Source organism: Lithobates pipiens, unplaced genomic scaffold (genome assembly GCF_037356315.1).
Source record: "Lithobates pipiens isolate NorthernLeopardFrog02 unplaced genomic scaffold, aLitPip1_a1.2 Scaffold_28, whole genome shotgun sequence".
NCBI lineage: Eukaryota > Metazoa > Chordata > Amphibia > Anura > Ranidae > Lithobates > Lithobates pipiens.
The window spans coordinates 159045731-159189909 of NW_027507789.1; the positions used below are offsets into that span (position 1 = coordinate 159045731).

At 43.6% G+C, this 144179-nt stretch overlaps 1 protein-coding gene across 1 annotated transcript; it reads left to right on the forward strand.

Annotated features, from left to right (window-relative positions):
• Positions 1 to 3336: 3336 nt before the first annotated feature.
• LOC143935717 (potassium channel subfamily K member 9-like) lies at positions 3337 to 80083 on the forward strand. Its single transcript, XM_077459795.1, has 3 exons — positions 3337 to 3659; positions 10073 to 10484; positions 77869 to 80083. The coding sequence occupies exons 2-3, from the start codon at positions 10154 to 10156 to the stop codon at positions 78783 to 78785; spliced, it is 1248 nt and encodes a 415-aa protein (XP_077315921.1). The 5' UTR covers positions 3337 to 3659; positions 10073 to 10153; the 3' UTR covers positions 78786 to 80083.
• Positions 80084 to 144179: the final 64096 nt, after the last annotated feature.

A 144179-nucleotide genomic window follows, 5' to 3' on the forward strand; every position in this document is an offset into this window, starting at 1 on the left:
GCTTCTGTTGGTTAGCCCCAATAGACCCGCCTGGTCTGGGGTAGGAATCCGTCTGTTCCCGAGTCTCGGAACCGGCTGGTCCGAGGCGCAGTAACTGAGGGAGGATTTAAGGCGTCCGGGTGTGCTCTCAGCTTGGAGGGGCACCACAGCTCGTGAAAGTGACCAGGGGAGGACTCGTCGGAGGAGGGCCAACAAGCTGGCATCCTGAGAAGTGCCTGGTTACTGCTTTTTGCAGTACTCTCAAGGAGACAGAGAAAGTTCCAGGTACTGAGGAAAAAGGTTCCTGTTCACTTTCATTTACAACTTGTTCAAGGTCAGAGATTTTACAAGTTCTGAATCAAAGTGCTGACTGCCATAATCTCTGGCTAGAGCTTTGTTCAGTCTTGAAGCGCCCAGCTGCGAGTGGCTACTCTCTGGGTGATACTAGAGACTTTGTTATGTCTGCAGTTCAAGGTGCCTGAGTTCTTCACCCATGCCCTCTGTTCCCATATGAGACTGTGTTGTTGGATGTTACCCCTGCAAAATAAAACCTTCCAAAAGGACTTTATTGGTGTCAGTGTCCAAAGTTGATGGGTATCAACCCTGGGGACCCCTAGATGTGGAACAACAAGCCAAGCCGAGGTAACCGGTAAGCCCAAAATGTTAAGGCCGCCCTGCAAAGGGTTATGGCCACTACACGCGGGGGCTCACAGTCCGGGATTTACAGTTACCTCGCAGGGCCTTGGAACAGAGGGTGAAGAATGTTTTTTTTGTGAACTGCTCCATAAAGATCAGCGCCATTTTGGACAGACTTTCACTGAGATGCGTAAGCATGGGAGGAGCCTGTACCGAAAGCCTGCGAAATTACACAGGAGCCAGCGCCCAGTGGGAGGAGTCTAGGCTGATCTTTTCCCTGCATAAGGTACTGCATGAGAGTGTGTTGCGGAAGGAAGAAGCAAGTTTGTTTTCTCAGAGTCTGGAGAAACGTTTGAAAATGCACCGATCTTCGCACGCGCAGCCAGCACCTGGACCCAGGATGCCTACAGTGAGGGGTCCTGTGAACGTGCAGACGCCTGGTACAGTAATTACAGATTCGGGCATTCGGTTGCTGCTGCAGGGGCGGTTTGTCCTGTGCAATATCGGGGAAGTTGAGGCCCTCGGGATGTTGTGTATGAAGTGTGATCCTCCTGTGGAGGAGGAGGACGAGGACACCGCTAGTAAAAGAGCTAGCAGAAGATAGAGGAGGAGTCCGGCGAGAAGACCCCCCAAGATGGAAGAAGACCCCCGGAGCTGTGCAATAAATTATTTTAAACCCTTGTGTGGTGTTTTTTTTTTAAAAAAATTTCACCAGGTGAATGGGTAGGGGTACATTGTACCCCATACTCATTCACATAGGGTGGGGGGCTGGTATCTGGGGGCCCCCTTATTAAAGGGGGCTCCCGGATTCCGATAAACCCACCTGCCCGCAGCCCCCGACAACCAACGGCCAGGTTTGTCGGGAAGACACCCTTGTCCTCATCAACGTGGGGACAAGGTGCTTTGCGGTGGGGCCCCCCCTTCCCCAAAGCACCCCCCATGTTGAGGGTACGTGACCTTATGCGGCTCGGGGGGGGGGGGGCGCTCGCTCGTCCCCACCCCCTTTCCTGACTGGCCGGGCTGCGTGCTCGGATAAGGGTCGGATATGGACTTTGGGGGGGACCCCCATGCCGTTTTTTTGGGAATTGGGCTTCCCCTTTAAGTCCATACCAGGTGACGGGGCCAGCGAAGTGTAAATCTCTCTCTCTATCAACATTGACTTCCTTCGCTAGTCCCGGTTATCTGGAGCCGCGTTCAAAATGAATGGACTTTCCTCTGTGTGCCGGAAAGTCCGTTCATTTCAAAAGTACGGCGGAGTAGTGCATACAGTCAGATTGTCTGCCGGACAATTTTTGAGTCGAAACTACTTTCTACGTCCACCGGACTTTAGGGGAAAAAAAGTCCACCGGAGCCCACTTCACGGGCGGATTGTCCGGCGGACTGGGTGATACTAGAGACTTTGTTATGTCTGCAGTTCAAGGTGCCTGAGTTCTTCACCCTTGCCCTCTGTTCCCATATGAGATCGTGTTGTTGGATATTACCCCTGCAAAATAAAACCTTCCAAAAGGACTTTATTGGTGTCAGTGTCCAAAGTTGTTGGGCATCAACCCTGGGGACCCCTAGACGTGGAAGAACAAGCCAGGCGGAGGTAACCGGTAAGCCCAAAAAGTTAAGGCCACCCTGCAAAGGGTTATGGCCGCTACACATGTCTTTATGGACCTTGCTTTGTGTACATGTTGGAACAGGAAGGGGCCATCCCCAAATTGTTCCCACAAAGTTGGGAGCATGAAATTGTCCAAAATGTCTTGGTATGCTGACGCCTTCAGAGTTCCCTTCACTGGAACTAAGGGGCCAAGCCCGACCCCTGAAAAACAACCCCACACCCTAATCCCCCCTCCACCAAATGATTTGGACCAGTGCAGAAAGCAAGGTCCATAAAAACATGGATGAGCGAGTTTGGGGTGGAGGAACTTGACTGGCCTGCACAGAGTCCTGACCTCAACCCGACAGAACACCCTTGGGATGAATTCGAGTGGAGACTGTCAGCCAGGCCTCCTCTCCAACATCAGGGCCTGACCTCACAAATGCGCTTCTGGAAGAATGGTCAAACATTCCCATAGACACACTCCTAAACCTTGTGGACAGCCTTCCCAGAAGAGTTGAAGCTGTTATAGCTACAAAGGGTGGGCCAACTCAGTATTGAACCCTACGGGCTTAGACTGGGATGCCATCAATGTTCATATGCGTGTAAAGGCAGGTGTCCCAATACTTTTGGTGATATAGTGTAGCTGTCTATGTCTGTAGGAGGATGGACCCAGCACCAGGAGTTCTTGGGGCACCAAAATCCTGTAGATTGTGTACAGTGTGCCCGTGTGGATGAGCCCTTGACTACCGTCCAACATTCTGGCTGAAGTGAAAATGGCGCACGCCCCGCAGCCACCCCATGTCAGGCATTTAGAACACTGTGACCTCACGTCATTGGGTGGGGTTGGTTCCAAGAACCCTGAAGAGACTGCCAGGTCCTGGTGACATCAGCAGACATGATGGCGGCGTGCCACCCACCATTCACCGAGCGATTACAGCACGAGGACGCTGTGTTTTTTAATTTTATTAGCATTTATTTTAGCATATCACAGATAAAAATATACAAAAAATTTATTATGTGAAGTTTCTCTTTAAAAGTAGTAAGTTGACAGATTATATGACATAAGAATACAATGACGTCAGCTGTGATCACAGAGGAGACCGGTGACCTTCCCACTCCGATCCAGCACGGCGGCGCCGCTGATCGCCACATCTAGGTTGCTAAGTGGGAGTAAAATCTCTCATTCCTCTGTCTACGTTGCTATGGCACATCTCCAAGGCGATGCTGCCCCCCCAGGCAAGGGTTAAAGAGCCGCGCCTGCGCATTCCGTCCGCTACTGCTGAGACAGCAGCCTGTCGCGCGCCAGTTCAAAAGGCACCGGGGAGTGATGTAGAGAGGACCACCGACCTAGAGCATGGCGACCTACCGCTCCTCATCACCCGGGCACGGGACTGAGGGGGATGGAGGACACCGGGGGACGGGCACGGATCACACAGGCCTCCCACCGCACTTCTACAGGGTAAGCCGAGCATTCATCACTCCCCCTTCTCATAGACTTCATCACTCCTCTCATCATAGTATATACAGATAGACTTCACACCCTTCCCATAGACTTCACACCCTTCCCATAGACTTCACACCCTTCCCATAGATTTCACACCCTTCCCATAGATTTCATCACTCCTCTCATCATAGTATATACAGATAGACTTCACACCCTTCCCATAGACTTCACACCCTTCCCATAGACTTCACACCCTTCCCATAGACTTCACACCCTTCCCATAGATTTCATCACTCCTCTCATCATAGTATACACAGATAGGCTTCACACCCTTCACATAGACTTCACATCCTTCCCATAGACTTCACACCCGTCCCATAGACTTCATCACTCCTCTCATCATAGTGTATACAGATAGACTTCACACCCTTCCCATAGACTTCATCACACCCCTCATCATAGTATACACAGATAGACTTCACACCCTTCACATAGACTTCATAACACCCCTCATCATAGTATACACAGATAGACTTCACACCCTGCCCATAGACTTCACACCCTTCCCATAGACTTCATCACTCCCCTCATCATAGTATACACAGATAGACTTCACACCCTTCCCATAGACTTCACACCCTTCCCATAGACTTCACACCCTTCCCATAGACTTCACATCCTTCCCATAGACTTCACACCCTTCACATAGACTTCATCACACCCCTCATCATAGTATACACAGATAGACCTCACACCCTTTCCATAGACTTCACATCCTTCCCATAGACTTCACACCCTTCCCATAGACTTCACACCTTTCACATAGACTTCATCACACCCCTCATCATAGTATACACAGATAGACCTCACACCCTTTCCATAGACTTCACACCCTACCCATAGACTTCACATCCTTCCCATAGACTTCACACCCTTCCCATAGACTTCATCACTCCCCTCATCATAGTATACACAGTTAGACTTCACACCCTTCCCACAGACTTCACACCCTTCCCATAGACTTCACACCCTTCCCATAGACTTCACATTCTTCCCATAGACTTCACACCCTTCATCATAGTATACACAGATAGACCTCACACCCTTCCCATAGACTTCACACCCTTTCCCATAGACTTCATCACACCCCTCATCATAGTATATACAGATAGACGTCACACCCTTTCCCATAGACTTCACACCCTTCACATAGACGTTATCACTCCTCTCATCATAGTATACACAGATAGACTTCACACCCTGCCCATAGACTTCACATCCTTCCCATAGACTGCACACCCTTCCCAAAGACTTTATCACACCCCTTATCATAGTATACACAGATAGACTTCACACCCTTCCCATAGACTTCATACCCCTCATCATAGTATACACAGATAGACTTTACACCCTGCCCATAGACTTCACATCCTTCCCATAGACTTCACACCCTTCACATAGACTTCATTACCCCCCTCATCATAGTATACACAGATAGACCTCACGCCCTTTCCATAGACTTCACACCCTGCCCATAGACTTCACACCCTTCCCATAGACTTCATCACTCCCCTCTTCATAGTATACACAGATAGACCTCACACCCTTCCCATAGACTTCACACCCTTCCCATATACTTCATCACACCCCTCATCATAGTATACACAGATATACCTCACACCCTTCCCATAGACTTCACACCCTTCCCATAGACTTCATCACTCTTCTCATCATAGTACAGACAGATAGAATTCATATCCTTCCCATAGACATAATCACTCCCCTCATCATAGTATATACAGATAGACTTCACACCCTTCCCATAGACATCATCACTCCCCTCATCATAGTACACAAATACTTCACACCCTTCCCATAGACTTCACACCCTTCCCATAGACTTTATCACTCCCCTCATCATAGTATACACAGATAGACCTCACACCCTTACCATAGACTTCACACCCTTCACCTAGACTTCATAACACCCCTCATCATAGTATACACAGATAGACTTCACATGCTTCCCATAGACTTCACACCCTTCCCATAGACTTCACACCCTTCCCATAGACTTCAAATCATTCCCATATACTTCATCACTCCCCTCGTCATAGTACACACAGATAGAATTCATATCCTTCCCATAGACTTCATCACTCCCCTCATCATAGTACACACAGATAGACTTCACACCCTTCCCATAGACTTCAAATCATTCCCATAGACTTCATCACTCCCCTCATCATAGTACACACAGATAGAATTCACACCCTTCCCATAGACTTCATCACTCCCCTCATCATAGTATACACAGATAGACCTCAAATCCTTCCCATAGACTTCATCACACCTCTCATAATAGTATACACAGATAGACTTCACATCCTTCCCATAGACTTCATAACTCTTCTCATCATAGTATACACAGATAGACTTCACACCCTTCCCATAGACCTCACAGCCTTCCCATAGACTTCATCACTCCCCTCATCATAGTACAGACAGATAGAATTCATATCCTTCCCATAGACTTCATCACTCCCCTCATCATAGTATATACAGATAGACTTCACACCCCATTTCCCATAGGCATCATCACACATCCTTCCTATAGACACCCTTCCCATAGACCTCACACATCCTTCCCATAGACTTCATCACTCCCCTCATCATAGTACAGCCAGATTTATAGCGATTCTTCCCATAGACTTCATCACACCCTTCCCATAGACTTCATCACACCCTTCCCATAGACCTCGCACATCCTTCCCACAGACTTCACACGTCCTTCCCACAGACTTCATCCTTTGTTCTGCAAGGTCCCAGGGATCATCAAGAGCAGCCTTTCTCATCCACGGTTCCTTGGATTCCCAAGAATCCCCCAGAGTAGCTTTTCCGGGAACCCTTGAATTCTTATGCTTTCTCCAGAGCAGCCTTTCAAGGAAACAGTGGATTCCTAGGGATCCTCCAGAGCAGCCTTTCAAGGAAACAGTGGATTCCTAGGGATCCTCCAGAGCAGCCTTTCCAACATTCCATGGATTCCAAGGGTTTCTCCAGAGCAGCCTTTCCTTATCCAGGGTTCCTTCAGAGGTCTCTAGGGGTTTCTTGAACAATGAACAATTTTTGCTTCTTGGCTAAGTAGCTACTAACCACTAAAAGCAGTTATGTGTAAGGGGTGGATTATTCCGAGTGACCACAAGAGTCCGGCACTTTCTGCTCACTGACCATCACGCTCCTCTATTGTGAGCTGCAGATTGTAATTATTAGCAAGGATTCCTCTGTGTTGAAAAGGTTGAGAAAGGCTGGTCTATCATTTCAGTATATTTTCAGTATGTTTTTGAGTTGTATAGCACTTCTGATTTAATGGCCAAATATTATAGCCAAAACCTTTTTTTACAGTTTTGCATAGAGTAGGGAAGAATTCAAACCCCTACAAAGTTTATACTGCTCTCTCCAACGAGAGATTCGTTCTTTTTTGTCACTAGGACAGGAAGTAAAGGGAATTCCAAACTTTTTAAGTTGTCACTAGAACAAAAGGATGTCTTTTAGAAGACATCAGTTCAGGTGACAACTCTAACATCTCCTACTTTGTAGAGCTTTCCTCTCACTTCCTGTTATGTGTTGAGGACAGGAAGTGAAGGGAAATCTCCTTTGGCCCTACTTCTCCTATGGATCACAGGAGTGCACTTAGTTCTGTAGTCCTGTGACCTGTTTTTAGCCGACAGCTGGCTAAGGTCCACTGTCGGCTGATGTCACGGAGCTGGTTCAGGCTCTCAAAAGATCCCAACCATATGGTCAGGATCCACCCAAAAGCCTGAACCGGCACCTGGCTTGGCCTCTCAATGGGCTGATGAGAGACTGAGCCAGCCGCTCCCACCCCCCTCCACAGCCCAGTGCTCCAGTGAGCGCAGGAGGGGCAGAGCAGAGAGCCGGAGACTGGCAGTCATGGCTCTCTGCTCACTGAAGACGGAGAACGGAGCGACCAGTGGTCTTTGATCATTCAGTTTTCAGCCTTAGTATCGGCAGGGGACAGATGCATCTCAGACCGATGCTGCATCCACCTTGGTGAGTATAATTTTATTTATTTTTTTATTATTTTTTTTTCTTAACACGATACTTATCTCTTAAAGCAGAGTTCCAGTCTGAAAAAAAAAATTAAAATACTGTAACTACTGTCCTTTAATATAAGGACACCTGCCTGTCCAGGGATCCCGCGATGTCGGCACCACGAACCAATTCGTCCCTCGGCTTCGGGTGCAGATGCTGGCATTGTAAGTAAGGGAAGCTGGCAATGAAGCCTTCAAGCTTCACAGTTGGTCTCCTATTGTCCGAGTCGCGCTTTGCTTTCTAAATGTTCCTGTCTTCTGGGACTTGTGCATGTCCCAGAAGGAGGCGGGGGGGAGAAGGGGCTGGAAATGTCATAGTTCGCCATTCTTACCTGGAAATGGGCACCTGTCAAAACCAGGTACTCGCTGCCCCTTCCCAAAAAAATGCCAAATGTGGCAGTGGAGGGGGGAAGGGTGCGAATAAACGGCGCTTCCCCTTTTGGGTGGCGCTCTGCTTTTAACAGGACAAACATATACTTTATCTAAAACTCTAAAAAGTTTTGGTTATACGTACACTTTTAAGTCTCAACCAAAAGTGATATACAGTATAATGTATAAGTGGCGCAAAGAAGGTGGATGCCAATATTCTAAACGCTAGGAAGGTTTGGGGGTGTCTGCCTACATTTGCCTGCAGGGTGGATTTGATTTAAATCATCATTTTTAAATTCCCTGCCGGGAGCTCCGTGTCCGTGATCGCGAGGATACCCGCAATCATCTCACTGTGAGGAAGAATGGGGAGATGCTAATGTAAACAAGCATCTCCCCATTCTGCCTATTGACACTGACAATGATCACAGCTCCCTGTAATTGTGAGCGGTGATCAGTGACGGGTCACACACAGTCACTCCCCCCCACAGTTAGAATCACTCCCCTAGGACACACTTAACCCCTACAGCGCCACCTAGTGGTTAACCCCTTCACCGCCAGTGACATTTTTACAGTAATCAATGTAATTTTTTGGCATTGATCACTGTATTAATGCCAATGGTCCCAAATATGTGTCAAAATTGTCCGATGTGTCCGCCATAATGTCGCAGTCACGATAAAAATTGCTGATCACCGCCAATACTAGTAAAAAAAAAAATTTATCAATAAAAATGCCATAAAACTATCCCCTATTTTGTAGACGCTATAACTTTTACGCAAAGCAATCAATAAACGCTTATTGCGTTATTATTTAACCCCTTTCCTGCCAGTGACTTTTATACAGTAATCAGTGCATATTTAAAGCACTTATCGCTCTACAAATGTGAATGGTCCCAAAAATGTGTCAAGTATCCGATCTGAATGTCGCGTGCTAAATGCGAATGCTAAAAATCGCAGATCACCACCATTACTAGTAAAAAAAACAAAAAACAGAAATAATAAAAATGGCATAAATCTTTCCCACAGTTTGTAGACGCTATAACTTTTGCGCAAACCAATCAATATACGCTTTATTGCAAAAAATTTTTTTACCAAAAATATTTAGAAGAATACGTATCGGTCTAATCTGGGGAATTTTTTTTTTTTATATATTAATTGGGGATATTTATTACAGCAAAAAGTAAAAAATAATGCGTTTTTTTTCAAAAGTGTCGCTATTTTTTTTTGTTTATTGCGCAAAAAATAAAAACCGCAGAGGTGATCAAATACCACCAAAAGAAAGCTCTATTTGTGGGGGGAAAAAAAATGTCTGTTTTGTTTGGGAGCCACGTCGCACGACTGCACGATTGTCGGTTAAAACGACGCAGTGTCGAATCGCAAAAAGTGCTTTGGTCAGGACGGGGGTAAATCCTTCCGGGGCTGAAGTGGTTAAATGGGCTAATTTATCTTATATGTGAGCAGTGTTCACATAAAAGGGCTGCAGTCTGCTTATTTGCGGGACTACAGATATATACAGAATGCAATATATATATATATATATATAATCTCATATATATAATATATCATATATCAATTTTTACTTTTTTCATTATATATATATATAATATCATTTTTTATTTTTTCATTTTATATATATATATATATATATATATATATATATATATATATATATATATATTTATGAAAAAAATTTAAATTAAAAAATTATATATAAAATATATAATTTTTTTTATTTTAATTTTTTTTCATTATATATATATATATATATCTCTATCTATCTATCAATCATTTATTTTTTATTTTTTATTTTTGCATGTCTAACTTGTCACAACTTCTTTCACGCCTTGTGACATATTGAAACAAGCAAGTCACATGTGTAGTTGTGTTTGATATCCCGACGCTCTTCCTCAGTGTGATACTTACACAGCTCACAGTCACTCTATTATATTTCAGGTTCCACCAATGGCTTGGGGATTTGTCTGGTGCCAGCAACTGTCGTAGAATTTGAACGTTTGCAGGTCAGCCTGTAAATGAATGTCCAGTTTGATGTTTAAGTCGGGATTATCAGTCTTCCTGCACAAAATGAAGAAGCAGAATATACGGACTCTCTCTCTGATTCTATGCATGTTCTCCTATCTGTTGGTGGGAGCTGCCGTCTTTGATGCCCTTGAATCAGAGTCTGAAACCTCTAGAAAACGGATCCTGGAGGAGAAAAGAACTGACCTGAAAAAAAAATATGATTTTTCCGACGAGGACTATCGAGAGATTGAGCGCGTAGTTCTGCAGTCCGAGCCTCACCGTGCAGGCAAGCAGTGGAAATTCGCTGGCTCCTTTTATTTTGCTATTACAGTAATCACTACCATAGGTAAGAGTTTGCCTCCTTTATTCAATCCCATTCATTCCAGAGCACAACCTATATTCTTCTTCTTCATGTAGCAGATTGTAATACATGTTGCATTATTTCCTGAAAAGAAACATTTTACTTTTCATACTGATTGCATGCTGTTCAGCCTTTGAAAGCTTTTACCTTTATATAAAAAATAAAAAAAATCTAAGCCTTAACCACTTGCTTACTGGGCACTTAAACCCCCCTCCTATCCAGACCAATTTTCAGCTTTCAGAGCTGTCGCACTTTGAATGACATTTGCGCGGTCAAACAACACTAGCCAAATAAAAATTTTAATATTTTTTTCCCCCAAATAGAGCTTTCTTTTGGTTGTATTTGATCACTTGTGCGATTTTTTTTTTTTTTTATTTATTTATTTATTTTTTGTTAAAAAAATGTAAAAAGACCAAATAAAAAAAAAAAAAAAATGTATTTTGTTATAAAATGCTAAAATGGGTAATTTTTGTCCATCATTGATGTACGCTGATGAGGCCGCAGTGCTGGGCACTGATGGGTGGCAGTGATGGGCACTGTTCGGTTACACTGATAGGCAGCACTTCTAGGTGGCACTGATTGGCACCACTGGTGGATTGATAGGCGACACTTGTGGGCATTGATAGGTGGCACTTGTGGGCACTTTCAGATGGCATATATGAGGCATAATTGCCTCTTCCGTTTCGGGACCGATGTCCCTTTAAGATGAGCCGGTGATCTGCTTTTTTTTCCCCCCTCCTCTGCTGTCAGGAGGAGAGTGAGGAGAAAAAAAAATCGATCACCGAGCTTTTGTTTTGATCATGTGATCAGCTGTCATTGGCTTACAGCTGATCACATGGTAAGGGGCCGGGAGCGGCCCCTTACTTGGATCGGTGATCACCCGAGTCTCAGTGACTCTGTGATCATGGCGTGCGCAGGGAGCGTGCACAGAGGAGGCCGTCATATGACGACCTCCCGTGAATTCATATCCGTGCTGTGGTTGTCATTTGGCCATAATGCGGATGTCAAATGTTTAAAGAGGTGTTGACTTTTTTAATATTAGAACACTTACCCGTCCAGGGAGCCCACGATGTCGGAACCCCAGCTGATTTTCAGATCGGCTGTCCGGTGCTGCTGTCGCCTTTGCCAGTAAGGGAACCCTTCCGAGGTGCCGTCCCTGGAAGCGGGGAAGGGGTAACTGTCAAAAACAGGTGTAGGTATATAGTGTATGACACCGTGAATTCCTACACTAAACAAGTGATTAACCACTTGCTTACTGGGCACTTAAACCTCCCTCCTGCCCAGACCAATTTTCAGCTTTCAGTGCTGATGCATTTTGAATGACAATTGTCATACAACACTGTACCCAAATTACATTTTTATCATTATTTTCCCACAAATAGAGCTTTCTTTTGGTGGTATTAAATCACAGCTGGGAGTTTAATTTTTTTCTAAACAAACAGAAAAAGATGGAAAATTTTGAAAAAAAATAAAAATCATGTTTAATAGTTTGTTATAAAATTTTGCAAACAGGTCATTTTTCTCCTTCATTGATATGCACTGATGAGGCGGCACTGATGGGCACTGATAGGCTGCACTGATGGGCCCAGATGGGTGGCACGGGAGGACGTCAATAGACATACTCCTGGCAAAGCAGGTCCATGCTGTAGCCGTCATTCGGCTATAGCGTGGATCTGAAGTAGTTAAATAATAATTGGTGATAGTAATTACTTTTATTAAGTAATTAATTTTATTCCTAACATTCAAGGTTGCTGCTTTCAAAGTGCATGTGCCTTTAAAAATGTGAACAGGATAAGACATCACCAAATCATTAAAAATCTCATATCAAATATAAAATATCAATATATAAAGTCCATAAATTCCAGTGAACAAATTAATAAATATATAAAGTTCATGTGAATCCAATGAGGTTTTTCCACTGCGACTTCAACTTAATCGGATGTGCAGTATAAAGTGCCAAGACAAACATCGGTGCAAAATTTGTGCTCCCCTATGTGTGCCCTCTCATTCAGAGATCCTGGACTCCCAGAACAGAAGTTGGATGCGCTTTGAGAGGGTGGCTGGGCTTAGTAGTCCCATTGGCTGTGTCACTGCAGCTTGCGTTGTCCTCACTGAGCCATCAGAAATCCCGGAATCCCATTAAGTGTGCAAACGTTATGAGGACCACTGGGCTCTATGGTCCCACAGCCTGTAACTCCAACTACAAAAGATGTTGTCCTCAACGAACCTCCAGGGATGGGTGCAAATGGCAAAAGAAGCTATATAGCATAATTCTGTATATTTATTGTATAAAATCCCAAATTCCAGGTCACTCATATTAAAAACAATGTAATAAACACAAACTGGAAGTAGCCGGCTGGAAATTATGTCACCGCCTATGGTCACCTGACCGGTTTCGTCCTGGACACGGGTTGTTTTCAAAGGTACCCATCTCTCTCTCCCCCCTGAAAGGTGCCAAATGTGGCACCAGAGGGAACTCTTCTTTAAGTTGTTGTCATTGCTCTACACAGTTAAAATAGTTTGTCTTTGTTTTGTTTTTTTGTTTTTTGCTTTTTATTAGTTGTTCAAAAAATAGTCTATAAAAGAGGAACTTCAAATGTTACTAAACCCACAACAGTAAAATCAGTCTGTATATGCAGTAAAGCATGCTTGTTATGCTCACTGTGGCATCTAAAGGGGTTAACCCTCTGCATTTGTAAAAAGTCTGTTTTAACCTGTCTTCTCTGATTCTCCCCTTCACCAACTTTCCCCAATCCATCTCCTAATAGAACAGAGCCTTGGGGCAAGCACATGCTCAGTTTGGTGTGTATTGCCAGAGAGTTTTTTTTTCCTTGGGAGGGTGCATGTGATCAGCACAGGGCCAATCGGCACTGTCCAGGTGGGGTCAGGGGTCCTGCAGCCTCATAGGATAATTATGGGAGAATGAAGACTCCTCCTACAAGCTTTAAAGGAGAAGTCAAGCCTGAGCTCGTTTGGCTGGGCTTCTCCTATGGATCACAGAAGTGCCTTCCTGTGACTTATTTTCAGCAGACTGTGGGCTGAAGTCTGCTCTCTGACATCACAGAAATCGAGGCACCTCGTCATCACGACAATGGGAGTCTGGATCCGCCAGGTGCCTGGACTGATACCCGTCTCAGCCTCTCATCGAGCCACTAAGAGGCTGAGATGGCCAGTCCCGCCCCTCCACAGCTCAGCGCTCCAGTGAGCGCGCGCGCGCGCGCGTGTGTGTGTGTGTGTGGGTCGGCGTAAGAGCGGAGAGCTATGACTGACAGTCTGCAGCTCTCTGCTCGGGGGGCTGGAAGAACCAAGCCATCAGCAATATTCGATCGCTTGGTTCTCAGTGTAGAGGCGCTAGGGGACAGATGTATCATCAGACCGATATTACATCCACCTAGATAAGTAGGAAACTGAAAAAAAAACAAAAAACCTTTACTTCTTTTTTAACCAGACACTGATAGTAGTCACTGCTGATGAGAAAAGGTATTTTGCGGTTTATATTTACTAAAACTATTGCATGTTCTGTGTACTGTGGGAGACCAGATATAGTGAATGCAGGCTCCTGGGTTTAGTAACACTTTCAGTCCACTTTATTGTTGCTCTGCCGCCCTGCATCGGTGCTGCGATTATTGATAGGCCAGCACATGTGCAGATGCGCCGAGGGCTTTGCCTGGCCTTTGGGATGTGGCAGAATCCTGTACTGCATCTGTACACATGCTATGCACATGCTAAGAGAGAGAGGTTGTAAAGGTCTCTGCGGGGTCCCAAAGCCAGGCAGAGACCTTCAACACATCTGCCATTCTTGCCCAGGTGAGAATGGTGCCAGTACAGACCTGCAGCACCAAGAAATAGGAAAGCAATGAAAAAAAAAAAATTCAGTTGTGGTAGAGCGAGGGGGCTGGAGCCAGGGACATTCGCATTGTTTTTTAGGGTGAAGATTCACTTTAAGGTGGTACTAAATGCTAGGCAAATTAAGCTTAATGCATTCTCTGGATTAAAGTGATTGTTTTTTTGTTTTTTTAAAAAACATCCTTTACAAACATGTCTATACTTACCTACTTTGTGCAAGGAAAATGCACAGAGCGGCCCTAAACTTCCTCTTGCCGGGTCCCCCGCCAACGCTGTTGACTCCTCCTCCTTGTTCAGTGCCCCCATGGGAAGCCGCTTCCCATGGGGGCACTTGTGCGTGCTCACCCCTGATCCCTGCTGCTGCTCCCCTCGCTTCCTTGTCACTGCCTTTGATTGACAGCACTGGGAGCCAATGGCTCCTGGTGCCTCAACAAAGTCAGCAAGACCTGGAAGTGAGGAGAGAGAAGAGATGCAGACATGCACATTTTTTACCTTAATGCAAGGAATGCACTAAGGTAAAAAATGTTTAGGCTTTAGAACCACTTTTAAAGTGGTTGTAAACCCTTACAGACCACTTTTACCTACAAAGTAGGCCTAGATTAAGGCTTACCTGTAGGTGCAAGAAATATCTCCTAAATGGTTTTAATTTTTTCTCCTACACGGTTTAGGAGATATTTGCAAAAGAAAGGCACCACTGTCTACGGCGTGCAGGAGTACTGAGCATGCCGCTGCTAACGGCGATTATGCCGCTAGTCGCGGCTCCGGTGCTGTGACTAGCCGGAAGCCGCGATACCTGGAAGTCACTCTGGGATAGATGGCGGTGGCAGAGGAGCACAACGAGGGTCACTTTGGGAGCTTCCATCTCAGGTAAGTTATTCATAATGCTATGCATACTAGCTCATTATGCCTTTGCCTTCCAGAGTCTGTTTTTTTTTTTTTTTATTCGTTTGGCTTTACTTTCTCTCTAAAGTGATACTAAAGGTAATTAATTATTATAATTTTTTTTAAATAATAAACATGCAATACTTACCTGCTCCGTGGCGTCTTCTCAGGTCCCCTGCCAGCACCTCCCCCCGCTGAGTGCCTCCATAGCACTTTTGCAAGCTCGCTCCTGAGCCCCACTCTAGACAGATTGGGGACTGGCCTCACTTCCGCTCCTTGCTGTGATTGACAGCAGTGAGAGCCAATGGCTCCCGCTGCTATTTCTGAGCCAGCGAGAAGGGAAAGAGTCAGGAGAGCAGCTGCTCTTGTGTACATTGCTGGAACAAGCTCAGGCAAGTATTGGGAGGGGGGGGGTTAACTGCACACTGAAGGTTTTTTACCTTCATGCAGAGAATGCAGTAAGGGAAAAACCTTCAGCCTGTAGAACCGCTTTAAGGTAAAAAAACTCCAAATGACCTTTTAATGCCCCCCCTTCCTCAAACACTTACCTTTAGTATCATGGGACCACCACTGGGTCCTCCACAATTTACACGCTTCCCTACCATAGGGTGTCTCATGTTCTAATGGAAAAAAATAAACCTGTAAAATGTTTGCAGACTTTGCTTATGCCCCGAGTCTGAGTGATGTAAAATATATATGTGCTAAATTTCAAGAAAATTGGATAATATTTAGAGGTTGCACACTTTGATCGGTTTTGTAAAAGTAGGCAAAAGAGTTTTCAATGTTAATTACTTTTATTGGGCAAACTAGAAATCACAAACTTAACATACTATTAAAACTATACACTAAGATTAATAGGTAATATGAAAGGCAAAACATGTGTAATATTAATCAACTTTGAACGATGCAATCCCTTGTATTCTGTCACGTCGTGGATCCCAAACTATTCAAAGAACGTCTTTGTTTCATTAGAAATGGCTCAGGTCTTTTCCTTAAAAAAACAAACATGTTTTTACCCTCTAATCGTTTCACTTCCTTTTTCTTTGCAGGTTTGGGTTCTAAATTTTTAGTCATATTTTCCTTAACAGCCAGAGTAATACGTTTGTTCAAAAAAGCCAATCCTACGTTTGTTTCCTGACAAATACCAAAAGTGTCTCTTAGCAATTGGGAGAGCACATTTTTTGACGTCTGCATCTGGGTAAGTGCCCAAAAGCTGTAGCATATCCAAGTCATTCTTTGGAGCTCATCGACTTTCAATTGCCTCATGCCAAAAGCGAACATATATGAGGCTGACAACTTGTGCAACCCGTTTCATTTCTTCCAATTGTCGTTGGAGAATATTCAACTGTTTAGTGAAGAGGACAATTTTAAGTGCATATATTGCCTTTGCCCTCCACCTTGCTTGATGCAGTGCCCCTGGGATCCTGGAACTGAAGTTGTTTTTAGACCAACCGCCTAGGGACAGGAGTGAGAGTTGTAAGAACTTTGTAGTCTTCTCTTGGATGACTTCCGTCTTTTAGGACATTTTGGATGTAGTTAACCATTTTCACTCGTTGTTCTTCTAGAAAACTTCGAAGGGGACTTTCTTCATCCAGCATTGCTGTATATGACTTCTTATCAAGTGAAGCCCACAGGCTTTGCTTTGATAAAAGTGATCAATGTGTGCAACCCCTAAATATTATCCAATCTTCTTTGGCATATATACCTTTTACATCACCGACACTCGGGGTGTAAGCAAAGTCATATGAAAATCGCATCTTTGGAAAAATTAAAACCCCTACTACACCGCTTCTGGTTTATAGAGGAGGCTGCTGAGGGCAATTGAGCAATAGGCTCCTGCTGCCATCAGTAAAATTGCTAGGTGTAGGGAGCAGGGGGGTGGCTAAGGAGATGCTTGCAATCAGGCAGGGAAGGCCAGCGTCTTGAGGGACTGTCCAATGGAGAAGAATAGCGATAATTATAAAGAAAAAGAATTTTATTCCAATGTAGGTGTGGACGTCTTTTTATTTTATTTTTTATTTTTTAAGGTTTATTACAACTGTAACAAAGGTGTCTGGGCTACTTACAGTAACCTTCAGAATTCCAATTCCAATATGCTGTAGGTATGAACAGACCTTTTCTCAGCCTGCACCTTCACTAGCCAGCATCATCCAACTCATCAGACCCTGGCAGCCTGAGCGGGGACCCCTAAGCATTTATCATGGGTCACTTTGGAACTCCAGTTCATAGTTTTCTCATGCAAGTTATGCTGTTGCACTTTACAAACTGATTTTACAATTTCCTCTATGGCTTGTGATTGCACACAGTAATGAATTGAGCAATTTCAGGTACTCTTGAGATGCATTGACTCACATTTGAAATGGTTTAGCTTGCTCGGAGAGATGCTTTACCCACTTAAGCCCCGGACCATTTGGCTGCCCAGACCAGAGCACTTTTTGTGATTCGGCACTGCGTCGCTTTAACTGACAATTGCTCAGACGTGCGATGTGGCTCCCAAACAAAATTGATGTCCTTTTTTTTCCCACAAATAGAGATTTCTTTTAGTTGTATTTGATCACCTCTCCGTTTTTTTTATTTTTTGAGCTATAAACAAAAAAATAGCGACAATTTAAAAAAAAACACATTATTTTTAACTTTTTGCTATAATAAATATCCTCCAAAAATACATAAAAAAACATGTTTTTTCTCAGTTTAGGCTGATACGCATTCTACATATTTTTAGTAAAAAAAAAAAAAAAAATTGCAATAAGTGTTTATTGATTGGTTTGCGCAAAAGTTATAGCGTCTACAAAAAAAGGGATTTATGGCATTTTTTTTATTATTATTTTTTTTTTTACTAGTAATGGCGGTGATCAGTGATTTTTAGCAGGACTGCGACATTGCGGCAGACAAATTGGACACTTTTTGGGACCATTGACATTTATACAGCGATCAGTGCTATAAATAGCCACTGATTACTGTATAAATGTCACTAGCAGGAAAGGGGTTAAATGTGTGTCCTAGGGAGTGTTCCTAACTGTGGGGGGATGCGACTGCCTGGAGGAGGAGACCGTTTGCTGTTCATAATCAGTATGAACAGCAGATCTGTCTCCTCTCTCCTGACAGAACGGAGATCTGTCTGTTTACATTGACAGATCTCCGTTCTGTCTCTCTTAAGAGTGATCGCGGGTGCCTGATGGACATTGTGGCCACTGAGCACATGCATTGGCTCCATCATCGTGCTGCGAGCACGCATGCGCCCCCCAGTGTTCTTAAAGGGGCTGACGTACAGCTATGCAGATTCATCCAGCGGAGCCAACCTGCCGCAGTATAACTGCAGCGGCTGGTCCTTCATTGGTTAAACACACTGCTCCATTACTTCTGCCTTACTTCCTGGTCAGACTTTAGGTCATGACACAGGAAACAGTTGAACTCATTAGAACACACCCTGCGTCATCTACCTTCAGCTGGTCAACTCCTTCCTGTGTCATGACCTAATGTCTGTCCAGGAAGTAAAGCAGAGTCAAACAATTGCCCATGTACATGAGCCCTATAGGTTTACCATGATATGTTTGGCTTGAAGGCCAAATGCATTACCACATTTTGTAATGAATGAATGCTAAAGCAGTTTGATTCATGTGAAGAAAGTGTTAACCCCTTAGAAAATAAAGATCTATTACCCACTTTGTTTTAATGATGGCCATGTAAGCTTGGAAGGGTGGGGGCTGAGACTACTACTAATGACCATCAGTTGGGCCATGTAGGGGGACATAGACATGGAGTCCTGTGGGCCCAAGAGAGGAAGAAGGGATGCAACCTGACCCCACTGTTTTATTTTGTTAGAATGGTCAAGAACCAATAGAAAGTCCAAGAAGGCTGACAGGATCACCAGGTATTTACAGGTAGTCCCCAACTTTTAAAATGTCAGGTCAGTGACATCATGCTCCCCATCTCACCCATGCAAAGCATTTTCTGAATGGTGCATGTGCGGAGCGACTAACCTCCTGTAGTCACACTGCAGCAGGGCAGTCACGGGACCCTGGAACTAGTGGAGATCACTGGCATAGCAGTGATTTCCAGCTTCCAGTGGCTAGCTGTGGTACATAAATAGTTACATGGGTGCAAGCGAAACCGTTGTAACTATTTAAAAATTGCCATACCTAGAATTCTTCTTTTAGCCCTTGTTCACATTGAATGTGGCTTTGAAATTGTGCGAAGTCATCTGAAATTGCACAATTTCAATGCCGCATGTCAGTGCTAATTGGAAGACATCTGTGCGGCTTCATGTACAGATGTCTATCCAAGTTGCACCTGAAATCACCAAAAGTAGTGCATGAACTAATTTTTCAAATCGATGTGGAATCGGAGTCGGCGTTGCATGGATTTGAACATTGCCATTGCCCACAGTAGGGTGCGCCTTGTCATAGGATTTGACCTGTCAAATCCCAGGACAAGTCTCTCTGGTTTGAATTGGGGCTAAAGGTCAACCTCTATATCAAAGCAACTAATTTGTGACGTCAGAAGTAGGGTTGTCCCGATACCGATACTAGTATCAGTATCGATACTGAGCATTTGCCCAAGTACTTGTACTTGAGCAAATGCCCCGATGCTTGATCCGATACTTGGGCAGTCAGGGATGATCGGTGCTGCGGTCGGGGAGTTACAAGCACCTATCCCCCTGTATAGATTTCAATATAGCAGCTGATAGCCACTTCTCCTCTTTTCCCTTTTCTTTTCTCTTTCTTGAAATCTATACAGGGGATGCTTGTAACTCCCCCACCCCCACCGCCGCACCGATCATCCCACCTTTCCATGTTTCCTGCTCCAGTGCCACGCTCCTTTCCCTTCTTCTTGCTCCGTTCCCTTCTCCGTGCTCCGTTCCCTTCTCCGTGCTCCGTTCCCTTCTCCTTGCTCCCGTCCCCCCTCCGTGGTCCTCTGCCCCCTTTGTCCTGGATCTTTCAAGATGGAGAGCGGAATAAGGGGTTGGTAAATCTGTCATTTACTGGCTCCTTCCTTTTCTGAATGTGTTTACTGTGCTTCAGTTTATGAATGGAGAGGAGCCTCTGTCTCTTGTCCATTCATCTCCAGTGCAGCTGAGGCTGCAGAGAAAGGAGAGATGTCAGGAGTCTGTTTAGACCAGGATATCTCACCAAAGCTCCCCAACATGGCTGCTAAAGGAAAAAACAATTGTAATAAATATTTAAAAGGTTAAATGTAAAAAATAAATAAATAAATAAATAAATAAATAAAAAACACTGACACCTCCCCCACAAAAGAGAGCATTGTAAAAAAAAATAAAAAATTGTAAAAAAGAATTAAAATAATTAACTGTAAAAAATAAAATTGGGAAAAAAAAAGATAAAAAAAAACTAAAAGCTACTGACACAGTCCAGGCATCATCAGCAGTGCTGCATATTAGTGCAAATGTCACTTGAGATTTTAAAAAAAAGTATCGGTATCTTGAAAAAAAGTATCAGTACTTGTACTTGGTCTTAAAAAATGGTATCAGGACAACCCTAGTCAGAAGCACCTAAATGCATTGACTCGCCTTTAGCCCCATACACACTATCAGATTTTCTGCTGATTTATGTCTTCAGATTTACCATAACCATGTAGTAGAAGGGACTGCCTGATTGCATACACATTGAAACTCCTAAGGTTTGACCTCATATTATATGGTTTTGTTAATCTCATAACAATTTTCCCATGACTAATTTACACCCTTAAATAATTTGTATACATATTTATTATTTACTAAGGACATTTAAGCTTTTTTATTTGGTACATTGCTCTGTTTTTCTTATAGGCTCTTATAAGTTCTATACTAAAATGTTCATTATTTTTAATAGCGTACTTGTATTTGACAATTGGACTATTAAATACATGACAGTGTCTGAAATTGATGATGTGTCATCTGCAAGCTAAAAGCTTTCATTTTTGTTAGGCGAGCCCCCCAGACTGCATGCAATCTCTATTCTAGAGCTGACCTAGTAGTCCTATGATTGGAAACCACTAGGGATGCACCGATATATCGCTGGCCAAAAATAGGCTTAACTGTTTTTCCGGTAGGAAAAAAGGTGCAGATAATGGCCACTGAAAATGCACACGATTTTCATAGGTTATGTGACTCACAAACCGTATCAAAAATGCAACATGGGTTTGTTTTTGTTGCGTTTTCTATACATTTCAATAGGGAGGTGCGTTACACAGCAATGGAAATGCAATGGACCAGTGTGAAGACATACATAGAATTTAAAGGGATGCATTTTTTTCTTAGCTTTTTTTGTGTGTTTCTTTTTTTTTTTTAATGCAAAAGCGCTTCAAGAACAATTAATTGATTTTGCATGGGGCATTGTGATTGGGAATGTTAATTTACAAGTTGTGGGCAGGAGGGCTATAGGTGTTCTTTCACTAAGACTACTGAATTTAGTGAAGTTGAGATACTTCATGTTAAAGTAATCATTTTTATATTATTATAAAAGCTAAATAATCATGGATGCACTAAAATAGGGATTGTATTCTATAATTCAGCAGTTGAAAGCTGACCATGCACCATACAATCTGATTGTACAATCTCCTTTAGCTCTTCAATCAACTATGTAGTGGAAGGGCCGGCCTATTGCAGACATTCACTGTAGTATCCTGAGCTACATACAGTCAGTGCCGGTTTGTTCTTGGTGCTGCTCAAGCAATTTTTTTTTCCCAATAAATACAATGTTCCCTGATCAAGATCATGATGTCATTTGCTGCTCCTCTCTATCACATTTAGGCCCCTTTCACACTGGTACGACATGATAGTTGTATGGCTGTGGATCCGACTTTGCCCTGCGACTTGAAGTCCAACATGACTTCAATGAACAAGGATCCGACTTTGAACCCTGACAATACCAGGCACGGTCTGGTATGAATCTTTAGGGGGAACTCCACGCCAAATAAAAAAAAAAACGGCATGGGTTCCCCCTCAAAGGAGAACCCCTACCCCGAAAAAACTGCGTGCCCCCCCAAAACCATACCAGACCCTTATTGAAGCACATAGCCCGGCAGGTCAGGAAAGGGGGTGGGGGCGAGCGAGCACCCCCCTCCCCCGAACCGTACCAGGCGGCATGCCCTCAAAATGGGGGGGGGGGGTGCTTTGGGGCAAGGGGGCCCTGCCCTGCCCCCCACCCCAAAGCACCTTGTCCTCATGTTGATGAGGGCCTCTTTCCAACAACCCTGGCCATTGGTTGTCGGGGTCTGTGGGCAGGGAGCTTGTCGGAATCAGGAAGCCCCCTTTAACAAGGGGGTCCCCAGGTCCTGGCCCCCTACCCTATGTGAGTAAGTATCGGGTACATTGTACCCCTACCCATTCACCCAAAAATAAAGCACACTACACAGGTTTTTAAAGTAATTTATTAAGGCAGCTCCGGCGACTCTTCTGACTTTTTCTCTTCTCACTGGCTCCTGTCTCCTCTGCTGATGTCTTCTGTTCTTCTCCCCTCTCCGGTTCTTCTCGCATGATAAGGGCTGGGCCTCTGGTGGCCCTGCCCCATGCCAGTATAAGTAGTGGCACACCGCGCACCCAGCATTAAAGCGGGAGAGAGCGTTGAGTAAAAAACAGAATAAGAAGACCCGACAGAGGAAGAAGACAGCAGACAGAGAGGGAAGAACTGGAGAGGGCTAGAAGATATCAGCGGAGAGCAGAAAAAGCCCAAACAGGGGAGAAGAAATCAGAAGTGACGCCGGAAATGCCTTAATAAATTACTTTAAAAACCTGTGTACTGTTTTTTTTGGTGAATAGGCAGGGGTACAATGTACCATACTCATTTACATAGGGTGGGGTGGCGGGATCTAGGGGCCCCCTTGTTAAAGGGGGCTTCCAGATTCCAATAGGCTCCCCGCCTGCAGACCCCGACAAATAACAGCCGGGGTTGTCGGGAAGAGGCCCTTGTCCTCATCAACATGAGGACAAGGTGCTTTGGGGTGGGGGAGCAAGGCAGATCCCCATTCTGACAGGGATGTACACTGAAATCTTCTGTTTCTAGTAATCAGGAACAGCGATCTCTGTGTTCTTCCTGTTAGTCCATCCCCCACACAGTTAGAAAACATTAGCAGGGAACACCGTTGACCCTTTTATCGCCCCTGAAGTTAACCCCTTCCCTGCCAGTGTCATTAATACAGTGACAGTCCTTTTTTTGTAGCACTGATCACTGTATTGGTGTCACTGGTCCCCAAAAATTGTCACATAGGGTCAGATTTGTCCGCCACAATGTCACAGTCCCGCTAAAAACGAGCACTGATCCTTGGCATTGCCAGTAAAAACAAGAAAAAAAAATAAAAACCCTAAATTTATCCCATAGTTTTGTAGACGCTATAACTTTTGCGCAAACCAATCAATATTTGTTGGGATTTGTTTTACCAAAAATATGTATCAGAATACATATTGGCCTAAATTGATGAAGAAATTCGTTTTTTTTTTACATATTTTTTATTTATTTTTTGGGATATGTATTATAGCTGAAAGTAAAAAATAGTTTTTGTTTTTTTTTCCAAAATTGTCAGTCAGTTTTGTTTATAACACAAAAAGTAAAAAACACAGAGGTCATCAAATACCACCAAAAGAAAGCTCTTTTTGTGGGAAAAAAAGATCAATTTCATTTGGGTAAAAGGTTGCACGACCACGGAATTGTCAGTTAAAATAACGCAGTGCTGTATGTATCGCAAAAAATGGCCTGGTCATTAGGGGGTAAATCCTTCCAGGGCTGAAGTAGTTAAAGTGGTTGTAAACCCTTACAAACCACTTTGACCTACAGGTAAGCCTAGATTAAGGCTTACCTGGCGGTCCAAGAAATATCTCCTAAACCCACACGGTTTAGGAGATATTTACCCGAAGATAGCCACCGCTGTCTATGGCGCGTGATCTAACAACAGTTCGCGGGATCATGCCGACTTGCCGCAGTATATTGACAGCGGCTGGTCGGCAAGCGGTTAAATGTAACGACTTATTCTTGCTGGTAGTTAGAATCTTTAATATTTGCAAACAAAATTAAGATTTCCTGTTTAGAATAATAAGTTGTCAGGTTAGTAAAATAGCGATATCAGAACTGATTCAGTCATACAGTTTGTAGTGTACATCGATTTGCAAAACAATGGAATAAAGGAATATTCTTGAAGGTTCATCTCATGGTTAATGTGAAATGGTGCGAATGCATCAATGCGGTGCATGTTATATCAGTTTGCAGCGCTTGGATTCATTGAATGCGTTTACCAAATATTTAAATAATGCAGAATATACGGCCTCATGCTACATAACTAAGCTCCATTTCACGCGGAATAAACAAAAATTATTAAGGTATCTCAAATAGAAAACTATCTTTACATTTTTTTTTTTTCATTACCTATAAGGGAAAAAGCACCGCATACTAGCTCATTATGAAATACTTACCTTACAACGAGGCCCCGACATCTCGCCTGATACACGCCGAGGGAGCTGAGATGTTCCCTCGGCTTGTCTTCCGCATATCGCGGCTCCTGTGCTGTGAGTGGCCGGAGCAGGGATATTGTCTAAAAAATCCATTCAAATGAAAAATATCAGATTTAAATAAAATAAATCAAAATTGTTTTTGATTTAAAAAAAATAACTAAAAAATCTTTGATTTATATCCACCCTGGGGTGCACTTGGTCAGCAACAATGTTTAGGTAGGTGGTAAGGGTTGGTAAAATCCACATGAATCGCAGGAGTCAAGGTCTCCCAGCAGGCCACTGCCCAAATCATCTTCATGCCGCTGTCGAGCTTTATTTCTTTACCGCATCCTGGCGCCATCTCTTCCCCAGGCAACGTGCACCCGGCCATCCACATGATCTAAAATAAAATGTGATCCATCAGACCAGACCACCTTCTTCCATTGCTCCGTGGTTCGGGTCTGTGCTCACATACCCATTGTAGGTGCTTTTGGCTGTGGACATGGGCCAGAATGGCCACTCTGAACGGTCGGTGCCTGCTCTTCCCCATACAATAAAGGGAGATACCCTTTTTATTCTGCTTTCAATACATCAACTTCAGGGACAACATGTTTACTTGCTGCTTATATATCATACTGACATTTTAGATGGCATTTTAAAAAGATAATCATAAAGTTATGGCTAATCGGTGTACAGTATATAGTGCTGTGCAGTCCTGAAATCCTGCTCCCTTCATGCTACCCCCCCCCCCCCCCCCTCCAAATAATTAACCAAGATGTTGAGATAAGTGGAATATACTAGACAGACCAGCCGCTATACGATTTGATCGTGGTTCACAGAGCTGTCACCACAGCTACAGTACAGTATATGGTGACGGCATTGACAGATCCATTTATATACACCCTCAATGCTGCGGGAAATTAGGTTTGATGTATACTTGTCTAGCCATGACTTTGTGTAGCTATAGGAAAAATCTACCATAAAATATGGATGAAGGTTATCTTGTTATTTTGCAGTGATGAAAGTTACGTGACCATGGAAACAAACCATGTCTTTGTTATCCTATATCCTTCTGTTTCTCGGGCTCCCAGAACGCTAGCATTTAATGTGATCGCTCAAGATATGGAAATCCAAGATCCAGTACAAGGGTGCTTGTTAGTCGCCTTCCTCCCAATTAGTCTATCTGCCTGCAAAGAAGTGGCGTCACTGCCCAGCTTTAAATGGCAGCCTAGCCCTGCGCCAACGGTGATGGACAGTGTTACATTAGTATGGCCTTTAAAGGGGCAGTTTGTTGTTCACCCCTTATGTAATTGTAGGTACACTGTATCATCCTATGATTGACCTCTAGTTTATTTTATGCCTATAAGGAAAGTATATGCCTATATTTAACCCCTATGTTATAGCCGAACGTCAGCTACAGCGCGGCCCCTGTCTGCGCGCCCCCTGTGTCCTGCACCGGCAGTGAATTGTGATTGCTGTGTCCGTCGGCCAATAATGGCAGCTCTTTACCACGTGATCAGCTGTGTCCAATCACGGATGTAAACAGGATTTGCCAGTTATTGGCAATCCTCCCTTCATGCTGATGGGGCATGAGGAGAGCCGAAAAAAAGGGCAAATCCACACAGGGACATCTGCACTGACAATCGGGGCACTGATCTGTGACTGCTGCTCCTCTCTGCCAATCCCTTCACTGGCTTCCCCTACCCCACCGTGTAAAATTCAAAATGCTAACCATAAAATACAAGGTCATTCACAACATTGCCCCCATCTACATCACCAACCTCATCTGCAGATATCGCCCAAATAGTCCCCTCCGCTCCTCCCAGGACCTCCTGCTCTCTAGCTCCCTTGTTACCTCCTCTCATGCTCACCATCAGGACTTCTCCAGAGCCTCTCCCATCCTCCGGAACTCCCTGCCCCGCTATATCCAATCAGCCCCTACCCTGTGCACCTTTAGGAGTTCCCTGAAAACTCATTTATTCAGGGAAGCCTATCCCACACCCACCTAACTGTCCCCGAGCCACCCCCATCAAATCATTCTCTGCAGCTATTACCTTTTGTACCACCACCCCCTCCCTTTAGAATGTAAGCTCTATAAGCAGGGCCCTCCTGTACCTTATGTATTGAACTATACTGTAATTATGTTGTCCCCCCTATACATTGTAAAGCACTGCGTAAACTGTTGGTGCTATATAAATCGTGTATAATAATAATTATCCATATCCTTATTATCAGTGCAGCTCCAACAGTGCCCACCATTTCTGCCAATTGGTGCCCACCAGTTCAGTCTAGCCTCATCAGCGCACATCAGTGAAGGAGAAAAATTACTTATTTACAAAGTTTTATAACTAAAGACACTAACTTTATTTTTCATTTTTTTCTGTTTATTTATCAAAAGATAAAAAACCCAGTGGTGATTAAAGTGGTTGTAAACCCTTAGAGACCACTTTGACCTACATGTAAGCCTAGATTAAGGCTTACCTGTAGGTCCAAGAAATATCTCCTAAACCTACACGGTTTAGGAGATATTTGCAAATAGACAGGCACCGCTGTCTACGGCACATGTGCAGGCGCACTGAGCATGCCGCTGCTAACGGCGATATGCTGTTAGTGGTGGCTCCCGTGCACATGCACGGGAGTGATGTCATCGCAGCTCCGGCCAATCACAGCACCGGAGCCACAATACCCATAAAGAAGATGGACAGTGTGTTTGGTATAGTGCCCAAAATCATAGCCACTAGAAGCCAATCTACTGACAGACTAAAGATTTACTGCTGCTCAGGGCTCTGGGCTTTAGCAAAATGGCAACCTCCTGCAAGAAGAAACAGAAGTAATGCTAAAGGTAATTGGGAAATGTTTGTTCCGCAAGTTCCATCAAGTTGTTATGGTTAAAGTTCGGCTTTAAGGGATGGGAGGTTGAATTTAGAATAGGTGGTAATGGGATTTCTTATCCTACACAAAAAGCAAGGATGAGTCAAGGCAGGTAGATGATATGGCATGTGTCTGAACTTGTGGTCCATCCACGGGGGGACCAGTAGACCATAAGGAGGTTCATTTGGACCAATAGACCTGTTCCATTTGGACCAGTAGACCATAAGGAGATGGGGCCTGTTCCATTTGGACCAGTAGACCATAAGGAGATGGGGCCTGTTCCATTTGGACCAGTAGACCATAAGGAGATGGGGTCTGTTCCATTTGGACCAGTAGACCATAAGGAGATGGGGCCTGTTCCATGTGGACCAATAGACCATAGGGAGATGGGGCCTGTTCCATTTGGACCAGTAGACCATAAGGAGATGGGGCCTGTTCCATTTGGACCAGTAGATCATAAGGAGATGGGGCCTGTTCCTTTTGGACCAGTTGACCATAAGGAGATGGGGCCTGTTCCATTTGGACCAGTAGACCATAAGGAGATGAGGCCTGTTCCTTTTGGACCAGTAGACCATAAGGAGATGGGGCCTGTTCCATTTGGACCAGTAGATCATAAGGAGATGGGGCCTGTTCCTTTTGGACCAGTAGATCATAAGGAGATGGGGCCTGTTCCTTTTGGACCAGTAGACCATAAGGAGATGGGGCCTGTTCCATTTGGACCAGTAGACCATAAGGAGGTGGGGCCTGTTCCATTTGGACCAGTAGACCATAAGGAGGTGGGGCCTGTTCCATTTGGACCAGTAGACCATAAGGAGATGGGGCCTGTTCCATTTGGACCAGTAGACCATAAGGAGATGGGGCCTGTTCCATTTGGACCAGTAGACCATAAGGAGATGGGGCCTGTTCCATTTGGGCCAGTAAACCATAAGGAGATGGGGCCTGTTCCTTTTGGACCAGTAGATCATAAGGAGATGGGGCCTGTTCCTTTTGGACCAGTAGACCATAAGGAGATGGGGCCTGTTCCATTTGGACCAGTAGACCATAAGGAGATGGGTCCTGTTTCATTTGGACCAGTAGACCATAAGGAGATGGGTCCTGTTCCATTTGGACCAGTAGACCATAAGGAGATGGGGCCTGTTCCATTTGGACCAGTAGACCATAAGGAGATGGGGCCTGTTCCTTTTGGACCAGTAGACCATAAGGAGACGGGGCCTGTTCCATTTGGACCAGTAGACCATAAGGAGATGGGGCCTGTTCCATTTGGACCAGTAGACCATAAGGAGATGGGGCCTGTTCCTTTTGGACCAGTAGACCATAAGGAGATGGGGTCTGTTCCATTTGGACCAGTAGACCATAAGGAGATGGGGCCTGTTCCATGTGGACCAATAGACCATAGGGAGATGGGGCCTGTTCCATTTGGACCAGTAGACCATAAGGAGATGGGGCCTGTTCCATTTGGACCAGTAGATCATAAGGAGATGGGGCCTGTTCCTTTTGGACCAGTTGACCATAAGGAGATGGGGCCTGTTCCATTTGGACCAGTAGACCATAAGGAGATGAGGCCTGTTCCTTTTGGACCAGTAGACCATAAGGAGATGGGGCCTGTTCCATTTGGACCAGTAGATCATAAGGAGATGGGGCCTGTTCCTTTTGGACCAGTAGATCATAAGGAGATGGGGCCTGTTCCTTTTGGACCAGTAGACCATAAGGAGATGGGGCCTGTTCCATTTGGACCAGTAGACCATAAGGAGGTGGGGCCTGTTCCATTTGGACCAGTAGACCATAAGGAGGTGGGGCCTGTTCCATTTGGACCAGTAGACCATAAGGAGATGGGGCCTGTTCCATTTGGACCAGTAGACCATAAGGAGATGGGGCCTGTTCCATTTGGACCAGTAGACCATAAGGAGGTGGGGCCTGTTCCTTTTGGACCAGTAGACCATAAGGAGACGGGGCCTGTTCCATTTGGACCAGTAGACCATAAGGAGATGGGGCCTGTTCCATTTGGACCAGTAGACCATAAGGAGATGGGGCCTGTTCCTTTTGGACCAGTAGACCATAAGGAGACGGGGCCTGTTCCATTTGGACCAGTAGACCATAAGGAGATGGGGCCTGTTCCATTTGGACCTGCTGTTTAGTAGTTTGGCAATGAAACCAGGCTACCAGTCTTGTGAAGATGTGCATTTACTTTCTTTTTTTTTTTTTTTACCAAATACATAACTGCCTGAGTTGGTGTTTTATAATATCCGACCAGAATTCAGCATTACTAAATAGTATAAGTTCTGATTTATGCAGATCCTACTTCAACCTTCTTAAATCATCTGCCAGGCACACCAGTACACCTCATACGTCTTATAAAGTCTGTGTGTTTTCATTTTCATCTGTGATTATGACATCCCTCTTCCTTTCCAGAATCCACATTCCTAATATGGTTAACATCTTTATTGTAAGATTTTCTAATTTTGCTAAACAAATTTTTAGCTTTGCTCCCAAACCATCCTTTTATGGTCCCATCTGCTCAGTATGTGTTGTACGTGACATCAGAATGGCTTAGCAGGCCAGTCATACCCCATTTCTATTTATCTCTTGCTGCGTGTCAGAGGGTAGCGGCACAACTATTTTTGGACATAGGAAATGTGGAATAACAGAATTCATCGCTTTAGTTGTATGTGCACCCGGGCACTCATAAAGCTCTGGCTTTTTCCTTTTTTTTTTTTTTTTAAAGCTTATCGTAAAGTTTACCCTGCTAGGATAGCATAACAGATGCTATAACAGAGGCAAGGGGATCCACAAATGAGGAGGTTCTGTACAATACAGAAATTTAGAAATTTTACTTGCACTGCTGTATTAAAGCTGAACTCCGGATTAAAGTGGTTCCAAACCAAGTCGCAGCTCCATGTGTCTATGCAGACAGAGCCCCGACACAGCCTCGCCCCCCCCCCCCCCCCAATTGACCGACTTTTGATTGAGAGCTGCGGAAGCCAATGGCGCTGCTGCTGTGTCTCAGCCAATTAGGAGTGTCCTGAACGGCTTAGACATTCGTGGACATCGCTGCTTCCTAATGCGTAGGATGCATTAAGATAAAAAAAAACGTTTTGCCTTTACAACTCCTTTAACCACTTCAGCCCCGGAAGATTTAACCCCTTAATGACAGACCATTTTTGTGATACGTCACTGCGTCGCTTTAACTGACAATTGCACGGCCGTGCGACACTACCCAAACAAAAATGTACATCTTTTTTTTCCCCACAAATAGAGCTTTCTTTTGGTAGTATTTGATCACCTCTGCAGTTTTTATTTTTTGCACTATAAACAAAAACAGACTGACATTTAAAAAAATATATATAATTTTTTACTTTTTACTATAATAAATATATAAAAAAGAAAAAAAAATGTCTTCCTCAGGTTAGGCCAATATGTATTCTTCTACATAGGTTTGGTAAAAAAAAAATCGCAATATTGATTGGTTTGCGCAAAAGTTATAGCGTCTACAAAATAGGGGATATATTTATAGCATTATTATTATTATTTTTACTAGTAATGGCAGTGAGCAGCAATTTTTAGCGGGACTGTGACATTGCAGTGGACAGATTGGACACTTTTGACACTTTTTTGGGACCAGTGACATTTATACAGTGATCAGTGCTATAAATATGCACTGAATACTGTAGAAAATGTCACTGACAGGGAAGGGGTTAACACTATGGGGCGATCAAGGGGTTAAATGTGTTCCCTCATGAGTGTTTCTAACTGGGGAGGGGGGGGAGTGGACTGACTGGGAGTAGAGATGGATCGCAGTTCCTGATCACTAGGAACTGGCGATCACTCTGTACTTCTGTCTATTTACATTGACAGATCCCCATTCTGGCTCTATGTGGAGCGATTGCGGGTGGCCTGCGGACGTCACGGCCGCCGGCCACACGCATCGGCTCCCCCACTGTGCAGCTTGGCTGCTATAGCTGTTAAAGGGACCGACGTACAGCTACGGCGATTTGCGGGATCGAGCCGACCTGCCGCCATATAATGATAGGATAAAAAAACCTTGTGCCTTTACAAACACTTTAAGGTTTTTGATCTTAATGCATTTTATGCAATAAGGTGAACAACCTTCTGTGCTGCAGGATCCCCCCAGCCTTCCCCTTTTTTTTACCTAAACCCGATCCGATCCGACCCAGCAATGTGCATGAGAGCAGCGGCTTTCAGGGCTGTCCCTTCCTCATTGGGCAGAATGACAGCAGCGGGAGCCATTGGCTGTGCTGAGTGAGCAGAGGGGAAGGCGTGAGTCGACCACTCTGTGTCAATAGATGTAGACAGGGTGGCTAGGGAGCGAGCAAGCACCATAAGATCTGGTCAATGGTTGTGCACAGAGCAGGTAAGTATAACATGTTTGTTAGTTTAACCCAAAAAATAAATAAAAAAATAATTAAAGCTTTAAAGGGGTTGTAAATGCATTAAGGTGAAAAAACATCTGGCAATCACCGGCCCCCTAGCCCCCCGTTTCACTTACCTGAACCCCTTCATTCAGTCGGCAGGGACGCACTGACTCCTTCTCCATGGGCTCCCGGCTCTTGATTGGATAGCTTGATAGCAGCCCAGCCATTGGCTCCCGCTGCTGTCAATCAAATCCAGTGACGTGGGCGCCAGGGAGTAGGGCCAAGTCCGGCACTCTGTGTCTATAGATGCAAATGCTGGACTCAAGAGTGTGCCCGCAAGGTAACCCCCTCAGGGAAGCGCTTCTCCTGGGGGGTTGTCCGATGTGGGGATGAGCCCTGAGAGCTGCCAGGGGACCCCAGAAGATGAGTTTCGGGCCACTCTGTGCAAAACGAGCTGCACAGTGGAGGTAAGTATGACATGTTTGTTCTTTAAAAAAAAAAAAAAAATGACCCTTACAATCACTTTAAGTTATAAAGTGACCCTTGAAGCATGGACCAATAGAAGTATGTATGTGCCATACCTGTGGGATCCCCCAGAATCTGGAAATGACTGTAAGTAGGCACTGCTACAACAGTGATCGCCATTAGCTTTTGGGTCTATGCCACTTGCTTGGCACAGGTGCCTTTCAGGGAACACTTTGCATTATCTCAATGAATGCAAAGCATTCTCTGTTTGGAGGCGGTGGAGAGGCATGACTGTGGCTGCACAATCTCCACCTCCAATCAGAGGATACTTTGCATTGCTTGATAAATACAAAGTGTTCTATGAATGGTGCCTGTGCTAAGCTTGTGACCTCCTATGTTTTACTAAACAACTGGACAGCTGCTCGGCACAGAACCCACATGCTTACGGTGATCACTGTAGTAGCAGTGCCTACTACAGTGATTTCCAGCTTTCAGGGAGATCCCACAGGTATGGTACATACATACTATTTGTAAAAATTGGCTTACCTAAACTCCAGCTTTAAATGGTAAATCTTTCATTAGCTGTGTCCTATGGTAAGTCAGAGTTGAGGAAGAGCCTAGGGCAGCTATGGCGAACCTTGGCACCCCAGATGTTTTGGAACTACATTTCCCATCATGCTCAACCACACTGCAGAGTGCATGAGCATCATGGGAAATGTAGTTCCAAAACATCTGAGGTGCCAAGGTTCGCCATCACTGGCCTAGGGGTTCCTGTAAGCACTACTACTCTCATCTGAGGTCTGGCAGGGAGAAGGTACTTTTCTGTTATGTGGGAGTCCCTGCATAATAACGGGTGAAGTGATCCATGGCTGTGCAGAGACACCAGTGCCGGGCATCGCTGACCTGTGTAGAATGTTAGTTCACCATTTTTTTCTGAAAATGGGAATCTACACTTTAACTGCTTCCTGCCATCCGTATAGTGAAATGACAAGCTGGCGGGAGCACTCTCCTTCTGGAACATCCTCCCATTCTTAGCGTGCACGTGGCGATTGGTGGCGCGCAGTGTCCCTCTGATAAAGAGCATCACCATTCACGGTAAAGAGCCTATGGGGTAGTCTCTTTACCATGTGATCAGCTGTGTCCAATCACAGCTGACCACAATGTAAATAGGTTATTGGCATTCCTTTTCGCACGCTGAAAGCACGTGAGGAGAGGAGAGTCGGTAAGCTGCATTCCTCAGTGGGGACATCTATACTGACAATCAGGGCACTGATTATCAGTGCAGCTCCAACAATGATTCTATCAATCAGTGCCCATTAGTGCTACCTATCAGTGCCCATCAGTTCCAACCATCAGGGCTGGCTATTGGTGCCCATCAGTGCTGCATATTAGTGCCTCCTCATCAGTGCAGCCTGCCAGTGCCCGTCAGTGCCACCTCATCAGCGCACATCAGTGAAGGAGAAAAATTACTTATTTACAAAATTTTACAACAGAAACTAAGAAAACTTTTTTGTTTGCTTAGCAAAAGATATAAAAATACCACCAAAAAAGCTCTATCTGTCTAAAAAAAAAAAAAAGATAAATATTTGGATACAGTGCTGCATGACCGCGCAATTGTCATTCAAAGTGCGACAGCGGTGAAAGCTGAAAAGTGGCCTGGGCAAGAAGGGGGTAAAAGTGCCCTGTAGGCAAGTGGTTCCATTGGAGCCATGTATGGCCAGCTTTAGGTTGTCATGCTGACAGTAGGTCCTCCTGGCTAGGACACACATGGGGGCACACTCAGTATAGAGGGGAATTGCCTGTTTCCCTTGAAGTGTCTCGGAGATTGAAGTGAAATATTAGGATCTCAGGAGGATTCTGTACTGTAGAAGGTCCTGAAATGGTTAAAGCCTGTCTGCTTCTTCCGTTTGTCCTTCACCATAGTCTGATTTGCTCTTGATCCATAAAACGGTTGACTTTTAGCAAGTAAGATTGCGTCTGACAGCAGAGACTGAAAAATCGAACACGTCACTTAGTATGATGTTGGCTGATCTCAAGCATGACTATGATAAGATGACTGTATTAGAGAAGGTCCTTTGTCAGCAGCTGTGTTGGCCGCCTTTTGCTGAAATGGTGAGTCAGTTTGAATAATATCTCGTAGTTACATATGTATTTGATATCACTGTGACTATTACACACACAGATTTCACACAATGCTGCTGCATGTTTTTTTTTTTTTTTTTTTACTGTAGTTTAAAAAAATATAGAATTATAATATAATATAAAAATAAAATAATATTAAAATATTATATTATAATGAGTATTATAATGAGTATATAAAACGGTATGGGCTATATATATTCAAGGCAATTTGGCAGGATGAAGGGCTTATTCACAGGGGTGATCCTTGCTCTACAGTACAACAGATTGGCTGCTTGGGCTGTTAATTGGCTGCTTGTGCTGTTTCTCTCAGCTCTGTTGTACAGGGAGTACAAGAAGTTGATATCAAGCCAATCCCAGGTTCTTGGGGCTCGTTCTCACATGCAATAGCCTTTGCTGCCACTCTGAAAAGCGATCCACTGCGGGCATTTCATAAGCGGTGGGGAAGCGAAATGTCATCTCCAACGCGAAAATGCCAATGCACCATGTCCGGTGGTTACGGCTGAGCCGATAAACTTAAAGGGGTCGTGTTTGGTAGTGGTACTGCCTGGCTGATGCAACATGCGGGGATATTAATGAAAACACAGCTGTAGTCTATTAAAAATGTCTAAAGTTTTAGGGCTTATTCACATGGGGGTAAAGAGCCATAGAGCGTAAAATAAGAGAGTGTTTGTGCACTCTGGAGGCAAAGGTGTTGCATACAAATGACTTTATAACGCAATGCGGTGGCTGTAGGCCGGTAACTGCACAGCTAAGCATTTACATGTCTACATTCACCAGCCACTTTATTAGGTACATCTTGCTTGTACCTAGTTGGATCTCTACCCTTTTGTCTTCAGAACTGCCTTAATTCTTCATTCTTCCCCATTCTAATGCTCGGTTTGAACAGAAAGTCGTCTTCACCACGTCTAGATGTCTAAATGCATTGAGTTGCTGCTCTGTGATTGGCTTATTAGCAATTTGTGTTACCAAGCAATTGAACAGGTGTACCTAATAAGGTGGCAGTGAGTGTATAGGGATGTATGAACCACCCTGGATACAAACTGTCTGCGTTTCAGGGGAGCACATGAAAACTCTCAGCCCGTCATGGGCCCCGCACTGCAAGGATTAAATGCTTGTTAAAGGAGACATATAGCCAAAGCTATTTTGGCCATACTTTTATGGATCACAGGAGTGGAGTCCATTCTGCACTCCTAACGCACTAATCCCAACGCAGACGTTCCTGTTGAAACGGCTCTGCATTCTGCACTCCTGTGACCCATTTTTAGCCAACAGTGGCTGTCGGCTGATGTCACTCAGCCAGTCCAGGCTTCGGAAAGATCCAGACTTTACAGTCGGGATCAATCCAGATGCCTGGACCGGTGTCCTATCATATATGGTCCCCCATCGGATAGTGTCCGCTGTGTACTGCGCAGTACACAGCACACACAGATTCCAAAAATAGCTGAGCATGAACGGCGCCTGAGCCGTGAGTCCAGGTTCTAGCCCCACCATCCAAGTGGACACAGAGTAGGAATATAAAAGAGCCGAGCGCAGCGAGGCCGAGCCCAAAGCATGGCGAGCGAAGCCCCCCTGCGAGGGGCCTCTAATTTTCACAACCCTATGTCCGCTTGGATGGTGGGGCTAACACCTCCACTCACGGCGCAGGCGCCGTTCATCTTCGGAGATTTTCCGAAGCTTCTTCTGCGGACACTATATGATGGCAGGACACTATCTGCCAGAACACCAGCAACTGGCTCAGCCTCTCGGCATGCCACTGAGAGCCTAGGCCAGCCCCTTCCGCCCCCTGCACAGCCCAGCGCTACAGTGAGTGCTGGAGGGGCAGAGCAGAGAGTGGTGACTGACAGTCACCTCTATCTTCTCAGAGTGGAAAGAGGGAAAACAGAGCGGTGTTAGATCCTTCAGCTCTCGGAGTACAGCTGGCTGGGGACAGCTGCAGCCATCTAGGCGAGTGATTTTTTATTTTTTTTGCTATTCCCATACTTCTTTTAACTCCAGCACTCTCCTCTTCTCCCTAAAGCTCTAGAGCAGTGTTGTGAACCTTGGCACCCCAGACGTTTTGGAACTACATTTCCCATGATGCTCAGCTACACCACAGAGTGCCTGAGCATTATGGGAAATGTAGTTCCAAAATATCTGGAGTGCCAAGGTTCTCCATCACTGCTTTAGACTGTAGGCAGCCCCCTGGCATCATTGCATACAATGCAGGACTGTTCTCCATTGTATATGACAAGATAAACGTGCAACCACAGGCTGGAGCACCTTTGAGAGGAGGCTGCAGAGGACTGGTTGAACAGATGGAGGAAGCCTTTTGGAGCGAGGAATTAAACTGTTGGTGGTGTATCGCCTTGATCCATTCAGTTGTTTTGATGGTTAAAATGACCTAAAATTTACATGTGTATGACCATACTTAAAGTGTCACTAAACCCACATCATAAAAACTTTTAATAAATGGTGTATTGCATGCAGTTCATACTCACTCAGTCACTATGAAATTAATTTTCTGTATTCTGCAACAAACCTGGTTGATCCTGCTGTTCTCTAACTCCACCTTCTGTCCAAGTCCCCAATTCAGCTAGGGATTTTGCAGTTGTGGGTGGCAACTATGTACATGCTCAGTTTTCAGTGAGCATTTCCTCCCTATCACATCTGAGCAGCCCATGTGACTATAGATTCACACATGTGAGCGTATACACAGTGGTAAATGACAGCCCGCTCCTTTTCTCCTCCTCCATGCCAACTAACCAGCTTAACACAATGGGGGCGAGATATGACATGTAGATTAATGGAGGAATCACCTCCCTCTTATTCTAAGGCATGGGCTGGAGGGGTTTGATACAGCCTGTGACTGGCAGAAATCCGCCCACACCATGTTATTTCCAGAAAATAATAAAGATTTGATTTCAAATATATACAGTATGTTTACTCTGTATTACAAAGCCTTTTTTATTTTGAACATGTGACCAGCAGCAGAGGACTAGAAGCTCCTCCTGCTTATACGAGCCTACCAATCCATATACCTGTGCTAAAGGGTCTTTTTCAGCTTCTCAGGATACCCAAGTATCTGTCTTTTGCACGAGGAGCATACAGATCGGTGTCTCCATGTTCTTTTCATCCCTTCTGATAGGGACACATGTCAGTTTTGTCTCATTATTTACCTGGCTGGATTCCAGTAGTTCTGATTTTCTTGAGGCCCGAGGTTTCCTGGGAAGCGGTTGCCTACTAATCATGGTGGTGCTGGAGAGTGGGCCTTCTGTTCCCTTGGCCTATGCCTCCAGCAGAGTGAGATAGATATCGTGGATTATGATGTTGCCCATCACTGGAAATAACTTAAAGTGGAACTTTAGTTATAAAATCAAATCAAATCAAAGAAAATGAAGTCCCGCTAGATCACTTCAGGCTGGCCCCTTTTGCAGGTATAGCTATGTAATAGGGTCATTACTCTGCAGTATTACTTTCATGCCCTGTTTGTCTCTTCTCTGGACTGTGTATCAGCCTTAGGGCTTGCACTCTCAAACCTGCATGGCTAAGTAATCTTTCCTCAGTGTGGCTCCACCCTAGTCTAAACAGGAACTACTATTTAACACTGTGTTCTCCAAGCCTGCCTTGCTGAGCAATATTGTGTGTTTGGTTTCCTGTCTCCTGCTTGCTGTGTGCTCTACATCTGTCTCTGTTATTGATCTTGGATTGTTCTTTGACTATCCATGCCTGCTTGTTACCCTGACCTTTGGCGTGTTCTCTGTCTATCCTTGTCTGCTAGTTGCCCCCACCTTTGGCTTATCTCTTGACTTTCCCTTGTTGTCCTGGGCTGCTGTTTCCTCTCTGTCCTCTTGTAGCCTACCGAGAGCATGAGCTGGGAGACCCTGGGGGCCACGACCTGAAGCCAGTTGCAGCGCAGTCCATCCTCACCATTAGAGGCTCCGGTGAACACCTGCTGGCTCTTAGACTCCGCGCCCTGGGGAATCTATGCTCTAGCTCCCAGTGGGATCCGTGTTGGAGCTCCAGTGGTCCTGCCTTTCTGAACCTCCCAGAGTTCCATCTGCAGCAGTCAGTCATAGGGTCCACTACCTTAGCGCTCCTGACTCCAACGATCTGTCACCTGGACTGACCTGACAAATAGGGATGCACTGATCCTTTTTTTCTTTTTCTGCTCGCCGATGCCAATTACCGATACCTACCGCAACTGTTTTGTTTACACTTCAGCTTTCAGCAATGGTACAAAGCATTGAAAAATTATTTACAATTGAAATATATTTTAGTTTTTTTACATTTTGTGTAAAACATTTTGGTTTTTTTTCAATGTGAAACGTGTAAATATATGTTAACGGTGTAAAAATATTAACACATAAAACAAACAAAAAATATGTTTTTATTACTAATGGTTTATAAAATAATATTGAAGTGAACAAAAAATAAAAATAAAAAAATCAGCAGAGCAATAATAATTAAATGGAGAAGGAGAATAAGGAGTTAATTAAGGCTGATTAGAGTAAATTAGGGGTTTATAAGGGGGGTTAAAATAGAGAAACATTTATTAAATAACAAAAACATTCACAGGTTGCTGTAAACTGACTTCATCTGCAGATGGAAGTTTATCCCTTTGATCTGTAGAAACAGAAAGATACAAAAAGAAACAATGTTTATTTTTATCTTTCTGTTTAAACTGTGCAATGGTGTTTTTTTTTTTTTTAAACTCCAATGTTTACACTTCAGCTGTCAACAGGGGAAACCCACTGACAGCTGAACCAGTCATCGGTTGTTAAGGACGCAGCAGCCCCGCTCCTTAACGGGTTTCCAATCGTCTCGCACAGATATACTGCGGCAGAATGGCTCTCCTGGGCGAAATCCTATATATATATATAATCTCTATCTCTTTGCCCAGGAAAGCAACCAGAGGGCGCTCACACCCCCACTGCACAGCGGGGGACCCGATGCGCGGGGCCAGCGGGCACGATCGCTGCCGGCCACGCGCGATCGCGTACAGAAGAGCCAGCACGGGGATTGGTGTGTGTGTGTGTGTGTGTGTGTGTAAACACACAAATTCCTGTGCCGTCAGAGGAGAGAAGACAGATCGTGTGTTCCTACAAAGTAGGGACAGCGATCTGTCATCTCTCCTCGTTAGTCCCATCCCCACACTGTTAGAACACAGTGAGGAAAAACACAGTTAACCCCTTCCCTGCCAGTGACATTTATACAGTATTCAGTGCATATTTATAGCACTGATCGCTCTATAAATGTCAATGGGCCCAAAAATGTGTCAAAAGTCTCAGATTTGTCTGTCGCAATACTGCTAAAAAATCGCAGACCATTACTAGTAATTACTTGCTCAAACCAATCAATATACGCTTATTACGATTTTTGGGTGCCTATACTGTTTAAAATCCAGTATTACACTGTCTCCCCCTGCTCTGCACATGCTCAGTTGCTCTCTATTTTTAGCCCCCTGATGAATGTGTAGAGGCCGATCTGCTGACAGCTTTAAAGCAGAATTAAACCTTCCTATCCTTTACAGCAAGGAAGTTGCTTCTGTTTGATCTGCAACTGCCATGGTGTTCAGTTTTGACTAGGGATGGGCTCAGACTCAGAATCGTAATCCAAACCCACCTGAGCAATCCTGCCAGGAAGCCCTCACTGCATACCACCAATCATAGGCAGTGAAGCATTTCCCAGCTGCCTATGATTGGCGGTGTGCAGTGACGGCTTCCTGGCGGGATTGCTCAGGTGGGTTGGGACTACGATCCGAACACGCTTGAACCCATCCCTAATTATGACACCAGCCATATGATGGTTTGATAGTTTGGTTGAGGACACAGGCAAATGTGACAGTTAGCAATCCTGGCATTCCAGGGATGCGTCTGTTTTTTTGAAGCCGTTAAATGGATGATATTACTTCCACTATATGAATTACTGCTGTTCAGGGGCTCTGGGCTTCAACAAAATGACAAGAAGAAACAGGAGCAATGTTGGAGGCAATTAACAGCACACACTATGTTTGATAGCATAATTATTAATGTGGGATGTATGTTCCTTGCTAAAGATTTTTTTTTTTTTCTATCAAGTTGTTATGGGCAGAGTTGCACTTTAAGCTACAAAGGCAGTGGATAGAGGTGTTTACGTGCCGCAGTTGAATTGGGGAAAGTACCACAAGCGCCCTGCAACCGCATTCACTGCACTTGAGTGTCAGTGGAGCGATAACGGGGTTAAAACAGGCCGTGAAGAGCCATCACATCACCACCACACTGAGCTTTTAGAGGCGTGGTGGTTTCTACTTCAGTTTAAACCACAATATAGACAACAACATGTGAGAAGGAATGTCTCCAAAGTGAGGTACATCCTTTCTGAGATGTATGTCCCCACCGGAAGATTTCCATTCTATTCCTGGCCTGGTGAAAGCTCAAAATGTGGAATTTTTAGATTTTAATCTCCCCAGCAGGAGAGACAAGAATATAAACCTGATTGCGGTTTTAACCCTTTACCCCAGCATCCAAAACTAAAAAAAGGTTTTGCCCTTAGATACACTTAGAAAATATATTGGACAGTAAAATAGAAGCTTCTAATAATAGATCCTCCGAGACAGCTTCAGCATCTTTGTCTGCTACATTCATTACTAGAGCATAAAAAGTCTGGCTTCGAGAACTGGTAAATAGGATTCTGATGGTACTGTCAGAGAGAGGATTATGGGGTCTATTCTTGTCCTTTTTCTAGCAGCTAATGGTTTCACAGCTTCGCTTTAAAGTCTGAAATATGGAATTTCGAATACAGCCAGGAAGACCTTTTATATCTGAAGGCCTGGGATGGACAGATTGGCTCAAAATCCATTTTATATGTTCTTCCCTTTGAAAGTGAATTTCTGTTTAGAAATGATTTGGTATTTCGGGTTTTTAAAAACAGCACCATGATGCACGAGAGCATCTAGACCAGTGATTCTCAACTAGGGTTCCTCCAAAGGTTGCTAGAGGTTCCTTCAGCATTGGGCCATTTCTACCTCTCAGATAAGTTCCCACTGACTCCATTGATCTTTTTAGCTATCTGTAAGGAGGTAATTCTTCCCAATGACCACAAGCGTAAGGACCATTCTTACCATTGATCATCACACTAATGTATCATGAGTTGAAGATTTCTAATTTTTAGCAGGGGTTCCCAGAGACCGGAGAACTATTTCAAGGGTTCCTCTGTGTTGAAAAAGTCGAGAAAGGCAGATCTAGACCAATGATCTCTTAACTGCAGGCCTGGGGCTGGATGCGGCTTTGTTTGCCTTTAGCTGGCCCTTGGGGTACCATTCCTCTCCCTGATATAAGACACTATTCATCCAACTGACACCAACAATGGGGCACCATTTCTCCCACTGACATCAATATTAGGACCACTATTCCTCCCAATGATAACAATGATGGGGCACTATTCCTCCCTCTAATACCAAATATGATGATATTTATGCCCACTAATGCCAGGAAAATTTCCACTGCCGCTGGTCACAGTTCAGCCCCCCTAAAGCCTGAAGAGCAATAAACGTACCCTTTGTTTAGAAGGTTTGGAGACCCCATTAAATTGTATGCATCTCAGCCTAATTTATACCGATTTAGCGGTAACTGCAATATCGTTGTTGGCATGAGTGAAACAAAGGTAAAAAGGCACAGAGGTAGCCATTTAGTATATAAAATTAAGTGTTAATTACACAACGTTTAGGACGAACAAAAAGGTTCAAATGGAATATCACAAAAAACATGGTGCTCACTGGTGCTCAAGAAGAAGTACTCTTAGCCCTTAGCCACATTCTGCCAACCAAATCCGTTGGATTTTGTCCGACGGATTGTGTCCGAAGCTGTTGCATACACACGGTCGGAAAATCCGATCATTCAGAACGTGATGACGTTATTTCGTTACGACGGGACTACGTTCATGCTAGTAGCCAATAGCTTTGGTGTAGGAATTTGACCTGAGCATGCGTGGCACTTAGTCCGATCAAAATTCTCTACACATGATCGGAGTATGTCCGATCGGACCAGTTTGTCGGAAAATATTTCCAACATGTTGGAAAATTTGGTCCGACGGATATTCTGATGGAATCAGTCCGATGCATACCACACACAGTCGGATTATCCGACAACACGGTCCGATAGGACACATTCCGACGGATTCTCCAACCGTGTGTACAAGGGCTCATTGGTGTCCAAACATAATGCTCCATCTGGGGCAGCCCTTACCAGATTGGGAAATCATAACTGCAAAAACATACACAGGAGGGTGCAAACGCCTAGTGCATTACCACCATACAACTTTAATATTCACAAACAAAAGCAACAACAGGTGTATCATATGTAATCTGCAGCCATAAGTGATGTTATCTACGTAGCCATGTAACGCACGGTTATAAGACAAACACATTTTGGGAGACATGCTCGCTTCCTCGGACTAAGGGGGCTCTAGGAAGGGGGCATGTCCCCTGAAGCGCGCCAGCCTTCCAACCTTGCATGACATGGCTAGATGACATCGCTTACGGCTGGGGGTTTACATGTGATACCCCGGTTGTTGCTTTCGTTGGGGAGTATGCAATTGTCTTTTGGTATTTAATAAGGTTGACAGTCTTGAATAGAATAATGGATAGTATCTAAAACTACTTATGTAATTATTGGGGTGCCCATTCTAATGGTTGGTTGGGCTCACTGAGAGCGACAATTTAAGGATACAGGACAAGGTATCTAAAAGTTTTTTTTTTATGCTGATAAGGTATAGGTGGAATAGGGTTAAATAGGCATATTGACAGTGTTAAAGTTACAGGTTGGCCTGCTAGTAGTGCCACCATAAATGTAACCCTGTGCCGTAAAGGTTAAAGCAACCTACAACTCCAGAAGATATGTTCAAATCTTTGTATCTGTTGAGAGACAACCCCTGAAATTTGTGTGGGACCCTCAACAAGATCGTGTGAAGGCTCTAAGGGGTCAGATACCATCTTGTCCAGTTTGATAGCCATTTCTCGAACCATGAGAGAACAAGTGCACTTGTGTGGACTAGTGAGCATTTCATCCCATTGTTGGGTGGAGAAGAGTTCACCACAGGCCATTTCTGATCTTGGGCGATTTCTCTGGAAGGTGAAGGTGGTTAGTATTGAAAAGAGAAAAGAATGACCTGACAAAAAAAAAATAACAAATAATAATAAAACCCTTATTCTGTCTGACACAGCTCCTTGGGTCTGGAGCTGCATGACATGGTTTACAAATAATTGGTTGAAATAGTAGCATAAGGTGCAATTAACACCTTTACTTCTAGGAAAGGAGTGGGGAATCTATTCAACCTGTTCCTCTAAATCTCTTGGAATCAGATGGATATGTATGGCCACTAGTATTTCTTGAGCGCAAAAGCTATTGTGGGGTAGATGTAGCTAAGAGCTGCATCAATCTCTGCATGGAGGTGCCTGCAGTATATATGTAGATACATACATACCATAACATTATGATCACCACCATAACCCGTCCAGGCATGGACTTCACTAGACCTCTGATGTGGTATCTGGCACCAAGCAGTCTGTAGCAGATCCCTAAGTCCTGTAAGTATGTATGGTAGGGACTCCTTGGATCTGACTTATTTTTCTAGCACATCCCACAGATTGGGTTTAGATCTGGAGAATTTGTAGGCCTCAAACTCGTTGTCTGTCTCAAACCATTCTTGAATTCATCAGACCAAGCTACTTTCTTCCATTGCTCTGTGGTCCAATTCTGATGCTCACTTTCCAATTGTAGGAGCTTTTGTCTGTGGACACAGCTCAGCATGGGCACTATTTTCATAATCAATTAGTTGGCCGATTATTGTTTTAATTAATTGGATAAAAACCTTAAAAAATGTATTCTTGAATATCTATTTGTGGTGGTAAATATAAATAACCAGCTATAAGGTTAGGGAACAAAATAGAGGTTGGATCTGGTACAGAGCAGCCCCGAGCCTCCACTTCTGATGTCCCCCACCGGCGCTTCCAGCTCCTTCTGCCTTCAGAGTGCCCCTATAGCAAGGTAAAAAAACTTAAAGTGTACAAATATTTGAAAAAAAATATTACTACAATGTTATACTTAACTGTTCTGTGCAATGGTTTTGCACAGAGCAGCCCCGATCCTCTTCTTTTTTGGATCCCCGCCGGCGATGTAGATTTCTCCCCCCTGCCGAGTGCCCCCAATAGCTAGCCTCATCCTATGGAGGCACTTGAGCAAACTCACTCCGGAGCCTTGCTCCTGTCCATTCACACACAGAGGGTGGTTCGGCCCAGCCCCTGCTCTCTCCTCATTGGCTCACTGGCTGTAATTGACAGGAGCAAGAGCCGATGGCTGCTGCTGCTATGTGAGCCAATGAGGAGACAGAGAGAGAGAGACGCTGTTCTCATGCACTTCATTGGGTCAAGATAGGGCTCAGATAAGTATAAGGGGGGTGCTGCTCCCAGAAGTCACCTTAATGCATAGAAAGCATTAAGGTAAAATACTTCTGCCTTTAGAACCACTTTAAATCATTTCCTTCTCCTGTCCAGAACTACAGTATGTGTCCCACTAGGCATTGCTTCTGACACATTCACATTTACAAGTTCTCAGGCACTTACTGACATGTATGGATGGTGTACTGAGCTGTATGTGTGCTACACTGTGTATACTGACATGTATGGATGGTGTACTGAGCTGTATGTGTGCTGCACTGTGCATACTGACATGTACAGATGGTGTACTGAGCTGTATTTGTGCTGCACTGTGTATACTGACATGTATGGAATGTGTACTGAGCTGTATGTGTGCTGCACTGTGTATACTGACATGTATGGACGGTGTGCTAAGCTGTATGTGTGCTGCACTGTGTATACTGACATGTATGGACGGTGTACTGAGCTGTATATGTGCTGCACTGTGTATACTGACATGTATGGACGGTGTGCTGAGCTGTATATGTGCTGCACTGTGTATACTGACATGTATGGATGGTGTACTGAGCTGTATGTGTGCTGCACTGTGTATACTGACATGTATGGACGGTGTACTGAGCTGTATATGTGCTGCACTGTGTATACTGACATGTGTGGACGGTGTACTGAGCTGTATGTGTGCTGCACTGTGTATACTGACATGGATGGTGTACTGAGCTGTATGTGTGCTGTACTGTGTATACTGACATGGATGGTGTACTGAGCTGTATGTGTGCTGTACTGTGTATACTGACATGGATGGTGTACTGAGCTGTATGTGTGCTGTACTGTGTATACTGACATGTATGGAATGTGTACTGAGCTGTATGTGTGCTGCACTGAATTTCCAGATATGTAAACAAATAATGCATTCTGTATGCAGGCCAACTAATCAATTATAAAATTAGTTGACAACTATTTTCATAATCGATTCTGTTGATTAGTTGTTTCAGCCCTAATGGGCACCCTGACTAGTCTGCAGCTGCGCAGCCCTATGTGTACCACCTCTCTATAGGAACTACATGAACTTTTACAGCAGTTTGAGCTACAGTAAAGCCCCATACACACTATCAGATTTTCTGATGATTTTTTTCCTTCAGATTTACCAAAACCATATACCGTATATACTCGAGTATAAGCCGAGATTTTCAGCCTCTTTTTTGAGGCTGAAAGTGCCCCCCTCGGCTTATACTCGAGTCATCGCTGTCTGTCTGCCCGATCAGCGTGTCGAGCAGACAGACAGCGGCCATTCTAGGATTCAAAGGCCGCGCCTCCGTCTCCGCCTTCGCCTGTGATAGGCGGAACACTGAATTTCCCAGCAGTCTGTGTTCCGCCTATCACGGACGTCCTCTCATCCTCGTCCGTAGTATGAGGATGAGCGGACGTCCATGATAGGCGGACCACTGACTGCTGGGAAATTGAGTGTTCCGCCTATCACGGACATCCGATAGGCGGAACACTCAATTTCCCAGCAGTCAGTGGGAAATTGAGTGTTCCGCCTATCACCGACGGAGGCGCGGCTTTTGAATCCTAGAATGGCCACCGACGAAGAGCTGCGGGACGGGCCGGGACGCAGGCCGGGCCGGGACGCAGGCCGGGACGGGACGCAGGCCGGGACGGGACGCAGGCCGGGACGGGACGCAGGCCGGGACGGACACAGGCTGGACGGACACAGGCTGGACGGACACAGGCAGGCTGGACACAGGTAGGCTGCACGGACACACACACACACACACACACACACACACACACACACACACACGGATGCATGCACACACAGGGATGGATGGACACACACGGATGCATGGACACACACACACACACACACACACACGGATGCATGCACACACACAGGGATGGATGGACACACACACACACGGATGCATGGACACACACACACACACACGGATGCATGGACACACACACACACACACGGATGCATGGACACACACACACACGGATGCATGGACACACACAGGGATGGACGACACACAGGGATGGACAGGCATGTCTCACCCTCGGCTTATACACGAGTCAATAATTTTTTCCAGTTTTTTGGGGGTAAATTGGGGACCTCGGCTTATATTCGGGTCGGCCTATACTCGAGTATATACGGTAATATGAGGTCAAACCTTAGGAGTTTTGTATTCAATCAGGCAGGCCCTTGCACTACATGGTTTTGGTAAATCTGAAGACAAGAATCAGCAGAAATCCTGATCGTGTGTATGGGGCTTTACTCTTCTGTTTGGATTGGACTACACAGCCAGCCTTCGCTCCCCACGTACATCAGTAATCCTTGGCCACCCATAATCTTGTCGCCAGTTCACTGGTTTTCGTTCCTTGGGCCACTTTTGGTAGGTCCTGACCACTACAGACCAGGAACATCCCACAAGAGCTGCAGTTTTGGAGTCCCACTTAGTCTTCCAGTCATTACAGTTTGGCTGTTGTCGAAGTCGCTCAAATCTTTATGCTTGCTTATTCAGCTTTCAAAACATCAACTTTAGGGACAACACGTTCACTTGCTGCCTAATACATCCCACCCACTTTAACCACTCTGTGCCAGATCATGCACCTGATAGGTGATTTGACACTTCCGGGTCTGGGGGGTGGGCCGTGATTGGACACAACGGGAGCCAATCAGCGGGTCAGGAAAAAGGCAGAATGGGGGTCTGCATATGTAAACAAGGCAGATCACCGTTCTGTGAGAGGGGAATGTGCTGATCCTGTATTCCTGGAAACATGAATCTTTACATTTTGCCAGTCTAAGTACTTCCCCTACAGATATTAATCACTCCTAGGGGCACATTTAACCCTTTAATCGCCCATGATGTTAACCCCTTGCCTGCCAGTGTCATTAGTACAGCGACCGTGCATATTTTATTTTTTAGCACTGATTACTGTAATAGTGTCACTTGTCCCCAAAAAGGGTCAAAAGTGTTGGTTAGGTGTCAGTTATACTCGCATGATTAGTTCCAGTGTTGTATTGTAGGAAATTACATTGGAAAGAGTAGAAAACCAGTGAGACTGTGACACAAGCAGGAAATTACATATCTAGTGAATGTTCTGTACAGGGAAGCCATGTCTGATTTTTTTTTTTTTTACTGTTTATTAAATCATATCTGGCAGAAGATTAAACCAGAAAGGTATTTTAAATAAAAAATTCAATTCAGTTCTATAATTCATAAAAGGCTTGTGGCTTGATTTTACATTTTGTATAATTGAATTATGACTACAGTTAGAATTAGAATGACAAAAGACTTTTGTAGCAATTTTATATGTTGTAGCAGTATGTTAGCAAAATGTGAGCTGCTCTATAAGGTCTCTTGCATACCGCTGTCTAAAAATGCAGTGTTTTTATGCATACAAGCCTTTTTTTTACTGTTGTAAATGCAGACCATTGATTTCAACGTGGCTGTACACACAGGCGTGTAAACATGCGCTGCGTATAGATCGGTAAAAAGAAAATACAGAAATCTGCATTGTCGGTCAGTATTTTTGAAATATGCGCACACGCCACATTTCCTTTACTAACTACTTCCGGAACAGCCGCCACAGTTATTCTGTGGCAGGTTGGCTCCCGTGGGCATCGGCCCTTTAAGACGCTGTAGGAGGCGCGCACAAGCACCCGGGCACCGTGAACACTCGTGACAGAGCGAGAACCGGGATCTGTGTGTGTAAACAAACATCACGGTTTTCTCAGGGGAGGGGAGAGAGATTGTGTGTTCATACTAAGTATGAACACCGGTCTCTCTCCTCCCCTAGTCAGTCCCACCCCCCCCTACAGTTAGAACACATCTTGGGAACACAGTTAACCCCTTGATCGCCCCCTAGTGTTAACCCCTTCCCTGCCAGTGTCATTTATACAGTAATCAGTGCATTTTTATAGCACTGTTTGCTGTATAATTGTCAATGGTCTAAAAAAAAAAAAATGGTCTAAAAAAATAAAAACTGCAGAGGTGATCAAATACCACCAAAACAAAGCTCTATTTGTGGGAAAAATGGACATAAATTTTGTTGGCACGCACAAGCACCCGGGCACCTGCGACCACTCGTGACAGAGTGAGAACCGGGATCTGTGTGTGTAAACAAACATCATGGTTTTCTCAGGGGAGAGGAGAGAGATTGTGTGTTTATACTAAGTATGAACACCGATCTCTCTCCTCCCCTAGTCAGTCCCATCCCCCTTACAGTTAGAACACATCTTGGGATCGAATCTTGAGATCAAACACCACCAAAAAAAAGCTCTATTTGTGGGAAAAAAGGACATCGATTTTGTTTTGGTACAACGTCGCATGACCGCACAGTTGTCAGTTAAAGTGACGCAACGCCGTATCGCAAAAAATGGTCATTGGGCAGGCAAACCTTCCGGGGCTGAAGTGGTTAATATAAAGCTGGAAGAATATTTATGTTTTTATACATGTACACGAAAATGTGCACAAATATGTGCAAGTGCTATACAGACCATCGTTGCATTTTTTTCTGCAGGTTACTGCAAATAGAGTTAGCAAGCCTTAAGGCTGAGCTCCAGGAAAACCACTTAAAACTGTACTCGGCTCCCCCTGTTTTTTTCCATCTTTTACGTGCACTCAAAACGCATACTCGCCCACACAGCAGATCCAGCATTGTCCCACTTTAATCAGCTATTCGGCTCATGTGCAACCGTCTTGGTCCTCTTCAGCTTGGCGGCCTTTTTAGGTGCAGGCAGCCATCTACTGATGGGGTACCGTACAGCCCAACCCTGGCCGCTCCATTGCCCTATATCAGGAGGCCGCAGGACCATGGTATGTCATTAGTACAAAAACAGAGGTGCTTTATTTCCAAATTAGCAATACAGCATAATAAAATACAAACCAAAGCCCAGTACAATGTTAGATAAGGGAACATACACACATAGCCTTTCTTGACAGACAAACATGACCACCACAGAACCAGTAGACAGTAAAAGAAAGTTACAATCAGTCGTAAAACAATCAGTACAGTACAGTACAGTACATTCAATACTACCCAAGAGGACCATACCTTTTCAGATTTCAATGGGCATCCCTGTTTAAATACGTCATTTTATACAGAAGAAGAGCCGCGTCCACCATAGCCTCCCAAGAGGACACTTCAGGTGGGACCGAGCACAACCACCATTTCATCATTTCATCTTGACATATTAGTGGAGATATGATAGTAGTAGTTTAGAATGATGAGAGTGATGCTCATCATCTGGAATCCCCAAGGGATTCCCGAAGGGCCAAGGAAGGAGTGGGTGATAAGGTAAGTTGTATCTTAAGATTTATCTCATCAAAGATAACCTTCCAGTAAGACAGAATAGAAGGTCAATCCCAAAATATATGTAGGTATGATCCCAATTGGAGTTTACAATGGGGACAGAGTGGGTCACGCTCAGGGAACATTTTGTGGAGCCTGGGGGGACTAAAGTACACCCAGGGAAGAAATCTGACTTGAATTAATTTATCCTTAGCGGAAATTACAAGTTTTGGTCTCTGTTCCATACAATCTTCCCAGGCCTCCCTGTCCAGAGAGAAGATAACCCCTATCCAGTGCTCCCACAATTTTGTAATTGAGGGTGAATTAACTGAAAGAAGGGCACTATAGAGTGTTGAGATAGGCTTATCTAAATCTCCAGGGGCCAAGAACTCCTCAATAGGATCAGCTTGAAGGGTAGGTGACTGCGGGAACTGGGACCTAACAGCATGTTGTAAATGAAAGTACCAGAACAGCATCCAGCCCGGCAAAAAAAATCTCTGAGACACTTGTGAATAAGTAAACAGGGTACCACTAGGTATTATGCCCCTAATGGTATGTCATTCTGGCCTAGGCCAGAATGACAGTGGGGTCAAGGTCAAACAAAAAAAAAAAAAAAATGATAAGAAAATGCAACTCTGCTTGGGTGAAGGGAGTTTTTAAATGAAAACAACTCCCTTTTGGGCATAAAGTTCCGCTTTAATACAGTTAAAATATATACAACCCCAATTCCAAAAAAGTTGGGCACGCCGTGTAAAATCTACACAAAAAAAGAATGCAATGATTTGTTATTTTTTGTTAAAAAAATGCATTTTTCTTCCTTTCTGTTATAAAATTTTGCAAATTAGTAATTTTTCTTCATAAATCTTGGCCAAAATCTATACTGCTACATAAAAGTTAGTGAGAGCCGGTTCACACAGGGGCGACACGACTTCCAGGAAGACTTTGTGAGGCAACTTGGAGACGACTTGAACTCGACTTAGACACGACGTGGGGCGACTTACAACACGACTTTACTTTTGCCGTGGCCAATCAGAGAATGAGCTCTGAAGGGGGAACTCCACGCCAAATTTATGAAAAAAATTTGGCGTGGGTTCCCCCTCCGAGAGCATACCAGGCCCTTAGGTCTGGTATGGATTCTAAGGGGAACCCCCTACGCCGAAAAAACGGCGTGGGGGTCCCCCCTAGATCCATACCAGACCCTTATCCAAGCACGCTACCCGGCCGGCCAGGAAAGGGGGTGGGGACGAGCGAACGCCCCCCCTCCTGAACCGTACCAGGCTGCGTGCCCTCAACATGGGGGGTGCCTTGGGGAAGGGGGGGCTGCACGGCCCCCCCACCCCAAAGCACCTTGTCCCCATGTTGATGAGGACAAGGGCCTCTTCCCGACAACCCTGGCTGTTGGTTGTCGGGGTCTGCGGGCGGGGGGCTTATCGGAATCCGGGAGCCCCCTTTAATAAGGGGGCCCGCGGGATACCGGCCCCCCACCTTTGTGAATGAGTATGGGGTACAATGTACCCCTACCCATTCACCTGTAAAAAAAAGTAAAAAAAAAACACAACACACAAGGGTTAAAATAGTTTATTGCACAGCTCAGGGGGTCTTCTGTCCGTCTTCGGGGGTCTTCTCGCCGGACTCCTCCGCCATCTTCTACTAGCCCTTTTGCCCGGCAAGAAGAACCGAAGAGGGGGACAAGACCCCCAAAGAGGGGGGCAAGACCCCCGAAGTCGGAAGAAGAGGGCGGCGGCAAAGAAGAAAGCCGGGCTTCTCCGCTAGCAAAAGAGCTAGCAGAAGATAGCAGAGGAGTCCGGCGAGAAGACCACCGAAGACGGACAGAAGACCCCCGGAGCTGTGCAATATACTATTTTAACCCATGTGTGTTGTGTTTTTTTTTTTTTTACTTTTTTTTACAGGTGAATGGGTAAGGGTACATTGTACCCCATACTCATTCGCATAGGGTGGGGGGCCGGTATCCGGGTGTCCCCTTATTAAAGGGGGCTCCCGGATTCCGATAAGCCCCCCTCCTGCAGACCCCGACAACCAACGGCCAGGGTTGTCGGGAAGAGGCCCTTGTCCCCATCAACATGGGGACAAGGTGCTTTGGGGTGGGGGGGCCGCCCGCCCCCCCCCCCCCTCCCAAAGGCACCCCCCATGTTGAGGGAACATAGGATGCATTAAGGTGAAAAAATACGAGGGTTTACCAAGACACATACCAAGACACATTTTGGACGATTTCTTGCTCCCAAAGTTTGGGGATTGCCCCTTCCTGTTCCAACATGGCTGCACACCAATGCACAAAGCAATTTTCTGACCTTAACCCAATAGAACACCTTTGGGATGAATTAGAGCATTCTCATAGACAACCTTGTGGACAGCCTTCCCAGAAGAGTTAAAGCTGATTGTAGCTGCAAAGGGTGGGCCAACTCATCATTGAACCCTACAGACTAAGACTGGGAAGCCATTAAAGTTCATGTGTGTGTAATAGCAGACGTCCCAATACCTTTGACAATATAGTGTATACTGTAGGTTGGTAACATGATTGGCTATAAAGAGAGCATCTTAGAGAGACAGAGTGTCCCAGAACCCACCTCATTATAGCATGAACAGGGTACAGTTGTCTTTCCGGTGATTGGCATTTATTGGTAAAGGAAAACGGCATGAATGTGAATGAGCTATAAGACCCCATACACACTATAGAACTTTTGTTGTCTAATTTCCTTTAGATTTACCAAAACCATGTAGTGCGAGAGCCTGCCTGATTGCATACAAATTGAAACTATTAAAACGGAGGTCTGCCCACCCCTGCAAAAATTAAAAGCCAGCAGCTACACATACTGCAGCTGCTGACTCTTAAAGAGGAAGTAAACCCTGATGGGTTTACTTCCTCTTTGATTCCCTGCAAAGGTAAAGCATAATGGACTACTATGCATCACATAGTAGTCCATTATGTGTCACTTACCTGACACAGGAGCCAGCGAAGTCACCGATGTCCCCTGTAGTACGGAGCCTCCATCTTCTTGGTTTGTCTCGCTGCTCCGGCGCTGTCATTCGACGAAGCCGCAATGATGTCTGACGTCTGCCGCTCCCGTGTGTGGCATATCGCCGCTGACAGCGGCGCGCTCAGTGCACCTGTGTGCCGCTGTCTACGCTGCATGTGCCCTAGACAGCAGTGCCTGTGTTTTGGCAAATATCTCCTAAACCGTGTAGGTTTAGGAGATATTTCTTGGACCTACAGGTAAGCCTTAATCTAGGCTTACCTGTAGGTCAGAATGGTTTGTAAGGATTTACAACCACTTTAATGATAGGACACTTACCTGTCTTGGAGGCCAGTGATGTCAGCACCACAGCTGATGTTTCCATTTATCTGTCAGGTGCTGCCGCTGCCATTGGCGGTAAGGGGTCCCAGCAGTGCAGCATTATGGCTTCACACCGTGTCCTTACTGCGATCTCCTACGGCCCAGCGGGGGGGGGGGACTGAGGCGCTGATGTAATTCACTGTAGCCTGGACTCCCGGAAGTGGGGAAAGGCTACCTGTCAAAAACAGGTGTCAGCTCCACTTTTGGCTTTAAGGTTTTAAGGTTTGACCTCATATTATATGGTTTTAGTAAATCTAAAGGAAAAAATCTAAAGAAAATTGTATAGTGTGTATCCAACTCCCATAATCTGCTATTTTACTCTGTAACCAGCAATCATTACCGATTGTAGTCCTGCTGCAGGTGCTCAGCACTTTTATTAGAGCGTCACAGAGAAATAATATATTCTTAGCCCAGTTCATGTTCCTCGCGACGAAAAAATGATCAACGAGTCACGGATGATGTGTGTATTGATAAACCTGTTTTTAGAAGCCCTTATGCTTCCACCATCTGTCACAGTGTGACATAAGTGCTTGGTATGACTCGGACATTTATGACCGTGCTCGCATGAAGAGTCTTTAAATATGCCGCCCCAGCATTAAAAGGCGCTAGCTGTGCCTATCTACATGACTGATTTTCTCTTGAAGTGGACACAAGTAAATGCTTTTTAGCTGTGTACATAAAAAGCAGAGAGGCTTTGTAAATTTGCACATGTAAAAGCTCCATGCTCCCTTAACAAGTGCTTACTTATTATAACAGCCTACGCTATTTAACAAGGTATTTATATTGTTCATTGTCATTGTCCCTGATTGTTTGCATAGATCACAGATGTTCTATGGATCGGATCTGTTTAGTATTATCCCCATTCAACCAGGGTTCCTCCAGAGGGGTTCCTTGAGCTGTGGCTGATTGACCTGCTATCTGGTGGTGCATCCATGGTTTTAAAACCAACACAACTTGGCAGAGCCAACAGCATCACACCAGTGTTAATTTTATCTTTCTGTAAGGCTAGCATTCTGACCAACGCTTGAACCACCTGTATACATTAAAAATATGGTGGCAAAGTGGCACCGCTGCACCGAATACCATACCTAATACGTGATCCAACATTTTTGGGTTTGGGGCACACATTCACAGCGGGTACCATGGACTTGATGTCTGCCAGCACAGAGGCAGAACAGCGGGCAGATTGCTGTTCTTTCAGTAGGGAAGGCATGGATCCTGTGTCTTAGCAAAGTAGGGACACATCCATGCCTTCCCCTAGTGAAATCACCTCCCACACTGTACAAAAACACTGGCTAGGCACACAGTTAACCCTATGTTTTTTTTTGGGGGGGGGGAGACTGGAGCTCTTCTTTAATATTCTACAATGGTGCACAGAACAAAAGACACCAAACAACTTGAGGATTAATGAGATTATTGCACTATTAAAAGGGTACGCAAATGCAACGCATAAAACGAATAAACAAGACAACAGGGTACGTTAATAATTCAGTTATAATCTGACAGGTGGGCTACCTTCACCCACGACCATTAATGTGCGCCAAAATAAGGGTAAACCCCATTACACAAATCTACACAGCATCTATAAACGTAACATCCATCACTAAATGGCATAAAAGAAACCTCACTGTATTTCTTGGCAATAGATACTCCATTCTTTACTCAATACTCTATTCAGTGTTCATTTTCCGCCACACACAGCGTTTTGTGTTTAGGCCAAAAAGTTTAATGTTGGTCTTCTCTAAACAGAGCACCTTCTTCCACATGTTTGCTGTGTCCCCCACATGGCTTCTCGTAAACTGCAAACAGGACTTCTTATGGCTTTCTTTCAACAATGGCTTTCTTCTTGCCACTCCTCCATAAAGGCCATAGATTCTTCTACCTGAGCTGTGGATCTCTGCAGCACCTCCAGAGTTACCATGGGCCTCTTGGCTGCTTCTCTGAGTAATGCTCTCCTTGCCCGGCCTGTCAATTTAGATGGACGGTCATGTCTTGATAGTTTTGCAGTTGTGCCATACTCTTTGCATTTTCAGATGCTGGCTTGAACAGTGCTCCGTGAGATGTTCAAAGCTTAAAGGGGTTGTAAAGTAAAAATTTTTATTTTTTGAAAATAACAAACATGTCATACTTACCTCCACTGTGCAGCTCGTTTTGCACAGAGTGGCCCCGAACCTGCTCTTCTGGGGTCCCTCGGCGGCTGTTTCTGCTTCCTCCCGCAGGTGCTTCTCACGTTAATGCGAGCTCCCTCGCATTGGTGAGAAGCACTGCGGGCGCGCTCCCGTGATACAGCCGGCGGCTATAGCCGCTCGCTGTATCACAAGGCCCCGCCCCCCGGTGCGCTGCGTCATTGGATGTGATTGACAGCAGCGCTAGCCAATGGCTGCGCTGCTTTCAATCCATCCACTCCAGCCAATCAGCGGCCAGGCTGAGCGGCGAAGAGGACGGCGGGGGCGAGCGCGGGATTTTCGAGGGGTCAGGTAAGTAAAACGGGGGGACTGGGGGCGCCGGCAGTGTGAGATGTTTTTTCACCTTAATGCATAGAATGCATTAAGGTGAAAAAACATTTACCTTTACAACCCCTTTAAGATTTTTATTTAACCTAACCCTGCTAACGACTTGTGTGTCAGTACATGGATGCCATAACCCCAGTATCCCCACTCTTCAACGGTGGACGGTACTCTTTCAGATAAAAGTGGTCTCTGTGGCGCATTCGCCACAAGATCATTTTTATGGGGGGTGGGAGAGGTCGCCCCCCGCCGCGCTCTGGTCATCTCCGCTGCTTACCGGAGCTGCCGGTAGCGGCGGAAACGATCGTGTCCTTTCCCCTGTGAGGCTGCATGCCGATTGAGGGAAAGCTGGCCCCCCTCGGCTCAATAACATTGGATGACGGAAACAATGCCAAACGTCACTTCTCAATGGTATTAAAGGGGAATATTTTTTTATTTTTTGCAAAAAAAAACACTATATATTTTTTTAATTCCATTTAAGTGTAAATGTGAGATCTCAGGTCTTTTTGACCCCAGATCTCACATTTAAGAGGACCTGTCATGCTTTTTTCTATTACAAGGGATGTTTACATTCCTTGTAATAGGAATAAAAGTGATACATTTTTTTATTTTTTTAAAAAGGACAGGGTTAAAAAAAAAAAAAATTTAAAGTGCCCTGTCCCGCCGAGCTCACGCACAGAAGCGAACGCATAGGTAAAACAAAACGGTGTTCAATCCACACGTGAGGTATTGCCATGATCGTTAGAGCGAGACCAATAATTCTAGCATTAGACCTCCTATGTAACTCAAAACTGGTAACTATAGACATTTTTAAACTTCACCTATGGAGATTTTTAAGGGTCAAAGTTTGTTGCCATTTTAACCTCTAGGGGGTTTGAAAAAAAAAAAAAAAATATATATATATATATATATATATATATATATATATATATATATATATATATATATATATAATGTTTGGGGATTCTAAGTAATTTTCTAGCAAAAAAAAATGATTTTAACTTAATTTGATTTAGACTTAACCAAGTCTGAAAAATAGGCTCGGTCTTTACAGCGGAGTTCCACCCAAAAGTGGAACTTCCGCTTTAAGCACTCCCCGTCCCCTTGCATGCTACAATTGGCATGTCATTATTTTGGGTGGAAGTGGGTACCTTCTTTTTAGTGGGACTTCCTGTCCCACTTCCTCTTCACGGCCGACTAGGCAGCTCCTCCTCTTGCCCATGGTGGCCCCTCTCTGCAAGCAATCTTCTGGGATATGTTACAGGTCCAAGATTGCCTGGCCAATAGCAGAGTGCAGCCCGACCCGCGCATGCGTAGTACGTGCCCAGCCATAAATCTGTATAGCTGCGCTGCCCCATTGATTTCAATGAGCAGAAGAGGTGGAGGAGCGGTATACACACCACTCCTTCACCGCTCCAAAGATGCTGCTAGCAGGACTTTTTTTTTTTTTTTACCGTCCTGCCAGCGCACCGCTCCAGTGTGGAAGCCCCCAGACTTTCACACGCAAGAGACAGGAGTGGCTCTTTCAGGGAGCTTTTCAGGTGCTATTTTTAGTGATGTACTGCAAAGCGCCCCAGTGTGAAAGGGGTCTAACAAACCTCTGAGGGCTTCACAGAACAGCTGCATTTATACTGAGATTACATTACACACAGGTGGACTCTATTTACTAATTAGTGGACTTCTGAAGGCAATTGGTTCCACTCGATTTTAGTTAGGGTTAAAGGGGGTTGAATACAAATGCATGCCACCCTTTTCACATATTTGTAAACAATGTGGAAATCCATTTATCATTTTCCTTCCATTTCACAATTATGTGCCACTTTGTGTTGGTCCATCACCTAAAATCCCAATAAAATACATTTACGTTTTTGGCTGTAACATGACAACATGTGGAAAATACTTTTTCAAGGCAATGTAGAGCTTTCTCTTGATGGTATTTGATCACCACTGGGTTGTTCATTCTTTGTACTATAAACAAAAGAAGATTGACAATTTAGCAAAAACCAAAAATATTTTAGACCAAGTAAAATTAAACTTGAAATACTTCTTTAAGCTGATCTGACCTGTCCATTCCAGTAGTAGCTGGCAGTTAAGGTGAAAGAACATTAAAAGTTGAAGAGGCAAAAGAGCAGAAGACTATGACTTCTTAGAAGGACTTATTAGAAGACTATGACCTATTTGTCATTTCCGTAAATGTTTTCTTGAAATGAGGAAGTCATTAGTGTAGTTCACCTTGATCACATCCTGCCTTTTCTTTTGTAGAATAAAAATGAAAAATGACTTATCCCAGGAATAGCGTCAACCTCATCTTCTCATTTTGACTTTAGCATAGCGAGTTCATACTATGGGTCACCGGTCATCGGAAACCATTTCTACCCATCCCTGGCTAGCAGGTTTGACCACAACTCATTTCCTTTCCATCTCTTAAATGCACCACCAAAAATAAGTTTCCATTAACCTGCTTCAGAATCACAGAAACTATCTACAGTCTGTCTGTCCTGTCTGTCTGTCTATTCTTATGCCTTGTACACACGGTCGGACATTTCGACCACAAAATCCGTCAGATTTTTTTCTGACGGATTTTGTCCGAAACTTGTGTTGCATACACACAGTTGGACAAAGTTATTGGAAAATCCAATCGTTCGGAACGAGGTGACGTGAATCACATACGATGGCCATAAAGAGGCCAGTAGCCAATAGCTTTCGTCTTGTAATTTATTCTGAGCATGCGTGACACTTTGTCCGTCGGAATTCTCTACACACGATCTGAAAAGGTCCGATCGGATTTTGTTGCCGGAAAATTTTAGATCCAGCTCTCAAACTTTTTCCTTCGGAAATTCTGACGGAAAGAGTCCGATAGAGCCCACACACGATCAGATTTTCAGACAACATAATCCGATCGGACTTTCTCTGTCGGAATTTCCAACCATGTGTATGGGGCATTACAGAAATGACTCCCAATGAAGGCTTGTCACTCCCACTTACTGTTAGCACGTGGGTACTATAGCAGAGCCAGTTTGGTTATTAGTCATGTGTTTTTTCTTCAAAAACTACAAAAATTATGATTTCTAAATTTTAAAATTAATTTTAAATATTTTTATTGAATGCATAACTGCTTTGCTGCACATTTGTTTTAAGAATCAACATTATAATGATCCTAATACATGTAATAAATCAGCAAAATATGCAACACTCCTATCAATCCTGGGGAAAGCTTAGCAGTGTGACATAGTACCACTGATGCGTACGGCAGGCGTGGTTAATTTAAATATTGGTCCCAGTATCAGTGGCCAATAGCAAAAAAACAGCACCGCTCTTCTTCTATAACAGCCCCAGGGACAACTAGTATGGATGGGGCTGTTCATCTTCTGACTTATTCATAATGTTTGATTGGGTTTGAATATAAACAAAGCCGGTTATAAAATTGTGATCAAGCAAAATGAGGACAATGGTGACTTTCGCGTTTGTGCGAGTCCATATCATTGGGTTGCCATTTAATTATGTGTATGTAGAATGATGTACTAGTAGTGATTCATTTTTAGTCTAAATGTGTTTTAAGCAGTTATTTAACACTTAGACCCCTTTCACGCTGGAGGCGTTTTTTCAGGCACTAAAGGGCTAAAAATGGCACCTGTAAAAACACCACCCCTTCAGCCCCAGTGTGCAAGCCCGAGTGCTTTCACACTGGAGCTGTGCATTTGCAGGACGCTAGAAAATGTCCTGCAAGCAGGTACTTTAGGGGGCGGTGTGGGTGCGGTATACACACCATTCCGCCATCGCCCTGCCACTGGAATCAATGGGCACCGCTGCCGAAGTGCCTGTGGGTGCTTTTAACCCTTTGTTCATCCACTAGCCGGTGTTAAAAGCATCCCCCTAGTAGCCAAAAGTGCAGCTATTACAGCGGTAAAGCACCGCTACAATGCTTTACCAATAACCCCCGCCCCAGTGTGCAAGTAGCCTTAGACTTACTAATAGGAAAATGTACTGAGTATTGGTTATATAGATGAGATCCAATTGTCTCCTTAGTTTTATACAGTATGTTGCCCGAATGTGAGGATACCGCCACTAACGTGCACCAGATGAAGCGGCAGGCGCACGCAAGGTTAACAGGCGAAGGATCAACAAATAGTCGGGACGTTGTGCCATAGGATCACGCCCACAAAGTCATAATGACGAAACACACCTGGGTGTGATCCTTACAGCGACCTAAAGTGACGCATGCGTGTTACAGTCAGCGAGACACAACCAGGAGGAATCAGCGTGGCTGTGTAACCTACACTGGCGGTCTCCTGCATCAGCAGACTGGTGATTACATTTTGCCATTTATGCTCATTAATTATAAACTTTCTGTAAGTGTAATCTGTAGATGGTGGGATTTGCAATAAAATTATACAGGATCATGCTATGTGGAATGTTTATTTTCTATGAATTTATACATTTGCAGTCTTTACCAGACCAATATTTTGGATGAACTTCTTCCTGATTATTTCGAGGCTTGTGATTTACTGGTTTCCGGTGAGTATGAGCCCCTCGGGGAGTGACTCACGCGGTGTGAATCTGGGAATAAAGTGCATGCTTACAATGTTTACAAGGATCACCGTCTTTCTTCAGAACTGTATTCACTAAGTGTCATCCTTCTACTACTCCTCATACGATTATACATATAAATGCCTGCCATGTTTTATTGGACTGACAGGAGCGCTGCTATAGTGTTGAATTTGCACAGTGCTTCGGGACTGGATTCTTTGCTATTTTATATTCTTTTGTTTTTTGATAGTAGCTGCTATTTCTTACAATCAATGTAAAGAAATTGGTGTATGTGTATATTGTACACACATTACTCATTGATTCAGGTATACTGTTTGAAATTTTAATAGTAACGTAGCACCGAGTGGTGTGAATAGGCCATTAATTACACTCAATTTAATATTTACCTAAACAGTACTCTGAAAAATTGTACCTTTTTGGCCCCTTTCACACGGGTGGATCAGTAATGATCCGCCCCGTGATGATCCGCTCGCTCAGCGGGGATCGCTCCATTGTCCCCGCTGAGCTGGCGGCAGACAGGGTGGTCTCCGCACACTGTGCAGGGACCGCCCTGTCAGCTCTCCGCTCTCCTCTATGGGGGATCGGATGAGCACGGACCGTCTGTCCGTGTTCATCCGATCCGCTCTGCAGACGGATAGAAAAATAGGATTTTCCTCCGTCTGCAGAATCGGACAGTAGCGGAGGCGGACGATATCGGGTGTCTGCGGATGTTCATCCGCAGACACCCGCTATCCCATAGGGATGAATGTATGCCCGTATTTCTTCCGCAAACGGATGGATGAAATACGGACATATCGTCCGCATGTGTGAAAGGGGACTTTAGTCTCAAATTCCTTTTGAAAATAGTAGTGAGCTTCCTGGTAGGTAAGTGTGCCTAGACCAATGATGGCGGACCTTGGCACCCCAGATATTTTGGAACTACATTTCCCATGATGCTCACCTACACGGCAGAGTGCATGAGCATCCCGGGAAATGTAGTTCCAAAACATCTGGGATGCCAAGGTTCGCCATCACTGGCCTAGACCTACACCCTTACCACTGTTTATTCACAGTGTAAGACTCGGTTCACACTGCAGTGATGCGGGAACCCTGCAAATCCAGTATGGCTTCCTGCATCGCATGTCTCCCGCCAGAGGTTCACACTGCACTATGCGAACTGCTGGGAGTATCAATAGAAAGTTAAGGACACCCCCAAATCATTTTGCATATCGCAAGGACGCAAAAATTCAAAACGAAAGACAGATTGCAAAAGATAGTAGGACAAACCCCCAATTTTTTTTTCAAATATATTAATAGTAAAAAGGTCAAGTCTGAGCATGTAGGCCCTTTACAAAATAATGTGGAGTGGGTGACTGGGGACAAAGAGAAGGCTAATTTATTAACCACTTGCCGCCCGCCCTATAGCAGAAACACGGCGGCATAGTGGTTTCAAAATCCTTGACATGACAGGATTTTGAGCCGCTGTGTGCACCCGGATGGATGCCAATCAGTGCCCACAATGGGCATCACTGATTGGCATGCATTATTGTTTGGCACTGATTGGCATACATCAGTACAGTATAATACAATACAATGCCGCCTATCAGTGCCCATCCATGCCGCCTATCAGTGCCCATCCATGCCGCCTATCAGTGCCCATCCGTGCCGCCTATCAGTGCCCATCCATGCCGCCTATCAGTGCCCATCTATGCCCATCTGTGCCGCCTATCCATGCCCATCCGTGCTGGCTATCAGTGCCAATTTGTGCCCATCCGTGTCGCCCATCAGTGCCACCTATCAGTGCCCATCAGTGCCGCCTATCAGTGCCACACATCAATGCCACCTCATCAGTGGCACTTCGTTGGTGCCACCTCATCGGTGCCCATCAGTGCCGCCTTATCAGTGCCTATCAGTGAAGGAGAAAACTTACTTATTTACAAAGTTTTGAAACTGAAACAAAAAACATATTTTTTTTTCAAAATTTCGGTCTTTTTTTATTTGTTTAGCAAAAAATAAAAACCCCAGAGGTGATCAAATACAACCAAAAGAAAGCTCTATTTGTGGGAAAAAAATTATAAAAATTTCATTTGGGTACAGCGTAGCATGACCGCGCAATTGTCATTCAAAGTGCGACAGCGCTGAAAGCTCAAAATTGTTCTGGGCAGGAAAGTTTAAATGTCCGATATTGAAGTGGTTAAATACTTTCTTCAGCTCTGTGTATACAAAGGAACATCGGGGAGCTCATGTCCATAATGGGGTTGGTAGTGACATAGCCTCAAATCCACAATGGCTCAAAAGTGATATGGTCCAGAAATATTTGGACAGAATAAAGGTGGATAAAGCACCTGGACCTGATGGCATCCACCCACGGATCCTAAAAGAATTGAGCTCTGTAATTTCAAAGCCATTGTATCTAATTTTTAGGGACTCATTAATGATGGGAATAGTACCAGTATTTAAAAAGGGAACAAAGTCTTTACCAAGTAATTATAGACCTGTTAGTTTAACTTCTACAGTTGGGAAGATACTGGAGAGATTAATAAAAGACCACATCGACGAGTTCTTGTATGAAAAAAATATTTTAAGCAACAGACAGCATGGATTCATGAAAGACAGAAGTTGTGAGACAAACCTGATTTCTTTTTATGAAGAGGTAAGTAAAACCTTGGACAGAGGGGTGGCGGTGGACGTGATATATTTGGATTTTGCAAAAGCGTTCGATACAGTTCCCCACACATGGCTCATGTGTAAGGTAAAGTCTACAGGTTTGGAATTATAAATTTGTAAATGGATAGAAAACTGTCTAAAAGACAGAATTCAGAGAGTAGTGGTTAATGATTCTTACTCTGAATGGTCTAAGGTTATCAGTGGTGTACCCCAAGGTTCAGTGATGGGACCCCTACTTTTAGATATCTTTATAAATGATATTGGGTCTGGGATCAAAAGTAACATTTCTGTCTTTGCAGATGACACCAAGATATGCAGTGGAATAACGTCCTTACAGGATGTCTCCAATTTACAAGCTGACCTCAATGCTCTAATTGGGCGACTATGTGGCAGATGAGGTTTAATGTTGAAAAATGTAAAGTTATGCACTTGGGGGCTAAGAATATGCATGCATCATACATGCTAGGGGGAGTATAACTGGGGGAATCCATAGTGGAGAAGGATCTGGGGGTTTTGGTAGACCATAAGCTCAATAATAGCATGCAATGCCAAGCTGCGGTTTCCAAAGCGAGCAAAGTCCTCTCTTGTATTAAGAAAGGTATGTACTCCAGAGAGAGAGATATCATTTTGCCCCTGTTCAAATCATTAGTAAGACCTCATCTGGAATATGCAGTTCAGTTTTGGGCACCAGTTCTTAAAGAGGATATCGGGGAAGTGGAGAAAGTGCAGAGAAGGGCAACCACACTGATAGGAGCTCAGCTATGAGGAAAGATTAGAGGAACTGAATTTATTCACTCTTGAAAAGAGGAGATTAAGGAGGGTTATGATCAAAATGTACAAATATATAAGGGGTCCATATAGTGAACTTTGTGTTGAATTATTCACTTTACAGTCAACAAAGAGGACAAGGGGGCACTCTTTACGTCTAGAGGAAAAGAGATTTCATCTCCAAATACGGAAAGGTTTCTTCACAGTAAGAGCTGTGAAAATGTGGAATAGACTCCCTGCAGAGGTGGTTCTGGCCAGTTCCGTAGATTGCTTTAAGAAAAGCCTGGATTATTTCCTAAGTGTACATAATATAACTGCGTACTAACATTTATAGGTAAAGTTGATCCGATTGCCTCTCGGGGGATCAGGAAGGAAATTTTTCCCCTGCTTTAGCAAATTGGATCATGCCCTGCTGGGGTTTTTTGCCTTCCTCTGAATCAACTGTATATGGGATTGTATGATATTATTTATTTAATTTTTTTGCGGTTGAACTGGATGGACTTGTGCGGTTGAACTGGATGGACTTGTGTCTTTTTTTTTCAACCTGACTATGTAACTATGTAATGTGAACTGTAAATTCGGACAGGAATCGGATCGCATGGGTGTTTATCTGATTCTGGTGTGGACCAAAAAAGAGTCCTGAGCGAGTTTGGTCCGAATGCGATGCAAATTTAGCCATACAATCTGTATGGCTGAGTTCGTATCGCACAGACATTGCATATGATTTGCACTGCCGTGTGGTACGAATCACATCTGATGTCAGGCAGCGCACCAGTGTGAACCAAGCCTTAAATCTAAGTTTTTCTTGCCTCTGACGGCCAGTCTCAAGAGATTTGTTGACTTCACTTCTTTATAGCTCACTGGTTCTCCTTGCTGGAAGACTGGTATGAGGAAGCAAAGCCCTGCCTCTACCTAGATGGCTGCCTCCACACAGAGACACAGTGCAGAAAAAGGCATGGTAAGTTAGTAAAGGAAAAAGATCAGCTACCAGGAGACCACATGCAATACTCATAACTAGTCCTTTACCCTCTGGCTGGCTTTTTTTTTCGGCACAGTTTCTTTTTTAATTTACTAGGGTGAAAAACCCCTTTGAATTGCTGACTAGAGTACACTAACTCCCTATAAGCTGTTTTATTACATACTGTGTCATCAGGAATCTAGGTTAAAATGTTGCTACCTTTAAACCTGCACGGCATTCAGCTTTCATGCTGTTTCCTTTCATAATTTCAATCTTTATTTTGACTGTTTATTTTATTTTTTATTTTTTAGCACCCTCTGAAATGTTGTCTGTAAGTGGAATGCACTGTAAATAATGAATGAACTTCTCTGCTCACATATTTCTGTAATATTTAATAACGGCATTCATTATGCATTAAGTAGAAATGCTCTGTGAGAGATTTATTGGAAATGTTTTTTCCATTTGCATTTTAAGTAATAGGAGGTTAAAAGCAGAGATAATTTCCTCTAAACTCAGGACACTTATCTCCAGTGTCTGGTACTTACACCGATCACTTATGCTGAGAATGGTTGGCACCACTCATGTAATAATTGAGGCTCCAGAGGAATGATAATTCTCTTTCATGCGCAAACGAATTCTCTTTGGAGTGATGGTGACCATAGACCTGCAAATGTCTCCCCAAGATTAATGGGAGGGGAGACTTCTGCCAATTCTTGGCTGCTCCACTTCTACTTAAAGCCTAATGCATGGCTCGAATTCCGAACAAATTTTCTTTAAAAAATCTGAAATTTTGTGCATTTTGTGAGCCGATGATGTCACCATTGATTTCGACATTCGACCAACCAAGCCTTCAATTTCACATCATGTTGCTACAAAATTTTTATGGCCTGGAATCTTCTTTTCTTTCCAGGAATTTTCTTTTCTTGTGTTCATGTGCATTTCTTTTTCAATTTATATTTCTCGCATGATTCTCCCATCATTGATTAGAAATTGGTTTGCTATTCAAAAAACTTCCAACATGCCCGATCGCTCAAGTTCGAAGGCTGCATGAAAATCGGGCATTGCTGCAGCCCACTAATGATGCGAAACGAAAATCCTCAAATACGATTTTTGAAACAAAAATTATTTTGGAATTCGACCTATATATTCTACTATATATAGTAGAAATGTTCAGTATTCTTACCCAACCCACCATATTCTTCCCGTGCCATGGTGTTATTAGAGCTGAGGGACCTGTCATATGTACTTGTCAAGAGTGCCAACTATGCCTATCCTTTTCACCCCAACTCCTCCATTCATACAAGCTGTACTGAATTAAAAAAACTATTTTATGAATATAGGAGGTGGACCTTTCATTCATCCACCTGTCCTCCATTCATAGATCATTTTTCATTCATAAAAGCTGTAGTGCTGCTTCTACACATGGAGGAGGTGAGCAGAAAGGGAGGACATCGTCGGCACTCTTGATGAGTGTATATGACAGGTCCCTTGGCTCTATGACCAGGCCATTTTTTGCTATATGGCATGTGTTATTTTAACTGACAATTGCGCATGCTGTACCCAGATAATATTTGTCCTTTTCCCCTCCCCACAAATAGAGTTTTCTTTTGGTGGTATTTGATCACCTCTGCGTTTTTTTTTTTGCGCTATGAATAAGAAAGACAGACAATTTTGAAAAAAAAAACAATATTTTTTACTTTCTGCTATAAAACTTATCCAATATTTTTTTTTTTTTAAATCGAATTTCTTCATCAATTTAGATCAATATGTATTCTGCTACATATTTTTGGTAAAAGCCTTATAGCCTTTACAAACCGTGGGATATATTTACTTTTAGTAATATTTTTTTTACTAGTAATGGTGGCGATCAGTGACTTATAGTGGGCTGCAATATTGCAGCGGACATTCTGACACTGACACTTTTGATGGTTTTTGGGAACCAGTGACACTGCACAAATGACTAATACATGTGCTTATCCAGTGTTTACGTGTACACAGTGTGCTGCTTTTACTAGAGGAAGTAATCAATTTCATTCCCTGCTTTGCGGAGAAAGTAAATCCATTACTTCCCCACTGACAGGGCAGGGCTCTGCCTTGTTTACATAGGCAGAGCCCTGTCCTGTGTGTTTTCTGGACAATCGGCAGGTGCAGGTGGTAATTTATTGGTCGGCACCTGCTGTTCATCATATACTGTGTAAAATCACAGCAGAGCGGTGTCACCAGTGGCGCACATGTGGCCCCTACCCAGAGGTGCCAGATCACCTACTAGGTACGCGATCTGGTGCTGCAGAGCCACCGTATATCTATGTTAAATGGTCAGTTTAAGTGGTTAACCCCCATCTCTTCTGGTGTGGTAAAGGTTAATAAAGCTGAGAAACCTTTCATGTGCCCTCATCAAGAGTGCCAATTGTGCCTGCCCTTTTTACCCAACTCCTCCATTCATATAAGCTGAACTAAACGAACATTCATAGCTTCCATGAATGGAGGGAGGGCAGAAAGGGTTGGCATAGTCGGCATCATTCATGAGTGCATATGACTGGTCCTTTGGCACTTTTAACCCCTTGTGGCACCGGAAGATTATGGGTGTAGGGGTGAAGGGGATAAGAGGACTGAAGGTTTCCACTAAAGCGGTAGACTGTAGCACAAAGGATGCATTCATTATAATTTTATTTTATTTTTTTTACAACTTGGGCTTTAACAAACTTCATCAAAAGTACCTTGGATGAATACTGTACCCCCGTGTTCCTGTTGCCCTGTCATTTTTGATAGCTGGGGTTTGCTGTGTCCCACAGAAGCGTCTACAGCAGGGGTAGTCAGCCTTCAAAAGGTGGAGATCTACCTGAACAACATGGGAGTAGTCAAAGATCACCGGGCTATGGCTAAGTGTAGCAAACCCACGGGAAAGCTGCAGGTACACTGCACCCGCGGTGTGGGTAAACCACAGTGCATCAGTGTAAAATCAGCCCTATACTAATATGCCCAGTGTATTGTTTCACACTGACCTAAAGATCTCTTCTTTCCTGCTGCTGGCACCACTCTGGAGGTCACTAGTCGGGATAAGAGATGGAGTGCAGTTCCTATCACTCTACATGGGACTGGAGCACTACAGAGGAGGCATTGGCTTTTGCAGCTCTTGCTCCCTACTACAGCTCCAACTTTACAAATAGTCCCTCTTTTCTGATAAATTCTCTTTATTATGTTCAAATAAACAACACAAAAAAGGCAACATAACAGCTAGCTGCCCAAAAAATAAACCCAAAAGGAGCTCCACTTTGTTTCTTAACCAGGTGCCTCTACTGCCGCAGAAGTAAGACAGGAGTTCCAAAACAATAATAGATGCCTGAAGCCCATGGATACTATCATACAAACAGGTAGTTGCATTTACCATGCTCCTACACTGGCAGAGGATAAAGAGAAAAAAGGAAAAACTTTATTGAGGGGATCGGCGTCAGAATAAGTCCTCTCCGTAGAATGAAAAATACAGGAAGGGTCTACGTTTACAAGGGAATCATACCAAAGATCAGAAATCCGATCCTCGACCATTCTAGGCAGCCTAATATAAATGGAGTGCAGAATTACCAAGAGATTTCTATTTGTGCAAGGAAGGGAGAAACAACCGATTTTCAAGGACAATGGCTTTCCTAGCATTATACAGTGATATACTGACAAGTACCCTCGTGACCTTTTTGGGAGCTAGTGGTTCAACCAAACCCATGAAGCAGACCCCCACACTGGAATAATGGTTATCGAAGTAATGAATTGTAAAACATGTGACCATAACGTAGCAATCACCAAAAAGGACCACAAAATGTGAATAAATTCTACTTGTGGATCTGTTTAGTGCCAACAGCCTAAGGCGCTACCTGGAGAGAATTGTTGTATCTCACTGGGCATAATATAAAGATGGTGAACATTTCTTAATTGGATCAATCTGTCCCTCACAGAAATGAAATATTGGGATAATCCCAAACCTCATTGCAATCATCATTGTCCAAGGTTGGAACATCCAGCACCCATTTTTCTCTACATCTATCTAAACTTGAGGGCAGGGGGGGGGCATATGGTTTGGTACAACGTGAAATGGCCTTTGGTAAGGAGTTGTATGCAGAGTAAGGATTTCAAATTTGATTTTTGAAGAGAGAGAACAGCCGAGCCAAAATGTGAAATGTAGACATGATGTAATTGAAAATACTGGAAAAAATACCAATAAGCCAGAGAGAACTTGGCTTGCAGAACGGAAAATGAGGAAAGGCGCCCGTTGACAACCATATCCCCCAATTTTTTGATGCCCCTGGTTGCCCATATGACTGGCTCAGAGACCCTGAAGAACTGTGGAAGAACTGGTTTGTTCCACAAAGGTAAATGAGGAGGATAAGGCCAAAGGATGTAACACCCCAAACCTATTCCATGCCCTGATTGTAGTTTTCATAGTACGAGTGAGAGGATAAGGAGCCTTACAGCCCCTATAAAGGAGGGATTGCAATGCCTCATAGGAGCCCAACACTGCAGCCTCCACCACCATCGAAGTGTTATCCTTGTTCAATGTGAGCTAAGTATGAGCTTGTACCAACTGCCCGGCCAGAAAGTATTGAAAAAAAGTTAGGGGGGGCTAAGCCTCTCATGGGCCTGTAAACACTACTGTGTTTCAGTTAGATGCAGATGAAAGGGGTGATCTTCATATTATGTCATTTGAAACAACTTTGCAAAAAAAAAAAATTTTACATTTTTAACACGAGGGGTGTTTTTTTTTAAATTACATATCAATTCACCCAGTGAAAATGCATGTATATTTTTTTATGCAAATTGAGCAATAAATGTTATTAGGCTATTTCCTGTTTTTTTTTTTTTTTTTTGTTCTATTCAAAACAGAAAATACTGCATTTGGTCACTAGATGGGGCTAAGTATCATTTTCCAATGATACTTATTGCCATCTAGTGGCCAAATGCAGTATTTCCCTCTGTACTTTTAGACGGATAAAACATGTTTTTATGAATACATTTATCAGTTAAACCTTAGTTAACTCCTTCCTTCCCTCAGCTATTTTTCAGCTTTGTTTTTCCTTAAAGTGGAGTTCCACCCATAAATGGAACTTCCGCTTTAAGGGAAGGTGACCCCCTGACCATCACAATAGTGATTCTTTTATGCTTTAATTTTCTATTAATATTTATTTGATGTCTAAGGTTATTTTCAGTGTTTCACCAGTACACAGCATATTTTTTTTAATTATTTGAATTAACGAATGCACTTTATTGGGTGAGTCGCACAATAGTTATTTTTGATTTATTTTGTTGCAATACACTGTTGCCCCCACCAGGGATCAATTTTGCTTATCACTTATTGATCAATCCCTTAGCCCAGCCCTTCTTCTTGTTTTTTACTGTATAAATGTCACTGGCAGGGAAGGGGTTTACACTAGGGGGCGATCAAGGGGTTAAATGTGTTCCTTCAGTTTGTGTTCTAACTGTGGGAGGATGGGACTGTCTAGAGGAGGAGAGAAATCGCTGTTCCTAATTAATAGGCGCAAACGATCTGTGTCTCTCCTCCGTGACTGCTGGCCACGCAAATCTGGTTCCCTGCCACGCAGCGGGCACGTGAGTGCCTGCTAAGGCTCTTAAAGGAGCCGACGTACCTATACGCCGTTTTGCGCAGAGCTGCCAGCCTGCCGACGTATATGTACATGAGCCAGATGGGAAGTGGTTAAAGTGTGTTTTTGCAAAGAAGAATGGGCAGATATTGCCAAGTCAAGATGTGCCATGCTGATAGACTCATACCCAAAAAGACTGAGTGCTGAAATAAAATCAAAAGGTGGTTCAACAGAGTTTAAGACCCCTTTCCCATGGAGCGGTTCTGCTCAGTGGACTCCGTTAGCTCAGCAGGGGATTGCTCCATTGATCCCCGCGGAGCAGGCGCATGACAGGTCCGTCTCCGCTCACTTTGTAGGGATTGACCTGTCAGAGCCCCACTTTTCTCTATGGGAAGATCGAATGAAAACGGAGCCTGCCTCCGCTGACATCCGCCTGTCCATACAAGCCAATTGGTGGCCCGCTCAGATCCGCCTGAAAAACGGACAGGTGGATTTTTGCAGGCTGATCGTATGAAATGGGCCTAGGGGTGTGCACACTTATGCAACCATATTATGTTAGGTTTTTTTATTTTTACTTCCCTCCACCTAAAAGATTTCAGTTTAAGTTAACTGAGTTGGACATTGAGGCTGGGTTCAGAATGGTGCGATGTCAGACATCGCATGTGATTCGCACCACACTGCTGTGCAAATCACTTGCGATGCAAACTCAAATTTGCATCGCATTCGGCCCAAACTTGTGCAGGACCATTTTTTTTTTTTTTAAATTCGATATTCTAACCAATCTGAGGGTGTCATTACCTTTTGTATTGACACTCCCAGGGGTTCGCATTTGGCAATGTGAACTGCCTGCGAGTCAGATGCGATGCAGGAACCCGCAGCGGTCTCGCAGGGTTTCCCGCACCAATACGAACCGAGCCTAAAGGTGGAAAAAATTCTGAAATGATTTATCTTTGTCTCATTTTTTTTTTTTTTTTTACGTCACAGCAACCTGACATTTTACTGGGGGTGTGTAGACTTTTTATACCCTGTATACCACATTATTAATGACGTTATGTTCTATATTTCCTCATTTGGTTGTAGCATATGTCTGGCAGGTTTTGAAATGATCCCTTCAGCACTCCTATATCCAATTTTTGCCATTTTTGGCTGGGTATCATGGTAATTACAGAAATAAAAAAAAATCAAATGATGAGAAATTGATTTCACACCTGCTTACTAATAAGCTATAAATAGAAAGAACATGAATGCATATTTTTAGGTCCTGGAATACGATTTTGCGGCAGGTTTCAGTGTGGGCGCTGGGAATTCGACGTTTGGTCTGCAGGGAAACACATGGGAGATATGTGTAGAACTCATTACTGGCACATTTTATATGTGGCTTCCTCGCCAGCAATATTCTTGCGCTATTCTGTTTATTTTAGGTTATGATGCAAGTTTCCTGTAATGTACTTTGACAAAATCTATGTGATGCGCAGGTTAATTGTGCTTTGACCCATATTTTTCTCCTGTCATGCATATGTAAATCTTTTACCGTCGAACTAACGTGTCTGTGCATATCGCATTAAGCTACACCTATGTCGCATTCTTTCTGTACTGTACCTGTTGCCAATAAAATTTTTGAAAAGTAAAATCTATGTGAACTTTGATCATTTGGCTGGCTTAAAGGAATTTGCCAGTTTGCTGGTTGAAGATCAATGGCTTTTTTTTTATTTTTTATTATTACGTTGTAGGTACATTAAGGTGAGTTTTTAGGCTTTTTATTTTTCGTTGCATTTTTTATTGCATTTTGTTACACCAGCAGCAATGAACAAGCTTATTTGCCTTGAGCAATGCAGTTTGAGGCAGGGTGGTGTAAATCAGCCTTCATGGTCTAGAGTGCATCATCTAATGTTGCAAAGCAAGTGTGGTGCAGGGGCATTTGCCCTATTTGCCAAGCTTTCAATTTAAACACTTGCCTACAGGGCATTTTTGCCCCCTTCCTGCCCAGGCCAATTTTCAGCTTTCAGCACTGTCATATTCTGAATGACAGTTGCGCGGTCATGCAACACTGTACCCAAATTACATTTTTATCATTATTCTCACACCAATAGAGCTTTCTTGGTGGTTTTTAACCACTAGCCTACCTGCCCACGCAGATATACTGCGCCATACCTGTACGGCGGCTCACGCAGTTGCGGGCGGGCACACTCTCGCTCCCGCTGCACACTGCGGGAGCGTACCCATGGGTCGGGCAGACTCAATGTCCGTCGGCGATCCGCGATCACCTTTTATAGAGGCAGAACGGGGAACTGCCTTTATAAACAAGGTGATATCCCATTCTGACAGGGGACCAGTGATGTCCTTGGTAGCCTATCCCCCCTACAGTTAGAACACGCTGAGGGAACACGGTTAACCCCTTGAACGCCCCCTAGTGTTAACCCCTTCCCTGCCAGTGACATTTATACAGTAAAAACCAAGAAGGGCTGCCAGTGTCATTTTTACATTGATCAATGCAGTAATGTAACTGGTCACCCAAAAGTGGAATTTAAGGTCAGATTTGTCCGCCGCAAAGTCCAGCTAAAAATCGCAGATCGCCGCCATTACTAGTAAAAACAATAAAAAACAACAAAAGTCCCTAAATCTATCCCATAGTTGGTAGACGTGATAACTTTTGCCCAAACCAATCAATATACGCCTATTGTGATTTATTTAATTTGTTTTTCCTTTCAAAATTGTAGCTCTTTGTTTATAGTGCAAAAAAAAAAGAGGTGATCAAATACCACCAAAATAAAGCTCTATTTGTGGGAAAAAAAGGAAGTCAATTTTGTTTGGGTACAACGACGTGCAACTGCGCAATTGTCGGTTAAAGCAACACAGTGCCATATCGCAAAAAATGGCCTGATCATTAAGGGGCCAAATCCTTCCGGGGCTATAGTGATGAATCACTGCTAGGTTTTTAATTTTTCGCTAAAGACCGAAAAGTTTGACTGCTGTCAGTAAATTTTGTAAATAAGTAATTTTTCTGTTTCTAATGTGTGCTGATGAGGCGGCACTGATGGGAACTTATAGGTAGCACTTTTGGACACTGATAGGCGGCACTGGTGGGCATTGACAGGCGGCACTGGTGGGCAATGATAGGTGGCACGGATAGGCGGTACTGATGAGCAGACACTGAAAGGCAGCACTGACTGGCATCACTAATGGCCACTGATTGGTGCCACTGATATGATTTGTGTCACTGATGGGCACTGCTGGGGCTGTACTGTAATCAGGGCACTGATTGCCTGTACAGGTCTCCCCTGTGAGGAGATGCCGCTGATCGGCTTACACTGACTGAGTGTGTAGTGAGGAGAGCCAAAAAACAGCACTCCCTTGTTTACATGTAACTGGCTGCGTACACAGCCAATCACATGGGTAAAACGCTACGTCATCAGCTCTTTACCGAGATCGGGTTCATGCCGTGTCCTAGAGTGGTGCTTCTGGGGCACCGTCATATGATGTCGATCCAGAATGAGAGCGCATCCTGCCCGCTGTCATTTTACTATGCGGCGGGCGGGAAATGGTTATTTTTATTTTTGTATGAAATTGGCAGATTTAAAAACCATGTCTTATGCTGCGTACACACGAGCGAAATGTCCGACAGAAAAAGTTGGAAGCTTTTCATCGTATATTCCGATCGTGTGTGTGCCTCATTGGACTTTTATTTTTTATTTTTTTCGAAAATTCTGACGGACCTAGAAATAGAACATGTTCTAAATATTTCCGACGGAACCAATTCCTATCAGGAAAACCGCTAGTCTGTATGCTGTTCAGACAGACCAAAAACAACGCATGCTCTGAAGCAAGTATGAGACAGAAGCTATTGGCTAACTTCCTTTCTTTAGTCCTGTCATACGTGTTGTATGTCACCACGTTCTTGAGGATCAGACCTTGAAGTGATCATGTGTACGCAAGACAGTTTCAGTGGAATTCCGTCTCAACTCCATCGGAAAAACCTTCAGAGTTGATTTTGACGGGAAAACCGGTTGTGTGTACGCGGCATAAAGGGTTCAAAGAGATAATCCAAGTGACGTGTTAACGTGTTAACTTCTTATACAGTGAATACCCCTACATGTAGAGGTATAACTGTAGGTTGGGTCCAACTTCTTATACAGTGAATACCCCTACATGTAGAGGTATAACTGTAGGTTGAGTCCAACTTCTTATACAGTGAATACCCCTACATGTAGGGGTATAACTGAAGGTTGGGTCCAACTTCTTATACAGTGAATACCCCTACATGTAGAGGTATAACTGTAGGTTGAGTCCAACTTCTTATACAGTGAATACCCCTACATGTAGGGGTATAACTGAAGGTTGGGTCCAACTTCTTATACAGTGAATACCCCTACATGTAGAGGTATAACTGTAGTTTGGGTCCAACTTCTTATACAGTGAATACCCCTACATGTAGGGGTATAACTGTAGGTTGGGTCCAACTTCTTATACAGTGAATACCCCTACATGTAGAGGTATAACTGTAGGTTGAGTCCAACTTCTTATACAGTGAATACCCCTACATGTAGGGGTATAACTGTAGGTTGGGTCCAACTTCTTATACAGTGAATACCCCTACATGTAGAGGTATAACTGTAGGTTGGGTCGAACTTCTTATAGAGTGAATACCCCTACATGTAGGGATATAACTGTAGGTTGGGCCCAACTTCTTATACAGCGTATACCCCTACATGTAGGGGTATAACTGTAGATTGGGTCCAACTTCTTATACAGTGAATACCCCTACTGTGTTGTATTTACATAAAACACACAAATCACGATTATATAAAAAAAATTAAAAATTCTCATACAAAGTCCATTGGTGGATAAATAAATATATCCATTTGTGAAAACCAGTGAAAAAATTAATTCCTCCTTCACTGACCACCATTTACCATGCTCTCGCCACCATCATAGCTCGCTTACCAGAGCCGAAGACCCTGCATTAAAGAGGTAAGACCAAACTTGAAATAAAATCATCTGATCTGGTGGCTCAAACTTACTTGCAGCATGGAGGATAATAGACTTTGTAATGATCATCTAGCAATATGTAGCGCAATCGCAGGCAAGAGGAAGAAGAAGAAACCCCATAGTGTGGTACATTAAGATCATGTTATTAAAATATGCATAATATACTCACAGAGAGTTGAAATAACATAGGCATTAAATACAAACAACAGTACTGTACCACGCTGGCGTGATGACGTCGCTGCTTGGCTCTGACTTGTTTCATATCTAAGAATGTCATCAGAGTGTTGCTGACTTCTTGTATGGTCAACAGCATGATCTCCCTGCCATAATTCCTGGCTCTGTTCCAGTCCACGTGGGAGTTTTGAGTGTTGCCACCTACCTCTCTGCTGTTCATTCTTCATACTACTACAATATAAATTGGAAATTGAGCGTTAGAGCTAATCATAATGGCCAAAGCGTCTTTCAGTGTGACTCTCCAGTAACTACAAAAAAAATTTAAAAATCAAGTTTGGACTAATGTCCAAAGGGCTCATATTTTTTCTTTTGAGACGACACAAATGCATATTCACCACTTTAAAACTCTTGGGATATTATTGTTTAAATTGTCAGCTTCAGTCACTTGGTCTCATTATTAAATATATGTGAATGGATAAAAAGTATGCACATAGAATGATGCATATGTACACAACACAGAACCACGGATTGTTCAGGACACTGGCAGAATGGCGGTCTGCCTGTGTAAACAAGGCAGATTTCCGTTCTGTGAGAAGGGAATGCTGTGATCGTGTGTTCCTACAAAGCAGGAACAAGAATCTCTGCCTTCCCATAGTAAAACCACCTTCCACACAGTTAGCAAGCACTCCTTAGGAACGCATTTAACCTTTTGATCAACCCTGATGTTAACCCCTTTCTTGCCAGTGTCATTAGTACAGTGACAGTGCATATGGTTAGCACTGATCACTGTTTTTAGTGTCACTGGTCCCCAAAAAATTGTCACTTAGTGTCTGATTTGTCCGCCGCAATGTTGCTGTCTCGCTATCAGTAGCTGATTGCCGCCATTACTAGTAAAGAAAAAAAAAGAAAGAAAAATTCCATAAATCTATCCCATAGTTTGTAGATGTTATAACTTTCTTGCAAACCAATCAATATAATTTGGGATCTTTTTTTTTTTTTATTTTTTTTTTTTAACAAAAATATGTAGCAGAATACATATTGGCCTAAAGAATCAAGAAAAATAGCAGAAAGTAAGAAATAATGTTTTTTTTTTTTTGTTTTGTTTTTTAAATTGTCAGTCCTTTTGTGGTTTTTATTTTTTGAACTATAAACAAAAGAGGGGATCAAATACCACCAAAAGAAAGCTCTATTTGTGGGAAAAAAGGACATGCATTTTATTTGGGTACAATGTCACACAACTGTTAAAGTAACACAAAAAAAACAGCCTGGTCATGAAGGGGGGTAAATCTTCCGGAGCGGAAGTGTTTAACCAGTTCCTGACCTGCTCACGCATATTTACTGTGGCACACTGGCACCGCTGCGCAAAACCCCATACGGGTTGCCCCTTAAGAGTCACCAGAGAGCGCGCGCATGAGCCGCCGGCCACGCGCGATCGTGTGTGCAAGAGCCAGCACAGGGATATGTGTGTGTGTAAACACAAAAAATCTTGTTCTGTCAGGGGAGGGGAGACTTATCGTTTGTTTGTACTTGTTCCTTCCCCAGTCAGTCCAGTCCCCTCACAGTTAGAACACGCTGAGAGAACACACATTTTACCCCTTGATCGCCCCTAGCGTTAACCCCTTCCCTGCCACTTGCATTTACACAATAATCAGTGCATTTCCATAGCTCTGATCGCTGTATAAATGTCAATGGTCCCAAAAAATTGTCAAGTGTTCAATCTGTCCATCAGAATGTCACAGTATAGCAAAAAAAAACGCTGATCACTGCCATTACTAGTAAAAAAAAAAATATATATTTTTTTTTAAAATGCCATAAAAATGCAATAAATCTTTCCCATAGTTTGTAAACGCTATAACTTTTGCGCACGCCAATCGATATACATGTGGAAGCCGCCTTGCCAGAGCTATTGAAATTGTTTAAAGTTTTCCTTCATCTGTCTAAGCATGCAAAGTTCCCAGCACCTTTTTGAGTATGTTGTTCTAAAGGCAATGAAAACCTAATAAAGCTTTGTAATAACCCTTTCTTGATCTATTCAAAGCTAAAAAAAAAAATTATTGGAGTTAGACTTTACATAAACAATCCCTTAAAATTTATTTTAAGACATTGATAATCATACTCTAAATCTACCATGATGTCTCATCACGGCTTTCTGTGTTCTCTTGCAGGGTATGGACATGCTGCTCCCGGTACTGATGCTGGAAAAGTCTTCTGTATGTTCTATGCAGTCCTTGGGATTCCACTAACCCTGGTCATGTTCCAAAGTCTGGGTGAACGCATGAACACGTTTGTCAGGTTCTTATTAAAGAAGCTGAAAAAATGTTTTCACATGAGGAAGACTGAGGTGTCTATGGAAAATATGGTCATGGTGGGCTTGCTGTCTTGCATTGGAACCCTTGGCATTGGAGCAGCTGCCTTCTCCTATTTTGAAGGATGGACATTTTTCCACTCTTACTATTATTGTTTTATTACTCTTACAACCATTGGGTTTGGAGACTTTGTTGCCCTCCAGAAGAATGAGGCATTGCAGAAGAAACCACCCTATGTAGCATTTAGCTTCATGTATATTCTTGTGGGATTGACCGTTATAGGCGCTTTCCTTAACCTGGTAGTCCTCCGCTTTCTGACCATGAACTCTGAAGATGAAAGACGGGATGCAGAAGAAAGGGCTTCATTACGGAGAGTACAGAACACCATCGGTCTTCAGTCAAAAATGGATGCCAGAAGTCGAAGTTCCATTTTTCTTCCTATAGGAGATACAACAAGCCAGATAAATCTCATACCTCTCATGCAGGATGACCATGACCGGGGCAGACGAAGATCTTCAAATGCAACCTCTAGAGCAGGTTCATTTTGCGCATGTATGTGTTACAGATCCCCATTCTGTAACAGTCCAACCATATCTCATCATGAAGCATTGAGCTGCCACACAAACCCGGTTTACTACAACTCAATCTCTTACAAAATCGATGAAATTTCACTAAGCACTCGAGATAACACTGGATTCTCCTCGCCCAACAGCATTTTTTCACCCGACACCCAGCATTACACAGATCATTTCAGAGTGAGGAGAAAATCTATTTGAATTTGAGGTAAACCCAAGAACAAAAATGTAATATGTTACAGCTTACCAGCCCTTAGATGTGGTGACTGCATTTTATGCAAGTATCGAAAATTCCTGTTGATCTTATGATATATTACATGCGGTTCATACTCACTATGAGATTAGTTTTCTGTATTCTACAAAAAACCTGGTTGATAATCTGCTGTTCTCTATCCCCCTTCTGTCCAAGTCCCCAATGCAGCTAGGGATTTTGCAGAGCTTTGTTGGCAGCTCTGCACATGCTCAGTTTTCAGTAAGTTTCTATGCTGCGTATTTCCTCGCTATCACATCTGAGCAGCCCATGTGACTATAGAGTCACACATGTAGGCGTATATACAGTGGTAAATGACAGCTCACTACCCCCTCCTCTTCCATGCCCACTAAACAGCTAAACAGCTGGATATTACATGTAGATTGACGAAGGCTTCATCTCCCTCTTATTTTAAGACATGGGGGGGGGGGGGGGCTGTGACTGGCAGAAATCCGTCCACACCATGTGATTGCCAAAAAATAATAAAGATTTGATTTCAAAGATATATTTGTATGACCATATAAAACAGTTTATTGATATTATTTATTTTTACTCTATTCCAAAGGCTGTTTTTTTTATTTTGAATGTGACCAGCAGCAGAGGACTAGAAGATCCTCCTGCTTATATTTCCCTGCGGACAGGCTGGGAAAGAGCTAGGTCATGTGAAAGGTGTATATTGATTAGGAAAAAAGGTACTTAGATTTTTTTTATTTTTTATTATTAAATAATTAATGCCATCATCCACATACAGAAATGGAAGGGACAACGTAAATTAAACAGTGTGTGTTAAGTATCACTTTAAAGACTTCAAGACTTTATAAATGAAGTTTAATACAGACACCACATATAAAAACTGGAAAGCTACTACATTTTACTTTTTTGTTTTGGGCTTTAAAATGCTTTAAGGCACAAGAGACTATATTGAACTAATTAGAAGTTCATGTTGCTTGTCCTGTAGGTCTCAATATTCTACTACTGTACTGGACAAAAAAGCCTCAGTGGAACATGGAAGTTCTCGGTGACTTACCTACATAAGGACCAGCGTGCTTTGTTTGCCCTGTGCATGTTACCTTGTAAAAAAAAAAAAATGGGTGTACCTTCATTTTTATCTTCCTATGTAAATAGTGGAAATTGATCAAATTTATTTATAAGAAATTTGCGGTTCAAAGAAAAAGTGACCATGGTTATTGTAGTAAGTTGGAAACTATAAAAGATGTATAAATACAGTAAAACCTTGGATTACGCGTAACTTGGTCTGCGAGTGTTTTACAAGACTAGCAAAATGTTTTTTTATAAAATTTGATAAAGAGCGATGTCTTGCAATACGAGTAGTAACTGAGTAGAAGCCTGGTGCGATTTAAAGCCCAACTTCACCCACTACTTCTGTGGGATTTGTAACAATTTGATATGACTTCAGTGCTACTTCAGTGAGAGGGGCTGTCCATGTCACAGGGAGGAACAGTGATGGTATGAACAAAAGTTTAACTAGCAAAGGGTTGATATTTAATTTCTTTTAGGCTCAAGTAAGAGAGGTGCCTCTAAGTGTAGCATTATGGTTACATTTAATGAAGGTAGAACATTTAGCAACTCACATGGTTGATGATGACAACGGGCAAGTATGCAGGCATCTGGGTTAAAGCTGTCCACATAGACCATCCTCTGGACTGCCTGATCTCACTGCTACCCGGCAGTAGAGTGATCTGAAAGTGAGGCCTGAAGCGCTCCTGGAGTGCAGTGTGGAAGGGATGACATCAATGGCAGTGCGGAGGACGGTCTATGTGGGCCACTTTACACCGGATGCCTGCATAATTGGATGCGCCTGTTTTAATCATCAACCATGTGAGTTGCTCAATGTTGTACCTTTATTAACCGCTTGCCGACTGCCGCACACAGATGTAGGTCGGCATAATGACACAGGCAGGCAAATGGGCATGCAGGCACGTCCCTTTAATGGTAGCCAATCGGCTTCTAATTTCAGCTTGTTCACTTAAGTTTTGCCAAAAAAAAGAAATGGAAGCTGATTGGTTTCCAGAACTTGCATTCTCTAGTTTTATTAAATCAACCCCTATGTCTGTACCCGCTAGTCTTAAAATGTCATAATATCAGTACTGAGTTGCCTAATGTTCTCCTTGTTGGAGGGAAAGCTGTACCTGTAGCCCTGTGATGCAAGGATCTCCCTGCCCTCTTCATTATTCTGTGTATTTGTGCTTTCTGCACCTTTCCTGCTGCATCTTGATTATTCCTCCATCAGTCATCAAATCACTAGGTGTGTGTGTGGGGGGGAGGGGGGCCAGTTTTGACATGAGGAAGCTAGAGCTGGACACTTACCGTATATACTCGAGTATAGGCCGACCCGAATATAAGCCGAGGCCCCCAATTTACCCCCAAAAAAACTGGCAAACTTATTGACTCGTGTATAAGCCGAGGGTGAGACATGCCTGTCCATCCCTGTGTGTGTGTCCGTCCCTGTGTGTCCGTCCATCCCTGTGTGTCCGTCCATCCCTGTGTGTGTGTGTGTCCATCCATCCATCCATCCCTGTGTGTGTGTGTGTCCATCCATCCATCCATCCCTGTGTGTGTGTGTGTCCATCCATCCATCCATCCCTGTGTGTGTGTGTGTCCATCCATCCATCCATCCCTGTGTGTGTGTGTCTCCATCCATCCATCCATCCCTGTGTGTGTGTGTCTCCATCCATCCATCCATCCCTGTGTGTGTGTGTCTCCATCCATCCATCCATCCCTGTGTGTGTGTGTCTCCATCCATCCATCCATCCCTGTGTGTGTGTGTGTGTGTGTGTGTGTGTGTGTGTGTGTGTGTGTGTGTGTCCAGCCTACCTGTGTCCCGAGCCTGTGTCCCGAGCCTCCGTCCCGTGCCTTGCCTCCTTGCCTCCGTGCCGTGCCTTGCCTCCTTGCCTCCGTCCCGTGCCGTGCCTTGCCTCCTTGCCTCCGTCCCGTGTCGTGCCTTGCCTCCGTCCCGTCCCGTGCCGTGCCTTGCCTTGCCTCCGTCCCGTGCCTTGCCAGGATCGCCGCTCTTCGTCGGCGCCTCGGCGGCCATTCTAAAATTCAAAAGCCGCGCCTCCGCCTTCGCCTGTGATAGGCGGAACACTGAATTTCCCAGCAGCCTGTGTTCCGCCTATCACGGACATCGTCTCATCCTCGTACTACGGACGAGGATGAGACGATGTCCGTGATAGGCGGAACACAGGCTGCTGGGAAATTCAGTGTTCCGCCTATCACAGGCGGAGGCGGAGGCGCGGCTTTCGAATTGTAGTATGTCCGCCGTCTGTCTGCTCGATACGCTGATCGAGCAGTCAGACGGCGATGACTCGAGTATAAGCCGAGGGGGGCACTTTCAGCCTCAAAAAAGAGGCTGAAAATCTCGGCTTATACTCGAGTATATACGGTAATCGTCAAGAATCGTTATTGTGATCTTGACTAAAGCGTTTCACAATTCTTTCTATGCAGAGAATTCTCTCTGCTCTTCTGAAGCCACAGCCCTCAAAAGAAAGGAAGAGAAAAACTGGGCAGTCTGCCAAGAATCAAAACATTCTTTATCAGCTGAACTTAAGTATAAACATTGTAACAATTTGTCAATGGAATAGACTTTGTGTGTAAGTGAAAAAAGTTTAACCATTTAAACACTAAACCTTTTTCTGACATTTGTTGGTTTCAAGTTAAAATATATATATATATATATATATATATATTTTTTTTTTGCTAGAAAATTACTTAGAACCCCCAAATGTTATATATATATATATATATATATATATATATATATATATATATATATAAAATATATATGTGTTTTTTTTTTGTAGACACCCTACAGAATAAAATGGTTGTTGCAATATTTTATGTCACATTGTATTTGTATTTCCAATGCAATTTTTTGGGAAAAAATTACTTTAATGAATTAAAAAAAAAAATAACCAGTAAAGTTAGCCCTTTTTTTTTTTTTTTTTTTATAATGTGAAAGACGTGATTCTCTTTTTGGCCAGAATCACGCAGCTCTAGAGGAAGCAAACCTCTACCTCTACTAAGACGATTGCCTCTACACAAAGACAAACGGTGGATCGAGGTATTGTAAGTCGGTAATGAGAAATTTGTCTGCAGGAAGACCATAGATCTGGTGACTTGCATTTTTGGGCACAGCTTTCTCCCTCCAGGTTTTTTTTTAGTGACTTATAAGCCTGGGCACAAGTTTTTTCTTTATATAGCAATCATTGCCTAAAATCCCCCACAATTAATTTCTAGGAATCTCTAACACATGTGATTGCATGTAGTCATGATCCATTCCCCAAAATTGAAATTATGTGCTGCTCTTATGCCGCGTACACACGATCGGACTATCCGACAGATTTAGTCCGGCGGACTTTGCAGCTGAGGTCCGCCGGAGTTTCAAACGAACGGACTTGGCCACGCACGATCACTCCAAAAGTCTGACGGATTCGAACGTGATGAAGTAGAATAAGGACGTTCATAGCCAATAGCTGCCCTAGCGTTGGTTTTAGTCCGCCGGACTAGCACACAGACGAAAGGATTGTCTGCTAGAAAGCTGAGTCCGACGGACAATTTTGAAGCAAGTCTTATTTCTAAAGCCTCATACACACGATAGGACTTTGTACAAACTTTCCCTTGGATTTTTGTACAAAGGGCGTCGGCCCTGAACTTGTATTGCTCACACACAGCAGGACTTTTTCAGCCAACTTTCACCAAATCACGTGGTTTTTCTGCTCTTTACCGCCACCTTTGGTCAACTTCTGTATTGTTGGCTGATCTTTTGCATTGGTTCTGAGCATGCCTGTTTGTACTTTGTACAAAAGTCCTATGGTTTTCTGTACACACAATCAGACTTTGCTCCATCGGACTTTTGTTGCCAGAAAGTTTGTCCGTTCGCACAGCCAACAAAAGTCCGATGAAAACCAAAAAAGTTTCTCCGATGGAGCGTACACACAGTCGGATGTTGCTCCAAAACAGCTAATTTGCATGTTTGTTGTCAAAAAGTCTGATCGTGTGTATGGGCCTTAAGTCCGCCGGACTTTTGGGAAGAAAAGGTCTGCTGGAGCCCACACACGATCAAATTGACCAGAGTCCGCCGGACTAATCCACCAGATAGTCCGATCATGTGTACGCGGCATTAGTGATTTGTTGCTACTACATTCTACATGCCTAGCGAATAGAAATGAATCATGGGGGGAGGATCATGGATGATGATCACTAGAGCTGCATCATCATTACAAGATTGCGATCTTGATTCAACCCTTGATTCAATGCTTTGTACCATTGCTGACAGCTGAAAGTGTAAACAAAAAAGTTGCGGTAGGTATCAGTAATTGGTATCGCCGAGTACTATAAAAAAAAAAAAAAAAGACCCTAATATAATGGTCATTTTTTACTTTCCTTACACATTACATTATTTTTCATTACATTTCTTTATATTTGATTGAAGCAAAGAGTTCTATGTCTTATTTTATTGCCATTTTGTTTGATAACCTAATGTTCAGGGGTTATATATCTTTACAATAAAAAATGTTCTTCAGAATCGTGATCTTTATTCTAAGCCAAAAAATCGTGATTCTCATGTTATCCAGAATTGTGCAGCTTTAATAATCACTATAGCGAAAATCAGACGTAGGGTTCTGTTTGTTTTCTGTCAAGTCAAACCTGACCTGTAGACATGCCCCGAAAGAGTGGAGAAGAAAAGCACAGTCTTAGTTATAGTTTAAACCCAGTCTCTAATATCCCATATAATCTTTTAAAATGTTGATGTCCTTTCCAAAGTCTTTATTAACAAATTTAGATCTGCAGCTTTTAATAAAATGAATACTTGGTGATTTTTTCCCATAAAGGTCCTTGTTTAGGTACTTCCTATATACTTCTGTTTGTCCTTGCCTCCCATAAATGCTCCGGCATTGCCACCCTCATGTGGACCTCTAGTAGAGACTTCAAGGGCCGCGCTGACACACGTTACGCAGGTATGGTCTACTTTTTTTTTTTTTTTCACTTTTATCATAGACATTTTATTGAAACTTTATATAGACATTACAAAGTGTGATCACAATGAAGCTTCCTTTGACGTCATGTTCCAAATTTAGAATGGTCTACTATTTCAATCACCAGAAAGGTCACTCTTAAAAATGTCTTGAAGCTGCCTCTGGAGTGCACATAGATAGGTTTTCGATATACAGTGCAAACTAAATATAATATAGTTAGGGTTTACATCTACTTTAACCACCTCAATACTGGGCATTTTTACCCCCTTCCTGCCCAGGCCAATTTTCAGCTTTCAGTGCTGTCACTCTTTGGCCGCGTACACACGGGCGGATTGTCTGCCCAACTAAGTTCGTCAGACAATCCGACAGACAGTCCGTCCAAATTTTGAATGAACGGACTTGACCACACACGATGAACAGACAGTCCGCTGAAAACTTGCGCGATGACGTGTACAGCACGTACGACGGGACTAGAAAAACGACGTCCAATACACTGCAATGCAACCTTCGGCCGTGTAAATCCTTTCTGAGCATGCGCCATACTTAGTCCGTCCAACTTGCCTACACACGAGCGGACTGTCCGCTGAAACCAAGTTTGGACGGACAAAACCAAGTTTGGACGGACAAAATTACGGAAATTCCGAAAGACAAAGTCCGTCAGACTGTCCGCTGAAAAAGTCCACTGAAGCCCACACATGAGCGGATTGTCCGCTGAAACACGGTTCAGCGGACTAAGTTGGGCAGACAATCCGCCCGTGTGTACGCGGCCTTAGAATGACAATTGCCTGCTCATGCAACACTGTACCCATATGAAATCTTTATCTTTTTTTTTTTAACACAAATAGAACTTTCTTTTTGGTGGTATTTATTTTACCAATTTTTTTTATTTTTTGCTAAATAAACAAAAAAAGGCCTTTTTTTTAGTTTCTGTTATAACATTTTGCCCAAAAATAATCTTTATTCATAAATTGTATTCTGCTACATTTATTTGGTGAAAATAACCCACATCAGTGTATAATGTTTAGTCTGTAGGAAAGTTATAGAGTCCACAAACTAGTATACAGTGGGGAAAATAATTATTTGATCCCCTGGTAACTGGTATACAGTGGGGAAAATAATTATTTGATCCCCTGCAGATTTTGTAAGTTTGCCCACTTCCAAAGAAATGAAGGGTCTATCATTTGTATCATAGGTGCATTTTAAATGATAGAGACAGAATATCAACCAAAAATCCATAAAAAACATGATACAAATGTTATAAATTGAGTTGCAGTTCAGTGAGTAAAATAAGTATTTGATCTCCAAGCAAAACATTACTTATTACTTGGTGGAGAAACCCTTGTTGGCAAGCACAGAGGTGAGATGTTTCTCATAATTGGTTACCGGGTTTGCACACATCTCAGGAAGGATTTTGGTCCCCTATTTACAGATCTTTAAATTCCTAAAGTGGATGTAAACCCTCACATATACCTAGTGAAGTAAATAGCCTCAGATCATACACAGAGATGAAACAAATCTCCCTACATAAGTTTTACATGTATATCTGTTGTTTTCAGCTTTCTAGACTCTTTAGAAAGTGCACATCGGGTTAGAATTTTTTTCCCTGTTTCAGCAGTGGGGGTGGAGTCTGGGCATACAATGTGAAAGAGCTGATTGGAGGAAAGGCAACCCCCCCCCCCCCCCACATAGGCAGAGGAATGAAGAAACATGCAGAGCTGTGAACAGACAAGCTCTCTGCTTATCTGTCTCTCAGTTAACTCCCTGACACAAATTTCCAGCTGATAACAGAGGAACGGAGCAGCAGAAAGACACGGGACTTAGGGCTTTGGATAGGGATAAGTAAACACTACAGATATTTGTGCTCAGGTCAGATTTCGGTGCTTCTTCTTGAGCCACTCCTTTGTTGCCTTGGCGCTATGCTTTCAGTCATTGACATGCTGGAAGACCCATTCACGACCTATCTTCAGTGTTCGGGCTGAGGGAAGAAGGTTCTCATCATCCAAGATTTTACAATGCATGACCCTGTCCATTGGCCCCTAAATGCAGTAAAGGCAGCCTGTACCTTTTAGCAGGGAAACTGCCCCAAAGCATGTTTCCACCTCCATGCTTGACTGTAGGGATGGTGTCCAGTTAATCCCAAAGAGCTCAATTTTGGTCTCATCTGACCACAGGACTTTCTTCCAATCCTTTCTCTGAACTATTTAGATGTTCATTGGCAAACTTCAGATGGGCCTGTACAGGGGGGAACTTGCGGGCGCTGCAGGATTTCAATCCATGGCGGCGTATTGTGTTACCAATGGTTTGATCATCCTTACCCCATGAGGCAAAATCTCGCATGGAGATCCAAACCGAGGGTGAATGGTTATTTTGTATTTCTTCCATTTGTGAATAATCGCTCCAACAGTTGTCTCCTTCTCACTAAGCTTCTTGGTGATGGTCTTGTAGTCCGTTCCAGCCTTGTGCAGGTCTACAATCTTGTCCCTGATATCCTTTGACAGCTTTTTGGCCTTGCCCATGAAGGTGAGGTTTGAATGGAAGAAAGAGATTCTGTGTACAGGTGTCTTTTATACAGATGAGTTGTCATTAGAAGCACCTTTTTTAACCACTTCAGCCCCGGAAGGATTTGCCCCCTTCCTGACCAAGCCGTTATTTTATGCGATACGGCACTGCATCGCTTTAACTGTCAATTACGCAGTCGCGCGATGTTGTAACCAAACTAAATTTATGTCCTTTTTAAAACGAATTTCTTCCTCAGTTTAGGCCAATATGTATTCTTCTACATATTTTTGTTTAAAAAAAAAACCGCAATAAGCGTATATTGATTGGTTTTCACAAAAGTTGTAGCGTCTACAAAATAGGGGATAGATTTATGACATTTTTATTATTATTATTTTTTTTTTACTAGTAATGGCGATCTGCGGTTTTAATCGTGACTGCGACATTGCAGCGGACAGATCGGACACTTTTGACACTATTTTAGGACCATTGACATTGATACAGTGATTAGTGCTTTAAATAGCCACTGATTACTGTATAACTATGTTAAATATGTTCCCCGTCTGTGTTCTAACTGTAGGGGGGTGGAACTGACTAGGGAAGGAGACTGATCGGTGTTCCTATATACTAGGAACACACAATCTGTCTTCTCTTCCCTGACAGGATGTGGATGTGTGTGTTTACACACACACACACATCCCTGCACATGCCCTTATAGCGGCCACCATACAACTACGCCGATTCGCGTAGGGGAGCCATTCTGCCACCGTCAATCGTCAGTGGGCTGTCTGGAAGTGGTTAATCACTTCCTGCCCGCCCAATGTCATAGAGTGGGGATATCTGAATGATGCCTGCAGCTACAGGCATTATTCAGATATCTTCTTTTATGCCGCGTACACACGATCAGATTTTATGATGGAAAATGTTTGATGGGAGCTTTTTGTCAGAAATTCTGAGTGTATGTAGGCTCCATCTGACATTTTCCATTGGAATTTCCGACACACAAAATTTGAGATCTGAATCTCAAATTTTCCAACAACAAAATCCGTTGTCGGAAATTCCAATCGTGTGTACACAATTTGTACACGCATAAAGTTCTACGCATGCTCGCAATCAAGCAGAAGAGCCGCACTGGCTAATTTTCGACAACATTGTGTGACTGTGTGTATGCAAAGTTTGAGCCAACATCCATTGGAAAAAATCCCATGGATTTTGTTGTCGGAATGTCCGATCATGTGTACGCGGCATTAGAGCCAGCGATTCCCTTCACCGTAAGAATGATCATAGCGGCCGTTCAGCCGATTCATTGTTCTTACAGGAAGCGCCCCTCCCGCCGAGATTTCCGGCAGACTAGAGGACTCCCGAAGTCTCTATGATCGTTCACAAGCTGGATGCGATGTTATGTTGCGTCACACCAGGCCACTGTATTTGAAAAAATGCCGCTGCCTGGGAAGCTGAGATGTTTTTTTTTTTTTCAGGCTTCCCAGCTTAGAGGTGAGATCTGAGGACTTATACACCCCAGATCTCACTGTAAAGAGGACCTGTCATGCCAAATTCCTATTACAAGGGATGTTTACACAAAGTGATAAAAAAAAAAGTAAAAAGAAAGGATAAAAATAGAAAAATAAAAGTAGAATTAACAATAAAAAAAAAAAAAAAAATCTTTTAAAGCTCCCCCGTCTCTACATGCCCGCCCACAGAAGTGAACGCATATGTAGGTCACGCCCGCATATGTAAACAGCGCTCAAACCACACATGTGAGGTATCGCTGTGAATGTTAGAGCGAGAGCAGTAATTCTAACCCTAGACCTCCTCTGTAACTTTAAAAAGGGGCCTGTAAAAAATCTTAAAACATCGTCTATGGAGATTTTGAAGTACTGAAGTTTGGCGCCATTCCACAAGTGTGCGCAATTTTAAAGTGTGACATAGTTAGTCAGGTTGAAAAAAGACACAAGTCCATCCAGTTCAACCAAAAAAAAAAAATATATATACTATATATATATATATATATATATATATATATATATATATATATATATATATATATATATATATATATATATATATATACACATACATACATATATACATATACCAGCCCATATACCCAATTCTATACCCACAGTTGATCCAGAGGAAGGCAAAAAACCCCAGCAGAGCATGATCCAATTTGCTAAAGCAGGGGAAAAAATTCCTTCCTGATCCCCCGAGAGGCAATCGGATTTTGCCCGGATCAACTTTACCTATAAATGTTAGTACCCAGTTATATTATGTACACTTAGGAAATAATCCAGGCCTTTCTTAAAGCAATCCACTGAGCTGGCCATAACCACCTCTGCAGGGAGTCTATTCCACATTTTCACAGCTCTTACTGTGAAGAAACCTTTCAGTATTTGGAGATGAAATCTCTTCTCCTCTAGACGTAAAGAGTGCCCCCTTGTCCTCTTTGTTGACTTTAAAGTGAATAACTCGACGCCAAGTTCCCTATATGGACCCCTTATATATTTGTACATGTTGGGTATCTATTTACTCGGCATAGCATCATCTTTCACATTATGTAAAAAATGGCTACCTTTGCTGTGTTTTTTTTTTTTAATGCAAGAAACTCGTTAGAAAATTGCTGTGCAAATACTGTGTGAGATAAAGTTGCAAGGACCACCATTTTATTCCCTTGGGTCTCTGCTAAAAAAAAAAACAACTTATATAATTACTTCTGAGTAATTTTCTAGCAAAAAATTTTTTTTACATGTAAGAGAGAAGTGTCAGAATTGGCCCGGTAGGCAAGTAGTTAAAATGACAGGACTAATATGTGTACCACATGAGCACATACTGTAGCCAGTCTGTGGGAGCCAGAATTATTGTTGGTTGCTTGGGGATCAAATACTTATTTTACTCACTGACCTGCAACTCAATTTATAGCATTTGTATCGTGTTTTTCTGGATTTTTGGTTGATAGTTTGTCTCTATCATTTAAAATACACCTATAAAAATGATAGACCCTTCATTTTTTTGATCAAATAATTATTTTGCGCACTGTTAATCTGAAAATTGATCAATCCTGATGTACTGACGGCCATGATTATTGAGGCACGACAACACCAGGGCAGTACAAATATACCCAAATTACCTTTTTTTGGAAAGTAGAGGTAATTTGTAAGAGGCACGGTGCATTTTTTGAAGTTGAAATTTTTTGTCACTTTCTGATATTTCTTTTTTACATACTGTCACCAGTGCAGTACATTGTTATCATATAACTGGTGTGGCGGGGACCAGAGGCACTGATTGCTGACAGTATGTAAGCCCTTGTACATGCGGTCGGACATTCCGACGGAAAATGTCCAATCGGACCATGTTGTCGGATAATCCGACTGTGTGTGGGCTCCATCGGACTGTTTCCATCAGAATATCTGACGGACAAAGTTTTAGAGCTGGGCTAGAAAACTTTCCGGCAACATGATCCGATCGGACTTTATCCGATTGTGTGTAGAGCATTCCGATCGGACAAAGTGCCATGCATGCTCAGATCAAATTCCTAGACCAAAGCTATTGGCTACTAGCCTGAACGTAGTCCCGTCGTAACGAAATCACGTCATCACATTACATAGGATCGGATTTTCCGACAAACTTTGTCCGACCGTGTGTATGCAACACCGATGGATTTTGTTGTTGGAATGTCCGACCGTGTGTACAAGGGCTAAAAAAAAAAAGAAATTCTTTTTCAATTATTTTAATTTTCTTACATTTTTTTAACCACTTCAGCTTCGGAAGGTTTACCCTCCTTCATGACCAGGCCATTTTTTTTGTCCTATCTTCTAGAGTTGGCTTCGCTCATGTGAAAAGCTGTGCCCTCCGTGTCGGTTCTACCTTTATGATGTTATAAACATCCACCACCAAAGACAGTTCGTCTTACTACTACTTGGACATTTTTTAAAAATCCCTTGACTTTTTGCCCTCTATCCTTTTATCCCTCTTTTACCTGTGCCCTTTATCCATATTCTGAGTGGTAACATATGTATATATATGTATATAAGGGGTTAACATCAGGGGCGATCAAAGGGTTAACTGTGTTCTCTGGGAGTGGTTGCTAACTGTGTGTGTGTGTGGGGGGGGGTGCTTTGTGAGAAGACAGAGATTTGTGTTCCTGCTTAGCAGAAACACAAGATTTCTATCTTCCCTAATAGCAATAAAGCGATCTGCCTCATTTACATAGGCAGACCGCCTTTCTAGCTCTCTCGGGAACGATCGCAGGGCTTCACTGCTATAAGCAAATATTTTTACTGAATGACAGTGCGTGGACACTGACTTTTGTTGTGATTAGCTGTGATTGGTCACAGCTAATCACCTGGTACGAATGGGCTTTGAGTGACCCTGTTTCTACCATGTGATCACTGTGACCAATCACAGCTAGCAACACAATTGTATTCAATGAATGGCATGAAAGGAAGCCATGTGGTCTGCGGTGATTGCTCACAGAGATCACATGACACTGACATTGGGCCGATAGAGTGATTGGTCATTTGCAGTATCCAGAGGACGCAGTGGGTGACAGATCGCGTTGGAGCGCGGTCTGTTCTTGGGTCAACGTCATATGATGTCGTCCCAGAACAATAGGGTTCCCGTCTGTCCACCCAATTTTACAATGACACGGGCAGGAAGCAAAGTATAACTAAAAGCAAATTAAAAAATTTTTTCATTTTGAATAGAGTGGCAAGGGATTAGAACACCTGTCAGTTTTTATTGCTGTCTGTGCCCCCCAGTAGGAAGATTCACCTTCTCTATTTGTCCTGTTTACCATTTTCAGTGAAAGTAAAAGAAAATCACACATTTTGGGTTGTCAGAAAAGTAATAGAGGGGGAATCTTCCAATGGGAACACTAGTTCTGATGAGCTGGGGGTCCCCAAGGGATTCCTTTCATTTGCAGGGATTTCCACTCACTTCCTGTTTGGCTATAGGACAGAATATAAAGCGAAATATCTACAGTACAACGGGATACAGATGGCAAAAAAAAAACTGGCAGGTTATAACCCTCCCTTACTCTATTCAAAATGAAAGAAAAACATTTTTTAACCGCTTGCCGACCACCTCACGCAGATATACTGCGTCAGAAGGGCACGTACAGGCAGATTAACGTACCTGTACGTTGCCCTTGAAGAGGCGGCGCACACGCGCCTGTCGGGAGCTCCGTGATCGCGGGTCCCACGGACTCTATGTCTGTGGGGATACCCACGATCGTCTCACGGTGAGGAAGAACGGGGAGATGCTAATGTAAACAAGCATCTCCCATTCTGCTTAATGACACTGTCACTGATCAGCCCTCCCTGTAGTCGTGATCAGTGACGTGTCACGCACAGCCTAGTGGTTAACCCCCTCACTGCCAGTGCCATTTTTACAGTAGTCGGTGCAAATTTTTAGCACTGATCACTGTATTAATGCCAATAAAAATGCCATAAAACTATCCCCTATTTTGTAGACACTATAACTTTTGCACAAACCAATCAATTAACGCTTATTGCGTTTTTTTTAACCAAAAATATGTAGAAGAATACATATCTACCTAAACTGAGGGAAAAAAAATGTTTTTAATATTTTTTGGGGATTTTTATTATAGCAAAAAGTAACAAATAATGCAGGTTTTTTTTTCAAAATTGTCACTATTTTTTTTAATGTTTTTGGTTATAGCGTAAAAAATAAAAACCCCAGAGGTGATCAAATACCACCAAAAAAAATCTCTATTTGTGGGGAAAAAAAAGAGCATAAATTTTGTTTGGGAGCCACGTCGCACGATGGCGCGATTGTCAGTTAAAGCGACGCAGTGCTGAATCGCAAAAAGTGCTCTGGTCAGGAAGGGGGTAAATTCTTCCGGGGCTGAAGTGGTTAAGTACTACTAAGAAGGTATCAGAGGCCTCTGCCTCTGACTATATACAACATCTTGTAATTTGCTCGAGGCAGTAACTGATTGGACAAGTTGGATATCATGATATCACCACCTTTGCTTTCTACCTCATCCAATCAGAGAACATCTTGTATTCATTATAAAAATACAAGGTGTTCTATGATTGGCGGCAGTTCCAAGCAAGCAACTCCCTTTGGTCAGTATGCAGAGGGGAGGCAGAGAGGAGACCCAGGAAGATTGTGGCTATCACTGTAGCAGCACCAATTACTACATTGATTATCAGGGAACCCAGCGGCCCCTCAGGTATGAGACATGCATACTTCCATTGTACGAAGCTGGACCAATGTAAGTATGCAATACAAATAATTCCTGGAGTTCAGCTTTAATTGAAGTAGAGAAAAATGAGGTCTCCTGCCAACGTTCAGCAGTACCTTCCGAGAAGTAGGTATGAAGAGTGCAGTAGGAGTGAGAAGTCTTTAGTTTCAGGCAAACCTTCACAGTCCACCAGTATCTTCTACTTTGTGGTAGAGTGCTCTTTTAAGGAAACTCTGTGATGTCGAGTAGATGTATTCTCCTTGTTGCCTTGACTTTATCCTTCATCCTATGTTGGATGTTGATTTCACATTTCTTGTATTTCTAGGGATTTCAATACAGCTAAGACTTGGCCAAGCACTTTATTATTCCAGTGCTGATTAAACGAGAGATGAGAACCGGAGATTAAAAATCAACGTGAATGAAAAATGTAATTTTAAAGGCCCTTTAGGGGTCTTATTATTAAAAAGGCTGCTGGCTGCGGGAATACGGCCAACCGTTCTAAAGTTATTAATAAATAGGATATTTCTGAACTTATTCATTTGCCTTTTAGAAATCGATACCAGTGCATTACATCCCCTTCCTTTCAAGGCCATTTTTCAGTGCTGTGTTTACTGACAAATATGTGGGCATAGAATTTCAAAAATTATATAATTTTTGCCACAATATTTTTTGGAATGAAGACACGTGCTGGTGCTGAGGTGGTTAAGGTTGCTTAGCCTTTAAGTCTCTCAATGATGCCAAGTGCAAGTCTTCCATTACTAGTGGAAGTGAGTTCCCTGGAGGATGAAGTTGCATTGTTTGCAATGGCTAGATGTCATAGATAAACCCAAATCCCACAATCATTGATAGTCATGGCACTTTAACACCCCCCCTCCCCCCCCGCAACACAATCCAACAACCATTGGTGGCCAGTGACACTTTAAACCCCACCCTTCATCAATGGTATGTCAGTGGCACCCCAAACGTTCCAACCCCTATCATTGGTGGTCAATTACATTTTGACCCCACCAACACAATCCCACAATCATTGATGGCCATGGCACTTCAACACCCCCCCCCCCCAACACAATCCAACAACCATTGGTGCAGTAACACTTTAAACACTCACCCCTCATCAATGATGGTCAGTGGCACTCCAAACCTTCCTACCCCCATCATTGGTGGTCAGTTACATTTTAACCCCACCAACACAATCCCACAATCATTGATGGCCATGGCACTTCAACACCCCCCCCCCCCCCCCCCCAACACAATCCAACAACCATTGGTGGCCAGTAACACTTTAAACCCCCACCCCTCATCAATGGTGGTCAGTGACACTTTAAGCCTTCCTGCCCCCATCATTGGTGGCCAATAGCATTTTAACCCCACCAAAACAATCTCACAATCATTGGTGGTCAGTGGAACTTTTAAAAACTCCCACCTTGATTGTATAGTTCTGCTAAATAGAAGAAGTGTTTACATTTGTGATTGTTATGATTGACCATCACAGTGATAACAATGCACAGAGCCAAACTTACTGGCTCTGTGCATGTTGTCTGAGATCTGCCTAATAGCAGGATGGTCACAGGCAACAATAACACAATTTGCAATGTCCATTCAGAATAACAGCTTCCCCGACCAGCTGTTTAACTACAGTGGCCAGTCAGTAGGTAGAGGAGCTTTGCTTTTCTACTTAGTGGGTCCCTGAACCTGTGAAAGAATACATGCAGAGGAGTGTCAGGGTACGTGATATGCAAATGCTAGTTCCGGGTCATTTATTTTTGCATAATAAGAAAATATAAGGATGATAGCCTTGGAACCTGTACATACCATTTTAAATTTAGATTCTTTGTTATTTAGTTTATGCATTGCTAAAAGTAGTTTGTCACATTCAAATAGACAACAACCATGGAACGTGTCAAGGCAGATGTTGATTGTCCAAGAACAGAAAGGGAAGTTCTTTGACATGTCATATTTTTGGACAATCAGCATCTACCTTAACCCAGTACATGGTGTATATTGACTGAATTACCGTTGTGACTATGTTTCTCACACTCATTTGAGCCCATGCAGCTATTTGGATGAGTGGTGAAACATCTTATGCCGCGTACACACGACCGGTTTTTCCATCAGAATAAACTCTGATGGTCTTTCCAACAGAGTTCTGCTGAAACGGACTTGCCTACATGATCACACCAAAGTCCGTTCATTTCTAACGCAATGACGTACAACGGGACTAGAAAAAGGAAGTTCAGTAGCCAGTAGCCAATAGCTGCCCTTGCGTTGTTTTTGGTCCGACGGAATAGCATACAGACGAACGGTTTTCCCGATAGGAATTGATTCCGTCGGAAAGATTTAAAACATGTTCTATTTCTAGGTCCGTCAGAATTTTTGTAAAAAAAAAGTCAGATTAAGCCCACACACGATTGGAATATCTGATGAAATGATTCCTTCTGACCTTTTCTGCCGGAAAGTCCGGTCATGTGTATGCGCCATTAGTTGAAGACCAGGCATTTTATGGCACTTTATGTTTACATGTGAAAATCCTTTTTTTTTTTCTTGCTAGAATATTAGTTAGAACCCCCAAACATTGTATATATATATATATACCGTATATACTCGAGTATAAGCCGAGATTTTCAGCCTCTTTTTTGAGGCTGAAAGTGCCCCCCTCGGCTTATACTCGAGTCATCGCTGTCTGCCCGCTCGATCAGCGTGTCGAGCAGACAGACAGCGGCCATTCTATTCAAAAGCCGCGCCTCCGGCTCCGCCTTCGCCTGTGATAGGCGGAACACTGAATTTCCCAGCAGCCTGTGTTCCGCCTATCACGGACATCGTATCATCCTCGTACTACGGACGAGGATGATACGACGTCTGTGATAGGCGGAACACAGGCTGCTGGGAAATTCAGTGTTCCGCCTATCACAGGCGAAGGCGGCGGCGCAGCTTTTGAACTTTACAATGGCCGCCGACGAAGAGGGCACGGGACGGCACGGCACGGGACGGGACGGGACGGGGGCAAGGCAAGGCACGACACGGGACGGATGCAAGGAGGCAAGGCACGGCACGGGACGGATGCAAGGAGGCAAGGCACGGGACGGAGGCTCGGGACAAAGGTAGGCTGGACACACACACACACACACACACACACACACACACACACACACACACACACACACACACACATGGAGACACACACAGGGATGGATGGATGGATGGATGGAGACACACACACACAGGGATGGATGGATGGATGGATGGATGGAGACACACACACACAGGGATGGATGGATGGATGGATGGAGACACACACACACAGGGATGGATGGATGGATGGACACACACACACACAGGGATGGATGGACGGACACACAGGGATGGACGGACACACAGGGATGGACGGACACACAGGGATGGACGGACACACAGGGATGGACGGACACACACACAGGGATGGACAGGCATGTCTCACCCTCGGCTTATACACGAGTCAATAAGTTTGCCAGTTTTTTGGGGGGTAAATTGGGGGCCTCGGCTTATATTCGGGTCGGCCTATACTCGAGTATATACGGTATATATATATATATATATATATATATATATATATATATATTTTTTTTTTTTTTTTTTTAAAGCAGAGGCCCTAGAGAATAAATTGGTGGGTTTTGCAGTTGTTTGTCACACATTATTTGCGCATTTTAAAAGCAATAAAAACGCCAAGGTTGGTTATTTCGAATAATGTCATTTTTTTAAAAACTGTCGCCTTTAAGACTCCAGTAAACCTTGATGTAATGACTGGATAAATGGGAACATTCACAGACATGTATTATTTTCACATGTTTCAGCAGTGGGACAAACATAGATCTACAGAATACTTAATGAATTAAAAAACATTTAATAAAAAAAAAAGTCAGACTTGATGGACCATTTGGTCTTTTTTTTGACATTGTGCTTCCAACCTTTGGCACCCAAAGCAACATCCCTCTTTTAGGATCCCCTTTTTTTACATAGACCATTTCTGGTTTTATTGATCCAAACCTGCTGTAGAATTTGGTGATGATGCAAATAATCTTGTATGATATGACTATTTCTAGTGATGATGGGAAAATTGTGTGTCCAGTAACTATACAGAAATAATCAGTTCTTGGCCTATGATGCACATGCCTTTTGTCCTAATGGTGGATCTATCTATCGCTTATGATGTGTCTACATTCTGCGCTTCCATCAAACCTGGTCATTTGAATTGATGCAACTTCATTAAAATTTTTAAGGTCATTCTTAACCAAAGTGTTGTGATATTTTCTCAGACGACTGTGTTTCAGCATGGAGAGCTTGGTCCTGCAAATTCTCAATACACAAGTGTTTCTGCACTGCCCAGTAAGGCCACATGGACAATGGGTGTCCAACCCCTGTGTCACCAATCCTGTCATATTTATGTGCCAAGGGCAGTGTTCTGCTATGGCAGGCTGAAATACACTGTGGCTGGATGCTGTACCAAATGGCACTTTCATTTGGGGTCCTATGCATTCAGAAACATGTCCAGAAAACAAAAATACCTGTGTACCTGAAAACATTGGGGGTTATTTACAAAAGGCAAATCCACATTGCACTGCAAGTGCACTTGAAAGCGCAGTCACTCTAAATCTAAGGGGTAGATCTGAAATGATTTTATCATCCAATCATGTGCAAGCTAAAATGCTGTTTTTTATTTTCCTTGCATGTCCCCCTCGGATTTACAGCGACTGCACTTCCAAGTGCACTTGCAGCGCAAAGCGGATTTTCCTTTAGTAAATGTAGCACTGACCCCCGAAGGAGCTGCTGAATTTGTTTGGGCCTGCACTCTGCTAATGAACCCCCACTGACTTGGCTCAGTCCCCTTGACACAGCTGTGGTGCAATGTTGGTGTGGAATGAATGGAGAGAGATAGCCCCCACAATATACAATATAATGACAATATACCTTTGTTATCACCTGGGAATCCAGTGGCTCCTCCTGCTGGAAAAAGAGCAATACTCCACACCAAAGTACTTAAAAAGTGTATTTTACTATGGTTATGATAATATGGTAATTACAGTAGTTGTGCTGTCACATCAACATAACATGACAGTACAGTAAGTCTAAACAACAGATAAATATAGCACAACTACAAGGGAGCTCCCCCTACTTTAAATAAGATGGGTGCAAAGGCCTTGTACAGTCTTTGATCTTCTTTCTTCTGCGAGCTATAAAGGTTTGTAGTGATTTGTAATCCAACAAAGTGAGATAATAAGGGTTAACTAAAACGGGATCCTGGAACTGTTCCTGGAGATACTCCAATTGTTATTGTCTCTGGTGTGACAGTGCTAAAATGCAGTGAGGGGTAGGCTTTAGGTCTGCCTAATGTCAGTCTTTGTTAGATCCTCCTCCGTGGGACTGCAGGTCCCAGCACCACTGTGTATAAGTCTAACTGTATGCAAGTGCATAATAAAATGTGGGCTGCAGCCCGCTCACCAACTGAATCTGAAGAAATGCAACAGCTCTGCTCCTGTGCACTGTGTCTTGCTCCTAGCTGGCTGGCTCCGTCACTCCGCTCTGCAAGGTGAACCGGGTCCCTCTGATGCTACGACAGGTGTCTCTGGATCCTTCCTGATCCGGTCACTCAGTCTCTCCAGCTATCAGATGAATTGCAAAATCTGTCTTAGCTGCGCTCCACAGTGGCTGTAGACCGCGCTCTCTGGAGACCTCCGTGATCCTTACAGACAGGCCAATGCGTCCAGAAGAGACCAAAAATGGCCGTGCGGGCTCTCTTATAGCCTACCCAGCATGCAGTTCCAGTACAGGGTGATCACGGGTTGGTCACCTGGCATTATGGGTAGGTAGGTCAAGATAAAAAGTAAACAATAGTAACTTCCTGTCCCTTGTTCAGTGCTCTAGAAAAGGAAAATCATCCAAGTCAATTTCTTGTTTTTGGCAGCTATATGGCGACAAACACTAAGTTATAACATTGTCCATAGGTTTACATATTAAAGCATTAGTAGGCAAAAATATCAGCGCTACATAAATAACTCCCATAGCGCTCTAAATGCAGAAAGCATGGCTGTATGCTACACTTGTGCCTCTCCACTAAACATCAGGAATGAACGCTCAGGGGCTAGACATCCATTGTGCATGGGGCAGAATGTCACCAGGTTTCTTTGGGGTGCATTGGCAGCCTATTCAGATGAATGGGTTGCCTTATTACAATGCAAGTTAACTTGCAGCAAATACATAGTAATTAACCACAATGGGGGATAGAAGTGCGTAAGCACTTAGTTTGTGTTTTCTTTAGAAAGCAGCCACAACCTCAGTAGTAAAGCTCATCCTTTGCCATCATGCTGCTGAGAAGGACGCTATGACGGAGCAGCGGCCTCCCTGCAGAGTATAATGTCCAGGATGATGAAACAGATGTCAGCTGAGCAGGGTCAGCTGCAGCGGGAATGGAAGCAAGAGGTAGCAGGCTGTAGTCTTCCAAGATGCATGGCCGGCAACGTCACCTGGAAAGGCACAAACAATGCGTTTTAGAGCATGCGCCATGCCGCAAACGTGCATGCGTGCGCTTTCATTAGGCTTTTGCCTTCTGTTGTTATTTACAGAGTCTGCTTCTGCTCGCTGGAAGCCTGCCCTAGTGAACAGACAATTTTGGACTTTTTATGATTTATGCCAATGTGTGGACTTTGTATAATTTTTATTACCTATATATGGATGTTTTTTGGTTGTAAGGTACCCTGTATCTGGATGTGCCTTCATATTTCCTCTTTGTTGCTTTTCTGCTAAAGTTGTAACTGATGGGTTTACTTCCTCTTTGTCTCCCTGCAAAGGTAAAGCATAATGGACTACTATGCATCGCATAGTAGTCCATTATGTGTCACTTACCTGACACAGGAGCCAGCGATGTCACCGCTGTCCCCTGTAGTCCAGAGCATCCATCTTCTCAGTGGGTCTCCGTGGGTCTCGCTGCTCCAGCGCTGTGATTCGCCGGAGCAGCGATGACGTCACTCCCGCTCATGCGCACGGGAGCCGACACTCGTGGCATATCGCCGCGATCTGCGGCTTACCCAGTGCCCCTGCGCGCCGGTGGCTGTGGCTGTCTTCGGGTAAATATCTCCTAAACCATATAGGTTTAGGAAATATTTCTTGGACCTACAGGTAAGCCTTAATCTAGGCTTACCTGTAGGTCAAAGTGGTTTGTAAGGGTTTACAACCACTTTAATGACATCCTAGTATTAGTCTGTAGGGTTCAATACTGAGTTGGTCCACTCTTTGCAGCTATCAAAGCTTCAACTCTTTTGGGAAGGCTGTCCACAAGGTTTAGGAGTGTGTCTATGGGAATGTTTGACCATTCTTCCAGAAGCACATTTGTGAGGTCAGGCACTGATGTTGGACAAGAAGGCCTGGCTTGCAGTCTCCACTCTAATTCATCCCAAAGGTGTTCTATTGGGTTTAGGACTCTGTGCAGGCCAGTCAGGTTCCTCCACCCCAAACTCGCTCATCCAGGTCTTTATGGACCTTGCTTTGTGCTCTGGTCCAAATCATTTGGTGGAGGGGGATTATGGTGTGGGGTTGTTTTTCAGGGGATGGGCTTTGCCCCTTTGTTCCAGTGGAGGGAACACTTAAGGTGTCAGCATACCAAAACATTTTGGACAATTTCATGTTCCCAACTTTGTGGGAACAGTTTGGAGATGTGCCCTTCCTGTTCCAACATGACTGCACAGGCTACTATATTGCTCACGTGTCCTAATGGTGGCTGTCCTAGGCCTAGACTGGTTGAGGGAACATAATCAGTGACAGACAGCATAAACGACCAAGAAAAATGGAAATTATATTTTAACACAAGGGGCAGTCTTCAAGAAGGTTCTTTTGCTGGCTAATGTTGGTGCCCTTTGGATGACTGTTGGTGCACTAGAAGTGGTCTTTATATCATGCGGGCAGTCAGCTGCAGTTTAACTAGGTAATAAAGAACACTCGTAAAGCAGGGTGTGTGTGATAAACTAGAATATAACTGCACCCTGTAGTTGCAGTAATGGGAGATCAAACAATAGAAATCTCAACTGGTGGGTTTTGAGTACGGGGGGGGGGGGGTAATAATGGTATTTTGCACTAAGCAGAGTGTCTGCTATTAAAGACAGATGGGGCAGTGGCTCGCTCACCATCTCCTAGTAAGGCTGTAGAGTCTTGTGGTTGAAAAGAGGCCTCCTCTGGGCTGGTCCCAAAGTGGCCATGTCTCAATTGACAGTTCAGCTGTTCTGGAGGATGTGCAGGTCTCTCGGCTAGGGGCAGATGCATTGATCCCACAATCTATGCATAGTGTGGGTAGGGCTTCCAACCCCTGCAACTGAGGCCTACTCCCAGGCCTTCTCGATTCGCTCGTTCTAATAGGTCTGTACTGCTCTCATCCCCACGGCACCAAGAGAGCAGGCTTTTTTGGGCAAAGTATATAAAGCCCTCTTTGCTCCTGTTGCTCACATGCCATAGAGATTTGTAGCTTAGAAATTCTCCCAGCGTTCTGTATCAAAGTCTTTAAAGTGGAGGGCCACCTTAAAAAAAAAAAATACATTAAAAATTAGAAAAAAATCAGAAAAAAAAATGATTTTTTTTTTTAACTTACCAGAAATGCCTGTTGCTAGGCACATCATCCTAATCTGCCTCTTCCTCCTCCGCGGAGATCTTCTATCTTCTCTCCTTCCGTGCGGCGTCTTCTGGGTAATGGGTCGCACTGTGTTCTGGGAACTGTGTGTCCCAGAACACAGCGCGCCCCATTCACAAAGCGCTGCGCACTCGCGCATGCGCAGTAGGAAACAGGCAGTGAAGCCGCAAGGCTCCACTGCCTGTTTCCCTTAGCCAAAATGGCGGCACCGGGACCCGAGACCGAGGGACGGGTCAGCCTCGGGCAGCCGACATCGCGGGCGCCCTGGACAGGTAAGTGTGCTTATTAAAAGTCAGCAGCTACAGTGTTTGCAGCTGCTGACTTTTACATTTTTTTAAAACCATCCCTCCTCTTTAAGCTTGAAGTACCTAGCACTCCCCCTGCTGGTTGGAGGAGAATGCAGAACAGCAGAACAACTCAATGAGGTACAGCAAAACAGATGCATTTGGAGCAAGGTCTTTGTCTCTTACTACTGTATTCTGGTACCTGGCTACAGTTAGAAGTATTTTTTTTAAATGGCATAGCATAAAAAATTGCCACACATGCCATCTTGTATTTAATGTTTTTAAAAATTGCTTTTCCATTTCAATCTGAAGAAGCTGTCATTCTCTGAAACTGTCAAATAATTCAATGCAATGTGGCCACCTGGAGCTTTTCTGTACACCGTTGGTACACCCCCTATACCCTCAGAAATGTCATTTCCTGCTTGTGGGATTCGCTCACTGATTCTCTCTGCATGAAGATACAAGTACAATTTGAGGCATCCTTTGCAATAGGTATTTCATTTCTGGTGAGATGTTCCCTAAGGGTTAGTTCATTCTAAATAGAAGCAGACACTGCAGCTTTCCTCATTAGAACACTGACGGTGCACCGGGTAGTTATAATGAACCAGACCCTAAAATTCAGGAATCGGTCTTGACTTCAGAACAGAAAAAGGTAGGGATCTGCTGCAGAGTTAGTTAAAATCCTTGTGAGGTATATAGGCCTATTTCAAAACTAGCTTTTAGAGTAAGGTACAAACAAAACAAAATGTATTTCCCAGCACACTCACCAGCTATACAGCAAAGAATAAAGGATTCTACAAATTTACAGTAAAAACAGAAGGGTTCATTGCAAAATATTTAGAAATGTATGTGGAAGCCGCACTACCTTGTTTAGGACCCTCTGTATAGCGTGGTCCTACCTCTAGTCTATGAGAGCTTTCATGTTGGAGCATTACTTGCAATGGATAAAGATTTATCCTTTGCTGTATACAGTATGCTCCAACACAGAGGCTCCTTGTAAGTCTGAAAAGGGAGGAAGCACTGTTGTGATCACTCATTGGGGTTCATTTACTAAAGGAATAAAATGGGCAGCACAGAGGCTAAGTGGTTAGCACTTCTGCTTTGCAAGAATCCAAACAATGACACTACCTGCATGGAGTTTGCATGTTCTCCCTCTGCTTTTGTGGGTTTTCTCTCTGTACTTTGGTTTTCCATCCCAAAGACATGCTGGTAGGTTAATTGGCCCTAGTGTGTGTATGTGTGTGAGGTCACATGATCGGAAGCTAGTCCCACCGGCTACCGATTTGTAGCCCAGACCAAGAGCTTTCTGTGCCAGCTTAGGCTTTGGGCTGAGAGCACACAGTGAGCGCGCTCTCAGCACATAAATAATGGCTGCCCAGCGATGCATATATGAAGCATGTTAGATGACCAGAAAGGGGTTAATGTGCTTAAAAGCAGGTGAACCCCTCAGTCTTGTAATACAGTATGTAAATAAAGGTTATTATGGAATCAACGACTATTAGAAGAATGTCATTCCTTCACCAGGTGGAATGAATATCACCATACAGGCTTCTGTAAAAGTCTGCTGGGAGGTAGTGTCCTATCACAGGAGCCCAAATCTTGGGGAACCTAATGCCGCGTACACACAATCGGAATTCCGTCCAGAAAAAGACAGAGAGCTTTTCATCGGAAAATGCGACCATGTGTATGCTCCATCGGAATTTAGCTGTCCGAATTTCCGCCAGCAAAAAATTGATAGCATGTTCTCAATTTTCCAGATGGAAAAACTTTCTATCAGTAATTCCGATCGTGTGTATGCAATTCCGACACGCCAAAAATCATGCATGCTCAGATTCAACTACGAGACAGAAGCTATTGACTACTGGCTATTGAACTTCCTTTTTCTAGTCCTGTTGTACGTGTTGTACGTCACCACGTTATAAACGATCGGAATTTGATGTGACCGTGTGTAATTCCGTTGGGAAAACCATCAGAACTTTTTCCGACGAGAATTCCGATCGTGTGTACGCGGCATTAGAATGCAACTGGTGAGGATCGCAGACAATTTTTAATTGTCAGGTGAGTCATTTTCACCAAAAGTGATTTCTAGGCTTTAGTGATTGTCTGATTTGTGGCAGTAAAATTAAATTCTAGCCATTAAACGTTGGTGTTTCCGACGCCCTCCTGCTCTTTATTTTGTAAGACTTTCAAAAGGGATTTACAGTGCCTTGAAAAAGTATTCATACCCCCTGAAATTTTCCACACTTTGTCATGTTACAACCAAAAATATAAATGTATTTTATTGGGATTTTATGTGATCGACCAACACAAAGTGGCACATAATTTTGAAGTGGAAGGAAAATGATAAAAGGTTTTCAACATTTTTTTTGCACATAAACATCTGAAAAGTGTGGGGTGCATTTGTACTCAGCCCCCCTTTACTCTGATATTCCTAACTATAATCTAGTGGAACCAATTGCCTTCAGAAGTCACCTACAGTAATTGGTAACTAGAGTCCACCTGTGTGTAATTTAATCTCAGGATTAATACAGCTGTTCTGTGAAGACCTCAAATGTTTGTTAGAGACCTTAGTGAACAAGCAGTATCATGAAGGCCAAGTAACACACCAGACAGGTCAGGGATAAAGTTGTGGAAAGGTTTAAAGCAGGGTTAGGTTATAAAAAAATACCCCAAGCTTTGAACATCTCACGGAGCACTGTTCAATCCATCATCCAACATTGGAAAGAGTATGGCACAACTGCAAACCTACCAAGACTTGGCCGTCCACCTAAACTGACAGGCCGGGCAAGGAGAGCATTACTCAGAGAAGCAGCCAAGAAGCCCATGGTACCTCTGGAGGAGCTTCAGAGAGCCACAGCTCAGGTGGGAGAATCTGTCCACAGGACAACTATTAGTCGTGCACTCCACAAATCTGGCCTTTATGGAAGAATGGTAAGAAGAAAGCCATTGTTGAAAGAAAGCCATAAGAAGTCCAGTTTGCAGTTTGGGAGAAGCCATGTGGGGGACACAGCAAACATGTGGAAGAAGGTGCTTTGTTCAGATGAGACCAAAACTGAACTTTTTTGGCCTAAAAACAAAATGCTGTGTGGAAGAAAACTAACACTGCACATCACCCTGAACACACCATCACCACCGTGAAACATGGTGGTGGCAGCATCATGTTGTGGGGAGGCTTTTCTTCAGCAGGGACAGGGAAGCTGGTCAGAGTTGATGGGAAGGTGGATGGAGCCAAATACAGGTAATTGCAGTCAGGCCCGTCGCAACAGGACAGGCAAACCAAACAATTGGTTGGGGCCCCCCAGCAGGGCGGGCCCTTGCCGCACCACCGCTTCCTATAAATACTGTGGCCTGTAGCGTGGCTGAGCTCCGGTTCCTTCTTCCTTCAGTCCGACACTGAATGCTCTCTTCCTTTCAGTCTGGCCAGCCGGGAACAGCAAACTGAATCTCCTGCCGCGCGGTATGTGGGGGGGGGTAAAAAGAACACGGGAGGGGGGTAAAAAGAACACGGGGGGGTTGGAGGCAGTCATCAAGACCTGTTGCTCACAACTTGATTAGACACCATTGGATTTCCTTTGCATATTGCACTTTTTGGACTTATTTCATGGACTGCATTAATATATGCTGGCACTAGTTATGTACAGCATTTGCCACTGTGTTGACACGGATTACATTGCACTTTGTACCAGGATTTGCTGCTTTATTGTTTCCCATGCATTTTTTTTAGTTCATGTGACACATAGCATTCTTTGGACTTTGCTCTTATCATTTGATTCTTATCATTTGGTGGGGGGGTGCCCCCATGTCCCTTTGCTTGGCCCTGATTGCAGTACAAGGGGGTTCTACAAAGTATTGACTCAGGGGGGCTGAATACAAATGTACACCACACTTTTCACATATTTATTTGTAAAAAATGTTGAAAACCATTTATCATTTTCCTTCCACTTCACAATTATGTGCCACTTTGTGTTGGTCTATCACATAAAATCCCAATAAAATACATTTACGTTTTTGGTTGTAACATGACAAAATGTGGAAAATATCAAGGGATATGAATACTTTTTCAAGGCACTGTATGTAGAGCATGAGTGCTCAACCTGTGGCCCTCCTGTTGCAGAGCTACAAGTCCCATGAGGCCGTTGACTCCCAAAGGCAGAGGCATGATGGGACTTGTAGTTCCACAACAGATGGAGGACCACAGGTTGAGCACCCATGATGTGTAGAGGATGGGCCAAAACTGTACAAGTCGTTTAGAAGCTGCAGACCCTGTGTAAATAATTCATTTTAAAGGTTTCTCTCATGGGACACTCAAGAAAGCAACATTCAGAAAGCCTACTTACCTGTAGGCAATGAGCTTTCAAATAACAGGCCTACACAAAAGCCCCATACACACTATCAGATTTTCTGCAGATTTTTTCCTTCAGATTTACCAAAACCATATAATATGAGGTCAAACCTTAGGAGTTTCAATGTGTATGCAATCAGGCAGGCCCTTCTACTACATGGTTTTGGTAAATCTGAAGACAAAAATCAGCAAAAAATCTGATATGGAGCTTAAAGCTGACCATACACCTATAGATTATCTGCAGATTTTCTATGGTCAGATGGAAAAAGTGGGAGATTCCTCCATCCACACAGTTTAGTGAACATGGAGAAATCTGTTGCACTCTTTCCATCTAACCATAGAAAATCTGCAGATAATCTATAGGTGTATGGCCAGCTTAAGGCTGCTTTAACACTGAGGAGTTTTTCAAGAGCTTTTGCATTAAAAAACACACCTCAAAAGCTCAAAAAAATGCTTCCCTTTACAATCAATGAATGTGTTTGCTTACGGGAATTTTTGGGGCATGTTTGGGGAGCTAAGAAAAACACCAACAATGCACCTTCTCATTGTGGCTCCATGCACGCTAGCATTTTTTTTTTTTAATCTCCTAGAAGTTGTTAGCATTTTTGTTTCTGGTCCTAGAAGCTAAATAGTATTATCCTATGTGTCCATACATACTATATTAGGCTATTAGTATTTTTTGAGCTTCAGCATCTAGGAGCTGGAAAAAAAATGATTTTGTAGAGTTTTTTTGGAGCATTTTTCCAGCAGAAAAAAAATACTGAATGCTCCTTAAAGCTTCTTAACACTACTAAAATTCTCATAGCGTAAATTGATGGGGCTATACAATTACCTGTAATAAAATAAATAAATAATCCTTTTTATGAGATTTATAATTTTTTTTCTTTATGTACTGTAAAAACCTTAATAAAATGCTAAAGCTTCTAAAAGCTAAGCTTCTTAAAGCTACTAAAAGGCTACTACAAGCCAGCACAAAAATCCTGCTATCAGCATTTTTCGTCCAGCGTTTTTTCCAGCGTTTTTTAAATGTATAAATAATGCTAGTGTGCTTGGAGCCTGAAAGCAATGTGATGCATTTTTGGTGCGGTTTTTGAGTCACATGTCCTTTAAAAAATGCATCGCAGCAGATCACTGTAAAAGTAGTCTTAACCACTTTACGACTGGCGCACAACGATGTATGTCCATTTTTTGAAGAGGGATATCTCGGTAACGGCGCCGGTCGTGTTTACGATAATGGTGGTCTCCGCGGCGGGTTCGCTGCGAAATCACCGTTATCGGCGGCGGGAGAGGTGCCACCCCCCCTCCTGCCGCTCTCCCGTGCCCTCCGCCGCTTACCGGAGCCATCGGTAGCGGCGGAGGCGATCGGGTCCTTTCCTATGCTGGGTATAGAAATGAGTGAGGCTAAGATGGCCCCCACTCGTCTCTATACCATAGGAGGGCGGAAGCAACGTCAAAACGTCACTTCTACCCATACCTCTTAAAGGTATATTTTTTAAATGTAATTTTTTCAAATAACTTTTTTTTTTATTGCATTTAAGTCCAAATATGAGATCTGAGGACTTTTTGACCCCATATCTCATATTTAAGAGGACCTTTCTTGCTTTTTTTTCTATTACAAGGAATGTTTACATTCCTTGTAATAGGAATAAAAGTGATCAATTTTTTTTTAAAAAACAGTGTAAAAATAAATAAAATCAATTCAAATAATCTTTAAAACACCCCGTCCCGACGAGCTTGTGCTCAGAAGTGAACACATACGTGAGTAGCGCCCGCATATAAAAACGGTAGTCAAACCACACGTGAGGTATTGCCTCGATCGGCAGAGCGAGAGCAATAATTCTAGCCCTAGACCTCCTCTGTAACGCAAAACATGCAACCTATAGAATTTTTTTAAATGCCGCTTATGGAGATTTTTGAGGGTAAAAGTTTGACGCCATTCCACGAGTGGGCGCAATTTTGAAGCATGATGTTGGGTATCAATTTACTCGGCGTAACATTATCTTTCACAATATAAAAATATATATAAATATAACAATATAAAATAAAATTGGGCTAATTTTACTGTTGTCTTATTTTTTTATTCAAAAACTTGATTTTTTTCCAAAAAAAGTGCGCTTTTGAGACCACTGTGCAAATACGGTGTGAAAAAAAGTATTGAAATGACCGCCATTTTATTCTCTAGGGTGTTAGAAAAAAAACAATATATAATGTGGGGGTTCTAAGTAATTTTCTAGCAAAAAAAAAATGCTTTAAACATGTAAACACAGAGTCTGAAAAAGAGGCCTGGTCCTTAAGTAGTTAAGGCGTAGGCCCACTATAACCATTAAAGTCTGACCATACAAATTTCTGTACAATCAACTTTAGATCTACCAAAACAATGTAATATGATATAATACAATGTAATATAATATGACTTACCTAAATTATTAAATCAATTTGGAACCAATCAGATCTTCCATTTCACTACAAACATCTAGATCTAAGGGATATTGTACAATCAGATTGTAATGTGTGTGCTATACTACTCTCCCCTGCTTCTCTTCATCTTCCTTTCTTATGTTATGTCTTTCTTCCACCACTGTTATTATCAATACACTTCCCAGTACTTGAGAATACCTGCACAGGGCACAACAACAATCTTCCTCAACACAACCCTGAACTTTAGTCTTTGGTATGATCTACATAACTGAAGTCATATCTACAATTATTATGAATACAATTAATTCAGAAATGCAGTATATCTTGCTCTAAACCACTTTTAGTATTTCCCAATTGATATATACGTCAGTTTATGCCATCAAAAATAAAAGACCTGGGGGGCGTGTCCAAGATGGTCAACCGGAGTGGAAGCATAGTGCGGGAGCTCCGTGATCCGTGCTGCTAAACATCCTATTTCCCTGCGGATAACACTACCATCGGGGTCCCTGGGTCCCAGATACTGATCCCCCGGTGTGGTATGCCCAGCAAAAAGAAGTTCGGGACCCCACTGAAAGCCGTTACGCCGCGTGGCCTACCTCGTGGTGGAGGACCTCGGCCCTGCGTGCTCTCGGATATGGAGTCGCCAGCCGCTGATGCAGACCCTGCTGACCCTGAACTCCGGGACCAGGATAAGTTTTCTGCTCTTATGCAGGCCATTAGCATGTGCCAAACCGCGCTGACGGCAAAAATTGACACCATTCAGCTTGAGATGGGACTGATTAGGAAAGATATGGACAAGTTTCGCTCTAGGGTAACGGAGGTCGAAAACCGCGTGGGGACGGTGGAGGATACCCTTGCAGAGCATACCGCCTCCCTCCATTCTCTTACTACTAAAGTCTGCGCATATGAGTATCGTGCGGAGGACGCTGAGAATCGTAATAGGAGAAACAATCTCCGGGTCATTGGCTTACCGGAGGGATCCGAAGGCTCCAACCCTGCGGCCTATATTGAACGTCTGTTCCGTCAGCTATTCCCCCAGGCGGCCTTCTCACCGTTTTTTGCGGTCGAGAGAGCGCACAGAATGCCGGCGGCTAGGGGTCCTCCTGGAGCCCCCCCTCGTACACTTATTCTACGCCTCCTCAACTACAGAGATCGGGACCTGGTGTTGAGAGAGAGCAGAAATGTGGAGGACCTCCGCTTCGAGGGAACCCGAATCATGATATTCCCGGACTTCTCTGTGGAAACACAAAAGCAGCGGAAGCAGTTCGACCATGTAAAGATGGCCCTATGGCAGAAGGGCCTGAAGTATAGCATGCTCTTCCCGGCACGCCTTCGAGTACAGGATGGGGAGTCCTATCGGTTTTTCACCTCGCCCGAAGATGCATCCAACTGGTTGGAGTCCCTGCCACGTCGTTAACTGGTGAGGCCGTTCTTTGCTCCTATTTACCTGACTCTTGCTGACTCCGATGGTTCCTTCCTACAACCGTTGCCGCCTTGACCTGCGCTGCTCATTCCACCCTGCTTCAGAGGACTGTCCTGCTACTGGCTCTGGGGTTCCCCTATCCCTGTCCGTGGTCCCCCTCCTCATTTTTTTTATTTTCTCTTTTTTACCAGTTTACCTTTTTGCCTTCCCCTTTCCCCATCCCTTTTCGATCAGCCTGTGGGACATGGAACATTGCTTATGGTTGGCTATGCACTCATTGCCTGTCCTTGGGGATGGAGTAGGGGGACTTTAATGCTTTGCTGCTTGTGGGTTATTGCGGTGTGCGATTGGCGGGAGACTGCCTGACCCCTCTTTTTCCCACATTCCGGTAATCTCAAGAACTGTGCCCCCGGACCTGTCTGTCCGGGTGACTCCCTATCCGCAGGGAGGTTGATAATATGGACTGTTTATCCACCTGACTCTGCGGTGGCGGATTGATCGTGAGTGACTTTTACTGTGCCTTCTAGGCATTTTCTTGGTACATTGCTCCCCAGGGACTGAGACTTATGTGTTTTTTGGGATTTCAAACGCACCCAAGTTGGGGGGGTAGCGTGGGGTGGGGGGAGGGGGGGTTGGTTGGTTTCAATGGGTTTAATACTTGGTTTTATGTTTTGGGTAGATTGTATGCACTTTTCTCGCTGCACCGTAACATGCAGGAGCTCTCCAGCTCCTGGTTTGGAGTTCTGCTTCTCTATTTCAGTCTTGGGCTGTGGGGGAGGGGAGGGGGAGTCGGGCCGGGACTGTAATGTTCTTGTTTTCTTTACTATGGCCCCCCTAAGGTTGATCTCCTGGAATGTGCGGGGGATGAACTCCAAAATTAAACGATCCCTGGTTTTTACTTACCTGAAGAAGTTTCTCCCACACATCTGTATCTTACAGGAGACACACCTTACGGGTTCTCGTATCCTATCGCTTAAGAAGCCCTGGGTAGGCTCTTACTACCACTCCACTTTCTCCTCTCATTCTAGGGGGGTCAGTATTTTGGTGCATAAGACGCTCCCTTTTCAATTGTTGAACTTGCACTTGGACCCTGATGGCCAATATGTTATTCTACATGCAATGTGACAGGGTGGAAATGATGGTGGTTGGACTTTATGTGCCACCGCCGGCGGACCTCTCGATACTCCGGAAGATCCTTGCTATAGTGGCTGGCTACCCAGTCACTAACGTGGTTCTCGCTGGGGATTTTAACATACCCCCGGATCCGAGTGTCGACAGGCTCGCGGCCGGGAGGGTGGTGGACGTGGGTCTGGCCAGATGGTCTGCAACATTCGGATTGCACGATTTGTGGAGGTGGAAACACCCTGTAGCCAAGCAATTTGCGTGTCATTTGGCTACGCATGCTAATTTGTCGCGCATAGACTTGATCTATGCGAGTACTCCTCTGTTGCAGAGGGTCTCCGAGGTCTCCATCCTGCTGCGGGGTATCTCCGATCATGCCCCGGTGATGCTGACTCTCCGGACAGACTCGGTGGCGGGGATGGGGCTCTGGAGACTCTCCAGGTACTGGATCACAGATGAACAGGTAGCCCCGCTGATGTTGTCGGAGCTGGGAGACTATTGGACTCATAACGACGGCCTCGGTCTGGGATGCATTTAAGGCCTATGCCAGGGGCAGGTACCAGTTTAACATTGCTCAGGTCCGAAAGGCCTCGCGACTGACGCTATCGGAAGCAGAGCATAAAGCAATAACCCTAGAAGACCGTTACGCCCGCTCCCCTAGCCCGAGTTCCCATGGGGATATGCTCACCGCATATAGGGAGCTGGCGTTACTCCGCACCGCTTCCTGCCGTCGCTTCCTCCTCTCCCAGACGCAAAGGATTTTCGAGCAAGGCGAACGGCCGGGGAGGTTGCTGGCTTGGCTGGCGGCGGAGCGGACGGGTAGCCCCTGCATAGCTAACATTAGAGAGGTTGATGGTTCTCTCCTTTCTGACCCCACTCAAATTAACGCTAGGTTTGAGCAGTATTATACCCACCTGTATGAATCCAAGGCTGTGTATTCCCAGGGAGAATTGACCTCCTTTCTGGACTGGGTGGCTTTCCCTGCCCTGACTCGAGAGGCTGCGTTGGCCCTGGAGAGTCCTATTTCTGTACTTGAGGTTCAGCGGGCAATTAAGTCCCTTCAGGCGGGGAAGACTCCAGGTCCTGATGGACTCCCCTCGGAGTTTTACAGAGCTAATATGGAAGTGGTGGTCCCTTATTACCATGCTAACCTCACCAAGGCCTTGGAGATGAATGTACTTCCCGACTCCTTCTAGGAGGTTGTCATTGTGTTAATACCAAAGCCAGGGAAAGACCCGGAGCTGTGTTCATCCTACAGGCCGATATCTTTGTTAAACGTTGATGCTAAGATACTGGCGAAGATACTGGCTGGTAGGCTGAACACGGTAATACTGGCTCTAATCAATGGGGATCAAACTGGTTTCATGCCCGGGAAAGGCACCGATATTAATTTGCGACGCCTTTTCAAGAATATAGCGTGGGTGGGGAGGGGGGAAGGTGCGGGAGCGGTGGCCTCTCTGGACGCGGAGAAAGCCTTCGACTCCGTGGAGTGGGGCTTTCTCTGGCAGGTCCTCGACCGCTTTGGGTTTGGTCCTAAATTTGTGGCCTGGATACAACAACTGTATGCCTCCCCTAGGGCCCGCATGCGCACGGGTGGTGTAATTTCTTCCCCTATTCGTCTCTGTAGGGGCACTAGGCAGGGCTGCCCCCTGTTTCCGGGACTCTTCGCCCTGGCCATTGAGCCCATGGCGATTCTCCTACGTTCTGCGGAGGGGGTGGGGGGGTTGAGGGTGGGCCCCCTGTTGGAGCGGGTCTCGCTTTATGCGGACGACGCTTTATTGTACCTCGGGGATACCTCGGACTCACTTACGTCGGCCTTATCCATAATAGACGAATACGGTAGATTCTCGGGGGTCCGGATCAACTGGGGTAAATCCAGTTTGTTTTTGCTCTCCGATTCTACACCCCCCCCCGCCCTCCTCGTCCCCACTACAGATGGTCTCCCGTTTCCGATACCTGGGGATTGAGATCTCCAGAGACCTCTCCCATTTCCTGGCGGATAACTTATACCCAGTCCTGAGTGCCTTAATAGCGAAATGTCAAATCTGGAAGACGCTGCCCTTGACACCGGTGGAAAGGGTTAATTTACTTAAAATGACGTTTCTCCCTAAATTTTTATACGTGTTCCGTAATACTCCCGTCCCGATCCCTAGCACTTTCTTCCGCAAGTTGGACGGGGTGGTTTCCTCCTTTGTATGGGGTGGTAGGGTTCCGAGGATCTCTAGGGCCAAGTTGCAGATGCCATTGTCCTTGGGGGGACTGTCGCTACCCTGTTTCCGGCGGTACTATTGGGCGGCGGTGTTGGTCACAGTTCGCTGGTGGTTCACTCAGCCTAAATCTAACCCGGCGGTTACGTTGGAGGCGGCGATCCTGGGCTCACACACAGCTTTGGCGGGGTTGGTTTATCGGGGACCTAAGTCTAGTCCCCATGTAACGATCCCGATGCGAACTACCATCCAAGTTTGGGACAGAGTCGCTGCCACTGTTAAGGCTGCTGACTCTGTTTCCCCTCATACACCTCTATGGGGCAACCCCAAACTTCGACATTTTAGCTCTATTCCAGACCCTGGCCTATGGTCCAGGTTTGGAATCATTAACCTTGCACATATCATGCCTACTGGGACTCTCATTCCCTTTCCAGACCTCAGGGAGGCCTATGATCTTCCCTCCTGGATGTTGTTTCGGTACCTCCAGCTGAAACATGCCTCGCAGGCCCAATTCCCCGGGAGGGTCCTGGTTGAGCCTCACGGGGTGGAGAGGTTTCTTGCCTCCCGTGGGGTGGACAGGATTCTCTCTTCTATATATTTACACCTCACCTGTGAGCGCCCGGGTGGGGATTCGCCCTTATTTCTAGTCTGGAGGGGGGACATCCCGTCCCTCTCTGAGGAGGAGTGGGACTCAGCCATTCAAAATTACATCCCTAGGGTAATCTCCGCAAGAGATAGGTTCATTCAGCTAAAATTTTTACACAGAGCCTACTACACCCCCCAGCGTTTGGCTAGGATTTATCCCACCCAGTCCGAACTTTGCCCTAAGTGTCAGCAGGCGGCTGGTACATTCTATCACGTCATTCAGGGGTATTGGCAACAAATACTTGTGGATATCAATGCTGTCACTGGTCTCTCAGTGCCCATGGATCCTAAGGTGCTTCTCCTTGGCATCACGGATAATGTCGTTCAGACTACTCATAGGAGTCTCCTACTGTTCTATCTCTGTTTTTATGCCAGAAAGGTACTCCTGCAGATGTGGAAGCAGTCGTCTCCCCCTACAGTTTCCCAGTGGCACTCGATGGTGGACTCGGTGCTGCCACTCTATAAGCTTACATATATGGGACGGAGATGTCCCAAGAAATTTGGCGGTATCTGGGATCCATGGTTGAGTGCTCGCTCTCTTACTGTCTAATTGTAACACCTTCCTTCTCCCCTCACTTGTAATAAACTAGGATTGAGGTTCGAACTCTGTTGAATATGACTGTATTGAGAACTGTGCATAAGTTGTAACGATGCTTTGCTTTAATCAATAAAAACGTTTCTGTTAAAAATAAAAAATAAAAGACCTAATCTTCTGGAAATAAGGGCTCCCACCAGCAAGAAGAATTCTCTGAAGGCCCTGGGGCTCCCACCACCAAGAAGAATTCTTAGAAGGCCCGGGGTTCTCACCACCAAGAAGAATTCTCAGAATTCCTGGGGCTCCCACAACTAAGAAGATTTCTCAGAAGGCCTGGAGCTCCCACTACCAAGAAGAATTCTCAGAAAGCCTGGGGCTCCCACAACTAAGAAGATTTCTCAGAAGGCCTGGAGCTTCCACTACCAAGAAGAATTCTCAGAAAGCCTGGGGCTCCCACCACCAAGAAGAATTCTTAGAAGGCCTGGAGCTCCCACTACCAAGAAGAATTCTCAGAAAGCCTGGGTCTCCCACCACCAAGAAGAATTCTTAGAAGGCCTGGGGCTCCCACCACCAAGAAGAATTCTTAGAAGGCCTGGGGCTCCCACCACCAAGAAGAATTCTTAGAAGGCCTGGGGCTCCCACCACCAAGAAGAATTCTCAGAAGGCCTGGAGCTCCCACTACCAAGAAGAATTCTCAGAAAGCCTGGGGCTCCCACCACCAAGAAGAATTCTTAGAAGGCCTGGGGCTCCCACCACCAAGAAGAATTCTTAGAAGGTCTGGGGCTCCCACCACCAAGAAGAATTCTCAAAAGGCCTGGAGCTCCCACTACCAAGAAGAATTCTCAGAAGGCCTGGAGCTCCCACCACCATGAACAATTCTCAGAAAGCCTGATCTACAAGTATATGGGTACCTTTAGTTGCAGCATATCTTAGTCCTGGATGGTTTATGGTATCTCCTTATCACACCCCTATTCTGCCTCCTGTATACTAGCTGGGAACATTTTGTAGCCAGTGGCTTAAGAAGAAAAGCCTAACTATAACAAGGTTTAAAAATGTTCCCTCCCACTTTCTCCTACCTATCTTGCCTAATTTGTATAAAAAAAATTGTGCGTACTTACCTATTTTTAACTTGCTGCCTGGAAGAAGCAAAGATAAAGAAGATGGAAGAAGATATCCTTCTACTAGAGGACCAGAACTCCAAGTTTGTGAAGGTGGGGGACATTAGGTGCAAATGTGGATGTACGGTGTGGGTCATCATACACCGAACACGAAGAACCGATAATATTTAGATGTAAACTTAATTATCCTGCAAATCCGGCTCCCCTATTTCAGTGAGCAGCTGCTGCAGAGAGAAAGAAGCGCCGTCAACAGCTAGGCTATAGGAGCCTATGGGTGACATCACAGCCCTGGGAATTCACCAGTCAGTGTCCCTGATCACTGCCGCACCAGTTATATGATAATGCTGTTCTACACTGGTGATAGTATGTAAAAAACTTTTTTATTTATTTATTTTTTTATGTCTTAATTTTCCAAAAAATTACAACTTCAAATAACTCTCCATGCCTCTTGCTAAATACCCAGGAATGTCTACTTTCCAAAAAGGAGTCCATTTGGGGGATATTTGTACTAACCTGGCATTTTCACCATTTTGTAGACTATAACTTTCCTATAGACTCAATAGCATACACTGATTTGGGTTATTTTCACCAACAGACTACATTTTGACCTATATTTATGAAGAAAGGTTATTTATTTGCAAAATTTTATAACAGAAATTAAGAAAAAAAAATTTTTTTAAAAATGTTTGGTCTTTTTTTTTGTTTATTTAGCAAACAAATAAAAAAAACCCAGAGGTGATAAAATAGCACCAAAAAGTTTTATTTGTGTGAAAAAAATGATAAACTTTTCATTTGGGTACAGTGTTACCTGACCGCGCAGGTGTCGTTTAAAGTACGATAGCGCTGAAAGCTGAAAATTGGCCTGTGCAGGAGGGGGCTAAAAGTGCCCGGTATTGAAGTGGTTAAAGTTGCAGGTCTGGGTGAAATGTTTGTTAAGAGCTTTTGAATGAAATGAATTGACTCAATAGTGATCAAATGCTCTGACGAACCTTTTTTTTGAGTTTCCATACAAACATTCAAAGTTCTGCTGACGGACAGACAGTTTTCATGCCTTGTACACACGGTCGGACATTCCGACAACAAAATCCGTCAGATTTTTTCAGACGGATTTTGTCCTAAACTGGTGTTGCATACACACGATCGGACAAAGCTGTCGGAAAATCCGATCGTTCGGAACGTGATGACGTTAGTTCATTACGATGGGACTACGTTGAGGCTAGTAGCCAATAGATTTGGCCTCGTAATTTGATCTGCCCATACGTGCCACTTTGTCCAAACGGAATTCTCTATAAACGATCGGAAAAAGTCTGATCGGATTTTTTTGTCTTAAAATTTGAGATCCTGCGCTCAAATTTTTTCTGTCGGAATTTCCGACGGAAAAAGTCCAATAGAGCCCACACACAATTGGATTTTCCGACAATATAATCCGATCGGACCTTTTCCGTCTGAATTTCTGTCTGTGTGTACAAGGCATTCGTCTTTAGTTCCATGTGTTGTGACCACAATCTATTTTCTATTAGTCTCCCCAGTCTCTGCAGTGCCCTGTTAATGGAAAATCCGGAAAGAGAATTTGTAATGTGCTGAAATACATTTTCACTTGTAACCTGTTAGGAGCCTCTTTTCTTGAGCAAACATCTCCAATGCAGACAGTCTGTCCTTCTTGCTAAGAGCTGCTAAGCAAAATCTCTGCGCCCGCTCATCTTTGCAATTTTCCCAGTGATATTGTATCAATGTGAATGGTGATTTAACTCCAGGTAAACTACCACAAAGGCTTGTTTAAATAAGAATAAATGCTTGTTTACACTAACGGTACTCTCTGAAGAGTGATCCATGTTCAAATCACTCTTTAGGGTTGTATCACCTACTCCCCACCTGCTTGATCCCCCGCACTAGTGCACCACAATCGTGCACTCAAATCTGAACGTGGTTGTAGGGCACTTGCAGAGCGACCCTCTCCAGTGATACGCCTGCCAAAAGCAATAAGGGGTATCATTCTTGGCATGGCATATTTTTTGCTAAATAAAAGACCAAAACATTTTTTCATAGTTTATTATAAAAATTTTCTCCATCATTGATGTGCACTGAGGTTTGGGAGTCTGGACCCCAACCAGAACTGAATGCCACTATCCCACCCGGCTTAAACAAAGTAGATTCCTTCAAGCCATTTTTATAAATGACTTGGTGACCGACTCTCTCTCTCTTATGCCGCGTATACACGATCGTAATTCTTGTCGGAAAAAGCTCTGATGGTTTTCCCGACGGAATTGGGCTCAAGCTGTCTTGCCTACACACGATCACACCAAATTCCGATCATTTATAACGCGGTGACGTACAACACGTACTACTCGACTAGAAAAAAGAAGTTCAATAGCCAGTAGCCAATAGCTTCTGTCTCGTAGTTGAATCTGAGCATGCGTGATTTTTGGCGTGTCGGAATTGCATACACACGATCGGAATTACCGATATAAGGTTTTTCCGTCGGGAAAATTGAGAACATGCTATCAATTTTTTGCTGGCGGGAATTCGAACAGCTAAATTCCGATAGAGCATATACACGGTCGCATTTTCCGATGAAAAGCTCTCATCGGTCTTTTTCTGGCCGGAATTCCGATCGTGTGTACACGGCAATAGATATTCTCTTGTCTTGCCATTTCTCCCTCCCCCTTTTTTCTTTTACCTTCCCTTTTATAAATCTCAATCATCATTTAAATTTTGCCACTTTAAATCTGGTGATCATATTAGCCCGATAACTTGTATTGTCATGATTATTAAACAATCCAGACCTGTATTAGATCCATCCATTTTTGCTTTATCATATGGGCCATTCCTGAGGAATTATCTAATCCTCTTTTTTTTTGCAATTTTACAAATTACACTTGTACTTGCATTGTCTAGTTTGCTATGTAATGAACCTTTTCCCCTCGCTCCAGTGTTTTGCATTGGCTCCTGGCTCCCAGGGGTTGTCTTGATGCGGCAACTGGTAGGTTTCCTGGTGGCTAGACAGCGACCCCTATTTAGGGGTGGCTCGCCTGTCCACTTGCACACGCCCCGGCCCGCCTAGTGGCTTCGGGGCTTGTGCGCAGGCAAGCGCGAGATATACCCACGTACGCGCACTGCAGGACCCTTGACCATGTGACATTGTGCGCTGTTGGTATCAGCGCGGCCACTGCATCGCAGGATTGGAGGATATTTATAACAGGTAGATTCTGCTGATCATTCAGGCTTGTGTTGGACTCGGAGGAGGTCTTGATCATATCTTACTGCTGGTAAGTCTATTAGCATCATCTATCATATAGCTCTTATTCAGCCGCGTCTTTCTAAACCACAATTGCAGCTTGGAATGTACTATTATATATCAATGCAAGTATGTTATTATTCTCTCAGGCTCTGTATGTGCTATTCATGCACTGTGAGACTGTGCACTACTCACTATGCTGTGTAGCAAGCACTAATGCCCTGTACAAACGGTCGGAAATTCCGATGGAAAAAGTCAGATTATGTTGTCGGAAAATCCGATCATGTGTGGGCTCTATCGGACTTTTTCTGTTGGAATTTCTGACAGAAAAAGCTTGAGAACTGGATCTAAAATTTTTCCGACAACAAAATCCGATCGCACTTTTTCCAATCGTGTGTAGAGAATTCCGACGCACAAAGTGCCACGCATGCTCAGAAAAAAATTGAAGATGAAAGCTATTGGCTACTGGCCTCTACGTAGTCCCGTCGTACGTTTTGTACGTCACCTCATTTCGAACGATCGGATTTTCTGACAACTTTGTGCGACCGTGTGTATGCAAGACAATCCGATGGATTTTGTGGTCAGCATGTCCGACCGTGTGTACAGGGCATAAGTCTATTTCACCTTCGATTTACATCTATTTACCCTGATACCAGCGGGACCCCCACCTCCGGGTCCTGTACATCAGTACCCTTGCTAACTAGGTAGTTATGACCCCTTATACTTGCACTTGGGTGGCACTATTTTCACCATTAATGTACACATTCTTGATTTGATTTGACCTTTCACTTTTGCAATTTTGGTGGCACTGAATACACAATTTTTTCTCTCTATGCACAATTTCGGGTGCACTCATTTATTCCCTTGTCCTGGGTGTTTAGTTTACACACCTTCTACATTCACCTGTCTTCATGTTTTTACATCTTCTCTACATCTCTTTCTTTTCCCTTTCCCCTCCCCCCCCAAACAACCCCCCCCCCTTTTTTTTTTGTTTCCCCTTCTTTTCCTTACCTCTGACACTTCACATTTCACTGCTTGCCACCCTCCACCATTTTGGATTTCTTGCCTTTTTGTGTTGGCACTTATCTAATAGCACTAGTCAATACCTGGTAAAACATACCTTATATTATTTCACCTAGACACTAGCCCTTTGACCTTTTATAAAAAATGTCCCCCAGTCGCCGTGGGAGGCCCTACTTGGTATGCCATGTGCCTTGCTTACGCTGGAGCTTGGGTAAGCAGCCTTATATTTTGACTACTTTCCTTTCCCCCATTATACTAATTTGTACTGTCTTAAACAAAAATTTCTTCTATTATATTGTTATTGAATTTTTATTTATTTACAGATGTATTTCCTGAGGAAGCGGTGAATCCACGAAACTAGCCAAAATACCACATCATCTGTGTTTTTATCATTTTTTGTCTTGTTTTCTGTATTAATAATTTTTTGTAAAAATGTTCATGATTGTTTTACATACTTCATTTGTATCTTTATATACTGTACCAAGATAGTCCGCTTGCCTTCTTTTCTCTGGTGAGTTCTGGTTGGGGTCCAGACTCCCAAACCTCTATCCCATTTAAACTCGGATGATGGTACATATGTTATATATTTTCTATCCATCCAATACCATATCGTGAGGCCACCCATTTCCTTAATATTGATGTGCACTGATGAGGTGGCACTGATAAGGTGGCACCGATGGTCTCTAAAAGGCGGCACTGAAGGACACCGATAGATGGCATTGATTGGAAGCACTGATAGGTAACACTGATGAGACACTGATGGGCACTGATTGGCAACACTGGTGGACGCTGATTGGCAGCACTGGTGGGCAATGTTGGGACTGCACTGTCAATCAGGACACTGATCATCAGTGAATACAGCTGATCTTGTGGTAAAGGGCCAATTACATTGGCCCTTTACCCCAATCCGTGATCAGCTGTGTCCTAAAGATTCGGCAATCACAGAGCACACCGCGGGATCATGGGTGGACTTCCATGTATGCCCTTCTGGCAAAAGAAGCCTGCACAGTAGTTGTCTTTCGGGTATAGCGTGGGTGGAAACTGGTTAATGTATAATAAAGCTTTGCTGGGTATAAATGTCATTCATTTATTTTAGTATTCTCCATCTTTTTTTCTAATTAATATATTTACAGAAATGTATAGACTAATATAAGTTTTTTTGTTAGATAATGTAGAAAAAACTAATTAGAATCTTTAACTAAAACTAGCAAAGGTGTGCCTGTTTCGTGAGGGGCAAGGTTGGAGAAATTACAAACAAAGCTAAATTGCTGAATGGGTAAGATGTGGAACAGAGGAGTGCAGAAGTTATGATATTATAAGCAGGAGAAGAGTGAGGAGGGTATTATGGCAGGCAGTATGTGCTGGAGAGGAGTGAGGAGGGTATTATGGCAGGCAGTATGTTCTGAAGAGGAGTGAGGAGGGTATTATGGCAGGCAGCATGTGCTGGAGAAGAGTGAAGAGGGTATAATGGCAGGCAGTATGTGCAGGAGAGGAGTGAGGAGGGTATTATGGCAGGCAGTATGTGTAGGAGAGGAGTGAGAAGGGTATTATGGCAGGCAGTATGTGTAGGAGAGGAGTGTGGAGGTAAAAAAGTGGAACATATATGCAGGAGAGGAGTGTAGAGATAATAAATTGGGAACAATGTGCAGGAGAGGGGTGTAGAAGGTAAGACAATAAGCACCATGCACAGGAGTATTATGGCAGGCAGTAAATGCAGGAGAGGAGTGTGGGGTATAAAAGTGGGAAATATGTGTTAGAGAGGATTGTGGTGGGTGTGACTTCAGACACTATGGGCTAGAGATGAGTGAGGAGCGTATTAGGGTGGGCAGTATGTACAGGAGAGGAGTGTGGAGATATAAAAGTGGGAAATACTATATATGCAGAAGAGGAGAGTGGTGGCGGGTATGACAATGGGCACTATATGCTGAAGATGAATGTGGAGGTATAAAAATGTGAAATATGTGCAGAAGAGTGCAAAAGAGAAGAGTGTGGTGGGTATTACATCAGACACTATTTGCAGGAGATGAGTGGAGAGGGTATGGCAATGGGCAATATGTGAATGTGAGGAGTGTGGAGGTAAAAAAACAAAACTGAAATATGTGCAGGAGAGGATTGTGGTGGGTAGGTCAATGGCCACTATATGCATGAGAGTACTGCAGGGGGCATGATAGTTGGCATTTTGTTTAGGAAATTAGTGTGGAGAATACAGTGGTAGCAGTACATATGGGAGAGAAGTGTGGACCTCTGATTGAACCCCCCCCCCCACAGCTACCTCTGTCTGAACCTCCCACCACCACTGCGGACATGGCATTTGTCTGCAGCAATGGGGGTGAGCCATGGAGAAGATGGGCAGGCAGTCCGCTGTGTGGGTATGACAGCAAGTGCTCTGCCCAGGGCTGGACTGGGACAAAAATGTGGCCCTGGACTTCATCCAGACTGGCCCACTTTACTCCAAACACCTGGTGTTGGCGCTTTAATCATCCCGGCACATGGTTGTTACGGTGTCAGGCTGACACAGGGCCCCATGAGTTTTAACAGCAGCCCTGATGCCCACTGTAGTGGCTGCTGTGTCCCGAGGAAAGAAGAGACTCTGTGGATATGGGTGGAGAGAGAGATACACCCTGCCCGCTCTGCTGCTTATTTCACGGAGACCAATCGGGCCAGCAGATGCAGAGCACTGGTGTGTACTCCTACTTGACGGTAGAACGCACGATGGGGCGGACCTGATGTCCTCAGCCGGAAATGATGCAAGACGTGGGAGGCGACAATGACATCACATTAGTAGGAGTACACACAGGTGCTCTGCATCTACTGGCCTGATCGGTCCCCATGAAATAAGCAGCAGAGAAGCGGAACAGGCTGGCGGACGGAAGTTTCCACCCCTCTGAAAGTGCCGCCCGGGACCCATGGTCCCACTGGGTCCCATGGTAGGGCCGGCCCTGGCCTAGGCCATCTTTATGTAAAGTAGGGATGAGCCGAACACCCCCCCCCCCCCAGTTCGGATCGCAGCAGAACATGCGAACAGGCAAAAAAATTGTGCGAACACGGTTAAAGTCTTTGGGACACAAACGTGAAAAATCTAAAGTGCTCATTTTGAGGGCTTACATGCAAGTTATTGCCATTAAAAGTGTTTGGGGGCCCGGGTCCTGCCCCAGGGGACATGTATCAGGAGCAGTGATTTTAATAATGCTTAAAGTGAAACAATAAAAATTTAAATATTTAAATATCGTGCCTTGATCCATAGTCTGCCTGTAAAGTAGCATATCTTTCCCATGTTTATAACCGTGCCACAGCAAAATTATATTTCTAAAGGAAAATATGTCATTTAAAACTGCTTGCGGCTGTAATGTATTGTCGGATCCCGGCAACATAGAAGAAAATGGCGTGGGGGTCCTCCCTAAAATCCATACCAGGCCCTTCAGGTCTGGTATTGATTTTAAGCGGAACCCCGCACCAAACTATAAAGAAAAAGTCATGGGGGTCCCCCCAAAATCCATACCAGACCCTTATCCGAGCACGTAACCTGGCAGGCCGCAGGAAAAGGATGGGAATGAGAGAACGCCCCCCCCCCCGAACCGTACCAGGCCACATGCCCTCAACATTGGAAGGGTGCTTTGGGGTCAAGGGCCTCTTCCCAACCCTTGCCAGGTGGTTGTGGGGATCTGCGGGCAGGGGGCTTATTGGAATCTTAAATCCCACCCCCCCCCCCATGTGAATGGGTATCAGGTACATTGTACCCCTACACATTCACCCAAAAAATTGTCAAAAAAAGTAAAAATGACAGGAGACAGTTTTGAAGAATTCCTTTAAGAAAAAAAAAGTGTCCATTCGTCCATATCGGGTATCGTATACCCGATACCCATTCACATGGGGGGGGGCAGGTTCGGGGTGCCCCCTTGTTAAAAGGAGCTTCCAGATTCCAATTAACGCAGACCCCCACAACCACCGGGCAAGGGCTGTGGGGAAGAGGCCCTTGTCCCTATCAACAAGAGGACAAGGTGTTTTGGGGGGGACCAATACATTACAGCCGCGAGCAGTTTTGTATTAAATTTTTTCCTTTAGAAATGTCATTTTGCTGCTCTCATTCATTACACTATCCTCAGAGTTCTTTGCCATGAGGTGTCACGTTGAACTTCCAGTGACCAGTATGAGAGAGCGAGAGCGATAACACCAAATTGAACACACACTCCCCATTCACACCTGAGACCTTGTAACACTAACGAGTCACATGACATCGGAAGGGAAAATGGCTAATTGGGCCCAATTTGGACATCTTCACTTAGGGGTCTACTCACTTTTGTTGCTAGCACTTTAGACGTTAATGGCTGTGTGTTGAGTTATTTTGAGGGGACAGCAAATTTACACTGTTATACAAGCTGTACACTCACTACTTTACATTGTAGCAAAGTGTCATTTCTTCAGTGTTTTCACATGAAAAGGTATAGTAAAATATTTACAAAAATGTGAAGGGTTTACTCACTTTTGTGAGATATTGTGTGTCTGTCAGCAGGGACATGAGGGATGTATTTTTTGGAAGGCGGAGTGAGTTGGATGAAGACGGTTGTCTACTGGGAAGAAAAGTGAGGTGGTTGGGGATTGTGCTGGGTCCTGTCCTTGTAACCATCATTACACCTTGCTATTGGCCAATAAGGATATATATACACATATATATAGATAGATAGCTAGATAGATAGATAGATAGATAGATAGATAGCTATCTATATCTATCTTATACAAAGGTGGAGTATTGGCATTTGTATATTAGATCACATAGGGATTTGAAGCAGTCAAGAAGATGGACCTCTAGGAGCCTGAATTTTAGCCATGCAATCAGTTTACATCTGTTTATTGAACATGCCTCTTTAGAGAAGGTGTCCTTGCTAAGACCCCTTTCACACTGGGGCGCTTTGCAGGCGCCACAGCGATAAAAATAGCGATCAAATACCGCCGCTAAAACTATGGTAAAGCGGCACTAAAAGTAGTGCAGTTTTACTGCCGATGCCGCTCCCGCCCCAGTGTGAAAGGGGTCTAAGGGAAGTCAAAATCCAGTAAAACTGACTTAATACCATCTACTGGAAGGAAGTCAGATTCAACTGGACTTTTTCTTTAATGTTCAAGCCACATAGTCGGCGACCCATTGCAGTTTGCTACAGAAGTGACGTTCCATTGCCACCATTTTGCTACACCCCGCACTCGTCCACAGTAAGGATACACTAAGAAGGGGTAAAGCGGGCATGTTGTTACACCCACCGGAGTTTTGCATTTTAGATGTATTTCTAACAGTAAAGTCAGTTTATATAGTGAAATACAGGACTTAGAACTCCGTCTGACTACTTAGATGTTGAATTTTACCAAGATGGCGGCGACGGAACGTCACTTCCATAGAAACTGCAATGGGTTGCCGAATACGTCGTTGCACTTTTAGTACTAACAGGTGTCAGGAAAATACTTCTCTGTCTCAAAAGTCCTGATATTGCACCAAAACCCCTTCAATGGGGCTCCTAAAAAGCTGTAAAAAAAAATAATAAAAATGTATATTGTAAAAAAATAAATATTAAAAATAAACTTATGACACCAATCTTTGCCCTGCTGACACCATCCACTGCTTTACTGACACACACACACACACACACACACACACACACACACACACACACACACACACACACACACACACACACACACACACACACACACACACACACACACACACACACACACACACACACACCCCTTTCTAAAAGTCGAAAACCCTTTATGTACTAGTAGCAAGCTAAGAAAACCAATGCCAATGTCTACTGTATTGCAAGACTACCACCTAGTGGAAAAACAGGGATGTTACAGCTATTAATTAAATACAATGGGAGGTATTAACACATATGATTGGGTGTATATAAGCATATTCTTTCACAATTGGGAGTAATTTGCATTGCGTATAACCTGTTGTGTTTTTTTTTTTTTTTTTTTTGAGTGTTCATTTTTCATTTGTTTTCGTGTGTGTTGTAATCACATAGGTTGGCTTCAAGTTTGTTTGTAATTTACCATAACATTTACACATTTTTTATTAATTCCTGATCAGATTTAAAGCTTGCCTAGAGTCACATTTGGAGTACAGGTCAACTGATACACCCCAGGTGCTCATTCTTTGCACATCATTTACCAAATTATACACCTTATGCAAGGATATACTCACCAAGACTCATTTCAAACGGAATCCATTTTTTCATATATTCTTCTATTTTTTTCTTTCTACAGTTCTCAATATAAAAAATAAAATAAAATAAAAAATGTGTTCAATCAGGTAAGCATGACATACAGTATTAGATATCAGTATTTCACATTTACTCCTTGCCAGCAGTGGGAAAAGCTGTAAACAAAAGAAGTAGCTTTTTGGTGCTCAGAAAACAGCAGCGCCAAAAAACTGATCTGAATAATAAGAGATTTTAGATTACACAAAAAAAAACCTCTTCTATCTAGCAGATGTAGAGCTATTTGGCTTATGCCGTAATACAAAAACTACCAACAAGTGAGCCAAATCTTACGCATGCATCATGTATTATTATTATTATTATTATTGTTGTTTTTCTTGTTTTTGTAAAGTACAGATTTAATATAAAAAGGTATAAAATGTCAATTTGTGGACTTGTAAGCTTATGAAAAATATAAAACTGTCCAAAAACAAATAAAATTTCCCTGTTTAATATCGCCTACTTTCTTTTTTATAGCCTCATGAACGCCCTTATTCCATAATAAACTTCAATCGGTGCATTTTTTTCCCTTACATTTAAAAATGTTTCATCAACCGAACAGAATCCTTGAGATGACAGTCATATTAAGGCAAATCTGTTTAGTTATTAGTTGGGGTAATAAGAGACTATAATGGTTTAGGGTTCATTTTATGAGAAACTATAGTGGTTTGGGGTTTTCATCAATATCTAGTCCTGAATGAAATGATTTATGATACCTAGCAACACATCCCAATTTTGTTATGCACAAATAAAGAGAGACTGGAAACTTAAAAGGAGTTATAAAGTCAGAAGGTTTTTTATATCTTCATGCATTCCATGCATGAAGATAAAAGTCCTTCTGTTTGCAGCAGCCTCCCTCAGCCCCCCTAACACTTCCAATTGTCCCTCTCTGTCCAGCGATGTCCACGAGTGTCTCAGCCATCCCCGATTCTCTTTCCTGATTGCCTGAGACATTGGCTCCCGCTGCTGTCAATCAAAGTCAGCTAGCCAATCAGGGGAGAGAGGGGGCAGGGGCAGGTCAGAGGTCAAGATGTGAATGGACACAGTGAGCTCAAGTGCCCCATATCAAGGTGCTTGCTGTGGGAGCACTGAACAGGGGGGAGGGGCCAGGATCACAGAAGAGAGACAGAAGAACAGGAGGATCCAGGCTGCTCTGTGAAATTCCACTACACAGGGCAGGTAAGTATAACGTTTGTTATTTTTATAGAAAACAAAAAAACAAAAAGCAAATCACTTATTTCAGATCATAAAAAAATTTTTTTTTATATAAAATTCAAAGTCATAGACAAACTGGTTTGTTCAACAGACATAGTTTACATATTCCATATTACAGTGGATGCATCAATCTCAACATGTTTCGATCAGATAACTTTCGACTTCTTCAGGAGTCTTTGCATCAATCTGAACTGAATGACAAACTGTAAAGAATGTACAATTGTTCAGAAATGTTGATAAACAATATATAATAAACTTATATGCATAATATTGGAGTCATTATAAGATTCTAAGCTCATATACCAATTTATATATTTTATCTGTGTTGCACATCCGAAAATATATTGGCTGCCAGTGGTGGCTGGTGCTTCATTTTGGGGGGGCCGTAAACAAACCATCCTCCACCACCCCCCATCACTCACTCGTTCGTTCAATTGTCCCCCACCAGCCCTGCATTTACCCCTTCGGGAAGCAGCATCGGAGACCAGGGAGCCGAGCCCAAGTGTCAGGCATGCCTGGATGGCGTGCGTGCCTGGATGACGTGGGGGTAATGTAAATGAAAGCCAGTGCTTCTCCTCTTGGCCAGCCAGGTCTCTGGACCTCCTTCCTGGCCGGGAGGAGAATCAGGAAGACAATAGCGAATATAAGTTCACTATTGTCACACAAGTGGGTGGGTTCAGGGCACAGTGCTCTGCACCTCAAGCTCACCCTTTTTGAAGCCTCCAGTTCTAATTATGTGCTTCAAAATAAAAAAAAACATTGGAATCCATGTGTCCGGTGCCTTGCATGTAAATTAGGGGTTGGGCACGTGGATGGGCTGCCACTGTTGGCTGCTTTACTATTATTGTCTTTGAATTACATACCTGTTAAATTTCAATCGTATTTTATCTATGCTTGCAATGACAATTGGAGTCCTTAGAATGATGGTTTTGGCAGCTGTGTAGATGACCATAGGGAGGACAAAGGTCCAAGCTACACTAAAGACAAATTTAAATTTGTAATTTGGATATATTACAACTAGGGATGAGCTGAATACCCCCCCCCCCCCCCCCCCCCGGTTCGGTTCGCTGCACATGCAAAGAGGCAAATAATTTGTTCGAACATTTTTAAAGTCTATGGGACACGAACGTGAAAAATTTGGGGACCTGGGTCCTGCCCCAGTGGACATGCATTAATGCAAAAAAAGTCTTAAAAACATCAGTGATTTTAATAATGCTTAAAGTGAAACAATAAAAATTAAATATTCCTTTAAATATCATGCCTGGGGGGGTGTCTATAGTATGCCTGTAAAGTAGCACATCTATCCCATGTTTATAACTGTTCCACAGCAAAATTACATTTCTAAAGGTAAGAACTGTCATTTAAAACTGCCCGCACAGATACTCTTGTTGGGCAGAGGAACGGGCCCTGCTTTGAAACATGACTGCCAGTTTCTTGACCTTCCGTGGCACGCCCTCTCTCTAGGCTCATGTAACTCCCTTCCTCAACCTGGCAACCAACATTGGAGCCTTCAAATCACTGTGCATCCTCCAGCAGCATATACCTGACACTGTGGTCGAAAAATAACCTAACCTGTGGTCAAAAAATTCTGCAGGAATTCCATGCAGGATGGCAGGGCTATGGAAGGAGTGACTGTGGACAAGGAGCCAGTGGAATAGGCCGCTTTGGCAGCTGCATTGGAAGGCATGAGGAGGATGAGGACGGCTTCCTTATCCACTCCACCAACTCTTCTGCATGTTGTGACTCAATAACACGGCCAGCAGCAGCAAAAAAAAGACAAGTGTATCCCACCTGCAGAGGATGCACCACGTCCACCACTGTTGACTGTAGACACACAGGCTTTTTGCCCTCTTTAAGTGGCATGTGACTGTCTGACCCTCCTTGGTGGCCTTCCAGACATGATGTATTTTTTCTTTTGCAACACCACACTACACTGTATTAAATACTGTGTACACCGCCTGAAGTGTATTACAAAGTGTACAATGGCTGCACTGTATTTTATACTGTGTACACCACCAGAAGTGTAGTAGAAACTGTACACACTGTATGATACTGTGTACACCACCTGCACTGTATTAGCAACTGTACACCACGGAATGCACTGTAGATATAGGCTATACTGAATGCAGAGTATATATATATATATATATATATATATATATATATATATATTAATATACTGCCTGCACTGACTGGATATCGAGTAAACACTGAATATATAGTCTATGCTAAATACAGAATATATATATATATATATATATATATATATATGTATATATATATATTAGACTGAAATATATAGTCTCATATATATATCAAATACACTGCCACTAACTAAATAACCTGCCTGCTTAATCTAACTCAAGGTATCTCTCTGTCCACACCAACAACACTACACATGGTCGCCGCGTAAGCAGCCTTATATAGTGGGGCACGTGGACTTAGTCCCTCTGAGCCATGATTGGCCAAATGCACCCCCACCCTGCCTTTGGCCAATTATGGCTCTCTCAGCAGAGTGCTCTGTGATTGGCCAAAGCATGCAGTACGCATGCTTTGGCCAATCATCATACAGCAATGCATTGCGATCTTGCAGTGCATTATGGGGCGTTCCACGGCACTCTAATTTTCCACGAACGCCCCAAATGTTCAGTTTGTTTTAGAACAAACGAACACCCGATGCCACGGGCTCATCCCTAATTCCAACTTTCTAATTTTCTTCAGTAAACATGTTCTTACATAGAAGAGAGGATAAATCCCAAAGAGATCCTTGAAAAAATATTCTAGGAAAAAAATGATATCCCAATTTATAGTGGTGTGGGATTCATTTTATGAGAAACTATAATGGTTTGGGGTCCATTTTATTTTAGTTTCTTTTTAAGTGTATAAGTCAGTGGTCATCAACCCTGTCCTCAGGGCCCACTAACAGGCCAGGTTTGCAAGATAACTGAAATACATTACAGGTGATATAATTTGCTGTTCAGTGATTGCAGTATTCTAGTCTGCATCTCCCCAAATTCTCCCCAAGGAAATACATAAAACCTGACCCATTGGTGGGCCCTGAGGGCAGGGTTGATGACCACTAAGGATGAGCCGAACACCCCCCGGTTCGGTTTGCACCGGAACTTGCGAACAGACCTAAACTTCGTGTGAACTTTAGAACCCTATTAAAGTCTATGGGACTCGAACATTCAAAATTTAAAGTGCTAATTTTAAAGGCTAATATTCAAGTTATTGTCCTAAAAATTGTTTGGGGACCTGGGTCCTGCCCCAGGGGACAGGTATCAATGCAAAAAAAGTTTTAAAAACTGCAGTTTTTTCAGGAGCGGGGATTTTAATAATGCTGAAGGTGAAACAATAATAGCGTAATATTCCTTTAAATTTCGTACCTGGAGGGGTGTCTATAGTATGCCTGTGAAGGGGCACATGTTTCCCGTGCTTAGAACTGTCCCTGCACAAAGTGTCATTTCTGCAGGAAAAAAAGTAATTTAAAATCACTCGTGGCTATAATGAATTGTCGGCTCCCCATAATACAGATAGCATTCACTGAAAGTCATTGATAAAAAAAAAAAGCATGGGGTTCCCGCAAATTCAATTACCAGGCCCTTCAGGTCTGGTATGGATTTTAAGGGGAACTCCACGCCAATTTTTTTTTAAAAAATGGCGTGGAGTTCCCCCTAAAAATCCATACCAGACCCTTTATCTGAGCACACAACCTGGCAGGCCGCAGGAAAAGAGGGGGGGACGAGAGAGTGCCCCCCCTCCTGAACCATACCAGGCCACATGCCCTCAACATTGGGAGAATGCTTTTGGGGTCTGTGACCCCTCAAAGCACCTTGTCCCCATGTTGATGAGGACAAGGGCCTTATCCCCACAACCCTGGCCGGTGGTTGGGGGGGTCTGTGGGCAGGGGGCTTATCAGAATCTGGATGCCCCCTTTAACAAGGGGACCCCCAGATCCTGCCCTCCGTTTGAAATGGTAAGCCTACCATTTCACAAAGAAAGGGCAAAAGAATGTTAAAAAAGACACACACACTGTTGACAAATTTCTTTATTAAAAATAAAAAAATTAAAAGATTCCAGCGGTGGTAATCCACTCTTGCTATCCGGCGAAGGATGATCATCTCTCCGGGGTCCATCGATGGCTGATCTGATCCAGCGACGGGTGATCTCTCCCTCCAGCGCAGCGCAGTCCATCCATCCTCCCAGCAGCCTGACATTTCTTATATGAGGAGGGCGGGGCCACCCATCACCTGACCCTGCCCCCTCTGACACAAGTGGGAAAGCCTGGCTTCCCCAATGATGTATGAGTGACCCCGCCCCCCTTGTTTGTGACGTGAGAGCCGAGTGAGTGCAGAGTTAGAGCCGAGTGGAGAGGAGATGATGGGTCGGTGAATTCCAGCAGCGCCTGTCCTCCTCCTTCCCCTCACAAGGTACGCTGTCGGCGTATAACACGCAACCGTGATTTGCAGGGGAGAAAAGTGCCTGTTATATGACGATAAATACGGTAATTGTCAACTTGTACATAATGTAGTTGTAGTTACAAAACATGCATCATTGTAAGCCCGACATGTCTCATGGCAATAAAGCCACTCTTCAGGGGCGAATGCGTAATAATATAAAATCTGTAGAGAGATATAAACATCACATAACATTTCTGATCATGCGACCCACTAAGAGGAAGCAGGGACATGAAGTAGAGAAAGTAAAAAGGGGTGGTAATCTCCTCTGCTACTTACATGTTAGCAGCTTGTGAAGATATCTGTATTGGAGCAATGAGGAAAAGCATCCCTACAGCATGATGCTGCCACCACCATGTTTCACGGTGGGGATGGTGTGTTCAGGTTGATGTGCAGTGTTAGTTTTCCACCACGCCGTTTTGCTTTCAGGCCAAAAAGTTCTATTTTGATCTCATCTGACCAGAGCACCTACTTCCACATGTTTGCTGTGTCCCCCACATGGCTTCTTGCAAACAAGACTTCTTATGGCTTTTTTTCAGCAATGACTTTCTTTTTGCCACTCTTCCATGAAGGCCAGATTTGTAGAGTGCGCGACTAATAGTTGTTCTGTGGACAGATTATAAATATAAATAAGCTGTGGAATTTGCATTTGAATTAGCCATGGGCACAAATTAACAAGCGTGTGCAACTAGATAGACCAATCTTTGAAGAGCCTTTTTCTAACATGACAATATTACTGGAGCTTGTATGATTCTTTCCAGCTGGCCATACTAAATTATTATTATTATTATTATTATCTGTGCATGAGCAAACATTCTCAATGCGTATAATGGTTATTTGGCAACACAGTACACAAATATAGCACTGCATGTATGGTTTTTGGCAGACGCAGCAAACAATTCATTTCTAGGGGAGGGGAAGAGGATGTGCTCATTATTCAGCTCTCCGTTTTTAGCACTATAAAAAAGCGGCTTTCAAATGTGTTAAATATGAAATATTTGTATGCAAAATTTCACATTTATTGTATAAAACATTTTAAAAGTGTTTATTTTTTTACTGAACATAATAAAGAACACATAGAGATGTATGTACTAATATGATCTTAAGAAAGCAAGCTGAATTAACTAGTTGGACTGGACAAAAACATCATGGAAGCACAAGTACGCCCTGTCCTTTTTTATCCGCTGCTGCTCCCCCCACTGCATTTGCTCATAATTGCAGGCTGTCAAAATAAGTGAATTAAAAATTTGTGCAAATTTAAAAAAAAAATAACTTTATTTAATTTGTACATAACTTTGAAATGCTCATAATGTTAGTTCATTTTAAATAAGAAAAATTATACAATTAAATTTATACAGCATAAAATAAACTAAAGTAGGGATGGTATGTCCTCCACTGTCAGTCACTAGTATCACACTGTAATGAAAGTTGTGCACAGGCATACCCCACCTTTAAGTACACAATGGGGTTTATTTACTAAAGCTAAAAAGTGCAAAATCAGGCTCACTTCTACATAGAAACCAATGAGCTTCTAACCCCAACTTGTTCAATTAAACTTTGTTAATAAAACCTGGAAGCTTATTGGTTTCTATGTAAACATGAGTCTGATTTTGCACTTTCTAGCTTTAGTAAATATATCCCTTTGTGTACTTAAAAGTGGGGTATGCCTGTATGTGTTTGTTGTTGGGTAAAGAGAAGAGAGAGAAGGTCTCAGCCACATGTCCTGTCCATGCTATGAATACCAGATCAGAAGAGATGATTAATGCCAGATAACGAAGACAATGTTCCAGACTGGTTGGGTAATGGCTGGAGGGTGTCCTCATCAGTACAGATCCTGTTTTAGGTCTCCAACACAAAGACAGATGCTGCATCATGCTTAGGGGGCCCTGCAATGGGACTTTTCTGCAATATTCGTCTGGAGATATCTCTATAAATAACTATATATACCTTGGTAAATGTACAAAGTTCCACCAGGACGCCTATCCGGACCCTTTGCTGTGTAGGGTAAACCCCAAAACTCTTGGGGTTCAGTAACATTTTGACTGTTGAAGCCAAATTGAAAAATAGATGTATTTATTATAGAAGCATGTAGGTAGAAATACATGCTTGGAGAGCCCCACAATCACAATACATAGTGTTGGTTTCAAAAAGAATAGCTCTAACTGGCTCCTTGGAGGAATAGGCTGAGATAGCAGTCATTACAGCTGGAGGTGTAAATAGCATTTTAAAGCGGTAGTCCGCCGGGACTACGCGTTTTTTTTTTGTTTTTTTTTAAAGCCAGCAGCTACAAATACTGCAGCTGCTGACTTTTAAAATAGTGACACTTACCTGTCCAGCGCGCCCGCGATGTCGGCACCCAAAGCCGATCTCTTGATCGTCTCTCGGGTGCTGCCGCCGCCATGTTGGGTATGGGAATCAGGAAGTGGAGCCTTTCGGCTTCATTTCCCGGTTCCCTACTGCGCATGCGCGAGTCGCGCTGCGCAATAAGGATGGACCCGCTGCCTCTGGGATCTGTGTGTTTCCCAGCAGGCAGCGGGGGAATTTCGGAAAGGGGCGTAATCTACGCCCCTTTCCGCAGAGAGCTATCCCGGAAGTGGGTGCAGATACCTGTACTGTACAGGTATCTGCACCCCCCTCCCCCCTGAAAGGTGCCAATTGTGGCGCCGGAAAGGGGGAGGGTTCCGATGAGCGGAAGGGCCACTTTAGGGTGGACCTCCGCTTTAACAAAAAATACAGCTATCACACAATACGACTTCTAACTAAACATACATTCAATATATCCGCTTAATCAGAAATAAATGTTTGATAATCAGAAATGAATATTTGATAAATAAATGGCTATTCTTGTTACTTGCTCATATACATTGAATGTACACTCACCAGCCACATTATTTCTATAGGTATGCCTTTCTAGCAATGGGTTGGACCACCTTTTGCCTTCTGAACTGCCTTGATTCTTTGTTGCAAGGTGTTGAAAACATTCCTCAGAGATTTTGGTCTATATTGACATGATAGCATCACGGTGTTGCTGCAGATTTGTGGGCTGCACATCCATGATGCAAATCTCCCATTCCACCCCACCCCAAAGGTACTCAGTTGGATTAAGATCTGGGGACTGTGAAGGCCATTGGAGTGCAGTAAACTCATTGTTATGTTCAGTTTGAGATGATTTGAGCTTTGTGACTTGATGCATTATCCTGCTGGAAGTAGCCATCAGAAGATGGGTACACTAGTCATAACGGGATGGACACGGTCAGCAACAATACTCAGGTAGGCCATTTAAACGATGTTCAATTGGTACTAAGGGGCCCACAGTGTGCCAAAAAATTATCCCCCACACCATTACCACACCACCACCAGCCTGAACAGATGATACAAGGCAGGATAGATCCATGCTTTCATGTTGTTCACACCAAATTCTGACCCGACCATCTGAATGTTGCAGCTGAAATCAAGACAGACCAGTCAACTTTTTTTAATCTTCTATTATATATCAAGAATGATGTACAAGTAATTGTGAGGGACGACATCACTAATAGAGCAATGGGGGAGGTGGAATCCATATGGGTAGAGGTTCAAAGGGAGTAAACCAAGGGGAAAGTAATACAGGGAGTATGATATCGGCCCCCTAACTTGAAGGAGGAGGGGGAGGTGAACCTCCTATCACAATTTGGAATAGCAGCAAGGATGGAATGTGTCATTATAATGGGGGATTTTAATTATCCAGACATAGACTGGGCGGAAGGAATCGCACATTGGTCTAAGGCTTGCCATTTCCTAAATGTCTTGAAGGACAATTTCATGGGTCAGATTGTAAATGCACCAACAAGAAATAAAGCGTTACTAGACCTACTGATTACCAACAATACAGACCTGATCTTGGGTGTGGAAATATGGGGCAATTTAGAAAACAGCGACCGCAGGTCAATTAGTTTCAGCATAAATCACAAAAATAGGAAACACAAGGGTAATACAAAGACACAAAATTTCAAAAGAGCCAACTTCCCTAAACTGCATTCCTTGCTAGAAGATATTAAATGGGCTAAAATCTTAGGAACAAAGAACACAGAGGAAAAATGGGATAGCTTTAAGAGCAAATTAAATAAAGGTATTGGCCAATGGGAAATACATTTAAAAGAGCTAACAAAAGCCCTGGGTGGCTTAACTCCAACGTAAAAATGCATATAAAAGCAAATGAGAAGGCCTTCAAAAAATACAAGGCTGAGTGGTCATTATCAGCATTCCTACTTTACAAAAAATTTAATAAGAAATGAAAGGGTGCAATCAGGGGGGCTAAGATAGAACATGAAAGGCAAATAGCGGCGGAAGAAAAAAAACAAGAAATTCTTTAAGTATATAAATGGTAAGAAAGGGAGGTGGCCCCATAAAGGATGATGAAGGGTTACAAAAGAGGGAGAGATGGCGAAGGATTTGAATTTATTCTTCTCCTCATTCTTCACAAGGCAAACGGGGAGATTCAATAACCAAGACTGCAATGTTTATCCTCATAATAACACATCATAGGAAGCACCCTCATTGCTAACAGAGCATAAAATTAGAAATAGACTTGAAAAGCTTAACATTAATAAGTCACCAGGAAAAGATGTCTTACATCCGAGGGTCCTTAAGGAACTCAGTCAAGTGATTGCCAGCCCATTGTTCTTAATTTTTATGAACAGTCTACTGACTGGAATGGTACCAACTGATTAGAGAAAAGCCAATGTAGCACCAATATTTAAAAAAGGGTCAAGATATATCCCTGGGAACTAAAGACCAGTTAGCCTAACATCAATAGTTTGCAAGCTATTAGAGGGGATGATAGTATATACAATATTTTAGTACAAAAAACAGTATTAATAGCAGTAATCAGCATGGTTTAATGAAGAATCATTCTTGCCAGACCAATCTATTACCTTCTATGAGGAGGTGAGCTGCCATCTAGATAAAGGAAGGCCTGTAGATGTGGTGTATCTGGATTTTGCTAAGGCATTCAATACAGTTCCCCATAAACGTTTACTGTACAAATTAAGGTCTGTCGGCATTGACCAAAGGGTGAATACATGGATTGCAAACTGGCTACGGCTGGGGTCCATAGAGTGGTGATAAATGGGGAATACTCTGAATGGTCTGGTGTGGATAGTGAGGTCCCCCAGGGTTCTTTCCTGGGACCAATCCTATTTAATTTATTCATAAACGATCTGGAGGATGGGATAAACAGCTCAAGCTCAGTATTACCGGATAATACAAAGCTAAGCACAGCAATAACTTCTACGCAGGATGTGGAAACCTTGCAAGAAGATCTAAACAAATGAATGAGGTGGGCTACTACATGGAAAATGAGGTGTAATGATGAAAAATGTAAAATAATGCATTTGGGTGCCAAAAATATGAATGCAATCTACTCATTGGGGTGAGAACCACTGGGGGAATCTAGGATGGAAAAGGAATTGGGGTCTTAGTAGATGACAGGCTCAGCAATGGCATGCAATGCCAAGCTGCTGCAAGCAAAGCCAACAGAATAGTGGCATGCATTAAAAAGGGGATTAACTCCAGAGATAATCTCCCATTCTACAAGACTCTAGTCTGGCTGCACTTGGAGTATGACCTCCAGTTCTGGGCACCAGTCCTCAGGAAGGATGTGCTGGAACTGGAGAGGGTCCAGAGAAGGGCAACAAAGCTAATAAAGGGTCTGGAGGATCTCAGCTATGGGGAAAGACTGCATTCATTGAACTTATTCTCTTTGCAGGGACTCGGTGACAGATCAAGATTGCGATTGGTCGAATGCCGCGATCATTCACGCTGACCACCAGCTGATCCCAATTTCACAGAGTGCAATTGGTTTCAATCAGCCTAACCAGGTGTATATCAGCCCACACTTCAGACATCCATAGTGATCCCTTGGTGGTGGTGGTACTGGACATTACAGGATACAAGGCAGAGGTATGTGAAAATGAAGATAAGTTCAGTTTTACCCTTTAAATCCAAACCTACTTTCTTTCATCTGTTCCATCTTAATCAATATACCTATGCTGTTGGTGGAACATTTTGAAAACAATTGATACCTGTATATCCTCACTACTCTGCATTTTGTAATGAATTATGTTCATTCTTCACCTTATACTCTCCCTTTTTTTCTTGTACATATACAGAGAAAAATATACAGCACCCCACTGCAGTACCGATCCAGACCTGATCGATTGCTGGTCAGAATTTTGGCAGGAGCTTGACTCCATGTGCCTAGGGTCCTTGTAGTTGGGACAGGTGCCGCCTTTTCACTCTCCCACCCCTTTTGCATACCCTTCCACCCTTTCGCCATCTCGGGGTCCATCATGGTCCTGCACTCAATCTATGGCAATATAGCCCTCCGGCTCCCTGGTTGGTTTTATCAATGATCCGCTCAAGTACAGCCTCTTTTGCTGTCTTTTTTCATCAAACGTGTTCAGATATGCATATTTTTTTTTTTTTCTTGTTCTACTATTATTGATAAATTGATATACTAGTCTATTATATTACTAATGTATTATACATTTGTATTAGAGAATACTCATGACTCAAAAATGACATAATCCTCTGAAGAAGGACTACAAGGTCCGAAACATGTTAGGCGTCATTTGCAGTATGCGTTCTTGCTAGCCCAACATTGTCCACAGGGCAGCTGAGCTTCATACGAACATAACTTTGAGTACACTGCCATTTGATATATATGTAATATGTAATTTCTACTCTTTTGCCTATGGAATTTTTTATTCTATGTCTATTATAATAAAATTTATATTTTTTTACTGCATTACCTGGTCTGCATATAAAATCCGGAGGGATATTACTGTGCCTTGAGCATCAGGTTCTCATTTTTTGGTCGTTCTCTCTGGAGAAGAAACACTTGAGAGGGGAAATGATTTCAATGTACAAATACTGTACTGTGTACCCAACAATAGGGATAAAACTTTTCCATGCAAGGGAATTTAAAAAGACACATGGCCATTCACTAAAATTAGAAGAGAAGCATTTTTTTTTTTTTTGTAATTCCTTTATTATTTTCCACAATGAAACAATTTCACATACCATAACAAAAAATGACAGTAGTTAAGATAAGAAACAGAGACAGGAATCGGATTCAGTGTGGCGTAACAGCAGCATCATCAAATATCAGACAGCAGATAGCAAACATCAAATCTCAAAACCCGAGGCTGTGCACCCAGTAATAAGCATAAGTGGTTATGATTACGAAGAACGGCTAGCGGTGCACCGCCCCGGGGGGAACCATCCGACCGCTATCTTAGCAATCTCCTACTGCCAGTTGAGTCACCAGGGCTAAACTGTAGTAGACTCACTGATACCTGTCACGGAGAACCGACCCACCACCAGCTAGGCCCAGCCGTGTGGCGCACCTGATAAGTTATGAAAAATAGGATATTCAAAGTATCTGGATGGGCCGGCCTAGGGTGGGGGGCGAGTCAGGTAATGGAAAGGGGAACAAAGGGAGTGAAGAAGCAGGAAGGTAGGGATGGGAGAGAAAACAGAGAAGCAAAGCAAAGGAAAGTGGAGTGGAGTGGTGGCACCTCCTGATCAGAGGACGGAGTACACTACAGAGACTGAACAGGTATAGCAACCTCGCGGAGGTAGGCTTCCGTGTAGATGTATTGTAGCCATGGTCGCCATATCTCCCGGAAGGCCTCCTCCCCCCCCACGCAGAGTGGCAGTAAGATCTTCCATGTTTCTGATTTCATTCACCTTGGCATACCACAGGGATTTAGTTGGCGGAATCTCCGATCTCCAACATAAGGGAATGCATGCCTTGGCGGCATTCAAGAGATGAATGGTAAGAGAAGCTTTGTACTTCTTTATCGATCGCTTAGAGAGGTGCAATAGACAAGCCGCGGGGTCTCCCTCCAGGGCAGCGCCAGTCAGGTGTTCGATCGTGCGTGTCACCTCCGCCCAGTAAGGTTGAATTCTGGGGCAGTCCCAGAAAATGTGCAGCATCGTCCCCTCCCCCACATTGCACCGCCAACATAGACTGGGGACCTGCGGGAAAAAACGGTGTAGAGAGGTGGGCACCCTATACCAGCGGGTCAAAATTTTATAGCAGGATTCCTGAACCCTAGTGGCAATAGAGGACTTCTGGGCGAAGTAGAGGATCTTTTAGAAGAGAAGCATTTTAACACTAAACTGCGTAGAGAGGTCTTCACTGTAAGAGAAGAAAGGATGTGGAATTCTCTTCCACAAGCAATGGTATCAGAGGGTAGCATCTAAAATTAAAAAAAAACTAACAGATGGGCACCGAAACGACCACAACATACATGGATATACAATGTACTATTAACATAAAAGCACACACACAGGTTGGACTTGATGGACTTGTGTCTTATTTCAACCTCACCAAATATGTAACTATATGTAACTATTGTCCAATTTTGGTGAGCCTGTGTGAATTATATTCCTGTTCCTTGCTTAGCTTAGCAGGAGTGGCACCCGGTGTGGTCTTCTGCCACTGTAGCCTTTTTTAAGGTTCCATGTGTTGTGCGTTCAGAGATGGTATTCTGCATACCTTGGTTGTAATGAGTGGTTATTTGAGTTACTGTATTGCCTTTCTATCATCTCGAACCTCGTCTGCCCATTCTTCCGGACCATTCTCTGTAAACCCTAGAGATGGTTGTGTGTGAAAATCCCAGTAGATCAGCAGTTTTTGAAATGCTCAGACCACCTTGTCTGGCATCAATAATCATGCCACATTCAAAGTCACTTAAATCCCCTTTCTTCCCCTATCTGATGCTCAGTTTAGACTTCAGCAAATCTTTACCCTATCTAGATGCCGAATTGCATTGAGTTTCTGCCATGTGAATGGCTGATTAGCAATTTGTGTTACCAAGCAATTGAACAGGTGTACCTAATAAAGTGTCCGATGAGTGTATGTACTATTAATATTTTTTATATAAAGCTTGCTTTATTTCTATACTGGTGTGCATATACTGTATATGCTTATGGTTAATGCTATATGCTGGCTGCAGTAGTTTTTCTGCTTCCAATTACTTTGTTTAAATTACTGGTTAATTTCCCAAGAAGGGTCTGTCCTGGGTGGAGGCACTGCCAACTTTATTATTAGCAAAGGTTTTGATTCCCTTATTTACTCACAGGTTTAGCACAATATCCTGATGAGGGGGGGGGGGGGTCATTTCTCATAACCCCCCCCCCCCCCAAGAGAGGGCTACAATAATTTGGATAGAGTTGGGCTTTAAGTTAATGTAAATAATTATCTACTGTATGGACTGTGCCCTAATAAAGTAGGGGCAGGAATTATTTTTTCATCATTTTTTGCATGTAATGTTAATGAAAAATGCGTGTCACGCTTGCAGTGCCATTCATTGTTAATGGCACCCCAAACACAGTAAGCAGATGCAGTTTAATGTTGTGAAAAACACACAGTTGCTTGTTTGGTGTGTTTATCATGCATAGGGCAACCCATTCAAATTAATAAGCTGCCCCTATGCTTGTAGCATGAAAACACACAAAAACATGAAAAAATACACGTTCACTTAACACAAAAAGGTGTGAATGCCTCACTGTATACCCCACAGCTTTTTTCCCCCTTTGAATTTTACCGGGAAATCACACAAGAAGCGTAATGTTCCTTCAGGCTGCTTGGGTTGAAGGCCCTCTGTTCGGTTGAAGGCCCTCTGTTCCCTGATCATACTCTGGTAAGGCACTGTGAGCTATTTAGAGGAAAAGTTTATTTTTAGCACAGATTTTTGTGAATATTAGCAAAAAAAGGGCTGCTTTAAATGAGAACACTGAGAAAACCAAGGCCCCATTTACAGTTGCCTGGCCTGTTTTAGTGCAGTAAATGCAAGCGCGTTAATGCACATTGGTTGGTTAACAAGGGTTGCGTTATGGCAGCCCATTCATTTGCATGACATGCCCAATAGCAACAGACTAAAAACTGTGTATTTGGTGTATTCAGCCGCGAAGCACACCATGGCACACATGAGCTGAGAAGATATGTTAATATTTAAAATAAATTATTAGTGCGCTAATATCATAATATCACACTGTGCCAAAATAAATAAATAAAATAAATCCCTGTATATAAAAAAACATAAATGGATACTTCACAATGCGTGTACCATATATAAATATAGATGGAACTATGAGCAGAATTAATTAGGGAAATTCCAATCCCTATATCCGCCGGACTGCTCCAAATGGGATGGATGGATGGATCACAAATATAATCAATTCCATGCAATCGTAACACTTCCGTAATATTAAAAAACCTCAAATATAGCAGCTTCCAAACAAAAAGCTAACTTCACAATAGTCCTGTCCTACAGTCTCCTATATCAAGTCCGCAAACATCATGCCCTCACAACACTTAAATCGCTGTTCCACGTGTATCTTTTATCTTTTACTGTCTTATTTCTTCCTCTTCTTAGTTCACATTTAACATGAAAAAGAAAAGACAAGGCATAGCGCGGTACTGCAAGACAAATGAACTACTAATTACTCGTCGATTCACTCACAAAAACCTCTCTATTTGGAGCATAGAGTGATGGCAACTATCAGGTTGTACTCCTTGTCACAGCCTCCCTGTGCTTCCGTACACCGTAGGCTTGACATCACTGGCTCCTCCTACCGACGCGTTGCGTCACAGGTCATGTGACATTCTCAAGGGAAAGATATGTTGTTGTACCATTTAAAAATAAATGACACCTCATCGCACCAACAGGTGTAATGTGCCTCATTGTGTGTTGCGGTAATAAGCCCTCAGTCAAAAACAAAGTGAACCGTTAGTTACACTTGATTTTTCGTTTTCGACGCACTGATAGAAATGTACTATTTGAAAACATTTTTGGGCCAGTAGTTACTGAGGGTTCTGCATAAAATGTTAGCAGTTATACATTCTGCAATTCTACTCAGCAGAAAACCCTCTACCACCACCAACAGTCTAAAACCTCTGCTAAGAGGATCTATTATGTATTATATAACCATGCCTTCCAAACATCTCAGATCCTATGGGACTACCTACTAGCAAGTGATCTCCTATCCGGCAGTACCTGGCCATGACTTTATTAGAGCGCATGACAGTGGCATTGGACATGGAGTAGATCTTCAGGTAAGTAACCAACTTAACGCCAGAGTTAAGGCTTTCTTAATCATACTGCCACCAACGATTAGGCATTATTCCTCCCACTGAAAACAGCAATTAGTCATTACTTCTCCCATTGACACCAATGATTAGATTTTTCTTGTGAAAAGATTTTTAGTTCACAATAATAGGCATAACATACATGTTAATGAATATGTGATGACAGTTGGAATGAAGCTCGTTATTACATGAGTAAGTCAAAGTACAAAACTGTAATATATTACGGAATATAACCTGCAGTATTGGTGAAGAGATTTTAAGAGGATAAAATTTGAATAAAGATATTAAATCAATCCAGCAGTAGTAGTTGCGGAGATTCTGTGGATGAAAAACGTATACTGAAAAACAAAGAGCTTCAAAAATAATAAGAGGGACAGGAGAGAGAAGATAAGAAAAAAAAAGGGGGAAGAAAAAGGGAAAGAGAGGAGTAAAGAGGGGAAGAAGTTCACAAGGCTGATCCGAGAGCTAGAGTGTGATATAGTAAGGTCCTCAATTATATCAACTACCATGGCTGGAGGACATATAAGGATGATGGTAAGGAATATTGAACCCATGGGTGCCACGTGTTTTTGAATTTGGGGATTTGATT

Bases quoted from the DNA above. Each gene is read 5' to 3' on its own strand.
- LOC143935717 (XM_077459795.1), top strand. From the start codon at position 10,154: ATGTCCAGTTTGATGTTTAAGTCGGGATTATCAGTCTTCCTGCACAAA. The intron at 10,485-77,868 runs GTAAGAGTTTGC...GTTCTCTTGCAG, and splicing joins TACAGTAATCACTACCATAG to GGTATGGACATGCTGCTCCC.